Genomic DNA, 112,630 nt, shown 5'->3' with positions numbered 1-112,630 from the left:
AGACAAAAGGTTATGAGGCAAAGAAATTAGAATGATTATAGGGCTGGGATGTGGCTGAGTGGTAGAGTGCTTTCCTAGCATGCATGAAATCATAGGTTTAATTCCACATAAACAGAAAAGGCTAGGAGTGGCACTGTGGCTCAAGTGGTAGAGTGCTAGCCTTGAGCAAAAGAAGCTTGGGGACAGTGCCCAGGCCCTGAGTTCAAGCTCCAGGAATGGCAAAAAAAATGATTTATAAACTTGGCACCAGTGTCACAGACCTGCAATCTTACAAAGCTGAGATCAGAAGACATGACTCGAAGCCAGCCTAAGTAGAAAAGTCTGTGAAACTATATCTACAACATAAGCAGCAAAAAGTCAGGCTGGAAGCATGGCATGGTAGGTGCTAGTTGTGCAAGCAAGTGTGAAGCCCTGAGTTCAAACCACAGCACTAGAAAAAAAATTCTAGCTGGGCATGGTGGTGCACACCTGTCTTCAAAGCACTAGAGAAGCTATGACAGCAGGATCATGAATTCGAGGCCAACCTGGACAGTATAAGCAAGACTCTTGCCAAAAAAAAAAAAAAAGGAATGTCTAGTTTGAAGACCAATTTCAAATATTCTGTTGCCAAGAATGAAACCTCAACCTTGCTCTCCCCCTACCAAAAAAACACAAACAATTGCCAGGCAAGAGTGGCTCATGCCAATAATCTTAGCTACTTAAGAAGCTGAGATTTGAGGATCATAGTTCAAAGCCAGCCTGGAAAGTAAAGACTGTGAGACTAATTTCCAATTAACTACCAAAAATGCGAGAAGTAGAGCTGTGGCTCAAGTGGTACAACACAGACTTGAGCAAAAAGAGCTCAGAGACAGCACTCAGAGCCTGAGTTCAAATTCCATAACTAGCATGCACACATGTGTGCATGTGTGTATGCATGCATGCGTACACACACACACACACACACACACACACACACACACACACACACACACACACACACACACACACACACACACACACACACACTGAAGAACAGGAACATGGCTGGGCCTAGGAGACCAGGCCAGGCTTGTTGTCAATACACCACAGGCAGAGGTATCCTAGGTTGCCAACAAATTATTAACAGGTTTTTGTTTTTGTTTTGTGGGGCCTGGGTACTGTCCCTGAACTCTTGCTCAAAGCGATCGCTCTATCACTTTGAGCCATAGCACCACTTCTGGTTTTCTGATGGTTGAGTGGAGATGAGTCTCATGGGGGTGGGGGGGCTGAGAAGGTGACTCAGTGCTAGAGTGCTTGCCTTGCATGCATGAGGCCCTGGGTTCAATTCCTCAGCACCATATAAGCAGAAAAAGCCAGAAGTAGTGCTGTGGCTCAAGTGGTAGACCACTACCCTTGAGCTGAAGGACAGTACCCAGGTCCAGAGTTCAGGCCCCATGACCTACCCCCCCCCCCAAAAAAAAAGAGTCTCATGGGGAATGGGAAGGTGGCTCAGTGGTAGAGTGCTTGACTCACATGCATGAGGCCCTGGGTTCAATTCCTCAGCACCACATAAACAGAAAAAGCCAGAAGTGGGCACTGTGGCTCAAGTGGTAGAGTGCTAGCCTTGAGCTGAAGAACTGAGGGACAGCGCCCAGGCCCAGAGTTCAGCTCCCATAACCAACCCTCCCCTCCCTGCACAAAAAAATACTAAAAGACCAGTGGTCTTCAGGACCCCCAGGCTATACTTCCTGAACATCATTTTCTTGGAGCAGGTGGTACATTTGGGATAAGGAAAGCATGACCAAAAAAATCCTGAGTCCTCTTCCACGTAGTGTTGAGAGAATCCCTGACAGGTTGGGGTACAGAAAAAGCTGGCATTACAAGAGAAAGGAGAATTGCATGGAAAAGGTTTCAGTCCAGAGGTAATGAGAAAACTGGCCCAGATAAAGAGACCGATGGGGAGATCTGAGAAGCCAGGATAGAACGTAAAGCTATTTTTAGAGACATGAGCTCCCACTGTAGGACAAACAGATCTAGGCCTCTGGAAATTGTCAATAGAAAAGGCTTAAAGCAGCCAGGACTCAGTGGTTTATATTTCTAATCCTAGCTACTTAAGAGGCTGAGAGCAGGTGGATAACATTTTGAGGCCAGCCTGGACAGAAAAGTTTATAAAAACCATTCTGAACCCCTAGCTGAGCTCAATGTCCTGTGCCTGTCATCCCAAACTACATGGAAGGCTGAGATCAGGAAGAACTGGATGCCAAGCTAGTGCTCTACCATACTGCCGGGTCCAGCTTTTTGTTGGTTAATTAGTGATAAGAGTCTCTCTGACTTTCCTTCCTGGGCTGGCTTTAAATGACAACCTTCGATCTCAGCCTCCTGAGTAGCTAGAGTTACAGGCATGAGTCACTGGCATTGGCTGATAGCACAGTCTTTTGATATTATCACCCAAGTATGGAAACACTGGTTTTAGGATGATCTTTTTTTTTTTTTTTTTGTCGGTCGTGGGGCCTGAACTCTGACCCTAGGTGCTGTCCCTCAGCTCTTCAGCTCAAGGCTGGTGCTCTACCACTTGAGCCACAGCGCCACTTCCGGCTGTTTTTCTTTTTACTTATGTGGTGCTGGGGAATCGAACCCAGGGCCTCATGCATGCAAGGCAAGCGCTCTACCACTGAGCCACCTTCCCAGCCCCTTAGGATGATCTTAATAATCAAAAGGTCTTGTGACATGAGTCTCAAAGGAGTTACTATAAACAAAAACAAAGCAAACAAAAAAAGAGTTTCACAGTACTAGCTCCTGATTCTGGCTTGTTCGAATTTCATATGTGACATGTCTCTGTATTAGCCTACCTTGTATACAAGCAAGAACAGAGTGTAGTGAACATTTTAAAATACTAAAGAGGTAGGGGTGAGCCAACCTAGGATTCTGCATTCTGTGAGAATATTTTTTTTTTTTTGCCAGTCGTGAGACTTGAACTCAGGGCCTGGGCATTGTCCCTGAGTTTCTTTTTTGCTCTAGGTTAACACTCTACCACATAAGCCACAGCTCCACTTCCTACTTTTTCTGTTTATTTGGTACTGAGGAATTGAACCCAGGGCTTCACGCATACAAGGCAAGTGCTTTACCACTATGCTACATTCCCAATCCCCCTGTGAAAATATTCTTAAAAATTGAAAGAGAAGCTCTCTGTTTTTGGCTGCCATGAACTGAGCAGCTTTGTCACATACAGGCTCTAGCAATGGAGCAAGCTGAGCATGGACGGAAACCTCTGAAAGCATCCTCCCAGTAGCATAAAAGCCTCCATGGCTACAGTCAAGCAGTGTTTTCAGAACTTAGAAATAAAAACATGAATGTACTAGTTGAGATAACCCTGAAACAGATCCACTTCACTTCAGGAGCTATTCTGTGTGTCCATGACTTGGAGCATAAGTCCTGAACTAGAATGCGGTAACCATCAGGGCAAAGTCAGACTGCATTACTGCACAGGTACTTGTGCCTCACACAGAAGTGTTGCCTTGCATTATGACAGATGACAAAGGATCCAAACTCTCCTTAGCCATCAGTGCCTCGCATTTGATTTTACTCATGGACTTATATACAAATGTATGAAAGCATGGTGGGGCAAAGCTCTCCACAGGCTTGCCTCTGGGCACAATATTTGGCTTGAGACAGAGAAATAATGCTCATGTGTGTCTATACATATATATGAATATATATACATAACATACATTTTATTAAATCCTGTCGATTTCACAGTGAATATCTCTCATTATAAAACAGTTTTCCACACAACTGCAAGGTAAGATACTAAAATGCTTAACCAGTTAAAAAACAATCTCTGTGTAGTCGAGTTTTTCAGAACTCACAGAGGAATGCTGCATTCCTTTTAAACAAAGCTGGCAGTGGTAAGTGGTATTCAGCATCACCACATGCACATGGGTATTTTAAGAGTATTGTGCAAGATGTGCAACTACTTCTTGTGCTGCAAGTGCACCATTGCTCAGTGCCCAGATCTGAATGGCACACGTCCAATGTAACTTCCATAGACTTTCGCAGAAAAATCACAGAGCTCCAGGATATTTTAGTCAAAATGATCATCTGAGCTGTCTCAAGCTGAACAGCAAATGAATAAACAGAATTGGAGCTATTGTGAGATGATTTGTACTACTACTGCTGAGAAGTCAAGTCCTGGGCAGATAGCTATAAGAACTGCACATGCCTGAATAGAACCATGCAGTGTGCAACTCTGACCTGCCCACTTCCTAACTGTCCAGCATAAAGGCCAGCATCTTAACACTCCCTTTTCTACTACCTTCTCTACAGCCATGAATGAATGTTTGCATTCTCCCAATTTCTTAGGTTGAAATCCTACCTCCAAATTGAATAACATTAGGAGCAGGGGCCTTTGCTGGGTGAGGAAGTGGTAAGGATGGCACCCACATGAAAGGAATTAGTGCCTTTGTACCTGGAGTCACCAGAATTGCTTTCTCTCTGCTGTCTGCCATGTCAGAATACAATGAAACTAAAGTTCTTGCAAACCAAGACATGAGCCTTCGACAAAACAAGACTCACTGGCACTTTGACCATGAACGTTGTAGCTATTAGAACAGAGAAGTGTTGTGTCATGTAAGCCATTCAGCCTATGATAATTTTGTTATAGCAGACTAAACAGACTATGACATTTACAGACTGTCAGGAATGTGAGCAAAGATCCTCTAACCCAATTCTGTTTCTCCTCCTATACTCTATTCTCTGGCTTATTAATGACACAGAAAACCTATGTGAGGAGCTCAGAAACCTCTGCTTTCCATGAAAATTCACTTTTTTTCCAAGAAGAAAGCTAGAGATGACAGAAAAGAATGTAATCTCATCTTTAATTCAATGTTCCAATTTGCAATTCATAATATTATTCCATTAGAGTCTATCATTCAAAATGCTTCATATCTGAGAATGAATTATTATTTAACGAGGTGTTTAAGGCATACTTCAGAAGGGCTCATTCATAATGCATCATAATATTCTCAGATAGGGAATGTGGGTCACACCGGCATTTCTTTGTCTTGCTTTTTTTACTGCAGCTATATCTCAAAGCCAGTGTGCTAAGCATTGGCACTAAATGTCCTCAGTGGGAAATGAAGTCACAGGCCCAAATTTAGGTACATTTTCAGGGGTGGGACATAGAGATGTTCACCTCTAGAAACGAAAGCACAAAGGTTTAAAGGTGCACAGTCTCCTACTTAGGAATCAACCCTGCATGCAGCACTTGCGGTTGCAGCCCTAAGTCACAGACTACTGCATCAAGCAAGGAAAAAAAATTGGGAAAAAATGAAAAGAGAGAGTCAAACTGCCAAGTTCCTGCCATGGGAAGAATTATGTCCCAGGAAGAGATTGCCCAGAGTCATTCCAAGCTTCTCGTTTCCAAAATCCACCAGAAAAGCAAAAACAAAGATCTAGTTGCAAACTCTATCTAAGCTCTCATGTTGAATACAAACCTCATGAAGCATGTAAACCAGCCCTTCCTGCCTTTACTTCCCCTTTTACTTTTTTATTACAAAAATATTTCATTCAGCCGGGCGCCAGTGGCTCACACCTGTAATCCTAGCTACTCAGGTAGCTGAGATCTGAGGATCGCCGTTCAAAGACAGCCCGGGCAGGAAAGTCCCTAAGACTCTTAGCTCTGTGGCTCAAGTGGTAGAGTGCTTGCCTTGAGCTGAAGAGCTGAGGGACAGCACCCAGGCCCAGAGTTCAAGCCCCATGACCAACCAAAAATAAATAAATAAATATTAAAAATATATATATTTCATTCAAACTGGGCTTTGAGCTTAGGATTGTGCACGTGTCAGGTAAATGCTCTGCCACTTGAGCTACTTCAGTCCTTTTTGCTGTAGATTATTTTTTACAAAGGTTTCTGCCTTTGCCCAGGCTACCTCAGACCATGATTCTCCTACCTATGTCTTCGGAATAGTTGAGAGTCCAGGTGTGAACTACCATGCCAGGCCTGTTGAGAAATGAGTTTTTGTTTTTTTAGCAAGAGCTAACTTTTTTTTTGCTGGTCATGGGGCCTGAACTCTGGGCCTGGGCGCTGTCCCTCAGCTCTTCAGCTGAAGGCTAGCGCTCTACCACTTGAGCCATATAGTGCCACTTCCGGTTTTTTCTGCTTATGTGGTGCTGAGGAATCGAGCCCAGGGCTTCATGCATACAAGGCAAGCACTTACCACTGAGTCACCTTCCCGGCCCCTAACATTTTTGTCCAGAATAGTGATCTTCCTGATCACTGTCTCTTGACTACCTGGGAACAGGTAAGAGTCACTATGCTGGCCTAATTTTCTCCAACAAATAACTCAATTTCTCATTTCAATTCTCTATCAACTATTATTCTATGTTATCACTCTACCCATTATATAAGCTGCAAAATGTGTTGTTTGATCTGAAGAAATAACTTGTTGGTCATTTGATATAGTATTTTTTTCTTCTGGTTTCTTTTTTTCTTTTTCTTCTTCTTCTTTTTTTTTTTTTTTTTTTTTGGGTCCGGTTGTGGGGCCTGAACTCTGGGCCTGGGCACTGTCCCTCAGCTCTTCAGCTCAAGGCTAGCGCTCTACCACTTGAGCCACAGCGCCACTTCCGGCTTTTTTCTTTTTGCTTATGTGGTGCTGAGGAATCGAACCCAGGGCCTCAGGCATGCAAGGCAAGCGCTCTACCACTGAGCCACCTTCCCAGCCCCTCTTCTGGTTTCTTTACCTGTCATTTATATCTTTATTTGTATCTCTATTTCCATACCACCAGGTATGGAAAGCCTAGCTCAGACTATCTATTAATGTCTGAAACCATTTGCAGCCTCCAGAGGCTGCTGGCACCAGCCTGACTTACTGGCTAGGTGGAGTGCCTTCTTGCCAAGGAATCTGCCTTCAGAGCATCAGCAATTTCCATCTCTTGTTGAAGACAGAACAGTCTTTATTGTTATTTTGTGCCTCAGAGGGCAGCGTGTCCAATCGATATGGTCAGAAGGGTCAATTTACATGCATTCCATTATAGAACGCTTAGTTGGGGATGTGTCCCTGGTCAGATGTATCTATTCCTAGCACATATTCAGGTTATATATGAAGAAGGCACCTTGTCCAAAATACTATTTTTATCCAAATGCTCAGAGGATATCTATCAACCTGTACTCCTATGTTCTCCCAGTCTAGCTATAGAGTTGCATGGGACTTCAGCAACAGCTGCCGGAATCACCATGCATGGGGAGTCCCAAAAATGTCACTGTCTGATCATCCTGTAAGCATAGGCGGGGTCTGCAGCTGAGGGCCAGGTAATCTGGTCTGAGGCATTCTAAGCTCGTCTAAACAGAGGTGAATAAATGGATTTAGGATCTTGTTGGGAGGACTTAGTAGGGACTCTCATCAATTCACCCAACTTATAGCTAAGACACACTGGCCTCCTCCCTTTGTCTCCCAAATGCTGAGGTTTCTGGTATGTGCACTATGCCTGGGCTTATCCAGCTGAAAAAGCATGCTACATTCTTTCATTCTTTTATTTCACCCTCATTCATACCCACTATAATCTCATTTTTTAAAGTTGTGTGTATGTGTGTATATGTATGTGTATATGTGTATATGTGTGTATATGTATGTGTGTGTGTGTGTGTGTGTGTGTGTGTGTATGTGTGTGTGTGTATGTGTGTATGTATTGGAACTGGGAGTTGAATTCAGGGCCTCAAAGTCTCTCTTAGCTTTGTTGCTCAAGATGGTAATGTATCTACTTTGATCATACCTCTACTGTGGCTTTTTGCTGGTTATTTGGAGATAGAATGTCACAGATTTGTCTGCCCATGCTATCTTTGAATCATGCTCCTCAGATCTCAGCCACCCACCAGAGTAGCCAGAATTACAGTCATGAGCCACTGGCACCTAGTCTTTCATTTCTAATAATCATTAACAAAGAATTTAGGGCTGGGAAGGTGGCTCAGTGGTAGAGCGCTTGCCTTGCAGGCTTGAGGCCCTGGGTTCGATTCCTCAGCACCACATAAGCAAAAAGAAAAAAAAGAAGCCAGAAGTGGCGCTGTGGCGCCAACTCATTAGGGGCTTTGTCCATCACTTCTAGTGACTGACCACCATTTCATACCACAATGACCTTATGATTATATAGGATTCGTCATGAAATACAGGTTTGTCCACCCCTGCCTCTCATTGTTTCTCTTGCCAAGCCATATTTCAGAAGTCAGAGAGATTTGAATGAATCTCTTCCTGTCTGACAAGTCTTCAGAACCATCTATCACCAGACGAAAGGAATTGGGGCCAACTGCAAGATAAAAGGTACAGCTGCAGGACTGCTCTAACTTCTGACCCAACTATAAATGTAAGAGATTTCCTAAACCACCCTTAGTTTCAGAAATTCACTGGAAGTAATTACAGAACCCTTTGTTATATTTTACTTTAGAGAAAATGTACAGATCAAAATTAGCCAAAGCAGGAATCTCCAGGCATGGCTTAAGTGGTACAGCACTTGCCTAAAAAAGAAAATTATTTAAAGATCAAGAAACGTTGGGCTGGGAAGGTGGCTCAGCGGTAGAGCACTTGCCTCGCATGCATGAGGTCCTGGGTTTGATTCCTCAGCACCACAGAAGCAGAAAGAGCTAGAAGTGATGCTTTGGCTCAAGTGGTAGAGCACTAGCCTGGAGTTGAAGAGCTGAGGGACAGCGCCCAGGCCCAGCGCCCAGGCCCAGAACCAATCAAAAAAAAAAAAAAACAGTGCAAAGGCTCCACATGTGAAGCTTTAATTGCCCTTGGAATGCCTCGACCTCTTCCCCCACCCCTCCTCAATATTGGTGGTGACAATCTGTATTTCGACCAGGGAAAGTTACCTGAGCTTCAGTGGCCAGAGTTTTTATTGCAGTTTTGTTATGGTATGAGAGGTAGATTTAATGGCCATATACTTGAACTTGGTCTCCAGATTCAACTTCTTTCCCTATAGATCAGGTTGCTATCACCTGGCCAAGAGGCCTACCATGAATAACTCCTTCTAAATGTCCGACGTGGGTTGAGGTGTGGCTGAAGAAATGAATAACCAGCTCAAGAAATTTCAAGGAATGGGGCTGGGAAGGTGGCTCAGTGGTAGAGCGCTTGCCCTGCATGCCTGAGGCCCTGGGTTCCATTCCTCAGTACCACATAAGCAAAAAGAAAAAAGCCGGAAGTGGCGCTGTGGCTCAAGTGGTAAAGAGCACTAGCCTTGAGCTGAAGAGCTGAGGGACAGTGCCCAGGCCCAGAGTTCAGGCCCCACAACCGGATCCAAAAAAAAGAAAAAAGAAATTTCAAGGGTTGGCTTGGAAGGTGGCTCAGTGGTAGAGTGTCTTGCATGCATGAGGCCCTGGGTTTGATTCCTCAGTACCACATAAGCAGAAAAAGCTGGAAGTGGCACTATGGCTTGAGTGGTAGAGCGCTGGCTTTGAGCTGAAGAAGTGAGGGACAGTGCCCAGGCCCAGAGTTCAGGCCCCATGACTGGCCAAAAAAAAAAAAAAGCAAGTAAACTGAGTCTGGGCTGTGTTACTACTGAGGAAATGTGGTTACTACTGGCACAAATGAGTGGGATGGTAAAATATGCAATATATATCATACAGCGTTCATAACAGCAACACTTTTTCTTTCTCCTTCCTTTTTTTTTTTTTGTTGGTCATGGGGCTTGAACTCTGGGCCTGGGCGCTGTCCCTCAGCTCTTCAGCTCAAGGTAATGCTCTACCACTTGAGCCACAGCGCCACTTCCGGCTTTTTCTGTTTATGTGGTGCTGAGGAATCGAACCCAGGGTCTCATGGATGGAAGGCAAGCACTCTACCACTAAGCCACCTTCCCAGACCCTCTTTCATGCTTTTCTTTCTTTCTTTCTTTCTTTCTTTCTTTCTTTCTTTCTTTCTTTCTTTCTTTCTTTCTTTCTTTCTTTCTTTCTTTCTTTCTTTCTTTCTTTCTTTCTTTCTGTCCTGGGGCTTGAACTCAGGGCCTGGGCACTGTCCCTGAGCTTTTGTGTTTAAGACTAGCACTCTACCACTTTGAGCCACAACTCCACTTCTATGACTACATAACTATATATCTATATAATTATATATATCTATATAGTTAATTGGAGATAAGAATTTCATGGACTTTTCTACCAGGGCTGGCTCTGAGCCATGATCCTCAGATTTCAGCCTCCTGAGTAGCTAGGATTACAGGTGTATGCCACTGGTGCCCAGTCTCTTCTTTCTTCTTTAAACTTTAAATGATGCCACAACTTACCTGGCATTTGAGTGAAATATTGATAGGACACTTAAAAAAAAAAAAAACCACAAAAGGGGGGGGATGGGGGGTGGGCAGGGGGAGATGGGCAGGGATGGGAAGGGGAAACAAAGGAGGAGGCAACAATGCTTGATAAGAAATATACTCATTACCTTACCCATGTAATTGTAACCCCTCTGTACAGTATTTTCACAATTAAAAAAAAACACAAAAAACAAAATTTGTCTTTTTAGGAAGTAGGAAAGAAAACAGAAGCCTGAAACAAATAGTGGCTGTCATTAGAACTGAAACTGTCCACAGCGATGGAAATGCAGAAGAACTGTTCTTAGAAGCTGAAGGAGCATTAGACTTTGGCTTCAGTAGCAAGTTCATCTGTTTGCCTTTTTTTATTTTTTTTGGCAAAGCTGAGGACTGAATTCAGAGCCTTGCGCTTGCCAGGCAAGAGCTCTGCCACTGAGCTAAATCCCCAACCCCAGCAAATTCATCTTTTACAACAAACTGTGCCAGGCCCCTTTATGTGCCCTGGAATTCTTCTAGGGCCCCAAGTTTGATCTGGTGGGTGTGGAGTCTGGGAATGAGGTGCAGCGTGGGTGGATGTCTATGGATTTCTTCTGAATTTGGGGAACACACATCAAAGAGCTGCAGCTGGTGTTGTGAGTGGAATATGTTTCGCTCCTCCTACATGTCCACTGAGAGGGAAAACTTGCTCAAGAAATACTTCATTTCTCAATCCCAGCAAGAGAGACACTTCAGAGCAGGTTGTGAAGGAGCCACGGGTGGATGTGGGTGGTGAAATGAGGACCTGGCCCCTGGCAAACCAGGCTGAGTGAACAGAGATCCAGGATTGACTGATAGGCAGACGTTCAATAAGAAAATGGCTAACCTCGGAGGTAGAGGGTGACCCCAGCACCACCTGTTCCGACCCACAGCAGGAAGTCTCCCTCGCCCCACAGCTGCACAAACTCTAATTGGCCTGCCATCCCCACCCTATGGCTACTTAAAGAAAACCCCCAAGAACAACACAGATCCTGAGGAAGACCAGGGCTATGAGCACTGACCAAAGGCAGCTCCTACAAAGTGTGAGAGGAAGACACCCCCTCTTCCCCAGGAAGTGCAGTCTGTATGAGGCACATCAGATCAGGAGCTTTCCTGAGGACAGCTAGCCTGGCCCAGAGCTGCAGCAAGAGCAGCAAGGTCAGCATCAGCTGCGGGGAGAGAAGCTCTGCTCCCCACACCCAGCCCAGCCCCCTGAAAAGCCCCATCCCCAGTGGGCAGCCCGCCCTGGGAGAGCTCTGGAGCTTCTCCCCCTGGCCAAGGCGTGGCCCCACAAATGGCCCTTGGGGGCTCCTCTCACAAGTCCAAGTCCAAGAACGCAGGACGAAATCTCTGCGTTGGGTTTGCCAGAAGTCAAAGACCTAAGTGGAGATGCTCAACTCTCAAGTGCTCTCCACGGGGGTGGAGGAGGGGGGGTCCCCAGCTCCAGCATCAGGCTGCACAAGCAGCTGCCCTCAGGGGGCGGGGGCACAGGAACCAGGGTCCCACGTGTAGGGCTCCCTGGAGACCTCCAGGCAGAGTCTCTGTCGCCTTCCTTCCGGGCCTTCCAGAGCAAGCTTCCTCGTCGTGTCCCCATGTCCTGCGCACTATGCCCGGTTGCACGGCCAGGACTGCAGGCCTTCGCTCTCGGGTCTCAGCCGCCTCAGAGGGAGAGGGTGAGGGACTGTAAAATCAACAAGCTCTCATCAGAAGACAACAATCGCGCGGCCATCAGAGCTGACCACCACCGGTCCTCCGGCCCAGGAGCCCGACCAAGGCTCCAGGCGAGAGGCTACCTCCCCTCCCTGCCCACCTTGGAACTGGAGACAGCATTGTCTCCCTGGTTCCCTGGGACCCCGCGTTCTCCCTTCCTAAGAGAGCCTGTGAAGCACCTGCTACCCACCTTCCTCTTCCTTGCCACTTTCCCTTGGGTTGGCCTTGGCCTGGGCACCAGCTGACTCTCAGCACCCTCCCGCGGTTCCATCGCTGCGCTTCGTTGCTTTCCCTCCCTTCCTCTTCCAGGGAAGGAATTTATGATGGTATCAGGTACATTATAGAACTTCCAGAATGGAGAGCCAGGTTCGATGAAGCACAGCTGGGATGGGTGGGTGCCCACTTCCACAGTGGTATGACGCATCGAGGATGGGCATCTCTACCACCAGCAGCAAGGCCAAGATTCCCCAGCTTGGGCCACCAACCCTGCACCCACCACACACTGCTCCCAGGAACCAAAGGTGAGTGGAGGCTCCTAGTCTCTGTCCTTAAGTCTCCTCTTTAAGGCACATGTAAGTCCCACGGCCATAAGGGAAAGGAAAGCAGGACTGAGGCATTTTCCTCTTCCTGTAGGGTGAGGCAATCTCTGCACCCCATTATGGTTAATTAGCTTGGGGAAATACCAACTATCAGAGGGAGTTTGGATGCTAAACAGACTAGTATGGACAAAAACAAGTAAATCAGGGCTGGGAATTTGGCTTAGGGGTAGAGTGCTTGCCTAGCATGTATGAAGCCCTGGGTTCCATTCCCTAGTACCACATAAGTAGAAAAAGCTAGAAGCGACACTGTGGCTCAAGTGGTAGACTGCTAGCCTTGAGCAAAAGAAGCTCAGGGACAGTGCCAGGCCCTGAGTTCAAGCCCCAGGACTGGCAAAACAACAAAAAAAAGTAAATCAGTACTGGACCTATGTATGTCCAATGATTAAAACATTGCCAGATAGATTTCCTTCTGTGGCTAGTCTACACTATGAGAAGTTCAAAGAAAAAAATTACTCTCCTAGAGGAACTACCTTAAATGACTACAAAGTGTTTACACACACACACACACACACACATTTTTGGTCAGTCGTGGGGCCTGAACTCTGGGCCTGGGCGCTGTCCCTAGTTTTGTCAGCTTAAGGCTAGCACTCCACCACTTGAGCCACAGCACCACTTCTGGCTTTTTCTGCTTATGTGGTGCTGAGGAATCGAACCCAGGACCTCATGCATTCAAGGCAAGCACTCTACCTCTGAGCTACCTTCCCAGCCCCACATGTTTGGATATTTATTTAAATATTGTCAATAGTATAATAAAGTTCTAGAGATCAATGTCTGTGATAGGGAAGTAGATAAGTAGATAAGCAGAAAGAAAACAAAGCAGCATTCAAACCATGATAATATCATTTGGTAACTTCCTTGACTTGACTGTAAACTATTGATGACTAGAGTTTCCAGCTTTTCAATAAATGACCTTTCATTTATCAGGGGACAACTTTCTGTTACCAGCATTCAAGAAGTTCTGGAAGAACAACAATTTGAAAAACTGAGCAGCAAGCAATAAAACTCAGACTGAGCTGGGCACAATAGTGTGTGCCTGTAGTCTCAGCTACTGGAAAGGCTGAGACAGGAAGATCTTTTCAGCTCACAAATTCAAAGGCCAGCTGGGTAATATAGTGAGAAACTAGGCAATAAGTAAACACATAAAAGAAGAAAACAGGCAAGTTTGTGCCAGCCACAGTCATAAATCATGTTAGAATGACATGAGAACCACAAAATGGAAATTTAACTATAGGTTTATTTTTATTACTCTCCATTGCCTGGTGGCGGTGGCTCACGCCTGTAATCCTAGTTACTCTGGAGGTTGAGATCTGGGGATCACAGTTCAAAGCTAGCCCGGGCAGAAAAGTCCCTGTGAGAATCTATCTCCAATAAACCACCTGAAAACCAGAAGTGGCTCTGTGGCTCAAGTGGTAGAGCACTAGCCTTGAGCTGAAGAACTAAGGGACAGCACCTAGGCCCAGAGTTTAAGCCCATGACCAACCAAAAAAAAAAAAAAGATACAAATACAAATTATTACTCTCCATTTGTGAGAAGCTCAATCCAGTTTTACATTTTAAAATAAGTTCACTTGAGGCTGGGAATGTGGGTTAGTGGTAGAGTGCTTGCATGCACGAGGCCCTGGTTTTGTTTTGTTTTGTTTTTGGGTCTGGTCGTGGGGCCTGAACTCTGGGCCTGGGCGCTGTCCTTCAGCTCTTCAGCTCAAGGCTAGTGCTCTACCACTAGAGCCACAGCACCACTTCTGGCTTTTTTCTTTTTGCTTATGTGGTATTGAGGAATCGAACCCAGGGCCTCATGCATGCAAGGCAAGCACTCTACCACTGTCCTTCAGCTCTTCAGCTCAAGGCTAGCGCTCTACCACTAAAGCCACAGCGCCACTTCTGGCTTTTTTCTTTTTGCTTATATGGTGTTGAGGAATCGCAAGGCAAGCGCTCTACCACTGAGCCACCTTCCCAGCCCGAGGCCCTGGTTTTGATTCCTTGGTACCACATAAAAAAAAATAAACAAAAAAGTAAAATAAATTTTCTTGACCCTTTCCTAAAATGTGAATAAATAGGTCACAAATATATAAAAAAATGTTTTTCAGTGATCCTGCTGTATTTTGGAGAAAAAAAAGTTCCATGTACTATTTGTTTCTACAAAGGGAGTAACTTCGGTGTAGATTTAATGTCAATGTGTAAAAAAATAGGTCTTAAAGTTTACCTATTTATAAAATATGAAGAGAAAGGGAACAAAGATGAAAAATATGTGATTAAATAGATCTGAAAAAAGTATAACATTAAGACTCAACTAAGCCCCAGAGCTTCTTGCTGACACTCACCATTAATACACACATACTTAACACAGTTGCTTTGTCCTGTGGGGTCCAGGGACTAGATTAAACTTGAATAGTGCATAAAATATGTATAAGCAGTTGATGAGACACTTGCCTCTAGTCATCAAAGGATGAACATGGATGTTTATCTCCGCTGCTGCTCAGAATTCTACTAAAAGGAGAGTAAAGGGATTCATTGTAAAGGTCAAACCACAGAATAAATAGCAGCAGCAGAGACAATGGCAATGCAATTTTGGAAGCAAGAATGCAGGTGGGCGTCAGCTTTTCAGCAAACATGAGAAAGCCAAACCTAAGCCAGTAAAGCAGAAGCATTTCTCAAAAACTCCAAACTCATGTCAGGTACCTTTGGTGATCAGATGGTAGAAAACCCAGACTCACTGAAAGCCTGAATTCAGAATTGGTGGGCAGCCACTTAATCTCTACATTGGCCGATGACTGGTGGTTTCTTTTGTGGAGCTACTGAGCTGCAAATCTATGGACTTTCGGGCTCAAATCACTCTGGCAGGCAGTGAGACTGTTTTGAGAACAGGAACATGTGAGAGAGTTCATGTAGCAAAGAGTGAGTCGCAAACATGTCCACTTGGCTCCTCAGATATTGGTAGTTAACTTAGAGTACAGCGTGTGTGTGTGTGTGTGTGTGTGTGTGTGTGTGTGTGTGTGTGTGTGTGTGTGTACCATACTGGGCCTTGAACTCAAGGTTTAGAGCTCTCATTTTGCTTTTTCCTTTAAGCCTGGTGCTCTACTACATGAGCCACACTTGATTTTTTACTTCTGATTTTTACTTCTGAGCACTTCTGATTTTTTTTTTTTTTTTTTTTTTTTTTTTTTTGTGGTCGTGGGGCTTGAACTCTGGGCCTGGGCGCTGTCCCTCAGCTCTTCAGCTCAAGGCGAGCGCTCTACCACTTGAGCTACAGCGCCACTTCCGGTTTTCTGGTGGTTTATTGGAGATAGGAGTCTCACGGTCTCTCCTGCCCGGGCTGGCTTTGAACCGCGATCCTCAGATCTCAGCCTCCTGAGTAGCTAGGATTACAGGCGTGAGCCACCAGCGCCCGGCTTGATTTTTTTTTTTTTTTTTTTTTTTACTGGCTCATGAGAGACATATCCCTGTTTCTTCTGCCTGGGCTGACTTGGAAACTTGATCCTCAGATCTCAGCCTCTTGAGTAGCTAGAATTACAAGTGTGAGCCACCAGAATCTGGCAAGGAGTGCAACTTTCCAGACAATCTTTATTCTCCTTTTGTTTACATGTTTCAAATTCCTTCTGACAAGTACGGTTTATGTCTATAAACAAAATTAAAGAGGTAAATTATTCCCAGCTTTGATATACCAGGAGCCTAACAATGTGATCATTCGTTCCATTAATGAAATGCTACTCTCATCCATCAAGTTCCATCCGCTCCTTGTAGATGGAACGGAGCTGTGGCGATGCTGCCTCTCATTCCAGCCCTCGGGAGGCTGAGACCGGAGGGTCACCAGTTCCAGGTCAGCTCAGGCTACCCTATCTCAAAAAGAGAAAGGACAAACCAAAGACGCAGCTGGGGGGAGGGGTCAATAGCACACAACGGATGTATGTCTGACCAAACGCCAACCCCTCTGAGAGGCTCTAACGTCTAAGCCGCCATGCCCACACCCAAAGCCCACAGCAGCTCTGCGAGCTCAGGTCACCACCTGCCCAAATCTGGGATCTGCAAGATGAGTATTGTGAATCAGTCTCACTGTTTAGTACACAAGTAAAAATAAGAAAACAACAAACAAAACCCTCACCACCCTTCAAATACTGAACAGAGCAAAGTTTATCCCACATGAGACCCAGTACCCCCAAACGTGATTCCTCCTAGAAGGCAGTTGAGTAATGGATCTGAATGCTTAACTGTCAGGGCAGGTCTGGGGCTGGGGACCGGCGATTTCCTCCACCCCCGCCATTGCCACCCCAACCCCTCACCCCCCAAAACAACCAAGCACCAAGGACAGCCTCTCCCTGCTTCCCTAAAGGATGGGCTTATCACTACTGCTCTCATCAACATTAAAATAGAAGAGGATTAGATGAACAATTTTGTGCCTGGAAAGGAACTAATTCCTTGAAAGACAAAATCTACCAAAACTCATAGAAGGAGGAATCAGGTATATGAATAGGTCTATCTCTTTTAAACATTGAATGAATAATCACTTAATGTTCAAAGAAAAAAATCAGAGCAGGAGCCAGGAGCTCACGCCTGTAATCTAACTACTCAAGGCTTGAGAGCTGAGGATCACCATTCAAAGTCAATTGGGGCAGGTAAGTCCATGAGACTCATCTCCAACCACCAGAAAACCAGAAGTGGAGCTGTGGCTCTAAGTGGTAGAGTGGTAGAGTCTCTGAAGCAAAAAAGCTCAGGGACAGCACCCAACCCCTGAGTTCCAGCCCCACAACTGGCAAACAAACAAAAAAGGAATAAAAGAAAAAGGAATGACTAGGACAAACAGAAAAGGTCAAAAGCTATGTACATATGACCATATAAGATGATGCTAAGAGAAATGAACCCCAAGATAGGGACACAAGTGGTTTTATCTTTCTTGCTGTTGTTTTTAATGTATTTATAATGTACAATGTGATTTTTTTTTTGTTTCTTTTGTATGTTCTTTCCCCATGGTATAACCCCTGTTTTCACTGTATTTGATTTTGGTGCCCTGTATCTTGTATATACATTTTTCTAATTTGGGGAGGGAAGGGAAATAACAAAATGCTGAGATAAGGATACAGGCTGACCCATTGTAACAATGAGATGTATAAGATACTACATTGAAAACAAACTTTACAACTTGGGGGTGGGGAGAGAGGAGTTGCGGAGGTGGGGAGGGAAGGGATGGTAGGGGAAAAACAAAGGAGGGGGTAACAATGATCCATAGGAAATGTGCTCATTACCTTACTCACGTAACTGTAACCCCTCTGTACAGTGTCTTTACAATAAAAATATACATAAAAAAGAAAGAGGAAAAATCAGGAAAGTGTGACATTGTTCAAACAAAGAAATGTACTCATTACCTGACCTATGATATGGTAACCCCTCTGTACATCACTTTAATAATAATACATATATATATATATATATATATATTAAAGTCCAGGTAGTTTCAGTGATTGTCTCATCTACCTCATCAGCCATCTCCACCTGCAAGGGGACAGCTTTTATAGCTTCTATGGTAGAGTTGTGCACTGAGCTGGGCTGTAGCTTAGTGGTTAAGTGTGAGTGCTTACCATGAGTAAGGCTCTGTGCTCAATCTCCAGCACCACACGCCAAAGAGAGAAAGGAGAAATGGAAGTGGGGTCTGCCAATCAAGTACTTCAGATTTAAGAATTACTCTAGCCAGGGCTGGGTGATTCATGCTTATAAACCATGCTACTCGAGAGGGCTGAGATCTAAGGATCACAGTTTAAAGCCAGTCCTAGCAGAGAAATCCAAGAGAGAGACTATCTCCAATTAACCAGCTGGAAGTGCAAGCATGGCCTAAATGGTAGAGCTCCAGCCTTGAGTGAAAAAATAGACCAACAACAGTATGAAGTCCTGAATTCAAGTTCCAGTACAGGCACAGAAATATAAAATATTTAATGACTCTAAACCACATTCACATCTGCATCTTTCCTGAAAATCTGTGAGTCATGTATCTTCAGCTAATTTGTGTCTGCAGATGTTGTTATATTTGCATAAGTGCTGGGGTGATCTCATTTCAGAACTTTCCACTCTGTTATAGATGAATAGTATTATCCTTATTTTCACATTTGATTTCCCAAGGAAGAGGCATCGACTGGCACGGGCATGGACTCTGAAGTCTACCACTGCTCATTAGTTTCAATTTAATGCTCTATTTTTATGAACATAAACTAGGAAAATAATTGAAAATATTTGTAACTACACATTCAAGTAATTGGGTGTGCAATATTTTCAACCATGTTCTTTTTTGTTGTTGCTGGTTCCTGAAAGTCCTCACATGGTGGCAAGAATTTCTATGGTTGGTGAGCAACAATGCCAAGGATAATTTTCCCCACCTATCAACTGCTTTGTTATTGCTTTGTTGTTTAGGTGAGACAGAGTCTCACTCTGTAGCCCAGCTTCAGCCTTCTGAGTGCTGGGATTAGAGACAAATTCCATGTTCAACTTGCCTTCCTCAATATTTACCCTGCTAACAGTATTTTATATACATTAGAATTGGTGCAGATGTAGTCAGAGTGGGTTTTGTGCAGAGGAAGCCTTTTCGCTGAGAAGTTCTTTGTCTCCATCTGGTGGAAAATGTGGGCTTTGCACTATCAGCTGTACTACAGCCTGGCTCATTAGGGTCACTCACGTGGTGCTTGTGAACAATCCCAACAGGCTGGCCTCTGCAGACCAGTTCAATCAGAAGCGCTGGAATAACAGTTCATTGTTGTTGCTGGTTTTTTTCTGTTTTGTTTTTTTAACGATCTGTAGACAGTTTTAATGTGTGTTTAGAATTAAGAACCAGTAACAGGCAGTGGATGGCGCTCAATGGTCAAGGGCTTGTCTAATGTGTGAGAAGCCTTGGGATAGATCCCCAGTGCCACAAAAATAACAAAGAACAAAAATGAAAAGCCAAACAAAACAACCAGAGCAGAGTGTGGTTGGCTCATGCCTAAATTCCTAGGTACTTGGGAGGTGGAGCGATCAGGAGTGTGGTTCAAGGCTGTCCTCACTTTTCATGTACTAGGTTCACTAGAAGGCCGGCAAGCCTGCAAGTAATTTTCAAATAATTGCTGAACATTTTTTTTTCTTTTTTGCCAGTCCTGGAGCTTGAACTCAGGGTCTGAGCATTGTCCCTGAGCCTCTCTGGGGTCAGAGCTAGCACTCTACCACTTGAGCCAGAGTGCCACTTCCAGGATTTTCTGTTTATGTGGTACTGAGGAATCAAACCCAGGGCTTAATGCATGCTAAGCAAACACTCTACCACTGAGCCACATTCCCAGCCCGACGCTGAAAACTTTCATTCCTCAAACCTTCATTCAGCAGGAAGTCATCAGATAAGTAATAATTGCCCCCAAGCTCCCTCAGCTGGAGAATGAACAAAGACAGACAGGTGCCTTTCAGCTCACAGTACCTCCTTTCCCATTGGTTGGGCATTTTGGTGAGGTAGATCTGTAAAAGAAATTACCAAGCAAACAAAGGAGGAGGCAACGATGCTTGATAAGAAATGTACTCATAAAAAAGCCGGAAGTGGCGCTGTGGCTCAAGTGGTAGAGCGCTAGCCTTGAGCTGAAGAGCTGAGGGACAGTGCCCAAGCCCAGAGTTCAGGCCCCACGACCGGACCCCCCCCCCCAAAAAAAAAAAAAAAAAAGAAATGTACTCATTATCTTACCCATGTAGTTGTAACCCCTCTGTACAGTATTTTCACTATTTAAAAAAAAAAAAAAAAAGAAATTACCAAGCAGTAGTAAGAGCTTTGTCAGGGTCCAACAGCTAAGGGGCTAGCTAAGCAACAAGTAATTGGGGCAGGTTTTTTTTATGTAAGCTTTGTTGATTTGTTGTTTCTTCCCTGTGGGCTTTGTGAATTGATGTGTACCAGCCAAGCTTGGTGATGTGTGCCTGTCATTTCAGCTATTCTGGGGCAGGAGTAAGATCATCTATTCAAAACCAGGCCAGATGTTAATTCTTCTCCTGTAATCTTATTAGGAGTATTATTTTTGTAGTCCTATGCTGGTGATCATGTGGCTTCTGTATGCCTCACTGCTTTGACTAGGACCCCAAAGGCAAGTTTAAATAGAAGTGTTCTTGTGCATATCTGAAGAGGAAAATGTTCAGTATTTTGCTGTTAAATGTGACCTGTGGCTGGCTCAAGAATTTCTTTTATTAGGTTGGGAAGTTCCTTTTGTTTGCTGGAGTTTTCATTATAAATTATTAAATGCTTTATCTATTGAAATAATCATGTTTTTCTTTAATTCTGTGACTACAGTAAATAGTACTGGGTTGGGAAGTTCCCTTGTTTATTCCTTAATGTTGGTATAATTTGCTAGAACTTGCCAGTGAAGACATTAGGGCCTAGAATTTTCTTTGTAGGAAGAGTTTTGCTTTCTATCACTACACCCTCTTCCCAGCCCTGTGGGAAAAGTTATTTATGAGTCTAATTTCATGAGGATAACCCAATCTTTTATTTCATGTATGTTCTGGTAATTTGTATCTTTCAAGGAATCTATTTGCCTCATTTAAATTGGCAAATTTACTGGGGCCAAAAGACCATAAGAAACAAGAGTAGGGGCTGAGAATGTGGCTTAAAGTGCTTGCCTTGCATGCATGAAGCCCTGGGTTCGAGTCCTCAGTACCACATAAACAGAAAAAGCCAGAAGTGTGCTGTGGCTTAAGTGGTAGAGTGTTAGCTATGAGCAAAAGAAGCTCAGGGACAGTGCCCAGGCCCTGAGTTCAAGCCTCAGGGTTGGAAAATTAAAAAAAAAGAAACAAGAGTGGCTGTATCTGAGCGATGGTGTCAGGTGAACTTGGCTCTTTATGTTCTTGAAGGATTCCAGATACTCTATTGCTCCAAAGGTAACAGGAAGTGAAGTTTCTGTGGACTTAAGGCCTTAGCAGGCCAGAGGGTATGAATTGGACTAACCTGAACACCATGCCAGAGTGGGGGTGAGGGTGGAGGTCCTGCTGAGTGGTGATCATTTAGGCAAGCAGGAGGAGAAAATCACAGACCAGAGATCTGGTCTTGCAAAGGTCATAATCAAGTGAGTGCAGGTGAGGAAGGCCATGTGACATACTAGTTTCACAAGTATCCTGGTATTATTACAGGAAGTGGCATGGAGCAGAGACCTAATGTCTACAGAGCTGATTGGAGTTCTGATTAATTAAAAAGACTGAAGTAGAGGCACCTGCTGGTGGCCCTTGTGTTCTATAACATAAGAAGTCTGCTCTAAGCCTTGGCTCCTGGTCTCTGGGCCAGGTTGTGGTATCATAAGCACAATGCTGACTGAGTGGGCTGCACCGCTGGAATGGGCTGGACACTGAGGGGTGAGCAGAAAGTTTCTACTGACTGGAGTCAGGGAGCAGAGCTTGAAGACACTGCCCAACGTGCACCTGGAGATGTGGCTCTAAAGAGATATTTTGTTCTTTTCCTCTCTGTAAGGCCAGATTGATCTTTCTGGGTTTCAGGTCAGTGACAGTCCTCAGCCAGGAGTTCACAAAAGTGATCTGTTCATAAGCCTGTGAAGTTATACCATGTATACTCTGATACATTTTGGTGTATACACGTATGTACATGTATGTGTGTATACAGACATATGTATATGCGACAAGTCACTGCTTTCTGCATTAGGAATGAGAACAAGAAATATTTATCAAATTCAGATGTTTAGAATTAGGCTGAAAACTTACAAAAGTAACACATGTGCAGGCAAGAGTTTAAATTCAAGTGATTTATTTGTAAACAGGATAATCCTAGGGCTCCACCATACTGGCTGTGTCACATGCTCTCTCCTTCACATCAACTAGTCAAAAAGAAGACTTCTTAAAAAAAAAAGTCCCCAGTAACTAATAACTTAGCGTGTGTTTCCCAAGTCTCATTTGCTAAGCACTGAGTAAACAGCAGTATCTGGGGTAGTCTGTTATTGCTCATGGACTGCAGCTGGGACCCATTGAAATGACTCTATTAGTATGCCCAAGAGACCCGACAGCTGCTCACATTCAATTTGGAAGCCAGCAAATGCTGAGAGCACACTGAATTACAAGTTCAAGTTCATGGAAGACTCGGTGTGATTGCCTTCAGATGTCCTCAGGTACTTTTCCTCCTAAAATCGACACTTGAATTCCACCATTTTGGTTTTTTTTAAAAAAAGATATACATCATGCACTTCTCCACAGAAAAGGTTGGTGGATTTTTCTTTTAGTAAGGGGTTTAAACACTCAAGATTAGTTTTAGATTCACCTTGTATAGATATCTGCAATCCGAAGAAAAGCTGCATAGTCTACAAATGCATAAAAGCAGAAGGGAGTGATGAGCTCACAAGCCTTCTGATGGAAGAGACAGGCTTCGTACCGTACTGGAAGGTGTGGATAAAAAGACAGTAACAGCACCACGTTGGCCTGACAGTGGAGACAGAGCACCCTGTTGCAAGCAGCATCCATCTTTGACTATCATTCTTGCCTCAAATTGAGACTAAACTGAAGATAAGGACAGACATGACTGAATAGAAAGAAGTCCTGGAAAATCAGATCACATCGGGAGGTAAAATGTCATCTGGAAGGCCATTCTTTATTTGGTCTGAGTCTGGGGATAAAAGGACTACTTCTGGTTACCAGTGCCTGTATATGGAAATACAGCCGCAATTTCTCTTGAAGCAAGTTTGAATAACAGTAAATATTTTAAAAACAGCTGTGAAAGTTCCAGTAACAATTTCATCTAAAATAGTATTCCATGAAAAAAATATTTTTAAAGTCCACTCTAGTCATATTTGTGTTATCTACTTATATTTTGAAAAAAAATGAATACTTAAGGCAGGCAGCAAAGGGGATTTTAGAGTCTTGTGGAGACTTGCTATTAAAAAAAAAAAAAAACATCTTTTTTTTTTGTATCTCAAGGGGGCTTTGATTTTGCCGCTTTTTAAAATTCCTAAAGGGAGCCAAACCTTTCGGTTCACACACTGACTGTAATTTCATCTCAGTAAAAAATTGTGTGGAGTTAACAATGGCTGATGTGGGAAAAGCATGTCACACACTCAGTAGGATCAGAAGCAGACAGCACTTATACCTTTAAAGTAAATACAGCAATGTGTTGATGAGAAAAAGTAAAATTGAGGGAACACCGCAAACCAGCTGTGACCAATAAAGAATGTCAATCAGAAAAAAAAACCCCACAGTCATCCTGAGAAAGTCAATTTGGGACAAAGTTGATGAAAGGTAAATCTGTTTTTATAGCACTATAAATAAGGGCATTCTAGGATTTCCAGCATTTAACTAGTTGGAATAAAAAAACATGTTCAAATTCTTTTTTTTATAAAAAGGTTAAAACCATGCCTTACAGAATCAGCAATTTCACTAATAAAAGAAAATGACATTGCTCTGTATGTCATCTGCCAAATGTAACATTCTCCACTGATTGACATGAAAACCATCAAGTAGAAGGAAAATGGGAGGATTTTCCCAGAGGCAATTACCTTGCTAAATGTTTTGAAGCCTTCTCTGTCAGCCTGGGAAGATTTTAGAGAATAGCTCACTTTCATTCTTCTGGACACTTGACTCCCTTACAGAACAGGAAGAGAAATGCTATCAGAGTATCGGTCATCATTTTAAAAGCAGTTATATAGGGGGGAATCATTTCTTAGGAATGAAAAAGAGAAAAAAATTTAAAATACTTAGGAGGCATGTATTTTTTAAAAATATTCTATATCTATAAGATTTTGAAATTTAATTACTTTGGGTTTTAAATATTTCTACATAATGATATTTGAGAACTTCTGTTTTTCTTGTTGGTCTCTCTAATAGTGAACCGGAAACTACTAAAGTGGCCAAGATTGTTTTCCCGGGCCCTGGAAGACGTAAGAGCATCCACTTGCACCCCCCGCACACATGGGGAATCTTCAGAGTTTTGCAGCCATGAAGTTAATATGTGGCTTCACCAGAGGAAACAGGGGCAAACCACGCTTGAACTCCGTCATGTTCTCCACTACTTCAGGCTGTGAAGAAAACACTTTCTTTTAGTGTGTTTAACTTAAAAAGCACATGGGACAGGATTATCAATGTTATTTTAGGGAGAAAGTATGGCATATAAAGGGGAGAGGGCCCCATATATTCTCATCTGTTTACTTTTCTCCAGGATTGGTAAGGCCAAGGGGTCATAGAGACATGTGCAAACTTATTGTAAGTGGGACTCTGGGACAGAAGGAAGACATTGGCTTTCATCAAGGAAGACACTGGCCGGCTCACTTGGAGGCTAGCCACCCAGGCTTCACCCAGCAAGGCTCTTAGTGGTGGTGCTAGTTTTTTCCTCTTGCAGGTCAATGCCAATTTTTCTAGGTGATTAAAATACAGAGGCACTCTGGAAATCTCACTATTCCTTCAATATTCAGTGCTGGGGACAGCTGTAGCCTGAGATGACTCAAGGCAAAATGACATAGTCTGCAAAGGCAGACAAGGCAGGAGGCTGGGTGACCCAGAACCTAGACCTAAAATAGCCCCTCTGACACCTGTTGACCTGAAACCTCGAGGTGCCATGTCTCCTGATGATCCATCTCCCAAGGACAAAGTCCTCCGACAATGTGAGCTAGCAATATTTCTTACTTGTGGCAAGGCTGGTGCTTGTGACAGATTTATATCATTTTGACAAGGGAATTCTCCGACAACAGGACCTGGAAGAAAATGCAACTTCTAACATAACTTAAAAAAAAAAAATCCAAGGCAGTTGATCAGAAAGCAGTGCCCTGTTTGGTTCATGCATTTCCCACATTCTCTCAGGCTGCCTGCTCCCAGCTGAGGATGTGATTGCTTGTTCTGCCTAACACCAGGAGCATCCTCAGTGAAGGTTGATGACATTGATGAAGTCATATAGCTTTGGCCAGAGCAGCTTTAGTGCCCAGGTCTCATCTGCCTGGACTCTGAGGCTCTGGCCAACTGGAAGGGTAGAGCTGAACTGCCCCAAAGGCCAAAGGCCAGCAAGAATAGGAGACAAGGGATAATCAGAATTAAGCAGATCAACAACTTCTTTCTCCTCACATGCAGTGGTAGCATACAGCCTTCTGGAGACATCCCCCAGCAACCATCTGCATTCCCCTGAAAAAATGTAGTAAGTGTGGCCCTGACACCTGGCATTGGCGCTCTCCTTTACTGCTTCATTTCCTGCTTCCTCTTGTCTATCCTTTCCCTCTCCAGTGCTTGGTAAAGAATCTCAAGCAATAAGTCAGACATCATTTGGCTTACTCTAGGCCTAAAAATAGACTGAAAAATAAAGAAGTTGCTCTTTAATACTTACAAGAATCCATTTCTCTGGCAAGAACATGGACGGATACCTTGTGTCTCCTTGGTGCATCTACTGCCAACATTTCCTAGGCAGAAAAAAAGAAAGATCACCCTTACACACAGTAAGGAACTTAGAAGTTCTTTCTGATGACTAGGAACAATCAGCCAGCACTCAGGTAGATATAGAAAAGATGCTGCTTTTTCTCCTCATATTAACTCAATTCTGCAAAGATTCAACAGTGTAGGCAAGAATTACTAGTATTACTTTGTATGTGGGTGCTGTGTTCAAGGGGTCCCCCTCCCCTTTTTTTGTGATACTAGTGTTTGAACTCAGACCCTGTGCTTATCAGGCAAGTGTTCTACAGCTTGAACTTGCCTTTTTTTTTTTTTTTTGGTTGGTCGTGTGGCTTGAACTTTGGGCCTGGGTGCTGTCCCTCAGCTCTTCAGCTTAAGACTAGTACACTACCACTTGAGCCACAGCACCACTTTCAGTTTTATGGTGGTTAATTGGAGATAAGAGTCTCATGGACTTTTCTGCCCAGGCTGGCTTTGAACAGTAATCATCAGATCTCAGCCTCCTGAGTAGCTAGGATTACAGGTGTGAGCCACCAGCACCCAACTTAGCTTTATTTTTCAGATAGGATTTTCCAGGTTTTTTTTTTTTTCTTTGTGCCAGTATTAGGGCTGCCCTGAGCTTTCATGCTCAAGGCTAGTGCTTTGCATTGGAGCTATGAGTCTTATGGACTTTTCTGCCAGGCTGGCTTTGAACAGTAATCATCAGATCTCAGCCTCCTGAGTGATGGGATTATAGGGGTGAGCCACCAGCGCCCAGCTCATCCAGTGTTGTTGGAATAGGCTCTTGCTTATCTTTTTTTTGGGTGGTGGGGGAAGTAGCCTTGAACTACAATCCTATTTCTGTCTCCTAAGTAACTGGGATTACAGGTGGGAGTCACTGTACCCAGTTGAGCTCTTTTGTTTTCTTTGCTGTTCCTCCTCACCAAAGCAATTCATTAATGTCCTTTGTTTGGTGATGTGGAAATAGATAGAACAAAAGGGGAATCTAGAAACCAGGAAAGGTTGTCATAGCCCATGAGGTCCAGAAGGAAAGCTAAATGGTACTGGTTTCAATATGTATTGTCTGTATTTCTTATACAGTTGTCTCTATTTTTTTCAATAATGTCAACATGTATCAAATACTCCAATCCATAAAATACTCTCATAAATCCAGCCTATGTGGGTTCAAAGCTGCAACACACAACACAGCATGTAAGACCTCACCTGTCAGAACTAAATGAATTCAACTTACCTTGTAGAATTTGATGATATCTTCCTTGGTAAGTGTCTTTAAATAGGCAACTTCTATGTTATCTGAAAAGGTAATCAAATAATAATTTACCAGCATGTCCACAGAAAAATTACAGATAAAGGTGAGTGGCCTAGACCCTCAGCCAGTGCTGTTAGGATAAAAAAAAATACCACCGAGGTGTTCTGACTTGTTGTGTGTCTTAGCACACTTTGTGATTAACCCCTACTCTAGAGGAAAGGTGACAGTGGACTAATGAGACAGGAAGACAGGAAGCACAGTCCGGCCATACAGAAAGTACACATCTAACACACACCTCTGCAAAGTCCGAAAGGCAAATGTTTGAACCCCTGTGCCTCGACAGCAACAACTGTCGACAGGTTTTTCATTTTTCAGAATTATGAGGTAAATACTTATGTGTGGCGCTCAGAAGTACTCAGGTGGAACCAACCCAGATTCAGCTGGGCGCTGGTGGCTCTTGGCTGTAAACCTAGCTACTCAGGAGGCTGAGATCTGAGGATTGTGATTCAAAGCCTGCCTGAGGAAGGAAAGTCTGTGAGATTCTTATCCCCAAATGACTACAAAAAAGTCAGAAGTGGAACTGTGGCACAAGTGGCAGAGGGGCTAGCTACTAGAGATAAGTAGAGATAGTGATAAAACAACAACAAAAACAAAAAGCTCAGGGACAGTGCCTAGGAAAGTGTAAGCTTCAGGACTGGTACCAAAAAAAAAACAGATTCAATTTTTTTTTTTTTTGGCTGATCCTGGGGCTTGAACTCAGGGCCTGGGTGCTGTCCCTGAGCCTCTTTGTGCTCAAGGCTATTGCTCTACCAATTGAACCACAGCGCTACTCCCAGCTTTTAAAAAAATAAGATAAGAATGTCATAGGGACTTTTCTGCCTGGGCTGGCTTCAAACTGCGACCCTCAGATCTCAGCCTCCTGAGTAGCTAGGATTATAGGTATGAGCCGTTGGTGCCTGACTTCAATTTGTCTTTAATACATTACTATTTGGCTGACTCCAGTTTTGGAGAAAGAGAGGGGATAAAGTAGGAAATTCTAAATTATATTAAATACTAGATCTTTAGTTATTTAAACAGCCCTCAGGCCTCATCAGTAACTGCAATACCACTTACAAAATGAATAGCATTTTTCAGAATGGCTTCAATGTTTTCACATTTTCTATTTTGTCTCCGTGCTGGGGCTTGAATTTTACTTTACCTCTGTCAAAATTGTACTGCTGGGAGATGATTTCCCCCCAGTATTTAGCACACTCGGCAGACAGTTTCTTTGGTTTGTCTAGGCGACGAATTGCTAGTGCTTGAATGTGCTTTTGGAAGGCCTCTTCTGTCATGTCCTCGATGGATTTCTCCATGGTGATTAGGAAAGCTTCTACCCTGCTCTCCAGGTAGTGAGGTGGCTTTTCCGACTGGATAATGAATCTCAGGCCCTGGATGCCATTGGCTCGACGAGGCCCACTGAAGACAATGTAGCCTGGAATACAGACACCAGCCAGTCAGGACCTGGGCATTTGAGACGTCTAATCACTCACAACACCTAAAATCTACTTCAGGATTTTAGGTTATTTAACTCTGAAGGAATATGAACAATTCAGTCTCAGTTTCTAAAGATGGCGCAGGAAGACTTCCCAAAGAATATCAAGAAATCTGAGTGCGCTATCCTTCATTCAAACACATTCTCCACACTTCCTCACTCTGCTAATTCATCTTCAATCTAGGCTCAAATTATTCCCCTTCCTGTGAAGAGCCGTGCTCAACCCATCCCCTAACCATTGTCCTAGGTCTTGTGCTTTAATATGTAAGTTCCTCACATGAGCCTGGCTCATTTCTTAGATAACCCATTCCCGAACCAGCTCTGCTTGAACTAAGACTCTTCATGGATGAGGCTAACTGAAGACACTTGGCATCTGGTGAGCCAAGGTCCTTTTTCTTTGGGATGGTTCACGACATTTTATTTTACTCTTTTTAGTTCAAAGCTTCTAGCATGGGCAACTGTCATGGTGGTAGGAAGCTGGTAGGGTGAGGCTTGAGCTGGGAGTTGGAGGGATAGTGAAGGTCTCCCAGCTGATAAGTTGCAGATTGCAGCATGACATGGGTGCAATGTGTTCCAAGGCAAAACAGCTCAGCCTTGCCTACCTTGGTGGCTCTGCCACCTTGAATTCCAGCATGAAGGCATGGGTGGAAAGTAGGAAGTGGTGGCTATGGTTTGCACACAGGAGCACTTGTCCCAGAAGATGAATAATGAGCAAGCTAATAACCCTAATGCCCCAGACACTTCACAGTCTACCAAGATCTCACTGGCTGACCATGCACTCAACCAAGATCTCACTGGCTGACCATGCACTCAAAGGGGATTTGGCACTGGCTTCACTGCAGGCTCTTTAAAGGGAAGGACTATCGACAACTTACTAGTTTTGATGTTTACCATCTAGCATGGAGATTATTTTTAAAATGCCACATATAGAAGTGGTGTGATGGTTCAAAGTGGTAGAGCACTAGAGTGAGTGAAAAAACTCAAGACGGTGCCTAGGCCCTGAGTTCAAGCCCCATAACCAACAAAAATAAATAAATAAAACTAGTTTCTTAAAAAAAAAAAAAAAAAAAAAAAAAGGAGGGGGCTGGGAATGTGGCCTAGTAGTGGAGTGCTTGCCTACCATGCATGAAGCCCTGGGTTAAATTCCTTAGCACCACATAAACAGAAAAGGCCAGAAGTGTCTCAAGTGGTAGAGTGCTAGCCTTGAGCAAATGAAGCTCAGGGACAGTGCCCAGACCCTGAGCTCATGCCCCCAGTACTGGCACAAAAAAAGCCACATACTTAGAGACCAAATCCTTTTTCACTGTCTCTTTTCCTGTCACTATGAGAGCTTCTCTGAATTCATTGATTAAATCTGTTAAGATTTCCAAAACTTTTTGTTGTTGTTGTTGACTGTGGGGCTTGAGCTCAGAGCCTGAGTCCTGTCCCTGAGCTCTTTTGCTCAAGGTTAATGCTCTACCACTTTGAGCCACAGCTCCACTTCTGGTTTTCTAATGTTTAACTGGAGATAAGAGACTTATGGGAATTTTTTTGCCTGGGCTGTCTTCAAACTATCATGCTCTGACCTCAGCCTCCTGAATAGCTAGGGTTACAGGCACAAGCTAGCAGGGTCCAGCTATATTTCAAAGACTTTTAGCAGTGCCTTAAATTCTGAGAACACTTATTAGGTACCTTTTATATGCTCCAGGTTTACGACACAGCAACAGATGAGAGACAATACTCACTGCCAGGTTACTCAAAGTGCTGAATCTAAGTTCTTCTGGAGGCTTGATCACCAGCTTGCTACCTGTGAAGTCTGCCCTTAGCATTCTCTTCTCTATATCCCAAATGTCCTCTTTATGGACATGCACGTAATATAATATTATCACCTCAATAAGAACTGCTTTAATGTCTGCAAGATATGGATTGCTTATCTTTTAGAAGGGTATTCCTTACGAACAAGGTTGTCACAGCTTCTCCAAGTATAGCATGCTGATACTGTGACAGGGGATCTTACACATGGAAAGTGTTTTCTGAGGCCCATGGGTGTTTACTAAGGTCTGTGGCATCCTGCCCCCCCCCCACTTCCTTCTTACCCAGCTGCTCCTTGGTGCGCAGGGTATTGAAGCAAGGTTCAGAGATAATCTGACAGAAGAGCTCCAGAAACATGTTCTCTGAGGTGCTCTGCATGTCTGTTTGATAGTAAATCTCAATGCCACAGTTATTGTGAACTTCATTTCGCTTCTGGTAAACAAACCACCCTCCTGAAAAGTTCCAGAAAGAGAACAACAGGTTTAAAAATGTATTATTTAGAATTTAATAAAGTCAATGCTAGCCAGGCACGGGTGGCTCACACCTGTCATCACCCTAGCTACTCAAGAGGCTGAGATCTGAAGATTGCCGTTTGAAGCCAGCCTGGGCGGGAAAGTCCATGAAATTCTCATCTCCAATTAACCAACAAAAAGCCAGAAGTGAAGCTGTGGCTCAAGTGGTAGAGTTAGCCTTTAGAAAAAAAAGCTCAGGGACAGTACCCAGTCCTAGGGTTCAAGCCCCAAGAGCAGCATTAAAAAAAAAAAAAAAAAAAAGAAGAAGAAAGAAAGAAAAGAAAAAGTCAATGTTACATTTGCCTGCTATTTATTTATTTACTTTTGAGACAGTATCTCATTGTAGCCCAAGCAGCACTCAAACTTACGATCGTCCTGCCTCACCTTCCAGAGTTCTGGGATTAGGGATGTGCACCACCATATCAAGTTCATACTTCTTCCTCTTATATTTATTTAAATTATTAAGTTATTGAGTGTCAACAGGCAGTGCTAAGCTCCCTTTTAGAAGATGGAGGGAACATGGCCTCTAAGTTCTACCCTGTCTACTTCCAGCTTTTCTGTACACATCCGAAAGTGTGTCCTACTTCACAGCACATAACTTTTCTTTTCTATGAAAGGTAAGTGAAGAATTGTTTCAGGCATTCACACCTGATCAGTTGGCTAAATCAGAATGATTTCCAAATACCTGGCATTAAAAAAGATTATTACTATTATTAAGGTGAGGTACAGAGGGGTTACCATTTCGTAAGAGAGATAATGAGCACATTTCTTTTTGGGTAATGTCACCCTTAGTTCATTCTCTTCCCATTTCCCTCTCCCATCCTAACACTTAGTATTTCGAGAAAGGGATATAAACAACTATTTTTGAACTAGTGGCAATTTGAGAGGATACTTAGGAGGCTGAAAAGATAGAGTCCTAAGAAAGGAAAGGAAAGGGAGAAGTGGAGTGAAAAGAGATATAAAGGTTAAATTTCTCTCTGAAATTTTGTTTCTCAATGGGTCTTGCTTTGCCCAAAGACAAATGCAGGGTTTTATTTGTTTTTTTGTTTTGTTGGTTTTTTTTTTTTTTTTTGGTCGGTCGTGGGGCTTGAACTCTGGGCCTGGGCGCTGTCCCTCAGCTCTTCAGCTCAAGGCGAGCGCTCTACCACTTGAGCTACAGCGCCACTTCCGGTTTTCTGGTGGTTTATTGGAGATAGGAGTCTCACGGTCTTTCTTGCCCGGGCTGGCTTTGAACCGCAATCCTCAGATCTCAGCCTCCTGAGTAGCTAGGATTACAGGCGTGAGCCACCAGCCCCCGGCTGATGTTTTGTTGGGGTTTGAAATCAGAGCCTCATGCTTGCTAGGCTGGTACTCTACCACTTGAAAAATGCTGGTTATTTTGTAGATGGGAGTCTTTTGGGCTTTTCTGCCTAAACTGGCCTCAAACCTCCAGATTTTAGCCTCTTCAGTAGCTAGCGTTATAGGTTACAAATATAGCATTAAACAGTTTTGAGCAACATTAAAACAATATTTATTGAGTTTTGTATCAAAAGAAATCACTGTCAAGCCGGGCTCCAGTGGCTTACACCTCTAATCCTAGCTGCTCAGGAGGCTGAGATGTGAGCATCATGGTTCAAAGCCAGTGTGGGTAGGAAAGTCTGTGAGACTCTTATTAACCACCAGAAAACCGGAAGTGGTGCTGTGACTCAAGTGGTAGAGTGCTCACCTTGAGCTGAAGCGCTCAGGACAGTGCCCAGGCTCAGAGTTCAAGCCCCACAACCGATAGAAAAAGAAAAAAGAAAAAAAAAGAAATCACTTTTAATATAAAGTAATCCAGTATTACAAACCCCAGTACATGAATAAAATTAACTTTTATGTTAATTCTCTTTAAAAGCATGTAACAAAGACATGCTGTTAGCCACATTGGTAACAATCCCAAAACTATTTCTGCTGAAGATTCTTATGGGCTTCTAGTGAAATGTTATAATTCAGATTTCCATTTTTTTTTTTTTTTTTTTTGGTAGGTTGTGGGGGCTGAACTCTGGGCCTGGGTGCTGTTCCTCAGCTCTTCAGCTCAAAGCTAGCACCCTACCACTTGAGCCACAGTGCCACTTCTGGCTTTTTTCTGCTTATGTGGTGCTGAGGAATCGAACCCTGGGCCTCGTGCATGCGAGGCAAACACTCTACCACTGAGCAAACTTCCCAGCCCCATCAGATTTCCATTTTTTAATATAAATTTTATTTCATGTCTTACAGCCAATCTCTCTTTACCTTTGAGATACTTCACTTCCTAACTCCTCTACACTAGGTACCAGTCAATTTTAGTATTCTCTTCAAAATAATTGTCTACCTCCAAATTCTCCTTTGTGTGAATGTGTGTATATGTATAGCAGTACTGGGGCTTGAACTCAGGGCCTAGATGCTGTCTCTGAGCTTTTCTGCTCAAAGCTAGCATTCTACCACATGAGCCACAGCTCCATTTCTGGCTTTTTGGTGGTTACTCAGAGATAAGAATCTCACTGATGGGGCTGGGAAGGTGGCTCAGTGGTAGAGCGCTTGCCTTGCATGCCTGAGGCCCTGGGTTCGATTCCTAAGCACCACATAAGCAAAAAGAAAAAAGCTGGCAGTGGCGCTGGCTCAAGTGGTAGAACACTAGCCTTGAGCTGAAGAGCTGAGGGACAGCGTCCAGGCTCAGAGTTCAGGCCCCACAACCAGACCCAAAAAAAAAAGAAAAAAAAAAGAAAAAGAATCTCACTGAGTTTCCAGCCAGCCCAGGATGGCTTTGAACTCAAATCCTAAGTAACTGGGGTTATAGGCATGAACAACTGGCTCCCAGCTCCAAATTCACCTTTTTGGCTCTCATGCCAGAGAATTTTCTGGTAGAATTATCTATCTCTAACTATACTCCTATAAATAATTGAGACTTCCCAGTGGGTCTTTGCCACAAAACCATGTGATGTCTAAGTGAATTCAACTCAGCTGTAATCATCCATATTATGACATAAAAATAATCTATTCCAAAGTTCTAACATTCAACTTACTGTCAGGGAGCTGAACTTCTCTGTATCGAACCAGTTGACTTGGAAGTAGAGGCTTGGTATGGGCATATTCAATAAGGGTATCTTCAACCATCTGCATGATCCCTAATGCAGCCTGGGGTAAATGACATGTTATAGCTCATTACAAAAGAAGACAAACATACCTTGTCTGTGAAAATAAAAACAGTAGATTAGATAGTAATTGCAAAATAAAAATGAAACATGAAGCCAGGCGCCAGTGGCTCACACCTATAACCCTAGCTGTTCAGGAGGCTGAGATCTGAGGATCACAGTTCAAAGCCAGCCCGGGAAGGAAAGTCCACAAAACTCTTATCTCCAATTAACCACCAGAAAACCAGAAGTGGTGCTGTGGCTCAAGTGGAAGAGTGCTAGCCTTGAGCTGAAGAGCTGAGGGACAGCACCCAGGCCCAGAGTTTAAGCCCCATGACTGATTAAAAAAAGAAAGAAAGAAAGAAAGAAAGAAACATGATTCTGAAATAAAGTAGCTTAGTTGACCATAAAAATGGATCTTAGCCAGGCGCCAGTGGCTCATGCCTGTAATCCTAGCTACTCAGGAGGCTGAGATCTGAGGGTCGTGGTTCAAAGCCAGCCCGTGCAGGAAAGTTTGTGAGACTCCAATAAACTGCAAGAAAACCGGAAGTGGTGCTGTGGCTCAAGCGGTAACTGCGCTTGCCTTGAGCTGAAGAGCACAAGGACAGCACCCAGGCCCCAGAGTTCAAGCTCCACGACTGACAAAAAAAAAAAAAAAAGGATCTTAAGGCTCTAAATTTATTTAATCCTATTCAAATTGACAAAAATTGAATATGTAAGTCAATATGGTAGTAATAAAGACAGGTCTGAGAGTAGTCCACTTGATGTTAATATGGACCACTGCCAAAGCTGGAAGGATACTGGTAATGGCAAGCTGATCCCTTAACCATGGACACCTGGGGTCACAACAAAGCATCCTGTTCTTAGCATATTGTTTTGGAGGCAATATAGCAGAGTCATAGAGTGGGAGAGCTCCTGAGACAGCCATAGAAATTACGTTGTGCTTTCCTGTGCTAAGCCCTTGCCATTAATCCCGCTAACCCATGATGCAGGCAGATTTACACTCTAAATTTATAGATAAGGAAATGAAACAGTTAAGACATTTTCCTAAGATTACAGAGCCAGTAAATGGCAGGTCAGGATCTGAATGCAGGCTGGCTAATCTTGCATTATGTGCCCCTGTACAGAGTAGGGATAAATATTTCTATTTCCCCTATGATTGCATGAGTCCAACTACAGGAGTGGAAGCAGCCATGAATGTAGGTCTTCAGTGAACCACATCATTCCATTGCTCCGTGCCCTCTCTCACCTTCTTCCACAGAGTAGAGAAGTTTGTGAGAACTCACTGTGCTGGTTAACAGACTAGAGTTAAAAATCACTTACAGTTTTTACAAGCTAAAAACCTTTATCCCTCACCTGCTTTGTTATGTTTCCATGGAGAAGAGCTTCAATGTGGAGCCGTGACAACAGCTGAGGTATGAAGGCCTTAAGGCGAGGGAGAGTGACATCTGTAAAAGAATAAGAAATAATAAGTGGGGGGGGGGGGGGGGGAGGGAAGAGGATGGGAAGAGGAAAAGAAGAGGAGGCAACAATGCTTGATAAGAAATGTACTCATTGGGCTGGGAAGGTGGCTCAGTGGTAGAGCGCTTGCCTTGCATGCTTGAGGCCCTGGGTTTGATTCCTCAGCACCACATAAGCCAAAAGAAAAAAGCCAGAAGTGGTGCTGTGGCTCAAGTGGTAGAGCGCTAGCCTTGAGCTGAAGAGCTGAGGAACAGCTCCCAGGCCCAGAGTTCAGGCTCCACAACAGGACAAAAAAAATAAATAAATAAACGCCGAGATACACTACGTATACATACACATATATATGTACCATGTAGACATATGTAGTAGGTACAGTAAATGTACGTGTGTGTGTGTGTGTGTGTGTGTGTGTGTGTGTGTACATTCTCTGTGAACCTTGATCATCAGATCTCAGCCTCATGAGTAGCTAAGAGTACAAGTATGAACCACCAGTATCTGGCTATTTTGCTTTCTTTTTGTGTGTATGTGTGTGTCAGAACTTGAACCTAGGACCTGGGCACTGTCCCTGAGCTTTGTTGCTTAAGCCTAGTGCTCTACACTAGAGCCACTGTTCCACTTTTGGCTTTTTGGTGGTTAATAGGAGATAAGAGTCGCACAGACTTTTTTGCTCAGGCTGGTTTTGACCCATGAACTTCAGATCGTAGCCTCCTGTGTGAGTAACCAGCACCTGGCTATTTTTCTTTCTGAGATGGAGTTCTGGCCTCCAACTCATGATCCTTTTGCCTCAGCCTCATGTTAAAATTATAAACATGAGGGGGCTGGGAAGGTGGCTCAGTGGTAGAGCGCTTGCCTTGCATGCGTGAGGCCCTGGGTTCGATTCCCAAGCACCACATAAGCAAAAAAAAGAAAAAAAGCTGGAAGTGGCGCTGTGGCTCAAGTGGTAGAGCACTAGCCTTGAGCTGAAGAGCTGAGGGACAGCGCCCAGGCCCAGAGTTCAGGCCCCACGACCAGACCCAAAAAAAAAAAATCATACCTGTGTGCTGGAATTACAGGTATGAGCCACAGTATTCTGCCATATAGTTTAATAGAACTATGTTAGTCAAAAGTATAAATGCTCCAGTAGTACAAAAAGAAAAATAAAACATATAAACAGTCCGTACTTCTTAAAACTAGAAAGATGTTAGGACAAAAATGAAGTTGATACTAGGTTTGCGCAAGTCTCACCGTCTAGGGCTTCTCTTAACTCATCCTTAGTCCAGGCCACTTCAGTCATCAGCAGGCGGAGGTAGTACATGGCATGCTGGTGCGGCTGCTCAGCCCGGAAATTGTTTAGAGACCGCATATACTAGTGAAGGAAGATACGGGCTCATTAGCTGCACAAATTTTTTTTAAAGTCATCTTCAAAAAACCCAGTTATAAACAAACTTCATTTCTATATGTTACTGGGATACTGGGATGCAGGATTATTTACTTATTCACCTCTTGAAATTCATAATTAAGAATGGGACCAATTCCTTGCTAATCCTTAAACTAAATGACATGCTTTTTTATTGTCCAGGCTGGATCTTGTGACCTGGTGTCTGATATGTACTCTCCATGCTTTCACTATGCATACCTTTCATCCCTTAGAAAGTTATCCCCAGTTTTCAGGGTCTCTGTCTTCTAGCCTCCTTAGATACTACACACAGGACCATACCCATCCACCAGGGAGAAACACGGATAGGTATATACCTGATCCTCAATTAAAAACACATGGTGGACATAGTTAGTCTCTTAAAGCATCCATCCCATACTTCCAGAGCTGGACAAAATGTGACATGAACTTAAAAAGTGTGCCTGAAATGGAGGGCAGACGAACCACACTTCCATGTGCTTCCATTTGAGAGTAAGCACCGCACTGTCCTGGCTCGTAAGCCCACAGAGAAAGCAGGTGCAGAGGGTTGTGGGACTTTCTATGAGTAGCGGCTAGGATTTAGCCAAGATTAGATGAGATGAGCAAAACACCAACAAGTGTTGTGCTCCCTCCCCATCATGAGAAGTTTTCAGGACATGACAATATTACTTTTGGAATAAAAATCATCATAAAATGAGTTATAAAACTTACCGCCTCTTTAATAATTTCAAATCTTTTTTTATCAATCTCAAAGGTAGCCATTTTTTCAGTAATCTTCTTGAGCAAAATCGGCTGCTTGTCATTGTAGCCTTTCACGGAGAGCTACAGGAAGAGTTCAGGTTATTAAAAGTCTAAAAATATTATGCAGGACTTTAGACATATACACACAGTGAGAACAAAAGAGGAGACTCTTAGGAGAGGAACACAAAGGTGAAATGCCTATCTACATCTGATCATACAAAATAATATTTATTGAAATGAACTCCAGGAAATAGAGGTTTTTTTCTTTGTTGCTGTTTGTCTTTCCTTTTCATTTTGTCTTGTTTGTTCCTTTATCTGTCGTTGGGAGGGTAAGGGGAGGCACAGACATGCAGGGATAAAGGACGAACAAATGCAGCACTGGTACTCAATAGACACTATATTGAAAATGAACTATACAACTTGTGGGTGGGGGCAGGTAAGAGAAACTGTGAGATAATGAAGGAGTGACATTGTCCAAAAAGAATGTTCTCCTTACCTGACTTATGTAGCTGTAACCCCTTTGTGTATCACCTTTGTAATAACAATAAAAAGATTCAAGGGGGCTGGGAAGGTGGCTCAGTGGTAGAGCACTTGCCTTGCATGCATGAGTCCCTGGGTTCGATTCCCCAGCACCACATAAGCAAAAAGAAAAAAAGCCGGAAGTGGTGCTGTGGCTCAAGTGGTAGAGCGCTAGCCTTGAACTGAAGAGCTGAGGGACAGCGCCCAGGCCTAGAGTTCAGGCCCCACGACCAGACCCCCCCAAAAAAAAAAAAAAAAAAATTCAAAAAAAGACTAAAACTACCCAATAGCTTTCATCTTAAAGTTTGATTTTTACAACATTCAGAAAGTCTCAAAGCCAGATATATTAAAATGACAAAATAGCAAGACATTCAATGAATTTAACTTCCATAAATAGCTTAACATAAAGGACATTTACCACACAATTTAGATTAAGTGATACTCAAAGCATAATTGTGCTTTTCCTAAACAAAGTCAATAGCAAGTAAATTCACCTGGGCCAGACTATGGTGACACATACACATACTATATGTCAAACTTCACTACAGAATGTGCTTAAGTTTTATCTTGATGCCAGGCATTGAACCTAGGGCCTCAAGCCTGCTAAGCATGTGTCCTACCATTGAGCAACATGTCTAGCCCTAAGTTTTACCTTAAAAATAAATCACAGGGGAATGGCACCTGTTAGAGAAGGCCCCAGACTATATTTAAAAACTTAAGGGGCTGGGAAGGTAGGTCAGTGGTAGAGTGCTTGCCTCACAAGCATGAGGCCCTGAGTTCGATTCCTCAGCACCACATAAACAGAAAAAGCCAGAAATGGGTGCTGTGGCTCAAGTAGTAGAGCATTAGCCTTGAGCTGAAGAGCTGAAGGACAGCTGAAGAGCTGAGGCTGAGATCTGAGGATTGTGGTTCAAAGCCAGCTCAGACAGGAAAGTTCTTGAGACTCTCATCTTTAATGAACCACTAGAAAACTAGAATTGGCACTATGGCTCAAGTGGTAGAGTGCTTGCCTTGAGCTGAAGAGCTCAGGGACAGCAGCCAGGCCCAGAGTTCAAGTCCCAAGGCTGACAAAAAAAAAAAAAAAGAAAAAAGTTCAGCAACAAAATGAGTTCAAGCCCCAGCACATAAAATCATCTTGGGAAAAACTAGGCAGCCTCAATTTATACTGCATAGCATTGTGCTACTCTCATTCAGTGTTACCCTAAAAGCACCCATGATTCTAACCACCTGCGTACTGATTAGTTTTTCAGCATCTACTGATGCTCTAAAAGCCAATGGCAAAACAAATGTATAGGGAGGACACACTCTAGGTCTCAGCATTTTGCCTTGGGACAATTTACTTAAATAATTTCTGAAAGCCAAATCTCAAAGGTAGCCTGAAACTCAGGGAATAGGGAATTGCTGCTATTGTATTCTCAGAGTGGCACCCACAACACTACAACTGAATACTCTGAAAGTCTCTATCATGTGAAGGATGGCAAGTGAGAACTTCAGCAGGAGAGAAGGTACTCGGCTACCGAAGGCATGTCAGGTTCCATATACACTAGAGAGACCAACAGGAAGCCCCTTTACCATAAATAAAAATTATTTATCTTAATGGTATTATGCTGTTAAAAATATAGCAGGGGAGGGAAAGCTGGAGAAAATGAGGGAGGGGGTAACACTGAAATGTACTCACTACCTTATAGAAACTCAACCCCTCTGTACATCACCTTTATAAAAACTGAAAGAAAAAAATCAATAGCAAAAACAGAAAACTGATTATTATTTTTCTATTTGAAGTTAATTTTGATCCTCTGAGTTCCAAGCCTATAGCTGCAGAATAACTACTCAAAAACAAAAGTTACTAGAAAATTTGTTTTGATAAAATCCACTGCAAAATAAAGAACTCTAAAAATATTCAGTAAGACTTTTATTTTAAAAAAAGATATTCAGAAATTCTCCCATTTTAGTTTTTATTAATACATATGTTTTTAATAAAAGTGAAAATGAATGTGTGCCATAGAAGGGATGTTAATTTGAAACAGAGCTAATCAAGGCTGGAAATGTGTCAGAAACACTTAAGAGTTATAACACATGTAAAATACTTAATGATGCATGCAACAAAATTAACTGTCAGATGTATGTGAACACAGGAACTTTCTCTACTGTCCATAGAAATAAAGGAAGCTTGTAGATTAGTAAGGTTCAAGCACTACAGTAATACTTATGGATCTTTTTTACTTACTAATAAAAATATATTCAAATACATGGAAAGAAAATCATGCTTTTAGGATTAGTATGTTACACATCTCAAGCAGAACATGCAAAAAATGTAGCACACATACATGTTCACAAGATGCGTGAAGTTTTACCAATCATTTATTAGTGGAACTAATACTAATTTGAGTTCTTCAAAAAGGTGCAAGGAGGAAAAACCATCAACCTTCTTGTTTAAGAATGCAGAAGTTAATAGTTTTCCCAAGCTCAATGGAAAGCTTAAATGATGTGGTGCCTTTTCTTTGGTTTCCATTTTACTTACAAGTATTGCATTCATTCCTGATGCAATGCCATAGCTCAAACCTGACAGGCGTGCTGCATATGTATACTCTTTTAAATCATCCTTCAATAACCTGATAAACAGGTATGTCATGTTGCAATGGAGAGGATCAGCATAAATGTAGCGACTAACAAAAAAGAAAAACAAAAGAAATGCTTTGATACCTCAGGCAGTGGCATGGTAATGAAGAAACATGACCGAAGAGTATGGATATGCAGCCTCATGATCTGGATTTCTAGGGAAACAGTATAGGCCAACTTATGTTGTACAAAGAAGACTCCATTTTGGTTTGCTGAAGATCAAGACTTCAGAATCATAATGGGGTCCAACTTTGTTTGAGGAGAAAAATATGACAATCTGATGAAAGATGTTAAAAAAAAAAAAACAAGGAAAATCTGCATAATATGAATGTATGTGGCAGAAAACTTAAAGCTAACTTAAAAATTAAATAAAAATATGATTAGCCATGAAGATTTTTTTTAAAAAGAAAAAGTATTACCCTCAATTAAAAATGCTTCCATCAAATCAATATAAAAATGTTGATGAGTGGAAGGCTCCAAGACGTGGGTACTTACATACATCCCATAGATGGTATTTTGGAGGTCATAGCTCAAGTCTGCTAGCTCTGCTGCATATGCATACTCGTTGAGTGAGTCTTTGAGAAGCTCAAGGTATAAATAGGCCATGTTACAGTGCAAGGGGTCCACATAAGCAAATGGGCTGGAAGAAAATATTGACAGTAAAATAGCTGATTTATTATTTCCCATTGTAATGTGGCCTTTTGAGATGGGTCAAGAAATTGAGTATTGGTGTTAGAAGAGTTTCCTGAGGACATGGTTGAATTCTTCAGTCTGTTTCTTCTTCTCATCGGAAAACAGTAAGCCTGGAAAAGAGGTCTGGAATGGGCTGTGTGCGAGCGCACTGCTGGCAACAAAGAGGGAAAAAGAGCGGTTTATCACAGATGGTGAGGCGGAATTGGCAAGCCAGAAATGCAACACAGCAAGAGAAGCAAGAGCTAGGTCACGTGCTGGTCCCTTGGCTGACAGGAGGAGGCACCTCTGATATACTACATACACAGTATTTGTACATTCTTTCTCTCTCTCTCTCTCACACACACACACACTCGCTCTCTCAGTAAGTTACTCCTGGTGGATAGGAATGCAAGAAATTTGTCTGCTATAATTATATTACCTTAAAAGAAAAAAACTGAAAATACTAATTTTTCCTAAGGTTGCCTCCAAATCAATAAAACCAAAGTGGTCAGTAAAATGGTTGACAGATTCTACTGTATAGTCACAGCTAGAGTTAGGGGGAAAATGATTAAAATAGAGAAATATTTAAGTGAGAGAGAGTAACTAAAGGGAAGAATGATTGTAGATACCAAAACTAAATAGAAGCAACTCATCTTCATTCCCCAGCTATGAAATCTAATTCCCTCAGGTCACCTGAGGTGGCAGAAATGCAAGTCAACCTACTGATTTCTGGACTAGACCTGAGGTAACCATGGGAGCAAGCCCTGGAGCTATCTGGGGAATGAGAAGAAAACGAATGCTACTGTGCTTGCCTTGTTTGGCAGGTAATGAATAGTTTTACTCCATTTATAGCATAGTAAGAATGTAATATAATATGGACATACTGATAGTAAGATGAACAATCTTATTAAAACTGATCATTAAAAAATAAGATTTAAAATGCTTAGCCACTTACAGAATTAAAACTAAGGAGAAAATTCTACAGTTATCTACACATTCTCTAATTGAGAAACACAAATGAATGTTCTGGCATTTGATTTTTTACAAGTATTGTACATGCCAGGTATGGAGCATGCCTGCAACCCAATTTCATTAGTTTCTGTCTCAAAATGAAAATAAGAGTTAGGGATGTAGCTTAGTGGAGCCCTTGCCAAGCATATGCAAGTCTCTGGGCTCAATTGGTAAGTTCTACAAATAATATTAATAATAAAAATATAATATACATTTTCATTTTGGGGCAAACAACAGCTGCAAAACTGAAAGACATGACACACACACACACACACACACACACACACACACACACACATTAAAACAAAAGACAGGGCTGGAAAGGTGGCTCAGTGGTAGAGCGCTTGCCATGCATGCCCAAGGCCCTGGGTTCGATTCCTCAGCACCACATAAGCAAAAAGAAAAAAGCTGGAAGTGGCGCTGTAGCTCAAGTGGTAGAGCGCTAGCCTTAGCTGAAGAGCTGAGGGACAGTGCCCAGGCCCAGAGTTCAGGCCCCATGACCAGACCCAGACCCAAACACAAACAAACAAACAAATAAAACAAAAGATAGACCATGACCACAACCAAGTTGAGCTCCACAGGTACAACTTCTTTCAGGCAGGAATAAAATATTAGGAAAGACAAATCTGGGAGTTCAAAGCTGTATGACTTAAGTGTCCTAAAATGCTATATATGCAACAACTGTGTATGCTTAACCTTAAACCTTAAACCTTGGGATTCAACTAGAATAAATTCTGGTTCATTTGGATTTCAATATATTATTTTGCAATCAGATACTATATGCTTAAATATAATTTATTTATTGCAAGTACTGGGATTTATTTATTTTATTTTATTTTATTATTTATTTTTGTCAGTCATGGGGCTTGAACTCTGGGCCTAAACACTGTCCCTCAGCTCTTCAGCTCAAGGCTAGTACTCTACCACTTGAGTCACCTTGCCACTTGCGGTTTTCTGAGTGGTTTTTACTGGAGATAAGAGTCTCACGGACTTTCCTGCCCGGGCTGGCTTAGAACTGTGATCCCCAGGTCTCAGTTTCCTGAGTAGCTATGATTACAGGCGTGAGCCACCAGCACCCGGCTAATACTGGGATTTAAATGTAGGGCTTTAGGCTTTTGATTAGCTTTTTTTTTTTTTGCTCAAAGCTGGCATTCTACCATTTGATCCACACCTCCACTTATGCCTTTTTGGCAGGTAAGCGTCTCTCAGATTTACCCTCCTGAGTTGGCTTCCACATAGGATCCTCAGTTCTCAGCCTCCTGTGTGGCTAGGATGATAGGAATGTGCCAGTGGCACCCAGGATTCTCTTTTCATTCAAGAAAAAAATAATCTTTCAAACTGACAAAAATGTCAAAGTCTGTCAAAAGGTATTCTGAAGAAACTAATTTCAGTAGCCAAGTGGAAAAGCAGTAACAAGCTGCTTAACAGAGCTCTACTATTAAAAAATAAGTTAGTTAGGCTTTGCAATGCTCTTAATCAGCCACAAGCCATACCTAACAGATCAAGTTGGGTATAAAAAAATTAAAAACCTCAGTACTAAAAACCCAGGTGCATAAAGCTATAAAACACAATATGTATATACATATTCCAACATACTGAATATATTTGTTGATAGAGCAATCACTTTCTAATTAGCAATTCTTTTTCTCTTTTTGAAAACATTTACAACACATCTCCAACTTCGTGTCAAGCCAATTGAATAAATGCATCGAACATTAGAAGATGAAAAAGTAAAACAAAAACACAACCTGAAAGAGGATAAATATGGTTGTAATAGATTGCTTACTACTATGAAAACAGAACGGGACCTGCTGAAATTGCTTTGGAGGGAAGGGAATGAAACTGACTGGAATACATTATAGTATGTGGCAATGGAAGCTACCTTCTGTGTAACTAATGTAAGCTAATTTTTAAAAAATGCTAAAGTTGGGTTGGGAATGTGGCTTAGTGGTAGAGTGCTTGCCTAGCATGCATAAAGCTCTGAGTTCGATTCCTCAGTACCACATAAACTTAAAAGGCCAGAAGTGGCACTGTAACTTAAGTAGTAGAGTGCTAACCTTATGCAAAAGAAGCTCAGAGACAGTGTCCAGGCCCTGAGTTCAAACCCCAGGACTGGCCAAAAAAAAAAAAAAAAGCTAAAGTAAAAAGTAAATTCCAGATAATTAAAGGACTAGAAAGGCTCAAGACCATTTTATAATTTTTCTTTCTTTTTTTTTTTTGTCAGTCATGGGGCTTGAACTCTGGGCCTGGGCGCTGTCCCTCAGCTCTTCAGCTCAAGGCGAGCGCTCTACCACTTGAGCTACAGCGCCACTTCCGGTTTTCCGGTGGTTTATTGGAGAGAAGAGTCTCACGGTCTTTCCTGCCCGGGCTGGCTTTGAACCGTGATCCTCAGATCTCAGCCTCCTGAGTAGCTAGGATTACAGGCGTGAGCCACCAGCGCCCGGCCCATTTTATAATTTTTATCTCTTATTCTGGACAAGTTTCAGGAATTAAAACCAAAACAATAGGAACATCCCAAATTACTTATGCTGTCCTCAGTGAACCTTCTTGGTTGATCGATAACCTTTTCAGAATCTAGAATAGTGAAGGCTAGGAAAGTCCTCCTAATAACAACCAGCACAAATCATTTCAGCTAAAAGCACGCACTCATTCATGTAAAAAGGAAAAATGAACAGCCTTGGCCAGCAGCCTTCCACTGACTAGACAAAACCTAACTCCTATTAGTGTTATACACGGATGGCTAAGAAGGACAAAAAAAAAAAAATGAAATGTAATTGTTGACATTTTAAAGATTTATAGCTAGATTTTTTTACATACCTGAAAAATTCAAAGTTGAGGCAAGCCTTCGGCAAGAAAAACTTATCATCTTGCTTGAACCACAGTTTGCTCATAGCCGTATCCTGTGATGGAGAAACAATTTGGTTTGGAAAATTGGGTCACATTCAGGAAGAATTGGAAATCAATTTACTCTTCCAGGAGGAGAATAGAGGCAATAGTTGAAAGTTTGTTCTTGTAGATGTGGTTCCCTGGGTTGAAGCGCAGCGTTGGCAAATAGGAAGCTAACAGAGAGGACTGGCCTCCTGTGGCAGAGAAAAACCCTCTATGTCCCCTGGATTATGGACAGGAGGGTATGGTGGAGGAAGAGGCAGATTGGTGGCCTGATACCAATTGTCCTGTCCTCATCTTTCTGGACACTGTGAGGCACAGGTAGGACTCCTTTGTGGGAGGTGTGGCAGCCAGCCTCCAAGGGGGCCTACATAATCCCTGCCTGCTATGATTCACAATTTTTGGTATTCCCCCTTCTACAACTAGACCAGGTTAAGTCTGCCTAACTGACAGAAGACAGAAGTGCTAGTGTGATACCTGTGAAGTCGAAGTTGAGGCTGCTATCTTGATCACTCACTATCCCTTCTGGATCAAATCTTTGGCAGAAGCCAGCTGCCAGCTCAACTAACACCCGAAAGTCCACCTGGTAGAGAACTAAGGCCTTGTAACAACCACAGAACTGAACTTGGAAAAGAATCATCCAACCCTACCAGCTTTCAGATGACCAAAGCCATGGCTACCAGCCTGACTATACACTCAGAGAATCTGAGCCCAAAGTACCAAACTATGCCACTTCTAGATTTTTAGTCCCAGGGAATTCACACCAAATGTTTGCCATTTAATTTTATTGTTTTAGTGCTTGTGTTTCTAGACTGCAAAATTAAAAAAATAATTTGTTATGTAGTGACTGGAAACAAACACACAAAGAGGAACAAACCAGCCTGCCACCTTGATTCTCACTTCACTCACGTTATATTACAGATACTTACTTGGAGTTACTATAAAATTCTGTCAAGAGATAGAAATGTCTAATTTGCTCCTTAATTTACTCTGAAAAAAGCCTATTTAAAATAAGCAAGCAAGGACTGAAGGTATAACACAGTGGCAGAATGGGTACTTCGCATGCACACACTCCTGGATTCTTCCAACACTAATAAATACAAGTAAGTAGCTAACAAATACTAAGAGAGGTAAACAAGCTATACATAACTTAACATGTAACTCAGTTTAAGTCTTTGTAGAAGAATAAGTAGATAACGTAAAATCTAGTTGCTTGAGCTAAATTAAATCCCACATTCCTCACTGGAAGGGGTGACATTGATCACGATGCAGTGTACTCATAATCCGATTTCTTCAATTAAATCTCCTTCAGATTTCAAATGGACAACAGCTTAACAGTATAAAAAAAAAAAAAAAAATCATGCTAGGCGCTGGTTGCTCACTCCTTTAATTAGCTACTCAGGAGGCTGAGATCTGAGGATCGAGGTTCAAAGCAGCCTGGACAGCAAAGTCCATGAGACTCTTATCTCCAGTTAGCTACCAGAAAACTGGAAGTGGAACTGTGGCTTAAGTGGTAGAGCGCTAGCCTTGAGCTGAAGAGCACAGGGACAATGCCCAGGCTCAAAGTTCAAGCCCCACAACCAACAGAAAAAAAAAAAAATGTTCCTAAACACCAATTCTCATCTTATTAACTTATGAATGTCTGAATGTTGTCATCTAAAGAAGATAATAAAAGATACATGTCAATAATCATGAGTTTTAGTTTGAAAGTTTAGAAAGGAGAATGTTGCTGTAGTAATTTAATCTATTTTTTGACAATTACTACCTATAGTACGAAACAATGTTAAAAGAACAGTCTGGAAAAAAAAAAGAAGAGGAAAATGTCTACTTCTTAGTCACCCATTTCATTGATATAAAATCCCATTAACTTCATCCAGCCCTTGTATCCTAATGAGATTTTTTTTTTAAGTGCAGTAAACTAACAGCTTCCCTTTGAACAAGGTTTCTTTTTATTTTGTGTTGGTGGTGGTGGAGCTTGAACTCTGGGCCTGGGTCCAAGGGAAGGTTTCTTACTGCTAACTTTCATGATGTAGCACACACCTATTTCCTGAGTTTCCAATGGACCTGGATAAAATACTGGATCTTTTGACTCACTTATGGTTACAGTCTAAGCATTTTTTTTTTCCTTACAAAGGAAGCAATTCTCTAGATCCTATGTTGTTAAGTAGTTTCATTTTCTTCCTGAAATATTTTAAACCTAATATTCTTAGAGTCTTTCTGCAAGATTTGTCATATCTAAGGATATGAGACCCCCTAAATCAACAAAATACCAAATACAAGGTATTATCCCACTAGTTTCCCATGCAGTAAATCTACCAAACTAAACCACTGAGGGTGTAGCTTCAGTGCTAATACTTAGTTTCTAAGGCCCGAGCTCAATCCCAGTACTACAAAACAAAAAAAACAAACAGAACTAAACAAGATAAAGCCACAGATTCTGTTCAGGATGGGGGGTGGGGTGGGATGGTTGGTACAAGCCTGTAGAATCAGTTACTTGAGATACTGAAGCAGGAGGATTACCTGATCAAAGGAGTTCAGCGCCATCCTGGACAATACAGTGAGACCCCCCCCAAACAAAAGCAAAACAAATGAAAAATACAGATTCCAAACATTACCTTAATAAGAACAGGGTATGATGTTGCATCTTTTTCTAAGGACAAGATCTCAAAATTTGTAGGAATAAATTCGTTCTTTGTTGGGAGTTTAAATTTTCCATTCAGGTCAGCATTCTGCCATTTCTGGGTGAATAGTAACACACACACACACACAAAAGCAATTAACAGCCTGTTTCAAGAGTTAAAAAAGCGACTTTGGGCTGAGCATATAACCCTAGCACTGTGCTATGAAAGAAAAAGAAATGTGTCTGCTCAATAACAAAAATATGTTAAGGGAATAATATCACCTAACAGTTTTTTCCATCACATGTAATTTCCTGGTGGGTCTCTGTGAAACTTGAGTTTCTCTTGGGGGACCAGAGAAGCATGTGTTCCTCATCTCTCCTTTCCATATCTAAAATGATCAGCATAAGGAATAAACAAGACTGTAGAACATAGAGAAGCTAACTGGCACACTTGAGAATGGTGCTTGCTCCAGCTCTTTCAAGAACAAAATAATCTGTACAGTGATATATTTTCCCAACTCTTAGACAACAAGGTATTTACATAAGAGCCATTGACTATGACTATGCAGTTATTTCCATGTTTGGCCTGCGGCCCAGGCTTAAAAGAGCTTTTTTCCCTTCAGTATTTCTTAGGGCCTGACTCATATCATGAGATCTTCTAGGGACAGTATTTATGGGCCACCCCCATCCAGTCTTAAGTCTGTGAAGCCAGAGAGCTCATGATCTCATAGTTCCTCCCTGATCAGGCTCATTCCCAGATGGAGGAGCCCTACCTTGATCACTTCATCAGGTATAGCTTCTTGCTTGTATTGGGTTCCATACCACTCTTCTGTGCGATCAGTTTTTCCTTCAAAAGATTTAGACACTATTGCAACCCTAGACATATATGGGAAAAGCAAACAGGAACAGCCGGTAAACTCATGATGCATATATAAATTTAAGAATCTGACTCATAAAATGTACATAATATCTAAGAATGTGCTGCACCTATTAAGACAAAGTAGATCCTGTAAAATTTAACCCAAACAGGCAAAAGCCAAAAATAACCGAATAACTATATATGTATGTGTGTATGTATATAGGACATATAATATATAATATATACACATGTGTATATCTGTATGTATAAATGACATAGTAAATATATACACATGTATGCATACATATGTATACTTATGTATGTATATGTGTATATATATTTATTTTTATTTTGATTATAGTTTCTGTTATCCTTTGGTTATATTCCACTATTTTTAGTGTGAAAAAGTGCTTACAGGGGAAATTATACTATTATCTAGTTTAAAAAGAATAGCTAAGGGGGATAAAAAGAATAGTTAGGGAAAAAAAAGGAACAAAACTGTTTAAAAATGGTCTTGATGCTAAGCGCTGATGACTCACCCCTGTAATCCTAGCTACTCAGGAGGCTGAGATCCGAGGATCACAGTTCAAAGCCAGTCTGGTCAGAAAGTCTGAAAAACTCGTGTGTGTGTGTGTGTGTGTGTGTGTGTGTGTGTGTGTGTGTGTGTGTGTGTGTGTGTGTGTGTGTGTGTGTGTGTTGTGGGACCTGAACTATGGGGCCTCCGCACTGTCCCTCAGCTCTTCACCTTGAGGCTAGCACTCTACCACTTGAGCCACAGTACCACTTCTAGCTTTTTCTTTTATGTGGTGCTGAGGAATCAAATCCAGGGCCTCATGCATGCAAGGCAAGCGCTCTACCATTGAGCCACCTTCCCAGCCCTGTGTGAAAGACTCTTATCTCCAATTAACCACCAAAAAGCTGGAAGTCCAGCTGTGGCTTAAGTGGTAGAGTGCTAATCTTGATCACAAAAGCTGAGGGATAATGGCCAGGCCCTCAGTTCAAGCCCTTGGACAAAAAGAAAAAAGAAAAAGAAAAATGTAGAAAATGACCTTTCCTTTTCATACTAAGACTTAATAAGAAAAGGAACCAATAGGCTAAAATAACTGCAGACTGTTGCCTTTAAGTCAAGATGTACTGTCCATATACATTGACATGTTGAGTTAAAACCTCTTTGTACAGTTACTTAAAGATTAAAAAAAGAATTAGTGGAAAGGGCAAAGGCTTGCATCAGTATCTTGAACTCTGGAGGTACTCTGATTCACTTTGATATCCTGCCAAAAATCACAGGTAAGATCTAAATTAGACAAGGTCATTTAGCGTCTCTGAGCTTTAGTTTCATTACTTTTTAAATAGAAATTCAAATTAAACGAACTCTTCTTCCGTTAGTAGAGTTGGGGTTTTTTTGGAGGTGAGGATCAAATTCAAAGCCTTGCCCATGCTATTTTATTAATGGGCCACAATCTCCACTCCTCAAATTAGATTTTTTTTTTTTTTTTTGGTCCGTGGGGTTTAAACTCTGGGCTTGGGCGCTGTCCCTGTGCTATTCAGCTCAAGGCAAGCACTCTACTGCTTGAGCCACAGAGCCACTTCTGGTTTTCTAGCGGTTTATTGGAGATAAGAGTCTTACTGACTTTCTTGCCCAGGCTGGCTTTGAACCGTGATCCTCAGATCTCAGCCTCCTGAGTAACTAGGATTACAGGCATGAGCCACCAGCACCTGACTTCAAATTAGATTTTTAAAACACAAACAAAAGGGGAAAAGGTCTAAAAAGGTCCTCTCAGACAAAGAGTAGAAAAAAAAAGAGAGAAAAAAATCCCCAACAATCCAAAACTATTAATGAGACTCAAAATCAAATATGTTTTATTCTGAAACCCAGGATAGGTAAATGAACCAAGTGACTCAAATGAAATCCCACTTCTAAGCACCAATGAGTCACATTCCCTGATGCTTGGGCAACAACAAAGTCTAACAGAATCACTATTCATCATTCTTTAGAAATGCTCAAGGGTATGAGAAGAGACAGAAGACTAGAGCAAATGCTTAATTTGCAAATACAGAAAAAAGTGGAACCTGAACATTATAGCCATCGGCTTAAACACTAACCGGACACAATTCCACAGTCAAGAATGTAGAATCGGGGCTGGGAAAGTGGCTCAGTGGTAGAGTGCTTGCCTTGCATGCCTGAGGCCCTGGGTTCGATTCCTCAGCACCACATAAGCAAAAAGAAAAAAGCCGGAAGTGGCGCTGTGGCTCAAGTGGTAGAGCGCTAGCCTTGAGCTGAAGAGCTGAGTGACCGCGCCCAGGCCCAGAGTTCAGGCCCCATGACCAGACCCCAAAAAAAAGAAAAAGGAAAAAAAAAGAATGTAGAATCAAACTGAATGCCAGTGGCTCATGCCTGTAATCCTAGCTACTCAAGAAGCTGATAGCAAAGGATTAAAGTGTGACTTCAGCACAGCCAGGAAAATCCATGAGACACTTATCTCCAATTAACCACCAAAAAGCTGAAAGTAGAACTGCAAAATACACACACACACACACACACACACACACACACACACACACACACACACACACAGAGTCAAGCTAAGAGAAAAGAGAAATGGAGATATCAGAGATCTGCTGCGACAGGGTACCAGTCTTTAGATACTTATTAAGTATGGGATGAATAAATAGTATTGATGGGGCTAAAATGCAGGTTTTAATACAGTTCTGTTAAAAGATTAGATAGACCCTTGCTAGTTTATATGTTCGTGTGTGTGCGTATTTTTTTGTATGTATGTGATATATATCTCTGAGCTTTATACACTCAAGGCTAGTGCTCAAGTGGTACTGGAGCCACAGCTCCACTTGTGATTAATTGGAGATAAGAGTCTCATTGGCTTTCCTGCCTGGGCTGGCTTTGAACCATGATCCTTAGATCTCAAGACTCCTGAGTAGCTAGGATTACAGGATTGAGCCTCTGGCATACAGCTAGTCCTTCCACAAGCTGGGCGCCGGTGGCTCAAGCCTGTAATCCTAGCTGCTCAGGAGACTGAGATTTGAGGATCAGTTATAAGCCAGCCCAGGCAGGAAAGTCCATGAGAATCCTTTTTTTTTTTTTTTTTTTTTGGGGGGGGGGTCCGGTTGTGGGGCCTGAACTCTGGGCCTGGGCGTTGTCCCTCAGCTCTTCAGCTCAAGGCTAGCGCTCTACCACTTGAGCCACAGCGCCACTTCCAGCTTTTTTCTTTTTGCTTATGTGGTGCTGAGGAATCGAACCCAGGGCCTCAGGCATGCAAGGCAAGTACTCTACCACTGAGCCACCTTCCCAGCTCCATCCATGAGAATCTTATCTCCAATTCACCACCGAAAACTGAAAGTGTCACTGTGGTTCAAGTGGTAGAGCACTAGTCTTGAGCTGAAGAGCTAAGGGACAGTGCCCAAGCCCAGAGTTGAAGCCCCATACTGACTCAATAAATAAATAAATAGGGCTACATATGGGCTAAGTGCCATGGGTCATGACTGTAATCTTAGTTACTTGGAAGGTATAAGAGATTCACAAGAGACCAGGGCCAGCGAAAGTTCACAAGATCCCATCTCAACGAATAAGCAAGGTTTGGTGATGGTAGTATGGCCTGTCATTCTAGCTACCAGAAAGGTATGAAGAGGAGGATCACAGTCCAGGTTAATCATGTCAAAACTTGAGACTCCATTTGCGGGGGTGGGGAAGCTGAGGACATGGCTCCAGTGGTAAGAGTGCTTGCCTAGCAAGATCAAGGTCTTGAGTTTGAATTCCTAGCACTATATTAATCAATTAATCTTAATTAATTAGTGCTGCAAATAAGCTTGTTAGGTTTACCCCAATTTGAAAGAATTAATAGGGCTGGGAAGGTGGCCCAGTGGTAGAGTGCTTGTCTTGCATGCATGAGGCCCTGGGTTCGATTCCTCAGCACCACATAAGCAAAAAGAAAAAAGCCAGAAGTGGTGCTGTGGCTCAAGTGGTAGAGCGCTAGCCTTGAGCTGAAGAGCTGAGGGACAGCGCCCAGGTCCAGAGTTCAGGCCCCATGACCGGACCCAAAAAAAAAAAAAAAAAAAGAATTAATAAGTCCAAAGGTAGATATTATGAGGAATCTGTTCTGAATTACCTACAGCAAAAATCAGTTAATCAAGATTAAGAAAAGGATAGGAGCTGGGCCTCGGTGGCTCAGCCCAGGCAGAAAAGTCTATGAGACTCTGATCTCCAGTAAGTCACCAGAAAACCGGAAGTGGCGCTGTGGCTCAAGTGGTAGGGCTGAAGAGCTCAGGGACAGTGCTCAGGCCCAGAGTTCAAGTCCAATGAGGGACCAAAAAAAAAAAAAAAAATAGAGAGTGCCATGGCTCAACTCTCTGTGGAGGACCCAAAGATCTTCTGCACAAGAGGCTAAAAAGGCCTAGGACTGGAGAAGAAAAGTTCCTGGAACTAGTACATATGACTAGTAGGATTATGTAGTAGGGATGTTTAAACAGGCTTTATGTAAAGAAGCTGTGCCTTTACCTAAATGTTTTATGAGAATGGATATTATGTATGCCTGATGACCACTTTTCCTTCTCTGGTATTTCAAACAGAAAGCTGAGTTAATGGGACAAGCTGACATAGTGCAAAACTGAAACCAGAGGGCAGGTACAGACACACTCTTTGATAAACATATGTAGCATACACAGTTTAGGGCAAAAAGTGATAAGCACTTCCCAGGGACAACAATTGGGACTTTGGACTAGAATGCTTCAACTTGAAAGGTGTTTACTACTTTGCTATGAGATGTGAACTGAGAGTACTTCAATAACAAAGGAAACAAAACAATCCTGATGCCTGAAATAACTACCATGTGTATCAGAGAAATGCAGTGATCCAGTCACCTAACGTGGAAGTTACTTTCCAGAGAACCCCGTGATAGGTGATAATCCATGAAGTAGTAGCATTAGATAGCTGTCCCATGCTATACCGTGGTTCGCTTACTGCTACTTCGCAGATTTTCACCTATTGCGGGGGTGTCTGGGACGTAACTCCTGTGATAGGTGAGGGATCATTATTTTTAAAAGAACCCCTCAATGCAGTGAAGCCACAGTAAGTGCACTGCGATATAGCAAGGGATGACTACTTTTAACAGAAGAAGGGCCCATGTCCAAAAGGGTTCCATAATGAAGTGGAAAAGGTTCAAACAGACCACATTGCCTGAAGAATACAAGGAGAAGATACAAGCAAAAAGCCCTTCCTAGGACTGACTCAGACTCAAACTGCCTAAGAAGCAGCTAGAGTCCACCACTCAGACAGGGCCCTATAAACAAGTTTCAACTGACCAATGAGCTTTTGGTACTCTCTCTCTCTCTCTCTCTATATATATATACATATATAGGTACATATATATACATATGAATGAATATTTATATAGTAAGTATGAAACCAAAGCATTTTATTAGAACTTAGAGATTCTCAGTTTGATAACCACTCATTCAAGCATCCTAACAATCAATTTATTTATCTAAATTGCAGCTCCAGGCATAGAGAGCATCAGAGCTGTTCAGAATTAGAAGAAGACCCTGCTATGTTCATCTTGTTTTAAGGTGAGGAAAAATTCCTAGCCACCTGATAGATAAAACCTGTTGCTGAGGTGAGTACAGGGGTACAGATTTGTTTGTTATTCATGTTGTTTCTTTCTTTCTTTCTTTCTTTTTTTTGCCAGTCCTGGAGCTTGAACTCAGGGCCTGGGCACTGTCCATGAGCTTCTCTCTTTGCTCAAGGCTAGCACTCTACCACTTGAGCCATAGCACCACTTCTGGCTTTTTCATTTTATGTGGTACTAAGAAATTGAACCCAGAGCTTCATGCATGCTAGGCAAGCACTCTACCACTAAGTGACATTCCTAGACCTGTATTCATGTTATTTCTATCACTTGACTTTTGAGAGAAGATGAGGATAAAGAAATATAGATAAAAAGATGAGTTGAGGCTGGGAATGTGGCCTAGCATGCATGAAGTCCTGGGTTTGATTTCTCGGTACCACATAAACAGAAAAAGCCGGAAATGTGCTGTGGCTCAAGTGGTTGAGTGCTAGCCTTGAGCAAAAGAAGGACTGGCAAAAAAAAAAAGCATGTATTGGCTGATGAAGCTTGGGGTTAGTTCATTGCACTATTCTCTACCTGTGTAATCTTACTTGATTAAAAAAAATTGAGGGCTGGGAAGTTGGCTCAGTGGTAGAGCGCTTGCCTTGCATGCCTGAGGCCCTGGGTTCGATTCCTCAGCACCACATAAGCAAAAAGAAAAAAGCCGGAAGTGGCGCTGTGGCTCAAGTGGTAGAGCGCTAGCCTTGAGCTGAAGAGCTGAGGGACAGCGCTCAAGCCCAGAGTTCAGGCCCCACGACTGGACTATAAAAAAATTAATTAAAAAAAAATTGAAAGCATTTTATTTACAACTTCAATTTTTCAGATTTTGATCATGACCAAAAAAGTTGAGTCTGTAACAGTAAAATGTGTAGGTGACTCACCGAACGTTTTCTGGTCTGAGTTTATCAAGAACCATCTCTATTAAGTCAGGTCTAAATTCTTCCAGCAAATATTCAGCTACAAGAACTTCTTCTAAGGGGTAATACTTTGAGAAAGGAAAACACAAGTAAAAGTTACAAGGCAAGCAAAGGATTTATTTATTAAAACACACAGATCTGTAATATTACATTTGACTACATTGGAAACTTTCTGTAGCCCCTCTTCTATCTTCTTCCCTCTCCTATCACATGCGCTTTAAAAAATTATATTTTAAGGCTGGGCACCAGTGGCTCATGCCTGTAAGCCTAGCTATTCAGGAGGCTAAAATCTGAGGATTGCTGTTCAAAGCCAGCCCTGCCACAAAAGTTCATGAGACTCTTATCTCCAATAAATAACTCAGAAAACCAGAAGTGGAATGTTGGCTCAAGTGGTAGTGTGCTAGCCTTGAGCTGAAGAGCTCAGGGACAGTACCAAGGTCCAGAGTTCAAACCCCATAACCGATAAATATATACTTTTTATTTTTTTTATTTTTTTATTTTTTATTTTTGGGTCTAGTCGTGGGGCCTGAACTCTGGGCCTGGGTGCTGTCCCTCAGCTCTTCAGCTCAAGGTTAGCGCTCTACCACTTGAGCCACAGCGCCACTTCCGGCTTTTTTCTTATGTGGTGCTGAGGAATTGAACCCAGGGCCTCAGGTATGCAAGGGAAGCGCTCTACCACTGAGCCACCTTCCCAGCCCCACTTTTTATTATCTTTAAGTAATTGTACAATGAAGTTACATTTCAACATGTCAGTTTATAAATACAACGCATCTCAATAAATGTCACTCTTATTTTTTTTTCAGTGTTGGGGATTGAACTCAGGACTTTATATATACTAGGCACATGTTCTTCCCCTGATCTACCCAGCCCAGTCCAGCTTGTGTGATGATTCTACTAATCTCCAAATAAACTGACATTATATACAGCAAAGTCACATTTTTTTTCCAAGAAAAAAATGAAAGTAATACTCTTGATAAAACTGATCCCTTGTTAAGCCTGCTGCAAGTGGCTCAAGCCTGTAATCCTAGCTACTCAGGATGCTGAGATTTGATGATCATGGCTCAAAGTCAGCCTGGGCAGTTAAATCCGTAAGACTCTTATCTCCAATAAACTACCAAAAAGTCAGAAGTAGAGTTGTGGCTCAAGTGGCTCAGTGCTAGTCTTGAGAAAATAAGTTCTGGTACAGTGCCCAGGGCCTGAGTTCAAGCTCCAAGACTGGCAAAAACAAAACACCCATAAAATTGATTCCAGCAAAATTGAACAAATTTGACAGCAAAATACTAACATATATAGTATTTTTTAACACAAATCACTTCTTTTGCCTTTTGTTTTGGGGTGGGATTTGTTTTGGTTTTGGGGTTTTTTTTTTTGGTTGTTGTTTTTCTGCATTTTTTTGAGTCAGGGTCTTACTAGAAAGCCCAGGCTGGCCTCAGACTTAGAATCATTCTGCCTCAGCCTCCCAGTACTAGGAATATAGAAATGTACTTATCACACTCAGCCTCATACATCTGTATAAGTAGACTTTCCTCATAGATTTAGATTTCTATGAGTGAAATCATACCTTTTACATCCTTCTTTTTTTTTTTTTTTTTGGTTGGTCATGGGTCTTGAACTTGGGTAGGATACTATAATAGTAGTCTATTCAAGAAATGAAAGCTATTCAAACTAAAGTAGTAACTAAATAAATGGAGAAACAGAGATGACCTAAAGCTTTCACAGAGGCAATACATGGTATGTGGTAGAACTGAAAGCCCATAAGTAAAATACCTGTATAATGAAAATATTACAGATGATGATTTTTAGGATGCTGAAAGTTAAGAGTTTAAACATGTCTTGTCATCAGTTTGTCCAGCTGCTTCAAGCCCATAGTTTTATATCACAACATCAACTTTCATAAGCAACATATGCAGGATCCGACATATTCTATGCACCAAGATAAACAGTAAACAAGATAACTTACATGCAATATTCCTGCAATCTTAGATGTGTAGCCCCGTGGCCTCTCTTTGTCTTTAAACCTAAAAGCAACAGCTTTCAAGTCCTAAAATAGAAGTCAATCCACTTAGATATAGCTAACTACTATTTAGAAATATTAAGTTTTAATGTCTCATTTAAATTATAAACTTTATACTTCAAGTTTAACTTTATCACAGTTTCTGGGGGAAAAGGTGGCTATGCTTGATTAGGAATAGACAGACATGCAAAGAAAATTTTTTAAAGTGTAAAAACTAATCAACCTACACTTAAAATCAAAATAAAACTGATAAACAAATTTGAGTCGAAATAACAAATACAGAATAGTATTGTACAGACTAAATTATTGAAAGAATTAGAAAGGTGAAATCCAACAGTTCTACATAGGTATTGGTGATTTGTTCAGAGAAGAAATTACTGTCCTAATTTCCACAAGCAGAGACTGTATCTTTAGATTTTGATCTAAAAAGGATACTTCTCAACCAAAAATATATTTCAGAATCTTGATAGGTCTTAAATTATCAAACATATATATATTGATATGTCTATATATGTCTATATATTTCAGAATCTTCATAGGTCTTATGTATTAAAAAAAACTGTTCTGAGGAAGTGGAGATGTGGCTCCAGTGGCACAGCACCAGCCTTGAGTGAAAAAGCCAAGCAAGAACACAGGCCCTGAGTTCAAGTTCCAGTACTGGCACACACACACACATTATTATTATTAATTTAAAATAAATAAAAATCTTCCTAAAAGAAGTCTTAAAAAATTTGGAAAGCAAACATTTTCTTTTATACATTAAGAAAAAAAGACACCTAGGCTTTTCCATATAATACATTTAACAATAAAACCACTTTCAAGAACTTAATTATAGTTGGGCACAGGGCACACAACTGGAATCTCAGCACTTAGGAGGCTGAAACAGAAATATTGTGAGTTCAAAGCCATTCTAAGCTACATAGCAAGCAAGATTTTGTCTCAAAAATAAATAAATAAGAAAAAAAAAAGAATGCAACCATACACAAAACAGTTCACTATTTCTTTGAAGTTCACTCTAGGTTTTTTTATTGCCAGATCTGAAAATGACAGACTTCATGTAGCTTCAGTCAAGGAGTAACATAAGCCCTAAAAAAATACCAGCTTAACAAACTGTTAGCTTTCTTCTAAGGGGCAGAAAAGCAATCCACTTTTTCCTCCAAAAAAAAAAAAACTACAAGAAATCTTAAACCCCTAGTTGTGCTCCAAGTAGCAAATCAAACTAGGGCAATCAAGTCTTGCCTAATACTAAATATGCATTGCAAAATTTTAGACATTAATTAGGAAAAAAAAACTTCAAAATTTTAACTGGGCCTTAGATTTAAATTAATTCACATAGATTTGCTTTTGAAAAATAGACTCCTTAAGGAAAATTTTGGTGAAACAAAAGTACCTTGCACTCTTGGAAAACCCATTCTTGAGGTCCTTCTGCACGTAACTTCTGAATGTATTGAAACATGTGCAAAATTATATCTTCAACATGTACTGGAAAAAAGGGGCACACTTAAAAACCATTCAGTCCTTGCATCCTTCAAAGCAGTGAGCTCACTCCTAAAGTACAGTCAGGTAAGTGGAAGATGGTCCTTATTAGAAAATGGAGTCCTCACCTTTTTGAGTCTGGATTTAGATGCACCCCGCATGGCCCTGAGGGCTCAGGGATATTTGGGCAGTAAATGAGCAAATGGAGAGCCAAGCACACATTTTACAAGTACAACATAATGAGCAATTAATTAAGGAAGGGGGAGGATCATCCACAAAACAAAGGCCAAGTACAAATGAAATACAATGGATAAAGTATATAAATTAAAGTATCTACAGCTCTTCAACACAAAACAGATCCACAGCAAAAAAAAATTAAAAAGAATAAATCAGAGGAAGTAAATTATCATTCAAAAGGAAAGTCAATCAATACTTACATAATCCTTCCTCAGTTAGGTCCACATTAATGATAAAAAACATAAAACCTCGAGCTCCTTCTTTCTGTCCACCGACCAGGGTATTTACCCAGCCTGAATCATTAAAAAAAAATCAACAGGGTTAAATGTGGGCTTCTTCCTAAAAAGGGATTTTTGTTTTCTTTTTTTTTTTTTTTTGGTCAGTAATGTGGTTTGAACATGGGGCCTGAACGCTATTCTTGAGTTCTTTTTGCTCAAGACCCATGCTTAACCACTTTGAGTTCCAGGTCCACTTCTGGTTTTCTGGATGCTTAATTAGAAATAAGAGTCTCATAGACTTCCTTGCCCTGGCTGGGCTTTGAACAGTGTCTTTGAGTAGCCATGATTACAGGCATGAGCCACTAGCACCTGGTAACAAGGGATTTCTTAAAATTCACAGGATATGTTCTAAGCAATTAGAATGGATCTCTTATATGAGAGGAGTGGGAGAGGGAGGGAGAGAAAGTAAAAGAGAGAGGAAAGCAGTTTCAGACTAAAGGATTTAGAGGGAGGAAGTTTTCCTGATGACTCCTCAAATCAGTTCACAGCTAGGGCAGACTACTAAACTTAAATACTATGTAAAAACAAAGACTGAGCTGGATGGGGCTTTGGAAATAATCCGTTGTCTACATCCTGCATCAAATATTGATTTGAGGGCTGGGATGGTGGCTCAGAGGTAGAATACTTGCTTTGCATGCATGAGGCCCTGGGTTCAATTCCTCAGCACCACATAAGCAGAAAAAGCCAGAAGTGGTGCTGTGGCCCAAGTGGTAGAGCGCTAGCTAGCCTTGAGCTGAAGAGCTATGGGACAGTGCCCGGGCCCAGACTTCAAGCCCCACAACCGACAAAAAAATAAATAAAAACAACGATTTGATGAATCAGAGCAGATGTTTTGCAGAGATAATATAGAATATCTACTGTAGGCTTTTCCTTTAACAATGTACTTATTTAAAAACATGGCAGAGGGGCTAGGAAGGTGGCTCAGTGGTAGAGCGCTTGCCTTGCATGCCTGAGGCCCTGGGTTCGATTCCCCAGCACCACATAAGCAAAAAGAAAAAAAGCCGGAAGTGGCGCTGTGGCTCAAGTGGTAGAGCGCTAGCCTTGAGCTGAAGAGCTGGAGGACAGCGCCCAGGCCCAGAGTTCAGGCCCCACGACCAGACAAAAAAAATAAAAAATTAAAAATAAAAACATGGCAGGGTTGAGTGCCAGTGGTTCAGGCCTATAATCCTAGCTACTCAGGAGACTGAGACCTGGAGAATCAAGGATCAAACAAGTCTGGGCAAAAAAGTCTGGGAGACTCTGTTTCCCATTAGCCAGCAAAATGCTAGACTGCAAGCAAAGCTCAATGGTAGAGTACTAGCTGTGAGTAAGATAGTCCAGTGAGAGCTTGAGACCCTTAGTTCAAGCATTGGCACAGACACTAAAATAAAATAAAACTAAATAAACAGACAAATAGCAAGGAATGAAGCTCAATGGGAGGGCACTTGCCGTGTCTAGGCAGCATGCACAAGTTCTAGGTTCCAGCCAATAAGCATAATGCCATCTTTTGAAATATCTAAACTTTACCATTCAGTTCTGAAGGGTAAAACAGATTATGGGAAAAAAAAAAAAAAAGAAAAGCATACTAACAATCATCATTCAATCCACTACCCTAAAACATATATTCCTTCTCAGGAAGGAGAAAATGAAACCAGTGTCAACAATATGGACTCTACAGAAGATGCTTCCCAACACACTTACCCTTTGATTTCAGTTCTGATAACAGACTTCCTGGACCTTCATGCCCAATCAGATGACCAAGATAATGCCCAGGGTTTGATTTGTAGTATTTCTGAAGGTCGGGTATGGGAAATGTCACGTAAAGATTCCTAATATCCTTAATAGGCACTATTTTATAAAGTTGCTGGGGGGAAAAAAAAAATCACAAAAGATTTGCAATGTATAATTTCACTGGATAAAATACTTATAGGCTACAAAGGAGGAGGCAACAATGCTTGTTCAGAAATGTACTCATGGGCTGGGAAGGTGGCTCAGTGGTAGAGCGCTTGCCTTGCATGCCTGAGGCCCTGGGTTCGATTCCTCAGCACTACATAAGCAAAAAAAGAAAAAAGCCGGAAGTGGCGCTGTGGCTCAAGAGGTAGAGCACTAGCCTTGAGCTGAAGAGCTGAGGGACAGCTCCCAGGCCCAGAATTCAGGCCCCATGACTGGATCCAAAAAAAAAAGAAAGAAATGTACTCATTATCTTGCCCGTGTAATTGTAACCCCATTGTATGGTATTTTCACAATAAAAAAGAAAAAATTACTGAAAAAAAAAAGGAAAAAAAAATTATAGGCTATGAAGAATACTGATTTCATTATATCAATTACCAGACCACAAAGCATTCAATGAATCAGGTTCCCAATCAGCTGAAATCTTACTACAGTGGGCAAGCACTCCATGTTTGTGTCCTGGGCACTGATAGTTTTGGGTGTCTGATAGTTTTGGATGCTTGCCTTCTGGGACCAGATAAGAGCTTCAATAGTTTGCCAAGGCTACAGCTACCAAAACTACTTTTAGTAGGCAAAGATCAGAACATATTGGTATTCTTAGACATAGGGAATTTATTTGATTATCCTGACCAATATGTTCAAACATTTTTAATGTATTTTTACTATCTTTAAATAGTTGCACAAAGGAGTTGCCATTTAACATATTATTATATTTTTAAATATCACAAGTTTAGTGCACTTACCTTAAGATGTTCCTCTTGGAAAGGGTGTTCAGGAAATTCTGGCAATGGGACGTTTTTATTCTCTACTTCAGAAAATAACTTAACCACCAGATTAGTCAAGTCATCTAAAGATTCTGTAAGAAAAGAGACATTGGAAAGAGTATTTCAATAACCATAACATAATGTAAGTAGTATCTAAGGTCTTAAGAACGCCTAAAATATCTCAGCTTTAAAAGGAAAACCTGAGGACTGGGAATATGGCTTCGTGGTATAGTGCTTCCCTGGCGTGCACGTAGCCTTGGGTTAGATTCCTCCCTACCACATAAATAAATACAAAATATTTTAAAAATAAAAATAAATAAAAGGAAAACCTGAGAAGAAAACAAAACAAAACAAAAAACAACCCTGCACCTGATAAAGTAAATCCTATCAATGCATAAATAACTTCTAAAGTCAGATGCCAGTGGTTTAAACTTGTAATCTTGTCACTCAGAAAGCTGTGACCTGAAGATTGAGGCTCAAAGTCAGCTCAGACAGGAAAGTTCCTGAGACTCTAATCTCTAGTTAACCTCCAAAAAGTTGAAAGTGGAGCTGTAGCTCAAGAGATAGAATACCAGCCTTGAGCAAAAAAGCTAAAGGACAGCACAATAAACAAATAAATATCTCTAATTGTTTTCTAAATCCTTTACTTCTAGACATAAGCATATATGTTTTGTGGGGTTTTTAAGATAGTATCTCACTATGGTGCTCAGACTGCCCTCAAACTTGAGATCCTCCTACCTTACTATCCTGAGTGCTAAGATTACAGGTATGTATCAGTAAATTACATCTAGTTATGTATGTTTGGGGCTTGAACTCAGCCTGGGCACTGTCCCTGAACTTTTTTTTTTCTCACTTGAGCCACAATTCTACTTGCAGCTTCTTTTTTTTGGGGGGATCCGGTCGTGGGGCTCGAACTCTGGGCCTGGGCGCTGTCCCTCAACTCTTCAGCTCAAGGCTGGCACTCTACCACTTGAGCCACAGCGCCACTTCTGGCTTTTTTTCTTTTTGCTTATGTGATGCTGAGGAATCAAAGCCAGGGCCCCAGGCATACAAGGCAAGCACTCTACCACTGAGCCGCCTTCCCAGCCCCTCTACTTGCAGCTTCTTTGGTGCTTAATTGGAGATAACAGTCTCACCGACTATACTGCCCAGGCAGGCTTTGATCCATGATCTCAGCCTCCTGTGTGAGCTATCTGTACCCAGCTTATATAAGGATTTTTAAGGATGATGTTGTCCATGTCTGATAGTTCATCAGGAGGACTGTAGCTCAAGGTCAGCCTAGCAAAAAAAATGTTAGCAAGACCCTAATTCAACAAACAAGCCTTGCCTGAGGATTTTATGCCTGTCTGTAACCCCGACTGTGTAGGAGTCATAGATAGAAGGACTACACTTGATATCATAGACATTTTGATTTTGTCTTTTTTTTTTTTTTTTTTTTGGGGGGGGGGGGGGTCCAGTCGTGGGGCCTGAACTCTGGGCCTGGGCACTGTCCCTCAGCTCTTCAGCTCAAGGCTAGTGCTCTACCACTTGAGTCACAGCGCCACTTCCGGCTTTTTTCTTTTTTGCTTATGTGTTGCTGAGGAATCCAACCCAGAGCCTCAGGCATGCAAGGCAAGCGCTCTACCACTGAGCCACCTTACCAGCCCTGTCATTGTTTTTTTATAGTACTATTCGGCCAAATCTGTCATTCTTCACTTTGCTTCCTTTCCTGTCTATGACTTAAAACACAATAATTTCTAAAGCCATCTAAGCTTCTTTTTTGAACAGAATAAGTTAAAAATAAGATTTCCATTGATATATTCACCAGTAAGGAGATCATTCTCCAAAACCCTGGACAGATAAATAGCTCTATCACATCTCCTTCTTCCAATACTTTGAAAAAGTCACAAATGGAAAATATGTATTATTCAACTCTATGAAACTATAGAGTTCTTACCTCGACCCAAGACACAAATAGCCATTAAATTGGATGAATAATAAGTGGAATGGAATTTTAATAGCTCTTGTCTAACATCAATGCCTTCTTGGTTGGGTCGAGTCTCTAGAGTGTATTTGTTACCTGCAAGGAAAGAAAAGCATTTCTTAGAAAAAGCAAATGTGAGGGTTATTTTTTTTTCTTCTTTTCTATTCTTTTAAGTGTGTCTATACCAGGTCTTGAACTCAGGGCATCAAGTTCTCACTCAACTTTTTCACTCATTGCTAGTGCTCTACCACTAAGCCACACCTTTTGTTGGTTAATTGGAGATCAAGAGTCTCTTTGTGCCTGGGCAGACTTCAAACTGTGATCCTCCAGTTCTCAGGGTCCTGAGTAGCTCGGGTTGCAGATATCAGCCCGTGATGCCCAGTCTTCTTTTTTTTTTTCCTCTTTTCATTCTTCTGAGACAGGGGGTCCCTATGTAGCCCAGGTTGGCCTTTAACTCACAATTCTCCTGCCGCTGCCTCCTGAGTTCAATCTGGCATTACAGGAGTATGCCACCATGACTATTATAACTGCCATTTGTGAGTTTATTGCATACATTGCTATAGGATGAAGTTTAACAACGAAGTTCAAACATACATGATAATCAGTCAAATCTTTGAACCTAACCTGGATAAACAGACATCAGAGTAGAGTACAAACTAGTAGGACTTTTCAACTAAAATTTTCTGTAAGGAACTAAAAATGCTTTATGTAAATTATATTTTTTGGGCTGGGCATGATTGACCATTCCTGTAATCCCTGTACTCTAGAGGCTAAGGCAGGGAGACTGAAAGTACAAGGCCAGGCAGGGCTATACAACAAGACAGTATCTTAGCAGACCTGTGTACCTTTACAATAACAAAAACTTTTAAAAAAAAATCCTGAGTTATTATGAGCACTATTAAGACAAAATGAGATTCACATGACCTCCATTCGCACTTAATTTAATTTTCAATTCCCTGTGTGGGCCATAATTAACTGAACAGAGTCACTAAGGGATCATTTTGGAACTTGTCAAGTTACTTGTGGAAAAAGGAAAAAACTGTTCTATTTTGAGCTGAAACATTAAATCTGTGATGTGAATTTTCATGATGTAGGCAGGCAAAAATAGAATACAATGCTATTTTTATAAATCTCAAGTGATATATATATATACAATATTATACTATGAGCTCCCTTATTAAATTTTAATAATTCAATTGGGGTAGAATAATAATGTATGGCAAAGTACAGTAGAACTGTCCAAATTCTATTTTGCAAACAAGACCTTGCAAATTAGGGACTAAAGGATGCGCTTCCCATCATTGATATCACTCAGAAATAGCATCTTGACTAAAACACCTGAAGATCCCAGGAATTATTGGTCCTACTTGCATGACCATGTAGGATTCTCTCTCCTGAACTTTTTCTTTTTTTAAATTACTATCAAGTACATGTACAAAAGGGTTAGTTACAAACCCTTCAGGTGCTGCCCACCTCCCCCCCCAAAAAAAAATCCTCAGGTTAGGAGTACAATGCTTCTTGGTCAATGTCACCCCTTCTTTTGAGAGAATGTGTTCTTTCTGTTATTTACTTATAGTATTTCCTATTCCTTTTTTTTTTTTTTCCTTTGTCAGTTGTGGGGCTTGAACTAGGCCTGGGTGCTGTCCCTCAGCTTTTCAGCTCAAGAGAAGCGCTGTATCACTGAGCCACAGTGCCACTTCTGGTTTTCTGGTGGTTTATTGAAGAGTCTCATGAACTTTCCTGCATGGGTTGGCTTTGAACTGTGATCCTCGATCTCAGCCCCCTGAGTAGCTTAGGATTACAGGCATGAGCCACCAGTGCCCTGCTAGTATTTCCTATTTTTATCACAGCCAATAAACTGGGCTTCAGAGAATATCCCTCTACCGAATTGGAAGTCTATAAAGGTACCAGGTGGCACACTCCAGTCTAAGTGTTGCATAGAACTGAGTCAAGATTCATGACCCATAATGCTTAAACTAACAGATCCATGAAAACAGAAGATATAAGGAGAGTCCCAAAGCAATCATTCATATTCAAACAGCAATAGAAGCAACCTGACAACCAAGATCCCAGGTTTATAAATAATCGTCTTCTTTCTGATTAAAGACCTAGTTTTGTTCCAGATTCACTCTACTCAGGTCTGAGGGGCTCAGGTGCTCTTAAAAAATAGCCAGAATGCCACTCCTCCGAGGCAGAAAAAAGGATGTGTATGTGTGTGTGTGCTGGGGAACTGTCTGACATTCCCTCTTACTAAGGTGAAGGTCAAGCCTTGGTGGTGCCTCCTTTTCTACTATATGAAGATTTCAAACCCTCAGTTACAGAGGGACTTGTCCTCAGAGCTCCACTATTCCTCCACACTACCAAGCTCAGATTCCTATAAGTAAACCATGACTGCACCCAAGTTTAGAGAAATTTGTATTTCTATAGACTATGTGGACATAACAGTATGTGACAGTTAGATCAAAATTAGGTTTTCAGCCCAGGCAGTAAAGTTGTGAAATGCAAAATCAGAAACAGAACAAAATTGTTGATCATTAAAAATGGGGCCAAATATTAAAAGCAGAACCCTTCTGTAGAGAGGGGCTCTAGCCAGCCTAAGCCTTTTCCATCCTTGCTTAAAAAGCAAAAGAACATCTCTCCCTCGCTCAAGTTTACCAAGCTTTAAAGCTTTGCAGTTTACTATAAACTTTGCTGAGGCCACTGACAACCTTGAGGTTTATCACTAGCTGTACTGAGTTGCTGTATTAGTCAGGAGCTTATAATAAAAATCATTTCTGTAAAGAAAATTTCAGTGCATCCCCAACCATGGGAATGAGTTTCCAATGTTTTGGGATTTTAAATATTCTACCCCTATTCAAGGTTACGTTTTGGCTTTTTGTAATTAAGTCATGGTCATGCTGCCCAGCTCAATACTATGTTTTGCCTCTGCTTCGGCAACTCAGGTTATGTATTGCTTCTGTAAATCTGCTTGCTTGCTTTGAAGGTCTTTAAAAGACCTTCATGGGAAAAAGACCTCACTGCATCCTACTACCCAAATAATGGGGTGTGGTCACCATGTGGCCAATAAAGACACCTAGCCTAATTGACTGAGTGTTGGCATGTCTCTCAGGGAAATTGGAATACTACAAAGCTTGTGAGACTCTAATCTCCAATTAACTAGCAAAAAAAACTAAAAATGGAACTATGGTTCAACTGCCAGTCTTGAGCTAAGATACAGTTCCCCAGTCCTGAGTAGCCCTAGTATTAACACAAACAGAGCTTCTGTCCATAGTAACCTGGCCTGCCTAAGTGCAAACAATGTATTGATATCAGCTTCTAAACAGAGGCTCAATCGCACTCGGCGAAAATTCTGAGTGGCTTTTACGAATCACATAGTCCATGTCTAGGACCTGAGTTTAAACCTAGATGTTTTCAGTGTTTCTAATATGTATTGGGAGGAGGAAAACTTTTCAGTTGGGATGAGCCCACAATGGCAGTTCTTCCTCCAAAGCTCCTGTATGAGAAAGAGGAAGAGGTCCACTAGACCACTAGCAGAGAAACATCAGAATTCTGTTTTAACAGTGGAGCCAGAGTCAGGCTTGTTGTAGAGATGATCAGCACATGTGTAACAGATCCTGTAGATGAGTTTACTAAGAACAGGAAGGCTGGCTGAGTATTCTTTTTACAACCCTTCTATATTTTGGTGGAAGTTCTTAGAAAACAGATGAAAAAAAAAGAAAGAAAAAGCAGGAGGCAGCTGAGCAGTGGTGGCTCACACCTGTAATCCTCGCTACTCACAAGGCTGAGATCTGAGGACTGTGGTTTGAAGCCAGTGCAGGCCGGTAAGACTCTTATCAACACTTACCCACCAAAAACATGGAAGTGGAGCTGTGGCTCAAGAGGCACAGTGCCAGCCTTGAATGAGAAAGTTAAGCACAGTGCCCAGGCCTTGATTTCAAGCCATAGTACCGGCACATAAAAAATAAATAAATGATAAAAAGCAGAAGACTCAAGTCTGCCAAACTGATATCAGTAAGCTTTTACCAAAAAAGGGCAGGGCATAGCTCACTTAGTAAAGTATGACAAGTTTTGTGGCCCTGAGTTCAAAATCCAGTGTCCCAAAACAAAATGTAAAAGAAGCATAAGACTAATATGGAACACCCAATACATATTAGGCCAGTTTTAAAGTGCAATTCCAACTTGTGTTTAGAAATGTCAGGGAAATCGCCGCGTGCGCTGGCGTTTCCGCCCTCCCGCGCGCCGAGGGGTGGGAGGGGTGGGGGGCTGCGCGGTGGGCGGCCTTTTCACGTGTCCCCTAGCCCGACTGCGGGTCTCTCCTTGCAGCGTCGGCGTGAGAGCAGAGTCCGAGTGGCCACGGAGAAGAGTCATGGCCGGACAAGCATTTAGGAAGTTCATTCCTCTGTTTGACCGAGTGTTGGTCGAAAGGAGTGCAGCTGAAACTGTAACCAAAGGAGGCATTATGCTTCCAGAAAAGTCTCAAGGAAAAGTATCACAAGCCACAGTAGTGGCTGTGGGATCGGGCTCTAAAGGAAAGGGTGGAGAGATTAAGCCAGTTAGTGTGAAAGTGGGTGCTAAAGTTCTTCTCCCAGAATATGGAGGCACCAAAGTAGTTCTAGATGACAAGGATTATTTCTTATTTAGGGATGGTGACATTCTTGGGAAGTATGTACAGTGAATACATCACTAACATGGCATCCTGTGAAGCTGCCCATTCCATGGAAGTTCTGAGATCTTTCATCATGTAAATAATTTCCATATGTCCCTTTTATAATAAACTGATGGTAACTAAAAAAAAAAAAGAAATGTCAGGGAATGAGAATTCAGACACTTCACAGTAGAGTGTTGCTGGATCATCAGCCATGATAAGAGGCCACTGGCAGTATCCAGTGAACCTGAAGACCAGCATTGTCTCCTATGGGATAACTGTGCTCCTGGACAGTCCCACTCCCACAACTCAGCATCAGAGACATGAACAAGTGTGCTCACAGCAATAGTGTTTCTCTAACAAAGTGGCAAGCAGAGGTATATCCATCTCATAAATATTTCAAATAGCAATAAAAATTAAAACGAGAAGCACACTCAACAACATGAACAACTCAAACATAGTGTTGAATGAAAGTGGCAAGATTATACACAATAAAATGCATGGGAATGAAAACTAGCAAACTTAGAAAAGTGATTATTTCTCAGAACAAGATAATGTAATTTTAACTGGAAAAGTGTAGATGGATGGGTAATATTATGTTTCTTTAAGCAGTATGACAGCACCATCTGGGCAAATGCTGAGTACTTCTCTCTGAGTGACAACCTCATCATCAAAAATTTGTAAAAGCTGGGTGCTGGTAGCTCATGCCTATAATACTAGCTACTCAGGAGGCTGAGATCTAAGGGTTATGGTTCGAAACCAGCCTGGGAAGAAAGTCCATGATACTCTTCCTCTCCAATAAACTACTCAGAAAAATCCAGAAGTGGTGCTATGGCTCAAGTGGTAGAGTGCTAGCCTTGAGCAAAAGAAGCTCAGGGACAGTGCCCAAGCCAAGTTCAAGCCCCAGGAACTGCAAAAAAATAAAAATAAAAAATAAACAAATGTAAAATACTAAAGCAGAAAACAGACAATATACAGCAGCTACTGCTGTTCTAAGCAGACAGAGACTTCTGGCCTCTCAGTATACCATTAACAAAAGAATCCATGTATTCTCAAAGGGGGAGAAACAGATGCTGTGATAATAAGGTAGAGGAGGAAGTGGAGGAAAGAGAGCAGATGACTTTTTCCACTTAAAAGTCTACATAGAAGAACACTGAATACAGCTGGGTAACAAGTACCAGTTCAGTCTCTAGACATATACTGACCCAAATTAGTGTTCACGCAGCTGGGTCATTTATATCAAATTAAAATTCTGCCATGAAAATCCTGAATCCTACTTTCTGGCTCTGGCACAGTCATAGCAAGCTCCAGCCATGGGCAGAGTAACAGGATGGCTGACCCACTGCAGCCCTTCCACCCTGGGCTTGCTGCGAGAAAGCACTGCCTTGGCTTCTGGGAGATTCAGACTCCTGTTCTGACTCTACCATATACTAATTAAGTATTGTGAGGGTGGTTTATTATTTTACTAGGAACATATGGACAGATGCTCAGGAATTAAGAGCAACAGCTCAATTCCTAGGCTCCTTCCTTTCTTAGCTGTGATCAGTACAGTATTGTCTGTGCTTTTGTGTACGGCTTCAGTTCTTGATTGAAATAAGGTAAAGGGAGGAAGAGAGGTAAGAAAAAAGTGTTAAGTGATAAAATGTGAGTCTGTGTTAGTATCTTTCTGTCCCAATCAGTAGTGCACAATTCACAATTTGTGTGTGTGTGTGTTCTAATTTGTTTTCCTATTCTGTTCTTTCCCACTTTGCTCTGCAAAGTCTTTGTAAAAGCCAAACTTTCAGTCTAGGGTGCTGGTTTAGCATGCTAAGACCTTGGGTTCAATCCTCAGCACCAAGAGACAAGTAAAAACAAAATAAAAAGACCAACTATGCAAACTCGTGTTCTCTAAGACACTTGGTATTTGGAGCATGGCTCAAGTAGTGAAGCACTTGCCTAGCAAGTTCAGGGCCTTGGGTTCAAACTCCAGTAACTCAAGAAAAATTAAAACCAAGACACTAGGCTCTCTCCTGGGTCTTTTCTTGTCATAGTATTGGAGGTAAGCATAATAGCATTATAAAGAATGGAGGCTTTAAGCAGAAGCGCGCGCCAGTCCCGCAGATCTGTGTCTTGCTTCAACAGTGTTTGGACGGAACAGACCCGGGGACTCTTCCTTTCCACCACCAACTGCCTCTCCACTCACCACCTCCGACCCTTATCTTCTCGCCGGTAGCCTGCTTCCAGGACCAACCAACGCCGTGTTTCTCTGTGGTTAGCTCTGTATGCACGACCAGCCATGACCTTCAAGATTCGCCAGAATTATTCCACCGAGGTGGAGGCTGCCGACAACCGCCTGGTCAACTTGCATCTGCGGGCCTCCTACACCTGCCTCTCTGTGGGCGACTATTTCGATCGCGACAATGTGGCTCTGGAGGGCATGGGCCACTTCTTCGGCGAGTTGGCGGAGGAGAAGCTGAGGGCTCCCAGCACCTCCTGAAGATGCAGAACCAGGATGTGCAGAAACCTTCTCAGGATGAGTGGGGTAAAACCGTGGAAGCTGCCCTGGCCCTGGAGAAGAGCCTGAACCAAGCCATTGTGGATCTTCATGCCTTGGATTCTGCTCCCACAGACCCCCATCCCTGTGACTTCCTAGAGAACCACTTCCTGGATGAAAGGTGAAGCTCATGAAGAAGATGGGCGACCACTTAACCAGCCTTCGCAGGTGGGGGCCGCCCCTCAGGCCCAGCTGGGCGAGTAGCTTTTTGAATGCCTCACCCTCAAACACGACTAGAAAACTCCAGAGTCCAGCAGCCTTTGAGGGGCCATCTCTGCCTCACCAGATATCAGGGTTTCCGCCTGAGCTTCTGCCTCTAGCCATTGAGAAACTTCCTAACTAACCATCCTGGAGCCCTTCCCAAGCCTTGGACCAAATGAAAATAAAGCTTTTTGCAGCAAAAAAAAAAAAAAAAAAAGGATGGAGGCTTTGAGTCCAGACTGATTTGGCATTGAGTTCCATAACCTATGCAGTCAGTCCACTATCACTCATCCACCTTCCTCCCTGCACTCCTCCCAACTGTCCCTTCTAGTATTACCTCTGGTCCCTCTCAGAAAGGATGGTGAAATATCAGTACTTGAAGAAGGCTAAGCAGGGATGCATTACAGGACACACATCCAGTGTACAGCACTTAGCATCATACCACAAACATGAGTTCCTTTACTCCTCAAATGGCTCATCCTTAGACAGAATTCTGCTGTGTACTCCAGGGTGATCTCACAATCTACTGTCTCAGCCTCCTGAGTGCTGACATTTCAGGAGTCCTATACCATACCTGGCTTCTTCCTACTTCTTTTTTTTTTTTGGGGGGGGGGGGGCCTGGTCGTGGGGACTGAACTCTGGGCCTGGGCGCTGTCCCTCAGCTCTTCAGCTCAAGGCTAGCGCTCTACCACTTGAGTCACAGCGCCACTTCTGGCTTTTTTCTTTTTGCTTATGTGGTGCTGAGGAATCAACCCAGGGACTCAGGCATGCAAGGCAAGCACTCTACCACTGAGCCACCTTCCCAGCCCTCTTCCTACTTCTTCTAAAGAAAATCCTACCTATTTGCCGGGAGAATTGACATTGTATCTCCTTTGATATTCTACAGAATTCAATTCTAAGCAGCAATAAAGCAAGCCAAACAGAATAGTGATTAAAACCTCCAATTCTGGGTCCAGTGCAGTGGCTCATACCTATAATCCTAGCTACTCAGAAGGCTGAGACCTGAGAACAACAATTCAAAGCTAACCCAAGCATGAAGGTCTATGCGACTAATCTCCAGTCAATCACCTACAAGCTAGAAGTGGAGCTGTGACTCAAGTGGTCGAGTACTAGCCTTGTGCAAACAAGTTCAGGGACAACACCTGGGCCTTGAGTTCAAGCCCCAAAATGGGTGAACATTGACACACACTGACACACACATACGCACAGAGAGCTCCGATTTTGGCTGTGTCTGGTGGGGGGGGGAAACTCAGTAAGGGGAAGGAAGGAGAAAAAGAAAAGCTGATCCTGGAAATCAGAGATAGTTCTATTCTCCAGTTAGACCCTGCCTTTGCCATGGCTCCCTACCTGAACTTGCAGTACCATCAGCACAGACCCTAGTTACACTTCTTTGTGACTTATTATACATTTTACAAAAGGAAAACTTGCAAAATTATCACCTGAGAGGCTGGAAAAGAAAACTTGGCCTCACATACTTCTCATCTTAGGGAACTTGCTATATCAGATTAATTACATAATATTAAGAGTACAAAACAATAAGAAAAATGTCACCCATATCAGCAATGTAACTCCACCCATTTCCAGTTTATCCCACTCTACTAGCCATGTTCCTACAGATCAGGGAGCACCGGTTTCCACTCCCCAAGCATTCACTCATCCACTTCTTCCTACTTCCTCCTAGGGGACTAAATCTAGTTGTTACCAGTGTTTGTGGGATTATGTTTAGAGAAACAAATCACTAAAGAATAGCCAGAACCTTTTCCCTTCTCTATATCAAAACTACTACAGAAATACATGAAGCCACTCAAAAGAACAAAAGCAAATACAAATTTCTGACAAGGTTTTTTCTTCATGTACTACTTTTGCAAATCTTGTGGTTTCTGGGGTTAAGAGAAAGAAAGGAAGAAAGAAAGGAAGGAAGAAAGAGAGAAAGACAGATAGCTTTAATTCTACTTTCTTTTCCTGTATCTTTTTTGAGACTTGCTATGTTGCTCAGGATGGCCAGAAACTTGAGATCCTCTTGTTTTTGTCTTCTAAGTAGCTAGGATTATAGGTGTGGGCCACAATGCCCAGCTCTTATTTTCAAATATATGTTACCTCAAAAATGGAGAGGAGTTACAAAAATGTTTAGGTTTCTAAAATCACAAGGGATCTTGACATTTGCATGACTTAATTTATATTCTGTGTACTGAGTCTGACTCGTTCATCTCGTAGCTACTTGATATTACCTTTGAGGACTAACTACCTTGCCCTGTAAGGCTGAAAAACAGCCAGGCACAGGTGGTGCACGCCTATAATCCTAGCTATTCAGGAGGCTGAGATTTGAGTTCAAAGCCAGTCCATGACTCTTATCTCCAATTAACCACCAGAAAACCAGAAGTGGTGCTATGGCTCAGTGGTAGAGCCTTAGCCTTGAGCTGAAGAGCTCAGGGAGTGTCCAGGCCCAGAGTTCAAGCCCCATGACCAAAAAGTTAAAAAAGGTTGAAAAACAGACAAACTCTCAAACTCCACCCAACATATATGGCAGTGCAGCATAGCTCTGTGTGTTACTTACAAATCTTTTGTCTAGTACTTTTTTTGTTTTATTTTTTGGTCAATCGTGGGGCTTGAACTCTGGGCCTGGGTGCTGTCTCTCAGCTCTTCAGCTCAAGGTTAGTGGTCTACCACTTGAGCCACAGTGCCACTTCTGATTTTGTGAGTGGTTTATTGGAGATAAGAGTCTCACAGACTTTCCTGCCTGGGCTGGCTCTGAACCAGATCCTCAGATCTCAGCCTCCTGAGTAGCTAGGATTACAGACAGGCATGAGCTATTGGCGCTGGGCTGTCTATTACATTTTAAGATTGTTCTTTATTTGTGATTATAACTTATCCCATTCACTAGATTTCTGAAAGATTTGTAGCTACTACCTCATTATTCTGATTATCACTTGTCACTAACTAAAAGCTCTTATGAAAAATCAACTCCTGCTGTGTGTGGTGGCTCATCCCATAATCCCATCCACTCAGGAGGTGGAGGGAGAGGAGCACAAGTTCAAGGCTAGGGACAAAGATAGGGAGACTTTGTGTCAAAAACAAATAAAAATATAAAAGGATGCTGGGAATGTGGTTTAGTGGTAGAACCCTTGGTTCAATTCCTCAATACCACATAAACAGAAAAACCCCGAAGTAGCACTGTGGCTCAAGTAGTAGAGTGCTAGCCTTGAGCAAAAGAAGCTCAGGGACAGTACCCAGGCACTGAGTTCAAAGTGGGGCCCAGTGGCTCACACAATCCTAGCTACTCAGGAGGCTGAGATCTGTGTGGGTAAAAGCCACCAGGCAGCAAAATCTGTGAGACTCTTATATCCAAATAATCACCAAAAAGCCAGAAGTATAGTTGTGACTCAAGTGGTAGATTGTTAGCCTTGAACAAAAAAGCTCAGGGACAGTGCCCACGCACCTAAAACCAGTATAAAAAAAAAGTGGAGCCAGGCAACGGTGGCTCACACCTGTAATCCTAGCTACTCAGGAGGCTGAGTTCTGAGGATCGCAGTTCAAAGCCAGCCTGGGCAGGAAAGTCCATGAGACTCAATAAAAACCACTAGAAAACCGGAAGTGGTGCATTGGCTTAAGCAGTAGAGCACTTGCCTTGAGCTGAAGAGCACAGGGACAGCGCCCAAGCCCAGAGTGCAAGCCCCATGACCAACAACAACAACAAAAGTGGAAAATGAGGGAGGGGGTAACAAGGTGACAAGAAATGCACTCACTATCTTACTTGTATAACTGTAACCCCTCTGTATATCAACTTGACAATAAAAATAATTTTTTATTAAAAAAAAGTGGCAGGGAAGCCAGGGGCTGGTGGCTCATGCCTGTAATCCTAGCTACTGAGGAGGCTGAGATCTGAGGATCACGGTTCAAAAGCCAGCCAGAGCAGGAAAAGCCATGAAACTCTTATCTTCAATAAACCACTCAGAAAACCAGAAGTGGCGCTGTGGCTCAAGTGGTAGAGCTCTAGCCTTGAGCTGAAGAGCTGAGGGACAACTTCAAGCCCCAAGACTGACAAAAAAAAAGTGCCAGGGGCATAGCTTCAGTTGTAAAGCATGTATGAGGTTCTATGTTCAGTCCTCAGTATAAAAGGGAGAGACAGGGGCTGGGAAGGTGGCTCAGTGGTAGAGCGCTTGCCTTGCATGCATGAGGCCCTGGGTTCGATTCCTCAGCACCACATAAAGAAAAAAAAAAGGGAGAGACAGAGAGATGAAATCAATTTCCATAGAGAATTTCCAATATGCTCTGCATAACGGCCACATTGTGGTATGGGTATCTAACCTATCAAAAGGAATTACCTTTCAGGCAGGGAGTGTAGCTCAGTGAAAAAGTATTCACAGGTATGACACAAGAATCCAAGTTCAATCTAGCATTATACACACAAACACTCTCTTTCTGACGTATCATGTATATGTCCATGGTCCCCTGAAGCCCACTATTTAAACAATTCAGCATTACATACACGTATTTTATAGATGTAGTTTTCATATGAGCAAAGATATGTTAGTTCTATAAATCAAGTAATTTTATACATCAGTGCTGATACTACGGTTACTTTCAGTATTAAGTCCAAAGAATACAGTATCAATGCCTCTAATGGTAATTTTTTACAAACTTCTAACTGTTCTAGGCTATAAAAATTTCCCTGCTGATATTGGATTTCTAAGAATGGTATCCAAGCTAAAACTGTCTTTGAGTTCAAGCCACAAGACAAAAAAAAAGTTATCTTTTAAGTGTTAAAAATTAACTTATAGAACCAGACACCAGTGGCTCATGCCTGTAATTCTACTCAGGAGGGTGAGATCTGAGGATCACAGTTCAAAGCTAGCCTGGGCAGGAAAGTCAATAATAAACCCTCAGAAAACTGGAAGTGGCGCTGTGGCTCAAGTAGCAGAGCACTAGCCTTGAACTGAAGAGCTCAGGGACAGCACCCAGGCCCAGAGTTCAAGCTCCACAACCAACAACAACAACACAAAAAATAACTTATAACCCAACCGACCCGGAGCCAAGGGTCCTCATGGGAGCCAGCAGGCTTCCAGTCAAGGTGAGTGATAAGCCAGATGTGTCCAAAATGGAAAGTTTGACAGATCGAAACTGAAGAAAACTATACTAAAGAAAAAAAACAGGGCTGGGAAGATGGCTCAGTGGTAGAGCGCTTGCCTTGCATGCCTGAGGCCCTGGGTTTGATTCCTCAGCACCACATAAGCAAAAAGAAAAAAGCCAGAGTGGCGCTGTGGCTCAAGTGGTAGAGGGCTAGCCTTGAGCTGAAGAGCTGAGGGACAGCGCCCAGGCCCAGAGTTCAGGCCCCACGACCGGACCCAAAAGAAAAAAAAACACTCTTCCTTCAAAGAAAACTATCCAGCAGGAGAAAAAGCAAGTTCAAACATCCTAAAATGCAGATTGCCTTTCAAGAGCAAGCTTCAACATCACCTGACATTCTTGCTTTTAGGCTTATTTCTGTAAAGCTATGTATTTGTGGAGATTTGAGGCACCTATAGATGGTTTCTCTCCTGTATTCCCTGGCTAAGAGGTCATGAGTAGCCCATGTTCCCTTAATTTTTTTTTTGATAGGTCATGGGGCTTGAACTCTGGGCCTGGGCACTGTCCCTCAGCTCTTCAGCTCAAGGCTAGCACTCTACCACTTGAGCCACATCGCCACTTCTAGTTTTCTGAGTGGTTTACTGGAGATAAGAGTCTCACAGACTTTCCTGCCTGGGCTGGCTATTCAGCCTCCTGAGTAGCTGGGTATTACAGGCGTGAGCCACTGGTACCCCGCTTAAATTTGTTTTTAAAGTGAAGTTTCAGATGGTAGATGACATGCAGTCAGTAACCTCACTATTGATGACCTTTGGGGGTGTGGTCCTTATGCCCTCACAGAGTGAGTCAGTTTAAGCTACAATGGATACCTTCTACTTTATAATCATATTTTGTAGCTTCTTAATTTTCATTTACGATAAAGCATTAAAAAATACAAAAAAAATTTCTAAAATATGCATAAACTTACATTGAAACAATCTACTGACATTATTTAATATAACTGTCCCCAAAGCAGTCCTTTAAAAGCACAATATTCTTACCAGATGTGGTGGTACACACCAAATGACCAGGCCTCGAGGACAGCAAGTATGAGGCCTCAATGAGTTACACATCAAGATCTTCTCTCAAACAAAAACAATAAAAACCATAAAACCTATAAACAGTGATCACCACTTGTGAATGGGGTTGGCAACAACAGATCAGGGAAAAGAGGACTATTGTGACTTTTTTGTGTGTGGGCCAGGCTTAGGGCTTGAACCCAGAGCCTGAGTGCTATCCCTGAGCTTCTTTTGCACCAAAGCTGGTGCTCTACCACTTGAGCTACATCTCCACTTCTGGCTTTTGGTAGTTTATTGGAGATAAGAATCTCATGGGCTTGCCTGCTGGCTATGAACCATGACCCTCAGATCTCAGCCTCCTGAGTAGCTAGGATTGCTTTTATTTATTTATTTTGTCAGTTGTGGAGCTTGAACTCAGGGCCTGGGCTCTATCCCTGAGCTCATTTGCTTAAGACTTGTTCTCTATCACTTTGAGCCTCAGTATCACTTTGGATTTTCTGGTGTTGATTGGAGATAAGAGTCTCACAGACTTTCCTGCCCAAGCTGGCTTTGAACTGTGATCCCAGATCTCAGCCTCCTGAGTAGCGAGGATTACAGACATTAGCACCACTTGAGCCACAGCATCACTTCCGGCTTTTTTCTGCTTATATGGTATTGAGGGATTGAACCCAGGGCCTCATGCATGCAAAGCAAACACTCTACCACTGAGCCAACGTCCCAGCTATGTACTTGCTTTTTTTAACTTTACTTTTGTACTGCTTAAATATTTAAACAAGTACTTTTTAATGAAATATGAATCTAGGATATGATCATAAAACCAGAAATCTCTACATTTGTTTTATTCTACCTGCTTTTATTTCCCACTTCATATTTCCTAGGAGGAGACAGAAACTTCTTATATTTCCTAGCATTCTATCTCCCACATAGCTGCTACAGCAGATGCTATACATCTACAGATATAGAAGTAGATGTGAGGGGCACAGGAGGATTCTACAAGCCTTGAAATTAGACTTAGAAAATGAGCACTTCTAAGACTGTACATGGCTCCAAGTGTACAGTGCCTGCCTAGAAAGCTCAAGGCCCCAAGTTCAAGTCCCAATACCACTTCAGAAAAGAAAAGAAAAAAAAGACAATAAAAAAGTACTTTCCAAGTGGATGTGGTGGCTCACGCCTGTAGTCTCAGCATTCTGGAGGCTGAGGTAGAAGGATTTCAAACTTGAGGCCAACTTGGGCTACATAGGGAGACCCTGTATCAAAAACAAAAATATGAGGAATAGAAGCATGGCTCAAGTAGCAGAGCACAAGGCCTGGAATTTAAACCCCAGTAACTGATCAAAAAACTAGCAAGAACAACAAAAAAAGATCCCCAGCACTGGAAAAACAAAAACAAAAAACACAAAAAAAAGAGCTTTGATTTGTAGAGCAGACTTCAGAATTTTAAAATCTATTGCCTTCTCTCCTTTTGAAGTGCTAGTTAATATCTATTCACAACTGTAAGCACTCTGCTTTAAACATTTAGATCCCCACTTGAAGGAGATTCAAGTAGGAATGAGAAATTACAAAATCTTCATCTTGAATTGCAAAATACAATACTGTGTAAAGAGGCCATGGGTTTAAATGAGGTCAGGGAAAGCTAATGCATGAATGCCGTTGTTGACAAACCTGTCCCAAATTTGCTGAAGGGGTGTTTGGGATTTCCTGTAGCTTTTTCCAGCTGAAAGAGTCTCCAGGCATCATTCATCACATTCTTCTCATGCTCTGAGTCGACAGCATTCACCTCCCTGTCCTTACAACTCGCATCAAACAAGGGGCACAGGAAAAACTGTGCAAACCTAAAGGTGCGAAACATAAGTAACAACTTGAAGACTTGTTTAATAAGAGGCTGGTTTTTCAAATACTTCTGAAACAGATTGGAAATATGAATTCTAAGTATCAAAAAAAAATAACATTGCTACTAAGAAAAAAAGACAAATGCTAAGTATCCTAAGAATAATATAATAATGAATGTTCATAAATTTGGAGGAACTGATCTATTCCAGAGGTGCTAAATTATTAGCAGAAATATACAGATTAGTATCAAAAAGTCAAGGAGGCTAGGGGCTGGTGGCTCACACCTATACTCCTAGTTACTCAGGAGGCTGAGATCTGAGGACTGAGGTTCAAAACCAGTCAGGGCAGGAAAGTTTACGAGACTCTTATCTCCAATGAACCACCAGAAAACTGGAAGTGGCACTGTGGTTCAAGTGGTAGAGTGCTAGCCCTGAGCTGAAAAGCTGAGGGACAGCAACCAGGCCCAGAGTTCAAGCCGACCTAAAAAAAAAAGTCAAGGAGACTATGGAGTTAGCAGCAGTCTGTTTGAAACTTGATACGTCTAAGAAAAATCTTGTTCTATGTATCTAATTCCCTAAACAAAAAAGGGGGAGGGGAAAGAAAGGGGAAAGGGAACGTAGGTGACAGTTCTTTAATAAATCTCAAATTTACAGTTTTAGGTGCAATTTCACTAAGACTCTGGTGCTTTAGGAAAAACAAATTAAGACATCTACTTTTTTTTTTTTGGGGGGGGGGTCTGGTCGTGGGCCTGAATTCTGGGCCTGGGCACTGTCCCTCAGCTCTTCAGCTCAAGGCTAGCGCTCTACCACTTGAGCCACAGCACCACTTCTGGCTTTTTTCTTTTTGCTTATCTGGTGCTGAGGAATGGAACCCAGGGCCTCATGAATGCAAGGCAAGCACTCTACCACTGAGCCACCTTCCCAGCCCCAAGACATCTACTTTTAATAGTTATAATATGAATTATTTTCCTTCTGGAGGAAAAGCAGGCTTCAATTATTGGAAAATAATAATGAAGTAAAAAAATCTAAGGTATGATGCAGTACAGACTAAACCATGATTACAGGCTTTATGAAATAGTAAGTGAACAGCCTATGGATAAGCAGTCATTCAACAAATAACATGGTATGTAACTCTAATATGAGTAACACAGAGCTCTTTGTCAAGGCTATTCTTTAGTAATAGTACTAAGTTTCACTGAAGTAATTCAATAATTTGAATTTTCTCTCTGTAGCTATAATGTCATCATATCACGTAGTAATCTTCCTCCTTTCCCCTCCATACTTTGGTATTGGGAACGGAACTTGGACTCGCAAGCCACACCACTTGTTTGTATTTGGTTTTGAGGTAAGGTCTCCCAAACGTTATCTGGGCTGGCCTTGAACGCTGGATCTTCCTCTTCCTCCATCTTCCAAGTAGCTTTTATTAAAGGCTTACAGGAGTTCATGGGCCACCATGTCTGCTTTAAGATTGTATTTTATAAGAAGACCCAGAATTCAGATGAAGCTAAGGATAGAGATTCTAAACAGAACTACAATTCAGTGGACCTAAGAGAATATCATTTCAGATATACCTCAGTCCTGCTGTCAAAGAGGCTATGGTCATTATTTGATATTTATTTTGTGTGTAAGTGAATATATTAAGTACTTTACACATACCAATTCCAAAAGGAAACTCCATCTCAAAGATTATAGATTTACAGACATATAACTTCTTTTATGTACCTCAATACATTGAGGTTGGGCAAAGTACCTATCAGCTACCTGTCCAAAGCTGGACAGATCTAGATGAAGCGTCTGTTTGTGACATAGAATAAGCAAGTTCTTTTTTTAAAAAGATACTCTTGCTGGACACAAGTAGCTCATGCCTGTAATCCTAGCTACTCAAGAGGCTGAGGTCTGAGAAATGTGGTTCAAAGCCAGCCCAAACAAGGAAACCTGTGACCCGCTTATCTCCAATTAACCACCAAAAATGCCAGAAGCAGCGCTGTGGTTCAAGTGGTAGAGAGCTAGCTTTGAGCAAAAAAAGGCTCAGCGAAAGCACCTATATTGTGAGTTCATGCTCCAGGATAGGCAAAAAAAGATTGAAACAATAAGAAGCACAGTACTCTGACTCAATCATATACCCTAAACACATACTTTTTCCCTATTAATGTTCTTTGTGCTAAGGAACAATATTCATTTCTCATAATGACAGGTAAACAGGAATAAAAAAATAAAGTTGACAATAACTAAAACTACAAAGTCAGAATTCATTACAAACCTATCAAGGAGCGGCAGAACTCTTTTTCTACAATATAAAAAACTAAAAATTTACTATGGAAAAACTGCATTTTGAACAATGAACTAACACTGGCATAACAAAAAAAGTAGAAGTTATTGACTGTATAGAAGAAAACTAAGAAATTAAATTGCCCTAACAGAGCTTGCTCCAGAAAAGCCTTTCAAATATTCCCAAAACTGAAAGAGCAAGTAAACATAGTCTGTATCTACTAAGGATCCTTGAGAAGTAAGAACTCAAGAACTGAAGCGTGTGTGAGAAGAGATCTGCAACACAGTCACCGGTTCTTTGTCATGTGCCTTACATGCAACACCAGTTAGAATAGGAAGAGCTAGAAAATTTTACAAGTCAATAAAATATTTTGTAGGCCTGAAGGCTGGATAAAGCCATGTCATTATCTTTCTTTTACCACAATGTAAACATGGGACACCATTCATTATTATTTTCCTTTTCATAAAACATGGGGGAGGGGGTGGAGACTGGTGAAAGTATCTTCAAACTAGAAAGTTATAATACAATATTTGTAAAAAGTAATTATTACTATTTTTATTAATGTAATTAAGTACACAAGTTGGAGAATTCAAAGGGAACATGGTATTACCTGTCTAGGGCACCTTCTAGGTGTTCATGAGATACATCAAAATAATAGTTGGTATGTTCTCCACTTGTAAAGGCATTGGAACTTCCCGCATGCTCACTGAGAAACTGGCTGTATTCATTCTCTTTAGGATATTTCTTTGTTCCCAAAAATAGCATATGCTCACAAAAATGACTTAAGCCAGGAATATTTGAAGGATCTGACAATGAACCTGAAAGAAAAAAAATCATATATAATCATTTTTTTTTGTCAAAAATTAGTGACTAAGGATGAACTACAGAATGGTTTGGAATTCTTGTTAGTATGGCATAACCAGTTCAATCATACAACTAGAGAAAGTATCTGCTTGTCTAAAATAGTATTTATAAGGCAAACCAGGAGTCAGAAGCCCTAGATTCTGGCCCTAAGCTTGAGACTTTATTTAGTTTGAGACACTGGGTGGATTCTTTAACCTCTAGGGTCATTAGTTTCCTCACACTGGTGGGAAAGAAAGTGGAGTTCACTGCTTTCTAAAGGCTACAATTTTCTTGTCTTAGTTATTGTAGGAGACAGCACAGAACACTAAGAGCATGGATTCGGATTAGCAGCTGCAGAACTGTAGAGCTCTAAGTGTAATGTTTGATCTATCTTGTCTTAGTCACCTCTACATACACCTATCTTAGAGGGTCAGGTCAGTACATGAGATCTATATTCTATAACACACAGAAGATGCTGTCATTCATTCAATGTTACCTTTATTTTCTCAAGTCTAAAATGCCATAAGTAAAATCTTTTATTTAAAATTAATATTACGGAAGTGGCACTGTGGCTCAAGTGGTAGAGTGCTAGCCTTGAGCTGAAGAGCTGAGGGCCAGCGCCCAGGCCCAGAGTTCAGGCCCCACGACTGGACCCAAAAAAAAAAAAAAAAAGAATCTATAAAATGTCACAATAACCAAAACTGAATAAAGTGAACAGATAAAGCGGACAGGGATAGGGAGCTATTTCTCTGAACATTCTTTGGCTATCCCTAAAATTTAAGTAATTATTATGATTCACTTAAGGATAAGGATGAATTTCTTTGCTGTTAGTTCACCTCATGTGAGAACCTCACAAGATGCTCTTACTAAATATCAGATTATTTTCACTTAGACAATTATAGTTTACGAGTTTTATATGCATTCCAACATAAAGGTAATAAAATGAATAAAGCATATCAAAGTCATATTTATGGAGGATCGTAATAAATGTTAGCATTAGATGGTAAAACTGAACACACTTAAACCGACAATTTTAAATGGTACCTATGTGTACATCAAGTGCAGCTGATGACTTGTCCGTGGTAGGATCACTGATGAGAAGTACTTTGATACCATTGGCCAGCTCTAGTCCTCGATACTCTCGCTTATCTTCGGGAGATTTGACAATGTGATTTCCTAGTCTCTTGATAGCTGGGTTATTCATTTTGCTGTAAGTTCTACTTTGGAAACTGAAAAGAAATTAATTAATTGTTGCATTGTGACTATTTTTCCTCTCCCCCGCCCCAGTATAAGAGTTTGAATTCAAAGCCTTACACTTACTCAGCAGGCACTCTACTACTTGAGCCACAATTCCAGCCTAGCTCTTTGCTGGTTATTCTTGGAGATAGAGTTTCAAGGACGTTTCTACCTGGCTGGCTTTAAACTTCAATCTTCTGGGTCTTAGCCTACTGAGTAGCTAGAATTATAGGCATGAGCAAAAGGCACTCAATTTTTTTTTTTATTTTAAAGGACAAGAAATAATATCAAGCAAATCAACATAGTTAAATCAACTAATAAACAAAATATACCTGGCAGGCATGGTTTCACAGACCTATAATCTTAGCACTTGAGAGGCTGAGGCAGAAGGCTCTCTAGTTTGATGTGAACAGGGACTACATAGTGAAATTGCAAGGCCAGCCAGAACTAAAACTGAGACCTTACTTCAAAAACAAACAAAAAACCTGGAAGAAACATTTGTTGCTACTGCTTCTGAGGACCAAATCCCAGGCTTATACATACTAAACAGGTGCTCTGCCGCTGAGCTATAACTCCAGCCACACAGGAAACTTTTATTGCTTACTATAGGCTATTGTCACTCATCTCCTTCATCTTGCCCTTATTATTTCAGAAAAATGCTAAGTATTGTTTTTGTGAAATCATATTTGTATATAGAACACATGGATGAGGATTTGACATAGGGTAGGTTGGGCCATGAGTTGGCCAGTATGCTGATCTCAAATAGTTTTTAATTATAAAGAACTACTTTCAGGGGCTGAGAAGGTAGCTCAGTGGTGAAAGCGCTTGCCTTGCATGCCTGAGGCCCTGGGTTCGATTCCTCAGCACCACATAAGAAAAAAGCCGGAAGTGGCGCTGTGGCTCAAGTGGTAGAGCGCTAGCCTTGAGCTGAAGAGCTGAGGGACAGCGCCCAGGCCCAGAGTTCAGGCCCCATGACCGGACCCCAAAAAAAAAAAAAAAAAAAGAACTACTTTCAGGTAGGGTGAAAAACAAAGGAGGAGGTAACAATGCTTGATAGGAAATGTACTCATTACCTTACTCCTGTAACTGTAACCTCTCTGTAAACTACTTTTACAATAAAAAAAACACACAAAAGAACTATTTTCATACATATTTCAGAGGTATCTGCAAGATTAAGTATGGTGAGATGTTGGGTAAAAATTATTACTGAGTTAGCTTAAAAACATTGCTCAACCTTATATTCAGGTAAGGCAAATCAAGAACTCCGGGGTCAAGCCTCATACCTGTAATTCTAGCTACCCAGGAAGCTGAGATCTAGGGATCTCAATTCAAAGCCAGCCCAGGCAGGAAAGATCCTATGAGACCCTTATCTCCAACTAACCACTCAAAAACCAGAAGTAGAAATGTGACTGAAATTGACAAAGTGCTAGCCCTGAGCAAAAGAACTCAGGGACAGTGCCCAGACCAAGTTCAAGCCCCACGACCAACCAAAAAAGAAGAAGAAGAAGAAGAAGAAAGACTTGTAAGAAGGGAACAAAGAATCTTAGCTAACACATCTGTTTTTAACTTATTTCCCAAATGACATATCTGTTTAGAATGCAGCTAATACCTTCAGTATGTTGTTTCAAAAATGTTGAGTTTAATATAATTATTTAAAAAGTGAGGTCCAGGGTGACACTGTCCCAAAAGAAATGTACTCTTTATCTGACTTTGATATATCACCTATATAATAACAATACTTTTTTGTTTTTTTTTTTTGGGTCCGGTCGTGGGGCCTGAACTCTGGGCCTGGGCACTGTCCCTCAGCTTTTCAGCTCAAGGCTAGCACTCTACCATTAGAGCCACAGCGCCACTTCTGGCTTTTTTTCTTTTTGCTTATGTGGTGCTGAGGAATCGAACCCAGGGCCTCATGCATGCAAGGCAAGCGCTCTACCACTGAGCCATCTTCCCAGCCCACAATACATTTTTTTTATGTGAGCTCCAAACTAGGCGTGGTGATGCATACCTACCATACCAGCACTCAGGAGGCTGAACCTGGAAGATCATCAGTGTCAGACCAGTGTGGGCTACATAGAAGACCTTGTTAAAAACTCAAAAAAAGTGAGTTCTGCCAGGCACAGATGGCTGTAATCCTAACTATTCAGGAGGCTGAGATTTGAGAATTGCAGTTCAAAGCCAGCCTGGGCAGGAAAATCTGTCAAACTTATTTCCAATTAGCCACCAAACAGCTGGACGTAGAGTGGTGTCTCCAGTGATAGAGTGCTAGCCTTGAGCAAAAAAAGCTGAGACAGTGCTCAGGCCCTGATTCAAGTCCCAGAACCAGCACACACATACAAAAGAAGTAAGTTCTAACTTAGCAGGAATATAATATTAAATAAGCTACAAGACAGTCTCTGTGAAGAACCCCCACACAACAGTAAAAAAGGCAGCACTGGAGCAAGAAGAAGCTCCATCTGTATGTAGCCCAGAAAATGCCTAAACATGCCCTCAGCTAGGATGTACTAGAGGGAGAAAATGGGTGAGGTTTCTACTGAGGGGTTTCACCAGAAAGGAACAAAAGCCAAACATTATTTGCTCCATCACCATCATTGACCCACAACTCCCTCGATTGTTCTACCCTGCTAGTCTAACTTAGGGGCAACCAAAGGGTTACAAATCGTTAAAATATAGTGGAATGGTGATGACAACAACTATGACAATGATGATGATAGTGAAGATGATGCTCTAAAACTTGCATCTAATCCAGAATCGTTGAGAAGATACAATATAGCTCACTGTAGCAGTAAAACAGTCTTAGTTTATTAGAGGTTTAAAAAATCATGATAGCCAGGCAGTGGTAGCTCAAGCCTGTAATCCTGGCTACTCAGGAGACTGAGATCTGAAGATCCTAGTCCAAAGCCAGACCAGGCAGAAAAGTCTGTGAGACTCTTATGTCCAATTAACTATCAAAAAGCTGGAAATGGTGCTATGCCTCAAAGTAGAATACTATTCTGGAGCACAAAAGCACAGGGACAGCAACCCTGAGTTCAAGACCCAGGACTACCACCAACCCCCAATTTAAAAAAAAATCATTGTATAAGGATAGCCACCTCAACTTATAAGCTATATTCTGCCTCTTTTCAAGGATTAGATTTCACTTGTCTACACTTCAATCTTCTCATACAATTAAAAAACACACACACACACACACAAAAAAGCAATTTAAATGGTAAAATAGAGAGAGAGTAGGATGCAGGTAGACAGAAAGCACAAGATTGAGAGCTCCTGGCCCAGTAAGAACCATTTATAAATGCCCAGAGGCTAACTAGTGATGGCTTTAACTTATTTGGACCCTGAAGCTGTGTCTGGTCAATATTCCTAGTATAACTGAGAAAGAAGAGGTATGTGCATTCTGGAAGTCACACGCAAAAATAAGTGAAAGTACTTTTAAACCTTTGTAGTCAGGATTAAGAAGAACTAGCTAAATTCCATATTGTAACAATGCTCCCAGTCAAATATCCTAACAAAAGAAACAGTAAAACAGGCAAAAGAAACAGTAAAAATGTTTTCAAACAAGACCCATTCCCAGTCATCTTCATTCAGTAGGTGGTCTGGCTTTACCTGGAGCCTATGTAGCACCACTTCCTACACAGATTTGGTCCTTACCTCCTGGTGAACTGATGGCAAGGGCTGGGAACTCCTCTAATGAGGAACTTACCTGTCTGTGCACTTATATATGCACACTCAGGAGATCACATGACTGCCTCTGTTTCTCAATAGCATAAGGCTTCAAGACTAAAGCCGGGAGCTGGTGGCTCAAGCCTATAATTCTAGCTACTCAGGAGGCTGAGAGCTGAGGATCGTGGTTCAAAGCCAGCCTGGGCGGGAAAGTCCATGAGTCTCTTATCTCCAATAAACCACTCGAAAACTGGGAAGTGGCATTGTGGCTCAAGCAGTAGAGCGTTTGCCTTGAGCTGAAGAGAGCAGGGACAGTGCCTAGGCCCAGAGTTCAAGCCCCACAACCAACCAAAAAAAAAAAAGACTTCAAGACTAATCTTATTTATTGCAAATGTTCTCCAATAGGCAAACATTCTGACATTTTAGCTGACAAGTGCTAAATCAAATGCATTCTCAGATATTTATTCGATATTTTTAACTTGTCAAAGACAAAATTTTAGAAGCAATAGTTTCTTTCAATATTTAGAGATGTTATCATACATTGGAAACTTCCTAAAATACAGAACTGTCAGTTTTCAGCATTATGATAACTGAAGAGATGTTTAGTTATTATAACATATTTTGATGCTGTCCAGAATTTGAGACAATGGCTATTCTCACAGGAAATAAAAGCTGGAAGAGTCATTTTATGCTATGCAGTCCTTTGAAGTTCAAGGGCTAGAGTCAGATTCTACACTGTAACAAAATCTCTAGGTGGGCTAATCTCAATTTACCTATAAGAAACAAGCTCAGGGGTTGGGGATTTACCTCAGTGGAAGAGTGCTTGCCTGGCCAGTGCAAGGCCCTGAGTTCAGTCCTCAGCTCTGGAGGAAAAAAAAGCTATAAAAGAAACAAGCTCAGGGATGGGAAGGTAGCTCAGTGGTAGAGTGCTTGCCTTGCATGCATGAGGCCTTGGGTTTAATTCCTCAGCACCACATAAGCAGAAAAAGCCAGAAGTGGCGCTATGGCTCAAGTGGTAGGTGCCATGACCGGCCCCCCCCCAAAAAAAAAAAACACCACCAACAACAACAAAAAAGAAACAAGCTCAGAGCTGGACACTGGTGGGTGGTTCACACAGTAAATCTAGCTACTCAGGAGACTGAGATTTGAGGATTGTGGTCTAAAGCCAGCCCAGGCAAAGTAGTCTGTGGGACTCTTACCTCCAATTAACCACAAGAAAACCAGAAGTGGCACTGTGGCTTAAGTGGTAGAGCATTAGCCTTGAGCAAAAGAGCTCAGGGGCAACACCAAGGCCCTGAGTTCAAGCCCCATAACTGGAAAAAAAAAAAAAGCTTAGGTCATTTGTCCCAAACCATTCCATCACAAATTACAATTACAACTAAAACTCTTATGCTTATTCTCACCCCCCCCCCCCATAGCCACACAAAAAACTAAAGTAGCACTAATATACAAAGATAAGTGTCCTAGAGCCCTAACCCTAAAGGAACCAGACGAGTAAAAAGAACTTATCATGTAAACTGGCAATAAAGCTGTCCAGTGGGCACTAAGGGTTTAATGAAAGGGGTGAGTAGAAGCATACCAAATACAAGACAAGGGACAACGTAGAAAGGAATGCCTGAACAAGGCCTGCTAATGAGAAGAAGAAAAAAAAAAGCATGAGGAATACAATGGAAAACAGAGGAGCTTGGTATCAGCGGAACAACAACCAGAATCTCCACTGATAACTCAAGCATGGGGCTTGGGCTATAGCTCAGAGGCAGAGCACATGTTGTGCATGTGTGAGCCTCCATCCCTAGCACCACATGCGCTCACACACACACATTCACAGACTAAGATATATAGAGGCTTAAATGTCAAATTGCCAACAAATTCCCAAATAAAAGGTCATTTCCAAATTCCCATGCAAATCTGATGATGCAAATGGCCTTTTATTCAGATGACCTTTTACAGTCCTTTGTCGGGGTGGCTCAGTGGTAGACCACTTGCCTTGCATGCCTGAGGCCCTGAGTTCGATTCTTCAGCACCACACAAGCAAAAAGAAAAAAGCTGGAAGTGGTGCTGTGGCTCAAGTGATAGAGTGCTAGCCTCGAGCTGAAGAGCTGAGGGATAACACCCAGGCCCAGAGTTCAGGCCCCACGACCAGACTCAAAAAAACAAAACAAAACAAAAAAAAAAACACAATCTTTTGTTTCACAGCCTATTTAATAACAGATTGGGAAATTTTACTTTGACTTTTAATCCCTACCCACTCCTCCCATCAAATGCACTCTACAAATTTAAAGATAGACAATTTAGAAATGATAATCAAGGAGCTGGGAAGGTGGCTCAGTGGTAGAGTGCTTGCCTTGCAAGTATGAGGCCCTGGGTTCGATTCCTCAGCACCACACAAGCAGAAAAAGCTGGAAGTGGTGCTGTGGCTCAAGTGATAGAACACTAACCTTGAGCTGAAGAGCTCAGGGACAGCGCCCAGGCCCAGAGTTCAGGCCCACAACCAACAACAACAACAACAAAAGAAATGATAACCTATAAACTAGACCAGGTAAGTGATGATGCCAACAGTCAAATTTACATATCAAAATATTCTTCTCAGCCCCAGTACATTTGGCTCATACCTGTAACCAAAGGTACTCAGAAGGCTGAGGTCTGAGATCAGTTTACATCCAGCCTGGATAGAAAAGTCCTGAGATTCTTATCTCCAATTAACCAGCAATATAGCTGAACTCAAACTGGCTCAAGTAACATAGCTCCAGTCATAAGTGAAAAAAGCTGAGCAAAAGTGTGAGGTTCTGAGTTCAAGCTCTAGTACTGGCACTGTAAAATTACAATCAGAAACATAACAAAGTTATTGATTACTAAAAATGGGGCCAAATATTAAAAGCAGAACCCCTCTGTAGAGAGAAACTCCATGTCCAATGGCCACTAGTCAGCCTAAGCCTTTTCCATCCTTGCTAAAAAGCAAAAGAACATCTCTCCACTCAAGTTTACCAAGCTTGGCAGCTTTGCAGTTTACCACAAACTTGCTGAAGGCCACTGACAACCTTGAGGTTTATCACCAGCTATACTGAGTTGCTGTATTAGTCAGGAGCTTATAGTAAAAATCATTTCTGTAAAGTAGACTACCCATACCCAAGGATATGTTCTGACTTTTGTCATCAAGTATCCTTAGTATGGATAGTATTGGTCATGCTGACCAGCTCAAGACTATGTCTTGCTTCTACTTCTGCAACTCAAGGCTATGTTTTGCTTCTGTAAATCTGCTTGCTTGCCTTGACAAACCCCCACCCCACGTGTGGGTTTTCCTTTAAAAGATCCTCATGGGAAAAAGACCTCATTGCATCCCACTACTCAAATAGTGGGGTATAGTCACCGCATGACTATTAAAAACACTCCCAGGCCTGTTTAACTGATTTGGGATTTTTAGATTTTCAGATTTGGGATATTTCAGCATTATTATGTTTATTATTGTTTAATCTTATTTTAAAAAGAAGCTTATTATGGGCTTGGAACGTGGCTTAGTGGTGGAGTATTTCCTTAGCATGCATGAAGCCCTGGGTTTGATTACACATAAACAGAAAAAGCTAGAAGTGGTTCTGTGGTTCAAATGATAGAGTGCTAGCCTTGAGCAAAAGAAGCTTGGGGACAGTGCCAAGGCCCTGAGTTCAAGCCCCAGCACTGGCAAAAAACAAAAACAAAAGTTTATTTTAAAAGGAAAAAAAACAAAAACAAAAATACCAAAAACTATAAATGAATTAGGGTGACTGTATTTTCAATGAATCCTGTAGCAGTATTACTTTAAATATCAGTCCTTGACACATATGTTTTAGTTCTCCTGCATGCTTATCAATAGCTGTAAATTCCCAAAACGACAGGGTTAGAAAGGAATACTTCCTGGAGATTTTATAAAGATTTAAGCAAATGAACCAAGTTTCTACTTTATATCTTTATCATCTATAGTCAGAGGTTTCTTACAGGTGTGATTTGAGGACAAGGTCTTTCACAAGTGACCTCGGCAAAGTCTCAGGCTGTCAGAAACTGAGAGAATGTCAGCACACAAAAACTAATCCTAAAAATCACTCCTGTTTTTTTAACCACGTCTTACGCACTATAAATTGTTCATTGAAACTTCCCATTTTCCCTAAGTGGTGGCTCTCAGCAGCTGCAAGGGTCATCCTCCTCAACCCAAAGAAGAACAAAGGCCCAGTGATTAAGTGACTCGCCCAACTGCAGTCAGGCACAGTTGATTTGTGGTAAAGCTGGAAGGACAGAGAAAGAGGAAGCGTGGGAAGGGGAGGAGCAGAGGTGGTGCTTAAGGCTTTCTACTTCAGCTCCTGGTTACCACCCTCCCACCCTCCCGACCCCATTCTCCTTCCTCACAACACCACATAACAAAAAGACAAAAATCAAAGTGAGTCTAAACAAATGCTCCAAGAGAATCTTTCAGTTCTTTCCTCCTTCTTCCCCATATAAAACAAGCATAGGTGGTAGAAGATCTGTAAAAATACATCTGTCAAAAACATCTCTCGAGCGGAAACTTTATCTCACTATATATACTGTACATCAAAAAGAGAAATGTATGGTAGGAATAAATGTACAAGGCAGACACAAATGGCTCATGCCTATAATCCTAGCTACTCAGGAGGTTGAGAGCTGAGGATCCAAGATTGAAGCTAGCCCAGGCATAGTTCCTGAGTTTACATAAAGTACCTGAGTATGTCAAATTATGCTTTCAGGTCTGGAGGGTCATTTCCTTTGGGGAAAGGGAGGCAGCAGTGATTAGAGGGGAGAAGGAGGAGGAGGGTTTGTTCTATGGTCATATGCTAATTATATAGATATGTTCAGTTTGTGAAAACAAGTCATGTTGCTTTTTCCCATGTGTTGAAATAACCCCCCCTCTTCTCTCTCTCTTTGCTCTCACCATTGCATATGAAGTGTTTAAGTACCTTTTGTTTATTGGTCTTCTTTTTGCCACCACCTCCTCCATTTCCCCAATGAAAGCCATGTCAGATTAATCACTGGGTTGACCGCTTCATCTTTTTATTTTTAATGGAAGGTATACTGCAGTTGTAAAACAATAAGATTTTAGATGAATACTATGGAACTTTGCTTTTGGCTAAAGAATAGTGAGTTGGACTGTCATCAAAATCATAGAAGGTTTTAGTTAAAAATGATTGCTTCTTTCTCTGCCTGAACTTAAAAAAAATCAGTTGTCATCTAATATGAGTTTATATAAATCTATATACATACATGTAAGAATCTTAAAAAAATCATGATTCTAAATTTCCACCAATGAAGCAGGTAGGAGATAAAGATGAATTCTGAATCGTTACTAAAATTCTTCATGTTTTTTACCTTGGGTCATGGGAGGGAATGGGTTACCTGGTCTTGTTTGTGAGTGTGGGTTTTTTTATTTATTTTATTTATTTTATTTCATCACTTGTTATCTCAAAAAGACTTGGAGTCAGTGATCCTTTTATCCTGCTCCCGTCTTTAAGGAACTTAAAAAGAAAAATCAGGGACTGCCAAAAATGAAATCACGATTTCATATTTCATTCTTTTTAATGGTTCATATTTTTTAAATATATATGTATCCTGTTTTTTGGATAAAATTTTACCAAGAATCAAAAAAAGACACCTTAGAATTTAAATGACAAGATAAATCTACATATTACTGTGGATTTCTTCTCAAACTGACAATGTTTAGGTTTTAAAGAAATAAAGTTCCAGTTAATGTGAAGCTCAAAAAAAAGAAAACAAGTCATGCTAGATTACTAGTATTTCAATAATAAGTTACAGAAGACAGTTTTTGAAATAACATAAAACAGTAAAATAAAAAGGGATGATAAAAGAATTATTGATATTATAAATACTCATCACCAAAAGTTATCAAGAGAAATATTTTTACTTGAAGTAGGAAGTAGCTTCTAATCTGAGAAGGCTAAGATATAATTGCCTAATTAGAGTGATAATTACCTAAACCTTCTTGGGTGTGTCGTGAGACAATTATTTTGGCTTATGTTATCTTGGCCATAATAGAGGAACCAAGTAAAAACAGTATGATTCAACCAAGCCACAAACATATGCTAAATATTTTTTTTGTGTACGTGCCAGTACTGAGGCTTGAACTCAGGCTCAGAGGAGCTCCACTGCTAGAGTTACAGCTCCACTTCCAGCTTTTTAGTGATTAACTGGAGATAAGAGTCTCATGGACTCTACTGTCTGGGCTGGCTTCAAACTCTGATCCTCAGATCTCAGCCTTCTGAGTGGCTAGGATTACAGGCATGAGACTTCAACACCCGGCCTTATATACTCAATATTTTAATTCAAGTTTTTATTCACAATGATTTTAAAACTTTTAGCAATTACTTACTTTAGACACCACTAAGATTTTAAAATGAAACTTGACCATCTCAGAAACCAACTAAAAGTAGCAAGCACTAAATACAATAAAAATAGAAGTGAAATTCTTAAATTTTGGGTAAATTCTCTCCTTAACAATAATCAACATTTATATCAAACAATCCAGATCTGAATTAGACAAATCTGGAAGTAGAGGTATGACTCAAGTGGTAGAGCACCAGTCTTGGAGCAGAGTAACACAAGGAAGAGTGCAAGGCTGAGTTCAAGCCCTAGTACTGGTGCACATGTACACATACACATGAGAAAAAAATCTTAACGGAATTATTTCAAAACAAAAAGACTATACCATACATAGTATTTCTTGAACCTCAGATTTAATATTCCCACATGGCTATCTTCATTTTAGATGCTCCACGAACACAGAACAGCAAAGACAGTTTAAAAACTGCTGTCATGGTTCCAAAAGATAACTCAGACCACAGTCTTCTAACAAATAATCTCAAAAGAACTTTCTAAGGAAAGCAAATCATTACTACTCATTTCCACTTGAAGGCTCATTTGTTTTCTGTCAGAACCAGAGGGTATATAATCTGGAAACCTTAGATAATGCTGGGTTAGTGTGATGCTTCAAGCCTACCGAGAGGCACTGACTACTTTGAGTTTAGTAGTTACATTTCACCTTTAACAAATGATCTCTTTGCTCCTCAGATCCAGGAGACTAATGGACAACTAGATAGTCTCAAGTTTTGGGTTTTTTTTTTTGTTGTTGTTGTTGTTTTTTGTTTCTGTCAGTCGTGGGGCTTGAGCTCTGGGCCTTGGACACAGTCCCTGAGCTCTTCACCTCAGGGTGAGTGCTTTACCACTGAAGCCACAGCACTACTTCTGGCTTTTCTGTTTATGTGGTACTGAGGAATTGAACCCAGGGCTTCATGCATGCTAGGCAAGCATTCTACCACTAAGCCACATTCTCAGCTCTAAACCATTTCAGTTTGTAATTCAGGAATCAGATAAAATGTTCCCTGGGTCTATTATATTGATGGGGGGGGGGGGCAGGGAGGGGTCCCTAAAGTTGCATCCAATTTGGGCAACCTTCACAGGGCTTCTATAAAATATGCTTAAGCTTCTTCAAAGCATATAGTGCCTGGTACACAATACATCCACAAATGGAAGTATTATCACCATCACCATCAACATCATCATCATCATCATGGTCCTATGGAGTCCTATGGAGTGAGATAAAAATAGGCCACCTCAATAACCTCCATGTCATTAACACATACTCATGCAAATTCCAGTTGTACATTGTCATATCCAGAGGTGAAAAACACTTATTGTGTGGATTGGTAATAATATGGTACTTTGTAAGACTATGAGGAAAACAGGTCATTAATTATCCCTTCATAATTGCTATTGGTAAGGCAATGTTTACAACCAGTAGTTCTCAAAAGGTGACAATTTTACTCCCTCCTCAGGGACATGTGGCAATTTCAGCAGGCATTTTTGTGTGTGGTGTGTATGTGTGTGTGTGTGTGTGTGTGTGTGTGTGTGTATGCACACACACATGCGCACACTTGCCAGTGCTAGGATTTGAACTCAGGGCCAAGGTCCTGTGCCTAAGCTTTCTCTCAAAAGCTATCATTCTACCGCTTGAACCATTGCCCCACTTCCAGCTTTTTGGGTGGTTAACTGAAGGTAAGAGTCTCATGGACTTCCCCACCTAGGCTGGCTTACAATCCTGATACTCAGATCTCAGCCTCCTGAGTAGCTAGGATTGCAGGCATAAGCCACTGATGCCCATCTCCAGGCATTCTTATTTTTTTACTTATTTGTTTCATTTTTACTTATTTATTTTGTCTTGCCAGTCCTGGGGCTTGAACTCAGGGCCTGGGCACTGAGCTTCAGCTCTTCAGCTCAAGGTGAGTGCTCTACCACTTGAGCCACAGCTCCAGTTCTGGTTTTCTCGTGGTTAATTGGGGATAAGAGTCTCACGGACTTTCCTTCCCAGGCTGGCTTTGAACCACAATCCTCAGATCTCAGCCTCCTGAGTAGCTAGGATTACAGGCTTAAGCCAGTAGCAGCATTTTTAAATAGTACAAAATGAAGGTTGATCTGGACATGTAGTGAGCAGGGAAAGGCCACAGATCCTGACAAGGATTCTTTAATGTACACAACAGCCCTAAACAAAGAATTATCTGGCCCAAGTAATGTCAATAATACCGAGGATGAAAGGCCCCAGCAAAAAAACAAAAAACAAAAAAATAAAGTCTGGCCAGGTGCCTGTGGCTCATGCCTGTAATCCTAGCTACTCAGGAGGCTGAGATCTGAGGACTGCTGTTGAAAGCCAGTCCAGGCAGGAAAGTCCATGAGATTCTTATCTCCAATTCACCACCAGAAAACTAGAAGTGGCCCTACGGCTCAAGTGGTAGAGTGTTAGCTTTGATCTGAAGAGCTGAGGAACAGAGGTCAAGTCCCGTGACCTCCAAAAAATAAAATAAAATAAAAAACAAAGTCTGTGGAATACAGAATTGCAAAGTACAGGATAGAAGTGGGGTGAGAGGAATGATGGAAGCCATGACTGATCAAGATGCATTATTACACATAATAAGCACATTAAATTGAAACTCCTATTTGAAGCTAATAATAAAAAGAGGGTGGAGCCAAATGCCAGTGGCTTATACTTGTAATCTTTGTTACTCAGGAGGCTGAGATCTGAAGATTGCGGTTCAAAGCCAACCCTGGCAGACAAGTCTGTGAGACTCTTATCTTCAATTAACCACAAAAAGCCAGAAGTGAATTGTGACTCAAGTGCTAGAAGTGGTAGAACACTGGCCTTGAGCACAAAAGCTCAGGGAGGGGACTCAGGCCCTAGAGTTCAAGCCACAGTACAAACAAAAGAAAGAAGTGGGGAAAAACGCAAAGTAGCAGCACCTGCAAAGCAAGGTGACAGATGTCTAGGTGTCCCAAGTGGTTGCCAGAGACTGCTCCTAGGTCCCCCAAATTTTCAGACAACTCCATATAGTCCCATACAGATCTTTATTTCATTGGTGCTCTACCACTTCGGTGAACAGAGGTCTACTTTTTAAATGAACTGATTTTATGCATCTTTCTTGGGAGGTTAGACTAGGTTAGAGGTGGTAGCAGACACTTGCAACCCTAGCTGATGTAGAAGGATCACGAGTTCAAGACCAGCCGGGCGCCGGTGGCTCACGCTTGTAATCCTAGCAACTCAGGAGGCTGAGATCTGAGGATCGCAGTTCAAAGTCAGCCCAGACAGGAAAGTCTGTGAAATTCTTTTTTTTTTTGGTCCGGTTGTGGGTCTGAACTCTGGGCCTGGTCGCTGTCCCTCAGCTCTTCAGCTCAAGGCTAGCGCTCTACCACTTGAGCCACAGCACCACTTCCGGCTTTTTTTTCTGCTTATGTGGTGCTGAGGAATGGAACCCAGGGCCTCATGCTTGCAAGGCAAGCGCTCTACCACTGAGCCACCTTCCCAGCCCTGTGAAATTCTTATCTCCAATAAACCACCAGAAAACCGGAAGTGGCGCTGTAGCTCAAGTGGTAGAGTGCTAGCCTTGAGCTGAAGAGCTGAGGGACAGCGCTCAGGCCCAGAGTTCAAACTTCATGACCGACAAAAAAAAAAAAAAAAAAAAAAAATTCAAGACCAGACTGGGTTAACAGTGAGACCCTACCTCAGAAAAAGAGGGTCAAGGGAGATATAAATATTAGACTAGAGCCGGGCGCTGGTGGCTCACGCCTGTAATCCTAGCTACTCAGGAGGCTGAGATCTGAGGATCGCGGTTCAAAGCCAGCCCGGGCAGGAGAGACTGTGAGACTCCTATCTCCAATAAACCACCACAAAACTGGAAGTGGCGCTGTAGCTCAAGTGGTAGAGTGCTCGCCTTGAGCTGAAGAGCTGAGTGACAGCGCCCAGGCCCAGAGTTCAAGCCCCACGACCGACCAAAAAAAAAAAATATTAGACTAGAAGATGGATGCACCAATAATGGCAGAAGTGCTATAGTGTAACAGGTTATTCCAGGCTCTCATGCAAGACAAACACTGGTTAAACATCAGTAAACATACTATCATGACTTCTATGGACATCTTTGTTGAAACATTCTTCCTACTAAGTATAACAGGTTGATTAACTTCTTGAAAATTTGAATATGTGGGAGTAATTGATCCAGATTACCATATGAAATAAATAGCTTACTGACATGATTGGGCAAAAAAGGATACCTCCCCCACAAATCTGAATATGTAGTACCTTTTAATGTTAGTACTCTCTATTCTAAAAGTATGCCTTGGATAGGCACTGGTGGCTCACACCTATAATCCTAGTTGCTCAGGAAGCTGAGATCTGAGGATTGCAGTTCAAAGCCAGTCAGGGCAATAAAGTCCATGAGACTCTTATCTCCAATTAACCACCAGAAAACCAGAAATGGAGCTGTGGCTCAAAGAATTAACTTTGAGCAAAAGAGCTTAGGGACAGTGCCCAGGCCCAGAGTTCAAGCCCCATGATCAACAAATACAAAACAAAAAACTAGGGGCTGCGAAGGTGGCTCAGTGGTAGAGTGCTTGCCTTGCATGCATGAGGCCCTGGGTTCGATTCCTCAGCACCACATAAGCAAAAAGAAAAAAGCCAGAAGTGGCGCTGTGGCTCAAGTGGTAGAGTGCTAGCCTTGAGCTGAAGACCTGAGGGACAGCGCCCAGACCCAGAGTTCAGGCCCCATGACCAGACCCCCCCCCCCAAAAAAAAAACACTATGCCCTGATCCCTTTAATTGAACCTGAATATTACATAATATCCTCAGTCACTCATTTTTATGATTTTCAGCTTTCTAGATAGTTGATCTCATTCATCATGCTTTGAATCTTAGTAATTTCCTTCTCTTTCTAAGAATCTTGACTCTGTTTGGCCAACTTATGCCCAGGACTTCATCAATTTAAGTGAACAGCAGTGGGGAAAACCACAAAGTAAATCTAATTACAGTGGAACATAGAAAACCACTTAGTAATATAAAACTTTAAATAGATACTTCCTTTAAAACTACAAACTCTGGGGCTGGTGAAGTGGTTCAAGTGACAGAGTACCTGCCTAGCAAGCACAAGGTTCTGAGTTCAAACCCCAGTAAAATACACACACACACACACACACACACACACACACACACACACACACACAATGCTAAGGACAAAAGAGAGCAAACCAGGGCTGGGAAGGTAGCTCAGTGGTAGAGTGCTTGCCTTGCAAGCCTGAGGCCCTGGGTTCGATTCCTCAGCACCACATAAGCAAAAAGCAAAAAGCCGGAAGTGGCGCAGTGGCTCAAGTGGTAGAGCACTAGCCTTGAGCTGAAGAGCTGAGGGACAGTTCCCAGGCCCAGAGTTCAGGCCCCACAACTGGACCCCCCCCAAAAAAAAGAGAGCTAAACCTAGCCTATTGGGGATGAATTGAAAATAAAGCATGGTGAAGCATTCTGATAAGAGGACAGGAGGCATCTTGCTGGTACTCACCATACCCACTTATCTTGCAGCTCCCAGTGAAGGGGAAAACTAGTCCCAATGATTTCTCATTTGCATTAGCCCCTCTTAGTAGCACAGCTACCTTCATAGTCCAAACAGCAAACACTAAGTCTTAATAGGTAAACTTCTCTGCTTGAGATCTCTCTTACATCCTGAACACAGCCATCTGGTTTGCTTAAAATACTAATTTCATTAGATCACCCCAGCCCCTCCCTCTACACCCCCTTCTCTTTCCATGCACTCACACACATATTTGAGACAGGCTCCTGCTATTTATCCAGATGTCCTTGAGCTTGAGATCTTGCTGTCTCAGTCTTCCAAGTGCTGGAATTACAGGTGTGTGCCACCATGCCCAGTCACTGCAACTCAAAACATTTTTTTTTCTTTTGTACCTAGGTTGGGCTTGAACTTGAGATCCTGCTGTCTGCCTCAGCCACCTGAGTGCTAGGACTACAGGTGTGCACCACCATGCCCAGTCACCCCAGTTAAAAACTTTTAATGAATTTTAATATTCAATTATTTAACTGGGAAAAAGATCCCAACTAAAATTTAAGTCCCAGGCTAGCATTATCTACTATTATGATACAGGACTTGATACCTGTCCTCCTTGAGTTCCCAAAAGAAATTCTCTAAAGCTTCAACTAAATCAATCTGTTACTCTCCTCCCAACACACACTACCTGCACATTAGGGCTGTACTACACTCATACTTGCCCAAACACTATCACTTCCGGCATTCTTTCAATAATCTCACTCTGCCTCCCAAGTGCTTCTGCAATGCCATCCGGTCAATTTTCTGATCCTGGTAAAACTCATTCCCCCCCCCCCTTTTTTTTTGTCGGTCATGGGGTTTGAACTCTGGGCCTGAGCACTGGCCCTCAGCTCTTCAGCTCAAGGCCAGCGCTCTACCACTAGAGCCACAGCGCCACTTCCGGCTTTTTCTGCTTATGTGGTGCTGAGGAATCGAACCCAGGGCCTTATGCATGCAAGGCAAACAACTACTGAGCCACCTTCCCAGCCCTGGTCAAACTCATTCTTTTCTTTTTTTTTCTTTTGCTGGTCCTGGGGCTCGAACTCAGGGTCTGCACCCTGTCCCTGAACTCCTTTTGCTCAAGGCTAGCACTCTACCACTGGAGCCACAGCTTTTTCTCTGATTAATTGAAGATGAAAGTCTCATGGACTTTCCTGCTCGGGCTGGCTTCCATCAGTCTTCTCAGCCTCCAGAGTAGCTAGGATTATAGGCGTGACAACAGGCGCCTGGCTGAAACTCATTGTTTCCAATCGGCTCTAAGCAAGTCCGAAGTCCCTTGGAAGATTGATCACAGAGATAACACAATCTATCACAGCGCACTGAAATTTAATAGGTGCTAAATATTTATCAATTTAAACCAGAAGAGGTTCAAATAATTCACCTAAGCAAGCCTAGATCACGCCAACCGTGTTTAGCTTTTGCCCCAGGACTGCAAACTTCTGGTGTCGACACAGAGCAGAGATGTAGTGGAGAAAGCATGCAAAAGCAAGCAAGCAAACAAAACAAAACCCCCAAACCTATGTCCTAAACCTGCTTTTGCCGGAGGGGGAGCCACACAATCTCTCTGGGCCTCGGGTGGTTTGGGGGCGAAGCAAGGGGAGGATCTCCCGGGTACCCTCCGACTTCCAAATGTCCCGCGATGGGAAACCTAACACCGTCCTCGCTACCACGGCGGCAGCAAACTTTCACAGTTCCCAACGCGGGCATTTCCCTGGAAGTCAGGTCCTGCGGGGCGCGGGATAGGGGGCCGTCTCCCCCGACCCTCGGGATGCCTTGACCCATCGGGGAGTCCGGGGCCCGCTTCCGCCTCCAGGGCCCCTTCCTGGGCCGGGCTGAGCGCTCCCATCCCGCGCCCCTGCACTTGTGGCACACGGCCCGCGTCCCCGGGTCACCGTCCGCGACCGCCTGGCCGCCGGGCCGGGCCCTCGCTCCGGGCCGCGCCGCCCGCCCTCCCGCCCTTCTGGGGTGTCCGTGCGGACACCCGCGCCCCAGGCCGGCGGGCACTGGCAGCGTGAGGGGCGGCGGCGGCGGCTCTAAGTGCTGAATCACCACTTTGCAAGCCGAGAGCCAAACCACCGGGACCTACGGGCCCCGAGTGCCCGGGGGCTCGGTCCGCTTACCCGCAGAGACACTCCGGAGGCGGCAGGCGGGCGCCGAAGACCGAGCGGAAGGTGCTGGACAGAGCGGGGTGCAGCAGCCACGCCAGCCGGTACCGCATACCCAGCGCAGCCGCTGGGACCACGGCGAACGCTTCCACCTGGCGCAGGGAGCCGGCCCTGCTCACTGCGCATGCCCAGTCCGCCGCGCCAGGGTGCAGTGGCTCCGCTCCGGGATTTAGCTGGAGCCGGACGGGGCGGGGACAACCGCAGCCTGGGCCTTGGCGGACTGGCAGGTGGGACTGGGCAGTGGCCCAGGCGCTGGGGCTGCCCGGCCTCTGGCCTTGGCCAACCACGAAGAGTCTCGCTTGGGTTGGATCTGGCGCACTCGTGGGGACAGTGATTTGTGTATCTGGCCAGGATGGGTGGGGCGTTTCTGAATAGGGTGACGGCTCCTGGGCCACGTTTCTCGGGACAGCACTGGGGCCCTGCAGGTGCTGGAACAGAGTCCTCCCGGGGCTGCGGCTTCAGAAAACGAATCCGCAGAGGGGGTGGGGGGAAGGGAAAGGGGGGCGTCCTGGCAGGCCTGCGGTGTGGTGGGATTCAGATCGCTGAAGATCCACGATCCACGGGCACAAGGGCAAGTGGAGAACGCAGGGGTAAGCTTCCATCCTGGGGAAGCCAACCGCAGGTCCTTGAAGAGGAGATAAGGACAGGCCTAGGCCCTCAGGGCTTTGGTGGACCTTCCAGTCCCCAATAGAACTACTCCGTCCTGATACTCCACTTCTACTAGGGTCCATCCATTTCAGTACGGTGTAAGACCTGACTTTTCCCCTGGCGGCTTCACGTGGCTTTGCATCCACAAATAACCTAGTAGTTGTTATGGATCGGACTTTCCATCACGTTTTACTAAGGATGAAGGGAGGACATTGTCTTTAAGGAGCAGTGAGTGGGGGGTAGGGATGGTGATCCCCATTTCAGGTACTCTTTGGTGTTTGACAAGGTCGATCAAAGCCTGCCGCCCAATGCTGGGTTGTGAATCCTATTATTGCTGCATATAGGAATTCAGTCAGAGGGTCTCTAAACCAAATTTGTGCTTTATCAGATACCCAAGGATATTTTTTTACAGTAATGCACTTCCATGTGACTAAAAAGGCCAACCCTTGGATGCAAACAAGTAAAAATTAACCACAAGCTTCTTAGTGGTAAATACAGGTATATAGTTTTAGGAACCTTCGTGTTACTAGTTGTTCCTCTGCAGACAGGCCATCATCTTAGAATGGTTGGTTCCTTTGGGAATGCTACTGTATAGACTCTTGAGTACATTGGTGATTACTTAAGGGAATTTGTATATGGGCCAAAAGTGGATACAGTTTCATAGATCCTGCAATATGAGGTACCTCTAAGAAATAGAATAAGACTTTGACAAAAAAATTAGTGTTTAACCAGGCATTTGTGGCTCACAATTGTAATCATATCTACTCAGGAGGCTGAGATCTGAGGATTGTGGTTTGAAACCAATCCAGGCAGAAAAATCCATGAGACTTTTATCTCCAGTTAACACAAAAAGCGAGAAATGGAGCTGTGGCTCAAGTGGTAGAGTGCTAGCCTTGAGCACAAAAGCTCAGCATGTACCCAAGCTCATGGTGTGCCCAAGGCCAGAGTTCAAGCCCCAGGGCCAGCCCAAAAAAAACCAAAATATTAATATTTAAAGAGAAAATAAATCATAACAAATAGCTCAAGACTTGGAGATTCAGGACTCTTCTGAGATCTCCTTAGGCTATTAGAAATGCTTCAGGGCTGGGAAGGTGGCTCAGTGGTAGAGCGCTTGCCTTGAATGCATGAGGCCCTGGGTTTGATTCCTCAGCACCACATAAGCAAAAAGAAAAAAGCTGGAAGTGGCACTGTGGCTCAAGTGGTAGAGCACTAGCCTTGAGCTGAAGAGCTGAGGACAGTGCCCAGGCCCAGAGTTCAGGCCCCACGACCGGACCAAAAAAAAAAAAATGCTTCTGGAGGGCTGGGAATATGGCTTAGTGGTAGAGTGCTTGCCTATCATGCATGATGCCCTGGGTTCATTTCCTCAGTACCACATACACAGAAAAAGCCAGAAGGGGTGCTGTGATTCAAGTGGTAGAGTGTTAGCCTTGAGCCAAAGTAGCTCAGGGATAGTGCCCAGGCCCTAAATTCAAGCCCTAAGATGGGGGGATGGGTGAGGGAAGCTTCTCCATGTGTGAGGATGTGGTTGAGTAGTAGACCTTATCTAGTACACAGGTTTGATTCCCAGCAGAACAACCAACTTCCTCTTACTACTCCTAGTGTGGGGCCAGTACAAGAGAGGGACTCTGAAGTTTCATTAGCTTCATGATAACTCTACCCCTGGTGGGAATGGATGTACTGGATATGAATATTAATATTGTCTCAATAAAAAGGATATGAGCCAGATGCAGGTGGCTCATGCCTATAGTCCTAGCTACTCATGAGATCTGAAGATCCTGGTTTGAAGCTGTCTTGGGCAAAAAATTCCCTGAGATTCTTTTTTTTTTTTTTTGGTCCGGTCGTGGGGCCTGAACTCTGGGCCTGGGCGCTGTCCCTCAGCTCTTCAGCTCAAGGCTAGCACTCTACCACTTGAGCCACAGCGCCACTTCTGGCTTTTTTTTTTTCTTTTTGCTTATGTGGTGCTGAGGAACCCAGGGCCTCAGGCATGCAAGGCAAGTGCTCTACCTCTGAGCCACCTTCCCAGCCCTCCCTGAGATTCTTATCTCCAATTGACCACCAAAAAAACAAGAGGATCTGTGGTTCAAGTGGTAGAGTACTTGCTTGTTTTTGTTGTTGTTGGTCTTGGAGGCTGAACTCTGGGCCTGGGCACTGTCCCTCAGCTCTTCAGCTCAAGGCTAGTGCCCTACCACTTGAGCCACAGCTCCACTTCTGGCTTTTTTCTGCTTATGTGGTGCTGAGGAATTGAACCCAAGACTTCATGCATGCAAGGCAAGCACTCTACCACCGAGCCAACTTCCCAGCCCAGAGCACCTGCTTTGAGTGAAAAGTAAAGGGACAGCGTACAGGCTCTTAGTTAAAACCCAAGTACTAATGCATGTGTGTGTGTGTGTGTGTGTGTGTGCGCGCGTGTGTGCGTACACACACACACACACACACACACACACGTCTTCCAAATGTCTGATCCTAGGCTGCTAGGATCAGAATGCAACTTTTTTTTTCTTTTTCTTTTTCTTTTCCGGTCCTGGGGCTTGAACTCAGGGCCTGGGCACTGTCTCTGAGCTTCTTTTGCTCAAGGCTAGTCCTCTGCCACGTGAGCCAGTGTCACTTCCAGTTCTTTCTGAGTAGTTCATTGGAGTCTCATAAAATTTTCCTGCCTGGCTGTCTTTGAACTGTGATCTCAGATTTCAGCCTCCTAAATTGGTAGGATTACAGGTATAAGCCACCAGTGCCCAGCTCAGAATGCGACTTTTTAGAGGCCAACACTCAACCCCACACATTTCTAGTCTCTATTCTTACCCTCCACTAACTTCGGTTCTTTTTTTTTTTTCTTTTTTTTTGTCAGTCGTGGGGCTTGAACTCTGGGCCTGGGCACTGTCCCTCAGCTCTTCAGCTCAAGGCTAGCACTCTACCACTTGAGCCACAGCATCACTTCCGGCTTTTTTCTTTTTGCTTATGTGGTGCTGAGGAATGGAACCCAGGGCTTCATGCATGCAAGGCAAGTGCTCTACCACTGAGCCACCTTTCCAGCCCCTCTGTGAGACTCTTATCTCCAATAAACTACCAAAAAATACAGAAGTAGAGCTGTGGCTTAAGTGGTAGAGCCTGGAACAAAAGAAGCTCAGAGACAGCACGCAGGCCCTGGGTGCTGTCAAGCTCCAGGACAAACACAAACAAACAAAACAAAACAAAAAGGCAAAAGAGAATCATGTGGATTAATAAGGATTCAGAGCTGAGAGCCTGTAGCTCGCCTGTAACCCTAGCTACTCAGGAGGCTGAGATATGATGATCTCGGTTTAAAACCAGCCCCAGCAAGAATGTCCATGAGAACATGGAAGTGGTGCTGTGGCTCAAGTGGTAGAACGTTCAACTTGACCTGAAAAAAATAAAATAAATAAAAAGGACTCAGAATTGACAAGCTATGATAAGATTATTCTAAAATTGTATTTGAAAATGGAAAAGGCAAAGAAGATTGAGGTTTTTTGTTTTGTTTTTCTTCTGGTCCTGAGCTGCTTTTGCTCAAGGCTAGTGTTCTACAACTTGAGCCACAGCACCTCTCTGACATTTTCTGTTTATGTGGTGCTGAGGAATTGAACCCAGGGCCTCATCTGTTTGAGGCAAGCACTCTACCACTGAGCCACATTCCCAGCCCCCTTTTTTGTTTTGTTTTTTAAATAGAGGATCTCACAATATGGCTCTACTACCTCAACCTTCCAAGTGCTGGTGATCCAGGCATGAACTATTATGCCCAGTTGCAAGGCAATCTTGAAGAAGAATCTGAAACACTCATACTATGGAATATGTAATACTGTGGAATAGTAAGAATTGTTAAGGTGTGAAATTGAGATAGTATGATATTAGCATGAAGGAAAAAAACTCATGTAGACACCTTAGTAATATCTACTAAAGCTATGCTGTAACATATCTATGAATGTGCCATTCTGCAATTCTACTTCTAGCAACAAAAAAGTGAACATATGTACATGAAAATACATGCACTGGAATGTTCGTAGCAACAAAATCAGTAATAGTACCAAGTTGGAAACAATCTAAATGCCTACTAACAATAAAATACAGAAATCATGGAATATGCAAGGAATTCTGCACAGTAATGAAAATCAAAAAAATTATTCTCAACAATATGCACTTCATGGAGAATAAAGCCAGTCCGTCAGCCAGGTGCTGGTGGCCTGTAATCCTCGCTATTCAGAAGGCTGAGATCTGAGGATTGTGGTTCAAAGCCAGCCTGGGCAGAAAATTCCCTGTGAGACTGTTATCTACAATTCACCAATTCACATTTTAATCTGTGGCTTAAAATGGTAGAGTGCTACCCTTGAGCAAAAGAGCTCAGGGATAGTACCTAGGCCCTAAGTTCAAGCCCCATCACCAACAACAACAACAACAAAAAAACCCTGTAAGTTGTGAGTCTTGAACTCAGGGCCTTGATGCTGTCCCTGAGTTTTTTGCCCGGGCTGGCTTCAAACCAGGATCCTCAGATCTCAGACTCCTGAGTAGCTAGGATTACAGCATGAGCCACTAGTGCCTCACATATCACACTATTTATTTATTTAAGCTTTTTGTTTTGAACTTGAATTCAGGGTCTGGACACTGTCCCTGAGCTTTTTTGCTTAAGGCTCGGGTTCTCGCACTTTGAGCCATAGCACAACTTCTGATTTTCTGGTGGTTAAGTGGAAATAAGAGTCTTACAGACTTTTCTACCCAGGCTGAGGCTGGCTTTGAACAACAATCTTCAGATCTCAGCCTCCTGAGTAGCTAAGATTACAGCCAGGAGTCACTGGCACCTGGCATTTATATGAAGTTGAAAATAAGGCAAAACCAATCTGAGTGTTAGAAGTTAGTAGTTACCTGAGTTAGGGTAGTAATGGAAAGGGAGAAAGTGAAGATAAAGGAGCATTGGTGTATGTTTTATATAGATGGGTGCCATATTTTAAAAATTGAGCTGGAGGAGCTGGGAAGGTGGCTTAGTGGTAGAGTGTTTGCCTTGCATGCATGAGGCCCTGGGTTCAATTCCTCAGCACCACATAAGCATAAAAATCTGGAAGTGGCACTGTGGCTCAAGTGGTAGAGCATTATCCTTGTGCTGAAAAGCTGAGGAATAGTGCCCAGGCCCAGAGTTCAGGCTCTATAACCGACAAAAAAAAAAAATTGAGCTGGACACTTATGCTTATAATATACTCCAATCAAATCTTCCCAAATAGCCAGGTATAGTAGCACATGGCTGTAATCCCAGCAGTCCAGAGGAGGCTGAAGGCAGTAGAATCATGGGATTCAAGGCCACCCTGGGCAACATAATAAAACCTTGCTGGAAAGGAAAAAAAGAAAAAGCAAGCTGTTGGTGGTTCATGCCCATTATCCTAGCTGTTTAGAAGGATGAGATCTGGAGGGTTAAGGTTCATGGGCATTCCTGGCAGAAAAGCCCGAGACTTCATCTTCAAACCAGTCAGCAAAAGGCAGGACTGGACGCATGGCTCAAGTGGAGCAAGAAAGCTTAGCAAGCTCGAGGTCCTGAGTTTAAGCCCTGAGTTACTGAAGGAAAAAAAGAAGGAAGGAAACAGTCGGTGTGGGTGGCTCATGCCTGTAATCCTAGCTACTGAGGAGACTGAGATCTGAGAAAATCTGTTTATACTCATATCTCCTGTCTCCAATTAATCACCAAAAAGCTGAAAGCAGAACTATGGCTCAAGCAGTAGAGTGCTAGCCTTGGGCAGAGAAGAAGCAGTGCTCAAGGCCCTGAGTTCAAGCCCTAGTGTTAGCTCGCGCGTGCACACACACACACACACTCACAAAGTCCTTTGAGATATATCTTGCAGAATTAAAAGATAAAATAATATCATGAGTAGAATTTAGTTTAGAATAGTCACTGAAGGAAAAGGGAGAAAGAGAAAGTATGAATAAACAATATTGACCTGGAAGGGATGGTTTTTGAAGCTGGCTGATGGTTATAGGATTATTTGTTACATTGTTATTTTTGCTTTTATACATGTTTGAATTTCAATAACCTGAAGTTTAAAGTGTGTATTAGTTTTAAGACTACAGTAACTATAACAACATGAATTTAAATATTTGTAGGTAATTAACTTTTTCTTTTTTTCCTCCTTTCCTTTTTCTTTTTTCTCTCCTCCACCTCCCTCCCCAGTATTGAGGATTAAACTCAATGTCTTGAATATAATAGGCATGCACTCTACCACTAAGCTATAGCCCCAGCCTGTGATTTATTAGTTATGAGTTCTTCTAAATGACTCATACTTAGTCTTAAATCTTTTTATGTTCACTACTTAAAATGTATAAAATAAATAATTCATATTTTCCACAATTAAGACTACCTTTTAAAAATTAGAATAATGTTTCACTTACATATTCCAGGCTAGCCTTGAAATTGTGATCCTCCTACCTTAGCCTCCTAGATGCTGGGCATGCACCACCATACCCGGATGATAGGATTGCTCTTATGCAGTACACTGGTAGCTCATGTTTGAAATCCTAGCTACACAGGAAGCTGAGGTCTGAAGATGCAAGTTCAAAGCCATCCTGGGCAGAAAAGACTGTGAACTTTTAGCTTCAATGAACCAACAAAAAAGCTGGATATGCCTGGTGCTGGTGGCTTACTCCTGTAATCCTAGCTACTCAGGAGACTGAGATCTGAGGATCGAGGTTCAAAGCCAGCCAGGAGAAAGTCTGTGAGAGTCTTATCTCCAATTAACCACTAGAAACCAGAAGTGGTGCTGTGGCTCAAGTGGTAGAGCATTTGCCTTGAGCTGAAGAGCTCATGGATAGCACCCAGCCCCAGAGTTCAAGTCCCATGACTGACAGACCGAAAAAAAAAAAAAAAAAAGCTAGATATGGAGGTGTAGCTCAAGTGGTAGAGTGCTAGCTTTAAGCTTATGGGAAAAGCTAAGGGACAGCACCGAGTAAGTCCAAGTCCCAGTATTGACATATTATGGGCCTATACCTTGCTTTCAAGTTGAGCATATACTAGTTTAAGTCTCATGGATTTATACTATAGTGAGTGAATTAAACAAATTATTGCATAAAACAGTTTCATAATGTGATTAAATTACTATTAAGGGGAACCAGGATAGGGTTTCCTATTGTCCAGCTTCACCCAAGTAGCAGCTCTGGGACTTTCCTCTGATATTACTGCAGCTCCTCAGGATGGGGTGAGGTGACAAGGATCTTACCCTTAATAGGGGTTTGGCATGTCCTGTGCTGTTGATAATGGAAGTTTGCACATGGCATAGTTTATTCAGAAGGGAACTGAGCAAACTTCCAGAGCACCGGGGTTAGTATTTGAGCTTCATCAGCAACTGTTAATGGAGGGTCAGCTGCTATGGCCCTTCTCATGGACTAGCATATCCCTTCCCCAGAACATTCTCCCTCCTCTCTTTTTTTTTTTTTTTGGGTCCGGTTGTGGGGCCTGAACTCTGGGCCTGGGCACTGTCCCTCAGCTCTTCAGCTCAAGGCTAGCGCTCTACCACTTGAGCCACAGCACCACTTCCGGCTTTTTTCTTTTTGCTTACGTGGTGCTAAGGAATCGAACCCAGGGCCTCATGCATGACACCTTCCCAGCCCCCTTTTTTTTTTTTTTAAATTGTCCTTAGGTCCTGAAATGCTTTCTATCCAAGCCAGAACTTTGTCACTGAAAGTTAAAAGTTAGTGTGTATATATGTGCCAGTCCTGGGACTTGAACTGGGTGCTGTTCCTGACATTTTGCTTAAAGTTAGCACTTTAGAACTTGAGCTACAGCTCCACTTCCAGATTTTTAATAGTTAATTGGACTTTCCTGCCTGGGCCAACTTCAAACCATAATCCTCAGGTCTCAGCCTCCTGAGTAGCTAGGATTATAAATGTGAGCCACTGATGCCAGCATAAAAAGGGGTTGGTGAAAGATTTGGGGGAGGAGGGCTGCATCAGGAAGAGCTTTCTGGGAAGATATAATTTACATTGTGGTTTGAAAGAGACTAACCAGGAGACAACCATGGAACAGGTGAGGAAAACATCATTTGTGAAGGTTTGGGACAGGAAAGTCTGGCAGAGTCCAGGGACTGACAAGCAGCTAGAAGACTGAGCTGGAGACTTTTCTCTTTTCCTCCCAATTAACCTTTGCTATTAAGATTCTATTAGGAAATTAAAAATAGCAACAAAAATCTGGATTTAGGGGAGCTTTATACTTCCACCAGTGTCTGGCAATATACTTACATATTTTTCACTGTTCCTCTTTAAGTTTATAAACAGTTCATGAACTGTGCTTATTTCATAGTTTATAAGTACATATAAACTTATTTACTATTGTTCTCTTTAACACTCATACTCAGACTGGGAAGGTGGCTCAAGTGGTAGAGTGCTAGCCTTGAGCTGAAGAGCTGAGGGACAGCGCCCAGGCCCAGAGTTCAGGCCCAAGACCAGAACCAAAAAAAAAACCCCCAAAAACCAAAAAAGCACTCATGCTCACAGATACACAGTAGATACACAGTAACAGAACCTGACATGATTCTAGTGACTATGAACACATGGCTAAAGTTAAGCATGTTGTCCTCAACTGTTCACTACAGAAATGCACATTTTGCTCAAGAATTTTAGAAGATCATATAAATAGAAATGATGTTTATGCAGGCTTTCTAAAGTATTAAAAGAATGCTAATTCAAGATGCAAAAACACATGTTCAATTGTAATCTCACTTATTTCTAAGTATACATACAGACAACTGAAAAGAAATCCATCATATTTAATAGTGTTATTTTCTGGGAAGCAGAAATCCAATATCTATACATACGAGTTCCAGAAAGAAAGAATAGATAAAAAGGAATGAGATGTTTGATGAATAATTCAAAGCCATTTCCCAGAATTGATAGAAATAAGTTGCCAGATTGACAGAATTCTCTGAATGCTCAGTTCAATGGATGAAAATAGATGCATACCAGAGCATATCATCAAAACTTCTAGTTTAAGTCAGGTGCCAGGGGCTCACACCTATAACCCTAGCTAGTAAAGAAACTGAGCTCTGAAGATCATAGCTGAAGCCAGCCCAAGCAGGAAAGTCTGTGAAACTTTTATTTTTATTTATTTTTGATGGTCACTGGGCCTGGGCGCTGTCCCTCAGCTCTTCAGCTCAAGGCTAGCACCCTACCACATGAGCTATAGCACTGCTTCCAGCTTTTATCTGTGGTGCTGAGGAATTGAACCCAGGGCCTTATGCATGCAAGGCAAGCACTCTACCACTGAGCCACTTTCCCATCCCTCATAGGGTTTTTTAACCTGGCCATATTTAACTTAAGAAAAACAAAAATCTCAAGCCACGCATAGTGACACACCTCTGTAATTCCAGCACTAAGAAGGCAGAGGCAGGAGGACTAAAATTTCAACACCAGGGGTGGGGGGCATAGTGCAAATGGTAGAGAATTAAGTTCAAACCTTGGTACTGGCAAACAAAACAAAAACAACAAACAAGCAAATAAAAAACAAGGAAGAAAGGGAAGAAAGAAAAAAGTTCATTCAAGGCTACTTTGGGCTACATGGCAAGAACTTGTTTCAAACACATACATAAAAAATAAAAAAGAAAGGAAATAAAGAAGGAAGGAAGCAGAAAAAGCTGGAAGTGGTGCTGTGGTTCAAGTGGTAGAGTGCTAGCCTTGAGCTGAAGAGCTGAGGGACAGCACCTAGGCCCAGAGTTCAGGTCCCACAACTGACCAAAAAAGGAAGGAAGGAAAAATTATCTCCATTTTATAGATAAGAATATCAAAGCTGGGAGATGTTAAATGTTTCTCCCAGGTACCCATATATGTACTTTTATAGACGTATACTTTCACTTTTTTTGTTTTTGTTTTGAACTCAGTGCTTCATGATTCCTAGGCAAGTATTCTATCTCTTGAGCTATCACCAGCCCCAAATATATTTGAAGGCCTACTTTGTAAACTCAGTTCAAGACAGAAAAAAGAGAGAGAGAGAGAAAGAAAAAAAAAGTAAAGAAGACAGGGTCCCCTATGAAACTTTTCTATACAGGGAGAAAAAAAATCACAACGACAATGTAATTACATACTGTAGATAGGGAAGTTAGGACAGGGCTCTTCCTTATTTCCTTCCCCGAATTCTTTCTCCTCTATCACTTCTTTTTTTTTTTTTTTTTTGTCGGTCGTGGGGCTTGAACTCTGGGCCTGGGCGCTGTTCCTCAGCTCTTCAGCTCAAGGCGAGCAGTCTACCACTTGAGCTACAGCGCCACTTCCGGTTTTCTGGTGGTTTATTGGAGATAGGAGTCTCTCGGTCTCTCCTGCCCGGGCTGGCTTTGAACCGCGATCCTCGGATCTCAGCCTCCTGAGTAGCTAGGATTACAGGCGTGAGCCACCAGTGCCCGGCTTTCCTCTATCACTTCTTACAGGATCTTTGTAGCTCTGTGGCTCAGCCTGGCCTGGAACTCACTAGGTAGCCGTCATTGGCTTCAAATTTGTAATCTTCCTACCTCAGCTTCTCCAGTGGTAGGATTACCG

The 112,630-nt window shown here is 42.2% G+C and overlaps 2 protein-coding genes and 1 pseudogene across 3 annotated transcripts; 2 read left to right on the top strand and 1 right to left on the bottom strand.

The window, feature by feature from the left end:
* Positions 1-22,275: 22,275 nt before the first annotated feature.
* Ide (insulin degrading enzyme) lies at positions 22,276-101,597 on the bottom strand. Of its 2 annotated transcripts, none has more exons than XM_042689272.1 (25): positions 101,441-101,597; positions 83,569-83,753; positions 82,292-82,499; positions 79,246-79,415; positions 64,059-64,181; positions 62,102-62,214; positions 61,110-61,272; positions 59,352-59,444; positions 58,829-58,920; positions 57,385-57,465; positions 55,389-55,492; positions 48,807-48,909; positions 48,029-48,151; positions 45,345-45,427; positions 41,340-41,484; positions 37,677-37,787; positions 36,797-36,917; positions 35,468-35,559; positions 34,004-34,115; positions 30,756-30,923; positions 28,348-28,620; positions 27,132-27,193; positions 25,839-25,911; positions 25,151-25,218; positions 22,276-24,546 (listed from the first exon to the last, which is right to left on the bottom strand). In XM_042689272.1, exons 1-25 carry the CDS (start codon positions 101,536-101,538, stop codon positions 24,451-24,453), a joined length of 3,060 nt encoding a protein of 1,019 aa, XP_042545206.1. In that variant the 5' UTR covers positions 101,539-101,597; the 3' UTR covers positions 22,276-24,450. The 2 variants fall into 2 exon arrangements, with proteins under 2 accessions (XP_042545206.1, XP_042545207.1); XM_042689273.1 differs by lacking the exon at positions 41,340-41,484 and adding an exon at positions 40,747-40,891.
* Positions 68,353-68,879, top strand: LOC122115759 (10 kDa heat shock protein, mitochondrial-like). The gene has a single exon (XM_042689276.1). The coding sequence runs from the start codon at positions 68,452-68,454 to the stop codon at positions 68,758-68,760; it is 309 nt and encodes a 102-aa protein (XP_042545210.1). The 5' UTR covers positions 68,353-68,451; the 3' UTR covers positions 68,761-68,879.
* LOC122115758 lies at positions 71,006-71,500 on the top strand (annotated as a pseudogene).
* Positions 101,598-112,630: the final 11,033 nt, after the last annotated feature.

This window comes from Dipodomys spectabilis, unplaced genomic scaffold (genome assembly GCF_019054845.1).
Source record: "Dipodomys spectabilis isolate Male_0828 unplaced genomic scaffold, ASM1905484v1 ptg000125l, whole genome shotgun sequence".
NCBI lineage: Eukaryota > Metazoa > Chordata > Mammalia > Rodentia > Heteromyidae > Dipodomys > Dipodomys spectabilis.
Note: the sequence above shows the minus strand (reverse complement) of the source record. Positions and strands in the feature narration are given on the sequence as shown.

Excerpts from the sequence above, each read along its gene's own strand:
- LOC122115759 (XM_042689276.1), top strand. The coding sequence starts at position 68,452 with ATGGCCGGACAAGCATTTAGGAAGTTCATTCCTCTGTTTGACCGAGTG.
- Ide (XM_042689272.1), bottom strand. The coding sequence starts at position 101,538 with ATGCGGTACCGGCTGGCGTGGCTGCTGCACCCCGCTCTGTCCAGCACC. Across the intron at positions 64,182-79,245 it reads CTTCAGCAAATTTGGGACAG|GTAACAAATACACTCTAGAG; the intron begins GTTTGTCAACAA and ends CTTTCCTTGCAG. Across the intron at positions 59,445-61,109 it reads ATCAGAACTGAAATCAAAGG|GCTGGGTAAATACCCTGGTC; the intron begins GTAAGTGTGTTG and ends TTAATGATTCAG.